The sequence below is a fragment of the Quercus robur genome, chromosome 2 (assembly GCF_932294415.1).
Source record: "Quercus robur chromosome 2, dhQueRobu3.1, whole genome shotgun sequence".
NCBI lineage: Eukaryota > Viridiplantae > Streptophyta > Magnoliopsida > Fagales > Fagaceae > Quercus > Quercus robur.
In genome coordinates, this window is record NC_065535.1 from 12,490,030 (window position 1) to 12,634,208 (window position 144,179).

The 144,179-nt window shown below is 37.3% G+C and overlaps 8 protein-coding genes and 1 non-coding gene across 10 annotated transcripts; 7 read left to right on the forward strand and 2 right to left on the reverse strand.

The window, feature by feature from the left end:
* Positions 1-4,661: 4,661 nt before the first annotated feature.
* LOC126712412 (protein PSK SIMULATOR 2-like) lies at positions 4,662-11,640 on the forward strand. 2 transcript variants are annotated; one of them, XM_050411733.1, is made up of 13 exons: positions 4,662-5,300; positions 6,553-6,797; positions 6,904-6,996; positions 7,087-7,177; positions 7,490-7,583; positions 8,122-8,219; positions 8,587-8,656; positions 9,913-10,016; positions 10,115-10,231; positions 10,405-10,481; positions 10,699-10,743; positions 10,875-11,059; positions 11,146-11,378. In XM_050411733.1, the coding sequence occupies exons 1-13, from the start codon at positions 5,019-5,021 to the stop codon at positions 11,151-11,153; spliced, it is 1,509 nt and encodes a 502-aa protein (XP_050267690.1). In that variant the 5' UTR covers positions 4,662-5,018; the 3' UTR covers positions 11,154-11,378. The 2 variants fall into 2 exon arrangements, with proteins under 2 accessions (XP_050267690.1, XP_050267689.1); XM_050411732.1 differs by having other exon boundaries at positions 4,664-5,300; positions 10,875-11,640.
* A 7,491-nt stretch (positions 11,641-19,131) lies between these two features.
* LOC126712413 (uncharacterized) lies at positions 19,132-20,209 on the forward strand. The gene has a single exon (XM_050411735.1). The coding sequence runs from the start codon at positions 19,136-19,138 to the stop codon at positions 19,934-19,936; it is 801 nt and encodes a 266-aa protein (XP_050267692.1). The 5' UTR covers positions 19,132-19,135; the 3' UTR covers positions 19,937-20,209.
* A 745-nt stretch (positions 20,210-20,954) lies between these two features.
* On the reverse strand, positions 20,955-21,061 carry LOC126716216 (small nucleolar RNA Z279/snoR105/snoR108). The gene has a single exon (XR_007652034.1). It is a non-coding gene; the product is annotated as a small nucleolar RNA Z279/snoR105/snoR108 (small nucleolar RNA).
* Positions 21,062-23,299: 2,238 nt separating this feature from the next.
* Positions 23,300-26,654, reverse strand: LOC126694987 (monocopper oxidase-like protein SKU5). Its single transcript, XM_050391573.1, is given in 8 exon segments — positions 23,300-23,515; positions 23,613-23,691; positions 24,103-24,462; positions 24,578-24,935; positions 25,729-25,814; positions 25,912-26,190; positions 26,291-26,400; positions 26,502-26,654. Coding segments are annotated over 8 exon segments (1,641 nt in total).
* Positions 26,655-34,910: 8,256 nt separating this feature from the next.
* LOC126712415 (chaperone protein dnaJ 11, chloroplastic-like) lies at positions 34,911-35,725 on the forward strand. Its single transcript, XM_050411737.1, has one exon. It carries the CDS (start codon positions 35,001-35,003, stop codon positions 35,490-35,492), a length of 492 nt encoding a protein of 163 aa, XP_050267694.1. The 5' UTR covers positions 34,911-35,000; the 3' UTR covers positions 35,493-35,725.
* Positions 35,726-40,809: 5,084 nt separating this feature from the next.
* Positions 40,810-41,671, forward strand: LOC126712414 (chaperone protein dnaJ 11, chloroplastic-like). The gene has a single exon (XM_050411736.1). It carries the CDS (start codon positions 40,896-40,898, stop codon positions 41,400-41,402), a length of 507 nt encoding a protein of 168 aa, XP_050267693.1. The 5' UTR covers positions 40,810-40,895; the 3' UTR covers positions 41,403-41,671.
* A 14,072-nt stretch (positions 41,672-55,743) lies between these two features.
* LOC126712416 (ferredoxin--NADP reductase, leaf isozyme, chloroplastic-like) lies at positions 55,744-58,842 on the forward strand. Its single transcript, XM_050411738.1, has 9 exons — positions 55,744-55,926; positions 56,013-56,247; positions 56,382-56,515; positions 56,630-56,708; positions 57,675-57,766; positions 57,888-57,965; positions 58,046-58,108; positions 58,207-58,441; positions 58,542-58,842. The coding sequence occupies exons 1-9, from the start codon at positions 55,822-55,824 to the stop codon at positions 58,607-58,609; spliced, it is 1,089 nt and encodes a 362-aa protein (XP_050267695.1). The 5' UTR covers positions 55,744-55,821; the 3' UTR covers positions 58,610-58,842.
* Positions 58,843-73,133: 14,291 nt separating this feature from the next.
* On the forward strand, positions 73,134-77,242 carry LOC126712417 (uncharacterized). Its single transcript, XM_050411739.1, has 6 exons — positions 73,134-73,539; positions 73,635-73,683; positions 73,797-73,848; positions 74,820-74,977; positions 75,057-75,170; positions 76,786-77,242. The coding sequence occupies exons 1-6, from the start codon at positions 73,178-73,180 to the stop codon at positions 76,942-76,944; spliced, it is 894 nt and encodes a 297-aa protein (XP_050267696.1). The 5' UTR covers positions 73,134-73,177; the 3' UTR covers positions 76,945-77,242.
* A 36,665-nt stretch (positions 77,243-113,907) lies between these two features.
* LOC126712418 (thaumatin-like protein 1b) lies at positions 113,908-117,889 on the forward strand. The gene is made up of 3 exons (XM_050411740.1): positions 113,908-114,143; positions 114,336-115,035; positions 117,296-117,889. The coding sequence occupies exons 1-3, from the start codon at positions 114,086-114,088 to the stop codon at positions 117,486-117,488; spliced, it is 951 nt and encodes a 316-aa protein (XP_050267697.1). The 5' UTR covers positions 113,908-114,085; the 3' UTR covers positions 117,489-117,889.
* The last annotated feature ends 26,290 nt before the right edge of the window (positions 117,890-144,179 follow it).

Here is a 144,179-nt window from a genome sequence, read left to right on the forward strand (position 1 = left end):
GTATGGGCTTGTCAGGTGCTGGGCTCCACGCTATGGTGTTGGCAGCTTTCTAGCTTGTACTGCTCTTGTACTGAGTTTGTCTTTTCTTCAGGCGTTTTGTGAGGCGTTGAGCATGAGGTTGTCCTCGGCTATATTATTGGGCCATCAAGAGGTTCTCCTCATACCTCCTCGGCAGTAGGGCTCCTCGGCTTGGGTTTCGGGCCCTTAATGTAAAGTGGGCCAGGATTCCAAATTTCAGGCCCCACATATATATATATATATATATATATATATATTGAGTTTAAATACAATTAATAGTGGTAAATGATGTCATTTCATATTAATTAGGCTTTTAAAGTTACAAATAGTATTAAGCGATATTAGTTTAAATTAGGAAAAAAAAAATACACTTTACTCCTTACAACTTTGATTAATTTTCATTTTAGTCCATTAACTTTGATAGCTCAGTTATTTTAGTGGGCTAAAATGGCAATTTTTTAAAACTTAATGAACTAAAATTATAATTTTTTAACTTAATGAACTAAAATTATAATTTTTTAACTTAATAAACTAAAATGATAATTAATCAAATTTACACTCTGTAAATTCACTCTTGCCTTTAAATTAATTAGAACTCATAGTCTTTTTCAATAAATAACCTAACATTAAACAAATTATCATTACATTAGGTTTGATAGACTCTAGATAAAATCTAATTAAATTAGCAGATTTATTTTGTTCAAATTATTTTATTTGACTTTTTTTTATTACTAATACTTATGAATTAATATGTATTATATATGTGTCAAAGCTTCTGAGGATTGCATGGTTATCAATTAGTTAAAAAGCAAGACTTAGGTACAGTACTTAAGTGCTGTTCCTTAGGTTCCCCTTTTAAGATTTTGTCATGTGGATTTTTTCTTATGGGAAGGAAGTGTATTTTTTAGTTAAGTAACCACATGGCTGAATCTTAAAAGGGAAACCTAAGGAACAACACCTAAGGTACTATACCTAAATTTTTTCCTTAGTTAAATTGTATAATCAAGTCAATTTGGGATATCAACCCTGAAAACCCAAACCCATCTCATATTTATTTATTTTTGAATAATTCAATAGTTGGGGGAGAGAGGATTTGAACCCTGAATTAGGGTTGATAGTCTCTAGATAAAATCTAATTAAATTAGGAGAGTTATTTTGTACAAATTTTTTATTTTGACTTTTTATTTATTACTAATGCTTATGAATTAAAATGTATTATATATGTGTGAAATTTTTTTAGGAATGGCATGTTTAGCGATTAGTTGATTTATATAATCAAGTCAATTTAAGATATCAATCCCTAAAACCCACACCCATCTTTTTTTTTTTTTTTGGATAATTCGATAGTTGGTGAAGGGGGGATTTGAATCCTGAATGCCTATGTTTAGTTGATTTATATAATCAAGTCAATTTAGGATGTCAACTCTTAAAACCCAAACCTATCTTTTTCTTTTTTTGTGGATTATTCAGTAGTTGGCGGAGAGAGGATTTGAACCCTAGTTGTCTCTATTGGAAACACCAAAAGGTACCAACCAATTGAGTTATAAGGCACCTAACAACCCATCTCAAATTATATTGGATTATAAAATTTTAAAACAAAACCAACTCAAGCCCTTTTAAGAAACAACTCTTCTATAAGTATAGAAAATTTCACCATGACATTGTCATAAAAAAAATAAATAAAAAGAAGAAGAAGAAGAAGAAGAGTGTGTAGTGGGTTCTAATTAACTCAATTGATAAAGTCTCTTATTATTAAATAATAGATATGGAGTTTAAACCTCGCTTTCACCAAAAATTGATTAATATCTTAGCCTAATAATAAGAATAATCATCAAAATTCTGTTATGCATATCTATCCACTGAATAAAGAAAAGAAAAAAAAAAAAAAAAAGAGTAAGTACCCGTTTGGATACCGATGAAATGCGTCTACATTTGCTTTTTTTTTTTTTGTGAGAAGCGCGTTTCTGTGGTTGTGGTGGCTTTTCCAGTGGGTCCTATGCATTGTTCACGGGACCTACAAACCTCTTTTTTCAACAAAACTTTCATTAAAAATTGGTTTCACAGCACTATTCACACATTTAAAAATTATTTTGTTACAATATTTTCAGTTTTCAGCAAAATAAACGGTATCCAAACACACCCTAAGTGTGAAATTTTTTGTGAAATGTGACTAATAAGAAATCATAAACCCATCATATTGGGGTACATGTTCCATGGCCACCCCTAGAAAATAATAATGTTTGAATTATAACACAAATCGTCACTATAAGAGTAAGATAAAATTGTAGACAAATCGACATATTAGAAAAACTACAAATTTTCACTCAATACATTTCTCAATCATTCTAGTTGTCATTTGTTTTATCTTTTACAGCAACTCCAACATCACATGATTGACTTTTTTGATAATTTTCTAAACAAGATATGATATAAACAATCTGATCAAGCACATATTTGACACAAGATCCGTTGACAAAATTATTTTAAATTTTGTTCCAAGTTAATCTAATAGGACCACTACAAGTCTACAATACTCCAATTTCATAAGCAAGAACTTTTACAAAACTTAAAATTGAACCCTAGTATATTCCCGGGAAAGAGCAAAGCTATTCTTATTTGGCTAAATGTAGTGATTAAACAAAAACATTGACTTTTATTTTTCTCATTAATATTATAATCCTTCAATAACCCAGTCTTTTTGAATGAATCTTGTTATAGTTGTACTTAATAAAAGACCTCACATCATGCGGGCCTTAGCTCGGTTTCAAACCTATGACATGTCCTTTACTCATTAATTTATAGACGTGGCAAGTTTAGTGCCTGTTTGACCTTTTAAACTCTTGCTAATCGCCTATTCGCCTAGACATTTTTCACTTTCATATTTTTTTCTTAAAACAAAAAAAATATCTGGGGTGGGCAAAATCCCAGAAAGTTCATCAAGGCTACAGTAATTTTTTTTTTTTCTCAGTAAAGCCAAGGTATGTTTGGTTGAGTTGAAAGCAAGGAGGAAGGAAAATAGGGAGAGAAAAATAAGGGGGAAAATAACATTTTTCACTGTTTGGTTCAGGAAAGAAAACAAAAGAGATAAAAAATGGGGAGGAAAATTTTCCCTCTGAGCCCACATTTTTTTATCCTCCCAATTTGGGAGGAAAAAGTGCTAAATGATGTACTTTACACAAATACCCTCATTTTATTCATCTCACCTGCCCCTCACATTATTCATTTCACCTGTGAATGATTATTATTATTTTTTTCCATTATTCCCAGAGGTCTTCACACAGCAACTATATAATATAATTAAACAATAGACACAAAAAGTGCAAGCCAATAGTTGTTAGTTATGTCATTCTGTTTGTTTGTTTGTTTTTTTTTTTTTTTTTTAAATTGTCTTCCCAGGTAGTAAGCAGGAGCCATAAATTTTAAATTATTATAATAATAAAATAATTAATGTAAATTTACATGTATTTGTGTTAATTTTTATATTATTTAATAAGTGTAAATATATCTATTTCTTATATATATATATATATATATATATTATATAATAAGGACATAATAATCAATTTATATAAACTATATTTTCCATCCTCCATTTTTCTCTCCAACCAAATAAAAAAGTTTTCCACCCCTCCAACCAAACACATATGAGGGAAAACCAAATCTTTTTTATCCTCCCACTAATTTTCCATCCTCCCACTTTTCCACTTCTCCAACCAAATGGACCCTAATTTTTCAAAAAAAAAATTATTTATTTGTTAAATATGATAAATTGCAAACGTAGGTAATAAATGATGTTAGTACTCAATAGTAAGTTTCGATAAAAATTAAGGATTTTACTTACAGATGTACTTAAGGTATTTTTTTAATAAATCATTTTAAAAAACTTTTACAAAAAAAAAAAAAAAAAATGAATCCAAGTATTAAAAGTAAAATTTTCCCAACTCAATAATTATGAAAATTGTTGTATCTTATTCCAGTCTCTGTTCCCAAGAATCCCGCTAACCAATTATGAGATAGAACAAACTTAAGATGTCCAAATTTATAATACATAGTTTAAATCTATTGAACCAACAGCTAACTTGTCTCTCAAGGAACAAGTAAGTTATTCTAAAATCACAACTATTTAATATAGCAGACAATATTGATTGTTTATAATTTTTACACGGAATTTTTTTTTTTTTAAGACTCACGGTCAACAATGGTGAAAAATGCACAACTATTCAATATATCAAACTATAAATAATTGTTTGTAATTTTTGTATGGACCCTACTTACACGTCAGATAGTTGTGAAAAATGCGCTTGAAATTGTTTGCGAGCGATAATTATTATTAATAGTGAAAATTCAGAAATTCAAAGTTTGAAAATGACAACGAGAATCACGTCAAAACTCGGACACGGTGGGCGGGACTTCGTATTATACTTAATAGTCTTCTCTTCGTTATCCCCGTCCTCGTTCTCACACTCAGACAAGGTCTATTTATTTTACAAAGTCATTGGTATTTAGTTTTGTTGCAAATATTTTATTTTTTTTTCCTCAAATTCTAATTAGACCAAAAAGAAACTAAAAATTTGTTTCTACCACGAGATTCTCGTTGCCTTTTTGAAACGCGGTTGTATCTCTCTTTTCTCTAATCATAAGAAAGTCCACTGTCTATATAACATAGTCAAACACACGAATTACATTCCCTCTTGGCTTCTTCAAAACTCTCTTTCTCTCTCTCTCTTGTCTCTCTTCCTCTTGTTCTTTCTTCTTCTTAATCATAGTATTCAATTCAGCTTTTGATTCTGTCTGAATTCAACAACTCTTTTACTGTCTCTCTCTCTATATCAAGTCTGTTTGGTTACGTTGACTGCTTGCAAATAGTTCAGAACACTGTTCTATTGGTCTCAGCTCATTGATTTTTGTTTTTTTGGATATAAATTTTGTTACTTGGAAAAAGTTATGCTACAAAGACAAGTTTGAGAACTCATTGAATTTGGACAGCTTTGGGAGTAACAATGGGAGGTTTATGTTCCGGCGGGACGGTCAAGCAAAATCCAAAAGTCACTGGGGATTATACGAACACGAACAAGATCAAAACCACCAAACAAGAAGTCCCCGACTGGAGTTCAAATCCTTATGCAAATGGTATCACCAAAACCACCAAACCAAAGTCCCCTTTGCCTGAGCCTAAGCCGGGGCGGCCAAAGCCGTTTCCCAGTGACTCCAAGCCACCAACGCCGCCTAGTATCAAGCCATCGCCAACTCGGTCCACGCCATCTACGCCAACTAGGCCATGGGTGTGTGCTTTTATGACTATTAATTTTGTTATGAATTATGAATTATGACTGTTGTTGTTGTTGTTTTTTTTGTTTTGTTTTATTTATTTATGAATTATGATAGTTGACTTAAGGTTAGACGAAAAAAAAAATCATTGGTTATACTATGGTAGTTACAAGAAATGCATAATGCAATTAGTAGTAGCTCATTTGGTTTGAAATTATAGGTGTTTGGGAATAAGGGATAGTTCATGTTTCATAGGTATATGCTATGAAATTGATTGTTTGATGAGAAAAGAAGTTGAATAGAGCTTTATTTGCAAAGCCTAGAAGTATTAGATCTGCATAGTAGCAAAGAAAAAGTAAAAGGAAAGGAATTATATGTTTGAGCTATTGCCAGACAATTCAGAAGATGGCTCAAAAGAGTAAATTAACTATAATCTGAACAATCAGGACGGCAATTGATGCTGGATTAAATATGCTACATGATGAATCTACTCGACCATGGTGCAAGGGCATATTTGATCCTGATCTCAGTTCTCTTATTGAGATATTTTGTCATCCTCATCACAGGAGCTAATATTGGGAACAGAAGTTTCATGTTTCTCAGCACTAGTGACTTAAGAATGAATTCATAAAACAGTACTGGGAAGTGGGAATATCCTGCTTGGTTCAGTAAGCATAAAGAAGAGTGGTCATCAAGTAATTCCTTGTATTTTGGAATGAGTGACTTCCCTGAACATTTTAGGGGAAAGGAGAACTATACTCCTATAGGGGCTATTGTGATTTGCCGCAAGTGAAGCTTATATCCACAGGTGCATGGAAAATAGTAAAATTGATCCTGAATTCCTCTAAAGTTTGAACAAGTAGTATTAGATGTATATCTGGGCTCAATGATCTGAGACAGTCAGGAAGAAATGTAAAGCACCCTGATCTGTATTTAATGCAGTAATAGACATCAATTTTCTCTTTCTTGATGATTTCTGTTCTCAAAATCCGAAAACATAAGATAGAACAAATCTTTTAAGCCAGTTTGTATATATTTTCTTGTATAATCTGGATGCAATAAATGTTTCACTGCTTAGATTAGGGGTACAATTTTTCTGAATGTTATTCAAGAATGTCTATCTGGGTTTGTCATGTTAGATTATTAAATAAACATTCGAATTTAGTGATCTTGAATTCTGTTTAAGGGAATATTGTTCCCTTTATTGGCATTTGATATACTTTCATTCATATTTGCTTTGGTTTATTTTGTCTTTTGCTTTTGTAGATTATCCCGAAGGGAATGTTTAAAAAAGGGCCAAAGGTCCATGGCATGACTTCAAGAGGGAGCACAATATCTATATTGGCATTTGAAGTAGCAAATACAATAGTCAAAGGTGTGAGCTTGCTGCATTCTCTTTCTGAAGAAAATATCCGGGTTTTGAAGAAAGAGATCTTACATTCAGATGGAGTAGGACAGTTAGTTTCCACAGATATGAAGGAGTTGCTAAGTTTTGTTGCTGCTGACAAAAGGTTGTTTCTTGTTACAGAGAATAGCTTGCTTTTGCTACGAGTTGTTCTTGTCTATAATTTTAATTTCTTTTCTTTCTCCCCATCTTTTACCTTGGGGCAATTTTAGGCAGGAGTTTGAGGTCTTCTCACGAGAAGTGATTAGGTTTGGAGATCAGTGTAAAGACTCACGGTGGCACAAATTAGATAGATACTTTTCCACGTAAGTTGAATCATAAAAGGCAGTTCAGATATATAGCTCATGTTTGCTGACAATAAAAATATGATTATTGGACCGGTTTGTATATTTCAGATTAGATTCGGGCTATCCAAGCCTCAAACAACATAAAGTAGATGCAGAAACGACCATTAAGGAGTTGACTGCTCTAGCTCAGCATACTTCTGTAAGTTAATATAAAGATTTGCATTTATATGTGCGCCTAGTTGGTGAAGTAGTGATTAAGCAATGTCATATGTGGCATTTGATCATTCTGTATAAATGCTAAATTATACGTTTAGTTCATTCTTCCTAATCCCATCTGCTATATATATAAGCCCACTTCTGAGACATGTTGGAGATGTTTTATCAAACCATTTAAAGTGTAGACCCTGCAATTTTTTACTATAAGGCTATATTTCATGCATTATTTATGTTTTCCATTTTATCTATCTACAGTTGAAATTGGAATTTACACTTGGCTATATCTAACTTGTAGGAATTATACCGTGAGCAGCAAGCTTTTGAAAGATTTGAACATGACTTTCAGGGAAAGATTGAAGAAGCAGAGTCCTCGAATCTTCCTCGAGGAGGTTAGGCATCAAAAAATATTTTAAACTGGGCAAAGATTTGTTATATATGTGTGTCATATTACGTGGAACTTTTGATCAGTGTGATTAGGGACATGCAAAGCAATATTACCGAAATTTGTTATGGTGATTAAATATAGTCATGTGCTGTTGGACCAACAAACTCTTTTTTTACATATCAGTAATCATATGTCATGCTACACAAATAAATAAAATATGTATATTTAAAATCAGGCAACAATACTGTCCAGTAAGTAATATTCTTGTATTGTTATTTGAAGGATTTACTTTTTAAATAACTCAAAAAAAAATCTCTCTGCTCTTATTGGTACTTATTTTTCATTTTCTACCTTCTGTTGTGCTTTGTTGGCCTTCTGTCTTATCATCATTTAGATGTATATTAAAATTTTTGGTGTGATGTCATCAGTGTCCTCTTAAAGTTGTTAATTATGGATTAAATCTTGAAAATGTTTTCTAACTGCTAACTCCTTAGCAGTGGTGCTCTAATTTTATTAACAGGTCACTTTATTTGTAATTGTAGGAGAGAGCCTCGGAGTTTTTCAAAGTGAGCTGGCAGAACAAAAAAAGCTTGTAAGGAGTTTGCAGAAAAAATCCCTTTGGTCGAAAAATTTGGAAGAGGTATATAACTATGAGTGCATTTTATTATTTCTGAAGAGAGAAAACTGTGATATTTGGATACCTAGTATAAAAATTTAGTATCAATTTGCTTGTAACAATTGTTTTTCAAGGTCGTTCGTGCTTCAATTTATAAATTTAACTGCTATTTTTTGGTTTGTTTTTGTTGTACTCTGTGAATTCAATATTACACTACCTCGTTTGATGTAAATGGCAGTCAAGTATAAATACCTATTGATTTAATATGAAACCTATTATAAAATAGAGGAAAGTGTCTACGTTATTCAGTCTCACTTTCCGTAGTACAGAGTACAGTATTTGTTTATCTTCGCAAAGTTACTCATTTTCCAGATTCTGTTGCTCATTGCAGATTATGCAGAAGCTTGTAGATGTTGTTACCTGTATACATCAAGCTTTTTGGAAAGCATTTGGAACTAGTGGTATAAAATCAACATCCTATAACAATAAATTGCCTCATAAATGTGATAAACATGGTGAATGTGTTATTCATGATTTTTTATTTCCTTCTCCCTACTCCAAAGGACTTAGTAAGTTTATCGCTTGAACTTGACCCTATCAAATGCATGACTTATCATCTGAGTATGACTCAACATTTTATTTTATGGATTTGTTTTTTCCTGAAGCAGTGAGTGTTAGGAGTACCACAAGAGAGTACTTTGTTTGAAATGAAAGTCTCTGTTAAATTACCGATTATCCCAAAAGCTTAAACTGTTAGGAAATGGTGAATTTAATTATTTAATCATAAGTCTAACACTCCCCTTCACTTGTGGGCTTAAACTTTCCCTTTATAAGTGGGGGCCCAACAAGTGGGAATTTAACATTTTAAATGGGAGGTAGAGTAAAATCAGGGATCGAACTCAGGATCTCCCGCTCTGATACCATGTTAAATTACCGATTGTCCCAAAAGCTTAACTGTTAGGAAATGGTGAATTTAATCATTTAACCATAAGTCTAACAGTCTCATACTGCCAAAGTGCAAGATCTGCAAGGCAGAAAGTTGTAGGGTCTGTAGAACTTCTGTTACTGTGGGCAAGTGGGTATTGTTTAGGCTTTAGGAGCATTTATCATATCCATTTTTAGGTATACAGATTATTCACCAATATTTCAAAATTTACTCTAGCCACTCTTGAATCTCTCAAGAATGTTCATCTTTTTGCTGAAAATTACTACAGCCTCTGCCTATTGCCAAGTATGCCCCAGTCATATAGGACATAATAGATTTGGTTTAATTGTGTTTTCCTTGCAGCCTTTGTCTCTTACAACTATTTGGGCCCTAGTTTTACTACAGCTTTTGCCTATTGCCAATGTAATAGTTTTGGTCGAAATGTGTTTTTCCTCTTGGTTTGATGTCCTAATTAGAGTACTGTTAAACAAAATCAATGACCTGTCAGTTATTCCTTGCATGTGTTAAACTAATTTCTTATGTGAAATAAATCTGAATGTGGATTCAATTATATGCAATTGAATTTCATTACCTAGATTCTTTCTTTTAAAAAACATGGTTTTATGATTTCTTTGCAACATGGCATTATTTTTAAATTTGCTAGTATCCATCCACTATTGATTTTCCAGATCTCCTCAACTACATGTCATGAGGACGGATTAAGACTTGTTGTCTTAGGAAGATGTGCTTCATTACTTATAAAATTCTTATGGAGTTGTCATTTCATGACAGGTATAGCATTGGTCAGCAAGGAACCTCGTAAGGGTTCCGAAAGACTTGGTGAAGCTGGTGTTGCATTACACTATGCCAATGTAATCAATCAGATAAATATCATTGTGAGTAGAAATCTCCCCTTTTTGGTAACCACTTGTTCGTATATTTGGTATAGATTTTCCATGTATATGTATGTGAATGGAATGTTATATGCTAACAGGCATCTCGGCCAACTTCCCTTCCTCCAAATCTGAGAGACCAATTATATCGGGCATTGCCAACCAGTGTTAAGACAGCTCTACGTTCCCGATTGCTTGCGGTTGATTCCAATGGACAGGTATTTCCTCTGAAGAAAAACCGTTTCAATTTCTTGTACTTTTCTCTAATTAATTCATTCTATTGCTTCCTGGAAATTCAGCTTTAAGTGTCTTTCTTTGGTCACATGGTGTATGCGTTTACACATTTTTGTAACTAACATTCTTCATTGCTTCACACTGTCTTTCTCTACAGCTCTCAATTTTTCAGGTCAAAGCTGAAATGGAAAAAACTCTCAAGTGGCTTGTTCCAGTTGCCACAAATACCATTAAGTAGGTTATACAAAGTGTTGGGATTTTTTTTTTTTCTTAACATGTCTAAATTCTACATGCTACCATTCCATTTCTGGTATATATATAATTGAGTGTTCCAATTTTCAATTCTTTTTTTCCTCTCTTTTTCCGGGGGTTCTTTTCTAAATTTTGAGTATTGTTAAGAGTATTTCATTTAAATTTATGCTAATTTTCCTTTTATTTCTGTTGGTGACAGATTACATCAGGAATTCGGGTGGGTTGCACAATGGGCAAAAGATAGGTTAGTTAAAAGGCCTTTGTGTATGTGTGCATGCATGTGCCTGTTTGTGCTTGTGTTTCCAATAATGGAATATTTAATGGTTTCATAATTCAATAGAATGATATTTAGTAGTGTTTGTTCTCATTTGACAGTTACGAGTTGGGCAAGAATTCAACCACACCCAGTAACATGACCCGCCTCCAGACTCTCTATTATGCGGATAAGCAGAAAGCAGATGAATACATTCTTGAACTAGTGACCTTGCTTCACCGCGTGATCAGCTTAATAAGACGCAGAGATCATGGTTTCAAGCCTCAACCTTTACGAACTCCAACTCGTAAGGCGCTATATTTTCATTCCAAGATGCAGCATTTCCAGTCCATGAATTGTAGTTCTAAAATCCATGGAATTCAACCTTCTCAGGAAGATAGAAATTTGTTAGATGAGGTGATTGGAAGTCTGAGAGTGCCTGGAATCAGTAAAAGTCAGGAATTTGGTACGGCCAAGAAGAGTGAGACAACAGTGTGGCCTTTGAGCAGGAGCACAGGAAGTTCTCCAAGTAGGGAGTTGGGTGCAATACAAGACTTCCAGACTGATGTTAAGGATATAATGGATGACCTAGAATATATATACAGTGAGGCTTATTAAGGATATCATGGATGGCCTAGAATATATATATATATATATATATATATATATATATATATATATTCAGTGAGGTTTCTTAATCGATATCCCCTTTCAGGCATTTTTTTTCTTCACTCCCAAAAATTATTTATTCATTTGCCTCCATCTCTTTATTCCGTGGCATTTTTGGCCAAATTCTCATTTCATCGTGTATATCCCTGTATAGGTGGGATCATTGTAAGTAACTTAGTATATGATATGATGATTATATCACAACTTTTGTTTCTGGTTTCTCAAGTAGTAGCCCAGTGGAATAAGAGATGGAGGCAGTCATACAGTTCAGCTTCAAAATTCAGTATCTGATAGGTCAAAAACGTATTGATCACTTTTAATGAATTAACCAATTAATTAGCTAAGTTAATTAATTAATTCAATTAGCATGTAATAAGCATGGTAGCACAAACAAATCACCAACTAAGTTAAAATGCAACGGAAAATAAATTGACACGGTGATTTGTTTATGAATGGGGAAAACCTACACGACAAAAACCTCACTGGGTGATTTTAAGGTCATCACTTGCGAGAATTCATTATCATCCCAACAAGCTGTTACAAGTAAATGAATTTCAGTACCTTATACCAATCTACAGTTGAACTCTTACCTCAATACCCAATTGGACTTGTTCTGTAATAATAATCTCCTCTTTCAATGCACGGTTCCCAGTACATGACTAAACAATTTGATGCGCGTATTCTAGTACGTGGCTTACTCAACAATTGAGAAAGATGTTAGCTGCAAAGTTTTTTAATTTATCTACACGATGAAGATCACGAAATTCCTTGGTTACAAAACCCTATGGTTCACAATATGCTTGTGAAAAACTTTTGCATTGAGTTGCATAAGTTGTGACGGCTCTTAAAACAATCCTTATATATATTTACGGTTGTGAGAAAAGAAAACTCAAACATCTATTCACGGATTAGAGTGAAATCAGATTTGAAAAACTGATTTTCATAAACCTCAATAGATACCTTTTCTGTCAAGCAGCTGTCAAGCATTGAGCTGAAACAATTTTTTTAAACCTCAATAGACTTGCATAGTTTTAACACTTGAACTTAAAACCTTGTTCCTTAAAGTATTAAACACATCCTAGATCTACCCAAATATAAGAAAAGTGCATTTTATCAAAGAATTAGCTAACTTTATATTGACATATATTCCTAACATGATTCACATATGTCCTAACTATCTCCCCCTTTGGTAATCCATGACAAAACCACAACAAACAAATGAACATATGAGAGAAGTCATAAATCACTCAACTCATACTAACTTGTTAAATACAATAAAATCTATCTTAACACAAACTCTTGAAAAACTTTGCAAGAAGAGAGTTCATGACATGGAAGACTTTAACAACCTGTATTTCTGAAACACTTTAAACAAAATTCATCACGGTATCTTAGGTTCCGTTTGGATACAGTTGAAAACTGAAAACTGAAACTAAAAACTGAAAAATATTGTAGCAAAATAATTTTTAAATGTGTGAATAGTACCGTGGGACCCATTTTTAATGAAAAAGTTGCTGAAAAGTGAAATTTGTGGGTCCGTGAACAGTACACAATGTGCACTGATTGGCTGAAAAAAATTTGAAAAGTCAAAATTTGCGGTTACTGTTCATTAAACGGTGCATGAACAGTAACCGCAAGTCTAAAAAACACGTGAAAAAAAAAAAGGGAAAAAACACAAATGCGCTGGAATCAGCGCAATCCAAACGCAGCTTTAGTGTGAAACAGAAATATAAGATTGCTTACAATATATATGAAACATGTGCATAAAGAGAAAAAAGAAACAACACATGTAAAGATAGGTAAATAACATACATCAACATATATATATCCAAGGATAAGTACAATGTATGTCAAATGGTCACAAGACTGGTATACATGAGATAAGTGTAAAAGAAAGAAAAGAAAAGAAAAATACCCTCACTACATCCCTCGAAGTATAAACACTCCCCCTATCACAAAAATCTCCTATGCTAACTCTCCCCTTATATACATGACTACTCTCATCTCAAAACCAGTCTCTGTCTATAGCTGCTTCGGTTGAAGCTGGGCCTAACTCTGTCTGACGGTAGCAGCGTCTATGGCACACATCACTGAAAAGTGTGTAGATTTTGGATAAGAGATAGAAAAATGGTGAAGAAGCCTTATGATAGCGGAAGGAAAGATGAGCTTATCATGAGTCATCGTATTGCTATAGACATCTATGAGGGAAAGAATGAAATGAGAGGGAAAATCAATAGAGAGGCCCTCAAGGAGGGATAACAAAAATCGAGCACCAGGCTCTGTGATAGAATTATAGTGAGACAAAGGATGGAGAACGAATTTCATCACCATGTTAAGGAACCTTGGACCTTTTGCAAAGCCAAAGCAAGGGGTGTTTTGACGGTCATCCCAAAATGAAGGTGTCTCACAAAATAAAAATGAGAGTTCATCTTTGGACACGGTCCTCAAACGATCACAGCTAGGGTAGTCAGGATGCTCTAGCCTAGGAACGTGTAGTACCTTAGATACAATATTCGGAGTAATTACGATGCACGTACCTTGAATGCGAGTGATAAAATAAGGTACAAAGTAGTCAAATCCATCCACATTGGGGTAAAACTCCTGTATGATCACAGAGGGACAAGTGACTGGGATGATAGTGGGAATGTCAGTCTCGGAAAAATCCAATAAACTAACTTGGTGTTTCGAATGAATGCCTTGTCGAGAGAAGTTCTCCAAGAAGTCCGACTTGGCTATCTCATCACAGAACCTGACATAGGAGGGGGTGGAATCAGAGGAAGATGCCCCGAAACGAAGAGGGTTCCAAGACGGAGTATATTTGCGTTTAGGTGCCATAGAGCAAACTAACGCAAGAAAGAGAGAGGGAGAAAGAAAGACACACAGAAAAGCACCAAACAAATCAATATAAGAATATAAAGAAATGAAAGTACGTATGCATGAAAATGCATGAGCATGTGATATGTAACATAAAAAGCATCATGGGCTTAGCCCAATTCAAACCTAACAGCACACAACATTTCAACATATATAGCACACATCTATAATGCATGAAAATATAGTTAAAATGCAAATGTAATGCAATGCATGATGTTTTAAAATCATTTAAACAAAAACCCATCCCAAGAATTGCACAAAAACTCCAAAATTTTGAAAAACCCCAAAGTTTATCAAAAATCCCAAAAATTAGGTTGAAAATCATGAAATGCATGATAAAAAGAGAGAAATAGAATCATACCAAAGGAAGAAATCAACCTTGAGACCGAAGATTGAGTGGGGAAGTGATTTGGAGTGAGAGAGAGGTGTTTAGGAAGGTGAAAAGTCTGAAAGGATCAAGAGAGATCGAGTAGAAATGAGAGAAATGTCATGCGGACCCTATTTATAGAAATCCCAGTTTCTCGATGTATCGAGAGGTGTCGAGAATTAAAACGTGAGAAATAGCTATTGAACAGCTATCAAGAGATGTCCATAGCAAATAAATTTCGATGGATCGAGCAGTTATCGAGCATCTAGAAACTTCCTCGATAGATCGAGTAGTTGTCGAGCAGTTATCGAGATTGAATCTCAAGAATCTCGATGGATTGAGATTGAGATAACAACTATCGAGAAAGGAAGCTGAAAAGGCTCAATAGATAGTCTAGCTGTCGAAAGGTATCGAGAAGCTGTTGAGATTGCTTAAAAATAGTTTTCCAAAGAAGAGAAAAACACAGACATGAATGCAATCAAACATGCTACTCAACCAAAGTTCCAAACAACATTTTAAGCTCTCAAAAAAATTCTCTCATGAAAAAAATGTCAAGCATTTAGATCCAAAACACACACTAAACAAGTCTAACCAATTTTATATTTCAAAAACAAGTACTTTCATAGATTCTGAAATACTTAACATTTGGCTTCCTTTCATTCCATAACTCATATGGACTCTTCTTGGTACCGGGTCTAAAATACACCTTATTAATCATATGACATGCAGTGTTAACGGCTTCTTTCCACAAGTTTCTAGCCACATCCTTGTTGTGCAACATGGCTCTAGCCATCTCTTGAATAACCTTGTTTTTTCTTTTTACTACACCCTTCTACTGAGGAGTAATAGGAGCAGAGAATTCTTGAGATATACTTGATCTCATGCAAAAGGACTCCATGTATGAGTTCTCAAATTCTTTACGATGATCACTTCAAATTCGATCAATCTTCAAGCTTTTCTCATTCTGCAATCTTGTGCATAAGGCTTCAATGTGCTCAGGAGCATCAGACTTGGATCGTAGAAGGATGACCCAAGTGTACCTAGTGAAGTCATCTACCACAACCATGATGTATCTCTTTCCACCAAGAGACTCGGTTCTGGTTGGACCCATGAGATCCAGATGCAATAGCTCCAATGGTCTAGATGTAGCGGATGTCTAAGTGCTCGGATGTTTAGCTTTCGTCTGTTTTCCAAGCTGACATGGTCCACACACCACATTGTTCACTCTACTGAGTTTTGGTATCCCCAAGACTGACTCATACTTAGATACAATTGAAAGATGTTTGTAACTAGCATGTCCCATCCTTTGGTACCATAGATCTTCATTTGGTAAACAAATGCTATTGCACACAATATCAGCATCAGGAACTAAACCATAACAATTGTCTAGAATGCGAACACCACTTATGAGTTTCTTTCCAGACTCATTCATGACAAGGCATTTCCCTTTTGAAAATAGTACCATAAAGTCTTGATCACATATCTAACTTATGCTCAATAAGTTTACTCTCACGCCTTATACATATAGAACATTTGCAATGTTTGGCAGTCCATGTAAAGAGATGATTCCTTTTCCTTTAATGTGTGATTTGCTCCCATCACTAAAAGTGACATTACCACCTTTTTTAGACTCAAAAACCTTAAAGAGAGATTGGTCTCCAGTCATGTGTCTTGAGCAGCTGCTGTCAAGGTATCACAAACACGTGTTCATAACCTTAAATGCAGACTTCATCATGAAGCACACTTTGTGCTTAGATAACAGATCTGTGGGAATGGTGTTTTCTCTCATCTGCCTTTTATGAACAAACTTTTTAACTTTCACTCTTCTCAGACGAACTCCTTTACACATTTTCATTCTAAGACAGTCTAGTTTCTTCTTTGTCAAGTTAAGATCTTTTTCGATAATCATCATGATAGAACTCAAATAACTTTTAGACTTGCATTTGCTAATACACTCAAACAAGTAGAGATTAGAAAAATATGATGTATTTGAAAACAAAGATCTTTTTAAGCTAGTTGCAGCCATAACAAACAGAGGTCAATGAATCATACAACAAATATTAACCCTAATTAGAGTATGTCTGTTCTGATACCACTTGATAGGCCAAGAATGTATTGACCCCTTGTGATGAATTAATCAATTAATTAACCAAGTTAATTAATTAATTCAATTAGCACGCAATAAGCGTGGTAGCACAAAAAAAATCACCAACTAAGTTAAAATGCAGTGAAAAATAAATTGACACGGTGATTTGTTTATGAATTGGGAAAACTTATATGGCAAAAACCTCACTGGGTGATTTTAAAGTCACTACTCCCGAGAATTCACTATTATCACAACAAGTGGTTACAAGTAAAGGAATCCTAGTATCTTATACTAACCTACAGTTGAACCCTTACCCCAATACTCAATTAGACTTGTTCTGTAGTGACAATCCCTTCTTTCAATGCACTGCTCCCAGTACATGACTAATCAATTCAATGCACGGATCCCAGTACGCGGTTTACTCACCAACTTGAGAAAGATGTTGACTGCAAATTTCTTCAGTTCATCTACACAATGAAGATCACAAAACTCCTTGATTACAAAACTCTACAGTGTACAAACACAGCAGTTTCTTGAAGAGAAAGATGAACTAGGGCATATGTCTCCGGTTCATAATATGCTTGTGAAAAACTTTTGTATTGAATTGCATCAGCTATGACGGCTCTTAAAACAATCCTTATATATGTTTACGGTTGTGAGAAAACAAAACTCAAACATCTATTTACGGATTGGAGTGAAATCAGATCTGAAAAACTGATTTTTATAAACCTTGATAGATACCCTTTTTGTCAAGCATCGAGCTGAAACAGCTTTTTTAAACCTCAATAGATACTAGTTGTCCAGTTTTAAAATTCAACACTTCTTCACTTGATTTTTGGATAGACTTGTATGGTTTTAACACTTGAACTTGAAACCTTATTCCTTGAAGTATTAAATATATCCCAGAAAATTCAAACCAAACCAAACCCAAAAAAAAAAAAAAAAAATTCCAAATCCAAGAAAACACAAGCCACAAACCCAGAAAAAAAAATCAGATCTTGCCGGCGCGATCTCGCGCAGGCGAGATCACGACGTCGATCGCGATCGCGCCGTCGCGAGATCGCGACGTCGATCGCGATCGCGCCGTCGCGAGATCGCGACGTCGATCGCGATCGCGCCGTCGCGAGATCGCGACGTTGATCGCGATCTCGCCTTCGCGAGATCGTGCCGTTGATCGCGATCTTGCCTTCGCGAGATCGCGCCGGCGAGATATTCTGGATTTGTGGCTTGTGTTTGGTTTGGTTTGAATTTTCTGGCATTTGGAATTTTTTTTTTTTTTTTTTTGGGTTTGGTTTGGTTTGAATTTTCTGGGATTTGGAATTTTTTTTTTTTTTTGGGTTTGGTTTGGTTTGAATAAAAGTTGGAGAGATCTATAAAAAAAACAAATGCTCAATGATATCACTTTTAATCAGGAATAGCATTTGATCTGTGCTATTCCTGTGTTTTGTTCTCAAAGAAGTTCTTAAGGAATAAGAAGTCCTAACTTTTTTATCTTTGTTATGTTTGTTTTTCTTTAAAAATGTGTTTTTCTAACGGCAAACGGAGAGGTGGGTAACAGAGCCCTAACGGAAGGCACCTCAGGTGGGCAAAGTGATAAGTTTTGAACCACGGGTAGGCATAGTGTTATCGGGCCTAACCTCAGGTGGGTTTACTGTAATTATCCCAAAAACAAAAGAAGTACAAAGGATTGAGATTCTAACCAAAAGAAAAAAAGAAAGGGAAACATCGAGAATGAATCATATTACAAGTCACAGTTTAGGGCTTTATCTAGTCTAATAAAGAGAAAAGGAGATTAGAAATTTGAAGCCTTTATTCTTAACATTAAGTTTAGGGACACAAATTTTCACAATTTCTTCACAATTATTGATGTGGCATATTGTGATTGGAGCATAATAAAAGTGGCATAATAATAATGTTGTTAAACAAAAAGTTGTGTCCTTAACAATGCTCTCTTCTTAAAATTTCATAAACAATGAACTTTACAAAATTAGCTCTTCCCAAAGGATTGGATATTATTGGAATTAAGGCCACTTTTGATTGAAAAGGCTAGTTTTTAGAGATTAAATTCTACAAAGATTTCCTATAAAGCATATGTTTAACCCTCTAGATGTCCTTAATTTAAGGATCTAATTCTAATTATTAAAGTGCCTATTGGAATAGGTTAAGCCTACTGCACTTTTTTTTAACTGCGCCTCAAATATGAAACCATGATTTTCCTATTCTATGTATTTCTTTCTTAGTTTTTGTTCTACAATACTAACTATCTAATCTCATGGAATTCTCAACTGCTCCTACTTCACAAAATCGGTTGCACCAACTTCATTGAGTTCATATAAAGCTCCCCTAATATATGCACATTCACCACATTTGCTCTGGAATTCATAGCAATGAAGACCTTCACGACCCACAAATTTCTCACCATTTTCTCTCTTCTTATCTTCCTCTTTTCCTCTTTGTTTCCTTCTCAATCTTTGTCCCCTGCAGGTACAATTCTAAGAACCACAAAACAACAAGTCCTAGCCAGCCTCCAACCGAGTCATGAAACCACACCAACATCTAGCTCATCCCAGCTTTTCCTCACTTCCCCTTCAGGACAATATGCGGCCTATCTCCTAAGAGAAACATCCAATGGTGCTGGAGGCTTTGGAAGTGAATTTTGTTACATCCGAGTCCAAGAAAGCAGTGTGATTATTTGGGTATCCAAATGTGCTTCTATAAGCAACATTAACACATGCAGCCTAGTTTTTTCAGATGTGGGACTTGAAATATTTGATGGGAGTCGATCTGCATGGGACACAAAGGCCAATGGGAAGCTTTTGAAGACATTGAATTTGCTTGATTCTGGGGACATGCAGATAAGAGACAAAGATGGGAAGCTTGTGTGGAAGGCAAGTGATAATCCTATTATTAATCAAAACTGCGGGTCCCAGCCTTCATCAAGCTTTAATCAGCCATTTTCTTCTACCAATCAGCCTTTATCAGGGTTTAACCAGCCATTTTCTTCTACCAATCAGCCTTTATCAGGGTTTAATCAGCCATTTTCATCTCAAAATCAGCCTTTTGGGACTAATAACCAGCAAGGTTTAGTGGGCAACACACCTTTTGGTAATGGGGTTTCAAGAAAAAAACCATTCATGGGAGGAGTTGTTTTAGCTTCTCTGATAATTACGTTTGGTTTTATTGTTTAGTATGATAGTGTTGACAGACGTATCATAATCAGCATTGCACATGGCCTGTGTGTGTATGTTTTTGGACATTTTGGCTTATATGACGATTTGAATTCATGCATTCTGTTGCTAGGTACAAAGAAAAACATCTTTTTTTTAGAGTTGCACTTTTGATGGTGGAGTGTATCAAGTGTCCAACAATTGACATGGGTGCGATGGAACTATCCAAGAGCGTAGTTTAGTGGTAGGAATTCCTTGTAACCTGAGAGCTTTGAGTTCGAGTAATAACATGTTTCAATAACATGTTTCACTATTGTTTAAGTGGTGCTACACCAATATGTCATATATTCTTAAGTTCAAATGAGTTGGGAGATGTGAACACACAAACTCCCTTTTTTTATTTTATTTTTTTCTTTTAAAAAAAAAAAAAAAACGGTTGAGGATGGTTACAACTTAGAATTGATGCTAGATAAATATGATAAATTTCAAAGGAAATTTTTTGAAAATAAATATTACTGTCCTATAATAATCTTGTATATTTATATTTACTAAAAATTGAATTAAAAAATCATAAGAAAGAAAATTGAATTCTATTAAAAAATCATAATAATGAATAAGTTTTGGAAATTGGGTGATGAGATTTTCTGGGTATCCGTGGACATGGGTTTCGGCTTTGTTTGTTCTTAACAATTTTGCATACGCAAGCTTCGTATTGAATAAAATTTGGCAAGAGAAATATTGTTAGTGTTGAACCCAAAATAAAATCGGAAAATTGCTCTTTTAAAATGAGTTGGCCCCAAAAATTAAAAGTAAGCGAGCAAGAAAAAATAAGTAATGTTGGTGTTGACGTGTGGTAATGGCCCCGAATTAAAATCGAAAATATTGAGTCAGAGAATATCAATATCTTAAGCCCTCTATCATTCTGTGCCAACTGGCCCAGGATAAAAATTTCTCCTTTTAGAGAGAGTGGGCCTCAAGATCGAGAGTTGGGCCTACAAAGCTTTTGGACTGATTTAAAGGTGGGAGAATTCTTCAAGCGGGGATCAGATTGGTTAAGATGAGAATGCCCGTTTGTCGTAACCAGGCTTTGGGGCGGACACCCTTCTCACATTTTTAATTGCGAGAGCCAACCACTCATCACATCCCGTTATCTGCCTGAAGGATCATGATTTGCCAGTGGTTTCAATTTCCCATTTTAAAGAAGCGATTGCAACACATACCCAATATTTTCTTTCGATGTGGGATTCCATCAAGTTCCTTTCTGTTCTTGCGTCCCCGTATATGCGTACAATAATAATGAATAAAACAGCCCAACTAATCGATTAATCATCCAGGTTGTGACATGTCGCTTAGGACTGGTTCAACTATCAATAAAAACAATTGTGACTTTCGTGTTCCTTGAAGGATCAGTGCCAAAACCATATAGAAAAGGGAGACAAAGAAGAAAAAAATATAGGACGGTAAACTATTTCACAAATTTTTTTGCCATAATTATGATAAAACTGAATATGAATGGTGGAGAAAAAATTATAGATTTATATGTAAGTGATAAACAACTACTCATAGTCTGCCACATCAAAGTGATAAGCAATTTCTCAGAGAAGTTGTGAAATAGTTTATAGTCTTAGACTCACTTGAAAAAAAAACTATTGACGGATTAAGTCGTCTAACAATAAAATTCAAAGAGGAAAAAATACTTAAAATCCTGTTAGAGATGGCTGTACACAAGCAAGATGGGTTTCCATGACTCTTAATTTGGTTGTGATTGTTGATTTTTTTTTATATAAAAAAAATTATAAGAATTATAATGGTTGATTTTAAGGTTAGAACTTTGAAAGTAATTTATAAAAAATATGGTTATAATATGATTGGTACAAGGAATGCATTATGCAATTAGCAGTAGCTCAGCTCATTTACTTTGAAAGTTTAGTGGTATGGGGGACAAGAGACAGTTCATTTTTAATTGGTATTTGGTATATGCTTTGGAATTGATTATATGATGAGTAGAGAGGTTAAATAGAACTTTATGTACAAAGCCTAGTAGTGTTAGATATGAATACTAGCCAAGAAAAAGGAATTATATGTTTGGGCTATTGTGTGGCAATTTGGAAGATAACTCAAAGAGTATATTATCTGATCATTCAGGAAGACAATTGATGCCGGATTAAATATGCTGAATGATGAATCTACACGACCAAATTTTTTGCTGCAAGGACATATTTGATCATTATCTCGGTTCTCTTATTGAGATATTTGTGATCCTCATGACAGTAGCTAATAATATTGGGAATGAAAGCTTCATGTTTCTCAAGAATGAATTGATAACACAGGACTAGGACGTAGGACGTAGGAATGCACATTCTAGGGAAAAGGAGAATTATGCTAGTAAGGAATTAGTTTGCCACTTTGATTTAGCACAAGTGAAGCTCATATCATCACACTTCCATAGAAATAGTAAAACTGATTCTGAATTCCTCTAAAGTTTGAACAACTAGTTTATATATGAGATGTATATCTGGGCTCAATGATCTGAGACAGCCAACAAGAAATATAAAGCACCCTAATCTGTTATGCAGTAATAGATGTTAATTGTCTCTGCCTGTGATAGACCAAATCTTTTAAGCCAATTTTTATATGTTTTCTTGTATAATTTGGCTGCAATATACGTTTCTCTGCTTAGATTAGGGGTATAAATTTTCTGAATTTTCTTCAAGAATGTGTTATACTCTGGTTTATTCATTGATCTATGCTTTGGTTTATTTTTTTGATGTTCTCCACACAATTGGAAGTCACATGTTAGAATCGAATCCCAACAGTGGATCAGGATCTGCCCTTGGAATGGCTTCAAGATGGAGCAGATATTCAAAATATTTATATTGCCATCTGAAGTAGCTAATACAATAGCCAAAGGTGCAACCTCAAAGTTTATAAAATAAAATAAAAGAGTGCAACCTTAAAATGTAAACAAGGAATTTCTTAACAAAAGAATCTATTTGAAAATTAATAATTTAGATATAATTAGCATCTTAACCCAAATTAATAATTCAGATATAATTAGCATCTTGAGGGCTTTATGTAAAGGATTAGGACAATACTTAACCTAAATTTTTAGTCCTACGGATTTGGCCGAATTATGTCATACTAAATACTAGCTCATTACTCCTATAAAAAAAATATTAAAAAAAAAAATTTATTAGCTCACTATTCAACTAATTACACCACTTACGACAGGTGAATATTCAAAAAGAAATCATCTAAATTGCTTGTCTAAGTAAACAATCAGTAGTGTCCAAAAAAATCAGCTTCCTAAAGTCACAAAATTAAAAATGACTACTGTTGCTCAGCTAGAATTGAATCTACTCTAAATTATAACTAAGAAAAAAATTATAGAGAAGTGGTTTTTCCACATTTAATGACATTTTCAAGAATCCGAGCTTCGTCTTGTATAGGAATGGTTGATGGGTCATCTTGTCCAATTCCTTTGACTCGTATGTACAGCTCTTGCCCGAGATACCAATTCTCTGCATTTTGTGATCTGAGATTCCACATTCCTTGATTGTCCAACTTCACCAATATTGCTGTCCGTGCAAGTGGATATACCTGTGCAATTTTCACAATTAGATCAACTGAGAAGTAAGAAGATGATTCACAATTATTACACATAACTTGCATAATTACAGGATGTCAGTTGCCAAACCTGGATTGTGGAGCGAGAAACAGCATCGAATAAATTATATGATTCCTTCTTACTCTCATCCCATGTTCCAAACCCCATGCTACAAATTAGATAAACCAATATTCACTATATCAGAATAGAATCACAATTTAGGTGATAATGATCTATCAACCACTACCTAAGTAGTTTGAATCATATTAAAATGCAGGATATGAGTTTCTAACATTATTAGTTATCATGGATGATATCTCATTAACCATGAAAAACCTACTAGTGAAAAAGATGCAAAACTGTCATCCCCCATTTGGCATGAACCATAATTCTTTCCATTTCAATGAGGAGAGTCCATTTCTTGGTTAAGTGGCATACAAAGTGAAACACTATTTAAAACATGACATTAGATACACATTTATAATTATGATATATGATCTAAATCATGAAAAATGGAACCATTTCAAATAAAGAGATGGCATCATCATAAAAACTATAAGCTTTTATAATTTGGATTTACAAAGGGGTTGAGAAAAGAAGGTGCCATGTTTGTATTTGTTGAAGAGGATTCTGGAGGACCACATGCACATAATCATGGTACATGGCATCAACAACTGAGGTGCCCAAAACTAGAAGAACATTGTCATTAGGTGTATCAAACATAATGTTAGGCTCAAATACATCACTAAGCCGAAAATAGTCAGCCAACTTTAAGGGAGTGTCCTGTTGTACAAATGAGACTCCATTAATTGTGTAGCGAAGCTTGTGTCCATCGAATATAACACCATTCTTTAAAATGAGTGTACGGCTGATGTTAATCTGGCCATAGTAGTAGCTTCCTTGCGGATTTGGCCATGATGCTCCCACTGATAAATTCCTCCTGTTCAAAGACCAAAAAGACATGATCTGGTTGTACTTAAAGACGAATTTTAGGACATATTACATTTTAAATCCTATAGTTTAGTTGTGTAATAAATTAAAACTCAAAGTTTTACCTGATGGATTGTGCTTGTAACATGGAGTAGGTATAGTTAAATGGAGTTGGTCCTGGGGAAATTGGGCCCAAAGGATAGGCTACAGAGCCAGGGTAGCGAATGACACCAAGACCAACAAGTATATTTTCAGTAAAGCGAGAAGATGCAATGATAGGGTAGGATGTGCCATTTGTCTGGTTCTTTGCTGTGACTAAGACCGAGTAAGACTGGCCAACATGGATGTCAAGACTATCATACTCATCATCTTGAGTGGTGTAAGACCCTTCAGTCTCAACTAGCCTCATCAAATGGTCTTGAATTCTGAAATTAATGGATGTTTTCAAGCCCACGTTTGAAATTCTAAGCCTGTATGTAGCCCCTGCAATATAATGGCAACATCAACAAAATGCTTGAATTAAATATATATAAAATAAAAATAAAAAAATAAAAAAACACACACACACACACTGAAAAACATTCATTGAACTCTAAGAATTACATTATTCTGTCCAATATAACATCCTTTGAGTACAACTACAAGCTTAACATTATCATTATAAAAAGAAGATTCCATTCCCTAACTATGTCTTTTGACTATTTTTTTTTCCTCTTTTGTTTGGTACAATCTGTTAAATCTTTAATTTGTTAGCCACAGAAACAAACAACAATTTACCAGTTTTAGGCCTTAATTCTAACTGCATGAGAAATATGGTCCTATAGTCTTAAGGTTGAACTATGTGAGGCTAAAAATACAAATATACAAGTGGGAAATATAACTGATAAACACTACTTATTCATCACTTTAAATTTGACTATTTAAGCCTTTCGAAAAAGAAATTCTTAACAAATATAATGATTCTTTAGTATAAACTCCCTACCACTTTTCCAATATATGTATTCCCTATAAAGTTTCAAAAACATATTACATGGAAGGAAATTTAACCTAAATTTCCTAAGGGTTGTGTTTGGATTTGTGTTTGGATTTAAGAATTTAAAATCAAGAGATTTGTACTCAAATAAAAACACTTGTAATACTCCGGTACTAATAAAGTTCAAATCCTATCATTTTATACTCTATTCAAGTAATTTAAACCAAAGACTGAAATCTAAACCCTACTCTTTAAATTACTTTATGCAAGGAAACCAAAAAGGAATTGTAAGTGAGATATAACCTGGTTGAAAGTCAAAAGTTGCTTCATTAGGTCCAAGCCCATTGATAAGGATTCCATCTGGCATGGGCAAACCATTCCCAACATCTGTAACAAGCAACAACATGCATAACCATCAAACAACAAATATGAACTATGATACTAGATAGTATAAATCTAAGTCTAACACTATTGTTTTATATATATAAGCATACCTGATAGTCTGCATTGTACTAATCACCAATAAGTACATCGAAATCTTGGTATGGTAGAGAGAAAGGAATAGGAATAACTGCGCGATTGTTCACCTGAATGGCACCAAATCCACCAGCAGCCTTTTGAAAATGAAGTGAAGGGAAATAGAAAAAACTTCCAATTTGATCTTTAACCTGAAAATGGTATGTCCAGTTTTGACCAGGCAATATTGGACAGTTAGTCCCTTGCACCCCATCTTGCCATGAATTCCTCCTTAGTTGCACTCCATTCCTAAATTCAAAAATCAAAAACTTAAGAACCATATCATAAGATTTGTAGAGCATAGGATTTATGTTATTGAAGAAGTTTCAATACATATATAGATTACAACCATGTCATGAGAAACGGATCTGTCAAGTTGTTATGAATGTTGATATGAACAACATTATCGGTCGTCACGTTCAAAAGTGGCCCCGGAAGTTGATCGTTGATCACAATCACCTAATGTCAGTATAAAAACACATTACAATGAGCATCATTATAAAGAAAAAAAATATAGACAACAAAAACAAAACCATTTTGTTTGATGGAAATACAACAACCTGTTTATTAACACCAAGAGGAGCACGTTGAGTATAAGAGACTGTCCAATCAAAGAAAATCTCTGGATCACTGGGATAAACCAACATGGTTGATACAGTCACGAAGTAGAGGAATGTCAAGGTGATAAATCTGAGAGGCTTTATGAGTGTCATGGCTGCCCTTTGATCATGCGTTTTTGTTGATGTTCAACAAGGAGACTATCACAGATTCACAATAATCAGGCGTGGGATACTCTCAACTCTCAAGTCCAAGAAGATAGCTTGGTGTTCAAGTTACACTGCGGTAAGGGAAAGAAATTAACGAGGCATATTCGTTTGCATTTCTATCTTCTTCTTCTTTTTATGTTGAACCAAAAAAAAAAAGTTTGGCTTTTTTGAATAAATCTCGAAGAAGCCACGAGGACCACACCAATACTCCAAATTTCTACGTGAAAAGCGATTTTTAATATCTTCCTCGTTACTATCTCTTATCCAATAAATCATAGATATAATTCATATGTGATATACTAAAAATTAGATCAAATTAGTTATATACATATAATTTATCTGTTCATCTGTTTATTTCTTTAAAAAAAATTGAGATTATATCTACCTTTTTCCATTCCATTTAAAATACAGTTATCAAAAGTTCTAATTAATATAAATTAGTATTTCTTTTTTTTCCTCCTATCAAAATATTTGGTCAATATAAAATTTTTTTTTAGAATTATTTAGTGTGTATTTGTATGTTTCATTTTTTTTTTTCATTAATAAATTAGTTAATGTAATGCAACTGCAAAATTAATCTAATATGCAAAGTTATGATCATTTGATTTGTATTTATCATTTTGATTTGCATTTACATCTCTTATCATAACTGTAGATGATTTTCCCCACCATCGCGAGTCATTCCTCATCTCTAATTACAAGGAGGAAATTGTGTAGATAATGATGATTAGCAGATTGCTCTTCATTGTTGTCAAGCTCCATATTTGAAGAAAGTGTGGTCATCTTCTTTACCTCTCTTCCATTCACTTTTAAATTGGGTGTACAGGTTATATAATATACATGATGGGCCTCCCCCATTTTGAGAAGCCCCAATGCAGCTCATTGACTCTTTAGTGGGCTAGAGTTGGTGTTAATTATGATTGGGTATAGGCTCTGAGAGAAGGTCTGAGCAATTGGGCGGGCTAGCAATGTGAAAATGAAACTATGGACTATACCTTAATAGGGCTGGGGTTCACATTTCACATGGTACATTGGATTAATACAACTTGTCCTGTTCAGTGACTGTTACGGTGTTACTTTTTTTTAAGTAAACAAGTTGGGTTAACTCAAAGTTAACTATTTTCTCCACACAAAAAAAAAAAAAAAAAAAAAACTCAAAGTTAACTAAGCCAATGTTTGCATCAGGTTGGATTTGATTTAATATAGTTTGAGAAATAACACAATAAATTTAAGCATAGTTATAAAAAAACCATACTAGAGGTTGACCCCAGCTGAAGAATTGGTTCATTGGTTAAATTGTAAGTTTTTTAATTAATTAAATAATATATTTTATAATTATAAAAGCAATTAAAATAAAAATTCTTCATTTAAGTAAATTAATAAATTATAATAATAACAAATTACATCATATGACATAAAGTTAGAGAATATATAAAAAATAAAAAATAAACACATCATTCACATAAATCATCCAATAGTCAAGTTATATAGTTCAAAAGTTTTGAAACAACATATATCATAGAAATTCAAAATAAATTTTTAGCTTGATCTTTAAACCCTAAAGATTAAATATTTGTGAGATGTTGGAATAGGATATATGATTGCTTTCCAACTATCTCTTAATGTCTTTAATCTCAATTCTCATCTCGTGGCACGACTCTTACTTTATCTCTTTAGTCTTTTATTAGTTTTTAATCTTTATCATTTTTTGTCTTTATCAGTGTATCTTTTCAATTTTCAGTAGTTTAGTAAATACACATGGTATTTTTTTGAAAATCCACGAGTTAAAAAGATTAACCCGTGCAATCCATCAATTTACCCGGTTTGATAATAGATCATTGCATATTCGGTATTTTACATCAAACCATTCCGGATAATACTTTAGTTCGCGGTTTTTACAGTTTAACCGGTGGTTTGGTACAATTTTTATAACTATGAATTTAAGTTGAGTTTTTTTTTTTTTAATATTTTAAATGTTAATTAAATATATTTAATTAAAACGATTCTTTTTTATTTTATGAGATACAAAATTACTAATTAAGTTTCTATATTTAGGTTTAGCAATAATCTTTTTTCTCAATTGATAATTACTAATCTACTTAATTCTCTAATTACATAGGACAGCTCGATAGTGAAGCCTCGTTTGCCACATATATGAATTGTATGGCAGTGATATGATGAGTGCTATAAGCTTGAGCCAATTGTATCTCTTCCTAGGATCTTCTTGAGGCAAAAGTTGTTGCATTTGATTGGGCTATATGCCTCATGAAACTCATTCATTAGAAAATGACAAGTTTAGACATTTTAAAATCAAAGGTAAATTTACAATACTATCATTTTATCCAATATAATATAATTTTTTAATACTATAATTTTAAATGATAGGAGACTAAATCCCTTTATTTGTTAAATTCTATGAAAATAACAAATATTCCACCCAAACCTATACGGTAAGCATAGGACAAAGATTTTTTTTAATTTAAAAAATAATTACAAAATAAGAGGGACGAAAGATTTGATTCTCTTCGTAAAAGAGAGCAAGTAATGTCAACGAGTTACTAGATTTTTTTTTTTTTTTTAAACCTAGTTACTAGACTCTTAACTATGATAAATAAATTTTTTTTTTTTAGAAAAATGACAAATAATTTTTAATCCTTATAATACAACCATTTGTATCATCCTTCAATATAATCATATATATACCCAAGTGTGCTTGCATATAATTCTATAATGTATATTTGAGAATGTTTGGTTAAAAATTGTGTTCCATTTGGTAGACTTTTGAAGTAATCTATTATATATAGCATAATTAATTTAAGTCAAACGACGGTTTTAATCGAGCTTTTCGTATTATAGAGGAGTTAAGTCAAAAGGATATTATGTGCACCAGTTTGTAGGCTTTAACTGGCCTTAAATCTTTTTTAAATAACTGTTCTTGTCACCAATATTTCTCAAATTCTTTTAAAATTAATTGCTAGTTATATATTTCATTTGTAGAGTAAATTCATTTGTGCTATCTACGTTTTAATTAGATCAATCAATAAAGTATTTGTAAAAAAAAGTCTTATCAATCAACTATAGCTAGTTAATTGATTATCAAAGAAAGAGAGTAAAAGAAATATGTCTATTCAGCACCCAAAAAAAAAATTAAAATAAAAAACACATCTCATATAAATAAATAAAATAAAGCCTTGCCTTTTTTGAAAAAAAGGTTTCTAGCTATTTCACTCATTCTAGAATGTGCAAATGGCGTAAGCTAAGCAGTGCGAGAAGCACGTGGGTGGTGCTCATTCTGAAAGTTCCTGAGCGCCGACTATAATATAGTTTCAAAATATTTTATATTTTTTGTCATACTTTGTCGGGTTTAGTCAGTACTACCACCGCCCATTGTATGACAGCTCGACACGCGTCCACCGTTTATAAAGACTTTCTATTGGAGCTTGCTTGTCTCCACGTGGAGTGTGATATGCAGCTTCATCAGTTCAGACGTGCGGTGCGGATCGAATAATTATTTTAACGTACCCGTGAGCTGTAGTTCAGTGTGCACACAAAAACAGGAGAGAGGAGCCAAAGGTTTTTATCCAAACAGCCACGCAATCCGATAAGACATTGTTTTTTTATTAACAGTTAACCGTCACATCGCGATGGGACCCTCTGTCTCCGGATTCCGTGGTAACTGCTGGTAAAGCCCGTGGGATCAGCTAAGCTCCAATTCAAAGTGGTCGAACTACTACTGTGTGTAAACAGCGTGGGCCTGCAAGTAAACCGCTCAACCGACTCAAGTATGAGTATTAAAAAATTAATATTATTTATTTTATTTGACGTTATTAATAAATTTAATTAGTATTCAGTTAATGTGTACTCTTAATTATTTATTTTAGAAATTTTTTTGTAATAAATTGTCAAAAAAATTAATTTTTTTATTTTTTCATAAAAAATTTATTTAAATGGTTTACTAATATATGTAAACCAATTTTATTATATGTTTAAATTTTATTAATTTTTTATTGACCAAGCTCAAAATTGTTTATGTACTACTTGATTTATTTATTTGTTCTTTTCTTTTATATATTTAACGTTATAGGGAGAAGACACTAATGGTAGTCATTTAAACCTTTTCAAGTCTCAAACTAAAATCATTTTTATTTAAGCATTTTGTCTGTCGTTTATCTCACTATGCTAGGCTTAATGTTGTTTTGTCCATGGTAACATATTTTGTTATATTCGTTAGGAAGCTTTTTTTTTTTTTTTCGTTTCTCTAATTTGGGATAAGTGAGTTTTGACTTAAGTATCAAAGAAGTTTAGTTCAACATCATGTTGGTGCCATCCGATTAAGTGATTTCCTTTTTGTAGGTTTTTAAAACTCTCTTTTGTACGAGTGGTCCACTTAGGAGCGTAGACAGAAATTTTTGGTTGGGGACCGAGGTAATATTATCATATTGATTTACAATTCAAGAAAATACAAAGTATGACATATATACATATATGCATGTCTTCCTGCATTAGTTTTAGAAAAAAACATTAAATCTAACCAAAGCTAGACTACATTTACAAGAAATAATATTTATAAAAATTAAATATAGCAAAGTCACTATAAGCAACTGTAAAATAAATAGCAGTTAAATTCAAAAAAAAAAATAGACTACTATGGTAAAAAATAAATTCAAAATTAATTTCATTCCTCTTAACTAAATTCAAAATCAATTTCATTTCTACTAATAGTCTAATATTGTATCCTCAAAGTCTCTCTACTCTCTAATGATAATTCCCACACCAGTACAACATAGGTCTTTGAATAGCTATGAGATATGGCCTCGATTTAGAAAAAAAGTGTGAGATATGACCGACATGTCTTAGAGAATGAAAGGAAAAGTCAAAAAGATGAAAAGTAGGAATTTGGGGTAGGGCATTTTTATGGCTACGAATTGGAGGAGGGGCCAAGTTTTTCTCATGGGGGCCAGCTCTTAAATGAGAAAGTGTGAGACCTATTTCTTCCTACTGTTATAGAGGTTTTAAAAAATTTGGGGGGGGGGGGGGGGTGCCAAAGCATAACATGCCTCCGCTCCCGCATTGCATTATCACTTTTAATATTAACCATAGATGGTAGTACCACTACTCTATTAGTTAATTGATGGAAGGTGGAGCTTCATCATATCTTACAAGTAAGGCGTAAATACACTTTTGGTCCTTATATTTTGGGTAATTTCTCGATTTGGTCCCTAAACTGATTTTGCTCCTATGTCAGTCCCTGATTTTTCAAAATCGTTTTTAAAATCCTCCGTACCCTTAACCCGGTTACGGAAGAAACTAACGTGGTAAACGGAAGTGCCAGTTTATTTAATATTTTATTTAATATTTTTTAAACGCCACGTCAGCATTTTTTAAATTAAAAAAATACCAAGTCAGTTTAATTAAAAAATAAAAATAATTTATATTTTTCATCTCAATTTAATTCAAACTAAATTAAAAATAATAATAATAATCTTTTAAATCTGATATTATTATTATTATTGCTTTCATTATTTTTTAGCTAAGAACACAAGAATGTTCTTCTTGAATCCAAGAACAATCAAACCCAGAGTAAGAGCACAATCAAACCCAGAACAATGCAAAATTTCATACAAAATCCCTATCCTCCATCGAAACCTCCAGAATATGAAAAATTCATCAAACCCAAACCAACATGAGAAAACCAACCCAGAAAAATCATCAAACCTCCAACCCAGAACTTCATCAAACAACACCCCGATCCAAAAAACAACAAATAATCCGCCATCAACGACACCAAATCCACCATCAACTTGCCATCAACAACACCGAATCCACCTGGTCGAAGCCCAGTCCAAGTCACGGTCAACTAAATAGTACAAAAACGACCACCGATCTCCACCTCAATCAAACCTAGAAAAACCCAGCCTTCTCCAACAAAAACGACCACCCCGACCATCGATCTCCACCCACCCCGACCAAACCCAGAAAAACCCAGCCCTCTCCAACAAAAACGACCACCTCGACCATCGATCTCCACCCTGACCAAACCTAGCCATCTCCATCTCCATCTCCAACCAAACCCATAATCCAAGACCCATGGATTACCGATCTCCACCCCAACCACCCCAACCACACCGATCTCCACCCCGATCACCGATCTCCACCTCCATTACCAACCACCCCACAAAAAACCCAAAGATTAGAGAGTTTTAGAGAGAGAGAGAGAGGGAATGAAAGCTTGAACAAAGAAAGATACACACACATATATGCACCAAGAGATAGAGAAAGAGAGGATCTAAAAAAAAAAAAAGGAAAAAGAATCTGAACAAAGAAAGATACAAACACATATTTATTAAGTTATTTTTATTTTGACTTTTCTTTTTTTGGTTTATCTTAAAAAGAAAGAAGAAAATGAAATAGATACAAACACAAACACAAACATGCCAGCCTAGAATGAGTAGAGGTGTTAACTTAATGTTTGTTTCTTAAGAAAGTTCAAGAAAAATTGAAACTATAAATTGTTATTTAAAATTGAAAAAAAGGTTTTTTTTTTTTTTTTTTCAGTTTAATTTTTAAATTTTTTTTTTAATTTTTTTTTTAAATTAAAATGCTGACTTGTCATTTTTAAAAGCAAAATAAATTTTTTTAATATTATTTTATTTGCCACATCAGCGATTAACATGCCACGTATGCACTCCGTTTGCCACATCAGCTTCTTTCGTAACTGGGTTGATAGTAGGGACGATTTTAAAAACGATTTTGAAAAATCAAGGACTGACAGAGGAGCAAAATCAGTTTAGGAACCAAATCGAGAAATGACCTAAAATGTAGGGATCAAAAGTGTATTTACGCCTGCAAGTAACTATCGTGCAAGGGAGGAAAGCAAATAAATCATCAAATTATCTATGATTCTTGCCTTCACAATTCTTTCAAAAATTTTATTTTATAAATTATTTGCTAAAATAACCCTATTTTAAACTTAATTAACTAGTGAATTTTTTTTTTTTTTTTTGTACTTGTCTTTTGGAGAGACGAGTTCAAATACTAAAACTTGTCTCTCTAAGAGATAATTCCACCCCACTATGTTGAAATGACTAATGTGACATGGCGTTGTGGATTTTGAGTGAATCTCTTTTTCGTAAAATAAGAGTTTCCTCTCAAACAATAAAGGAAAATATTAACAAGCACTATAAGGTGCTCTTTAAGGATGAATTATTGAAATTCAGTTAATAAGAAAAATGGCATGAATCAAAGAAAGTGGCTGAAAATACCACTGAAGTAATAGATAAAACTCAGAAAATTAACTCCATTAACTCTACACCTTATAAAACTAGTTAAAAATCTAACATAAAGCAATTCTTTAACATAACACCTTATGGTGTCTGTTAACACTACCCAATAATGAATTATCTTTCAAAAAGACTAGTATACTTGGACACATATATAGTTAGTATGTTGATTTAGCATAACATATGCTAAACTAATCTTTTTGGATATATAAATTCACGAAGAGATATATTATGTCGTAAATATTTTCACAACAAATATTAAGTAATAAGTTGTTACTAGTTGTTATTGATAGACAAAAAAATTATTTCACCGATAAGTTTTATTTAAAACTGATAATAATTTACCGTTTAAGATTTATTGTAAAAATAGTGTTGACAACTTGACGTAATATTTCTGAAAAACTATTTTGCAATAAATTTCACATCGTCGTTGAATTAGTAAATTTTTAAAATAAATTATTTAACAAAAATGTGTCCTATTTTTGTTTGCTTGTGGGATGTTTTGGGATTCAAGATCAAGGGGACACATTTTGTAAATTCGGGGTAAACAATGCATTAACTACACATTTATCTTATACACCAGTCACCAAAAAAGAAAACGTGAACAACAAAAACTTTTGTCGTAATGCTCAAAAAAAAAAAAAAAAACTTTTGTCGTAGTGCTCAAAAAAAAAAAAAAAAAAAAAAACTTTTGTCGTAATGCTCAAAAAAATCGTAGAATTTTTTTTTTTGAGAATATCTTTTGTCGTAGATAAACGCGGAGAGATGCTGGATTCTTGGACACCTACGTTTCGCTGAGTCAGTTTAGGATAGATCGAATCACGTTATATGGATAAGCGTCTGTACGTTTGATTTGTTAACCCAAACCCACCCTATACTAACCATGGTAAACCCAATTCCCACCTTTCTATAAAATCCCAACTCGTCCACTCCCAAACCATCAAAGGTTCCAAACTTCCAAAACCACAGCAAAGTCTACAACTTTACAAAACAGAAAAAAAAAGAATTCATCATGATTTCAATTTCCACATCAACTTCATTCTCCAGAGCCCCTTTCGTTTTCCCAAAGGTTTCCTCAAACTCCATCAAGAGCCGTTCATCACTTCGTATCTCCGCCGCTTGCACATCAACGGCGGAGAGGCCGACTACTGGGTCCCACACTGCTACAACATCGTCACTCTACGATGTCCTTGGGATTCGAGCTGGTGCCACGTGTCAGGAGATTAAGGCTGCGTACAGAAGATTAGCTAGGGTTGTGCACCCCGATGTTGCAACTAAGGGTCAAAGGGGTCAGACCTCAGCTGGGGATCAGTTCATGAAGGTTCATGAAGCCTATGCCACGCTGTCAGACCCTGAGAAACGCGCCGACTACGATCGCGTGCTTTATAGTCGCCAGCCTAATGTGAGGTTTTCTTCGCTGGGAATGTCCACGTGTACGGACACGATGGCTTCGCGATTTGCTGGGTATACACGCCGGAAATGGGAGACAGATCAATGCTGGTAGCCTAAAAAAGCATGAAGATTCTTTAGTACTTAGGACAAAAATTACAAATCAGACTTTGTTTTTTAGTTAGGTAGATTAATGTAATTCCTGGTTTCGAGGGTATCTTCTTGTCTTGGAGCTCAGGCTTTGTGTATTAGTAAACTGTGCACATATAATATGTGTGTATTAACCTTGTAATCTGTAATCAGGCGACTTTTTTACAGCCTGAATTTATGGAGATTTTGCATTTTCCACTTTCCGCGAATTCCCTTTACTCTTTATGGTAAATCAAATCCTTACTTTTTAATTTTTGTTTTTAAATCAATTTCTTATTAGTATATAGATTATGGTCCAACTAACATATGCCTTAATTATACGTTAATCATCTATTTAAAAAAAATTATAAAAAATTTAAAAAGTGACAAAAAAATAGTTATTTTTTATTTTTTTCATTGAAAGTGATATTAGTTAGTAAAACCTATAGATTATAGAGAAATGAGTGTGAGTTTATAAAGATTGTCCATTACCATTTTAGGATCCACAGTATTTCTTTTAACACTGTATAAACTATCATCTATGAAGTAAAATAAACCACAAACTTCATTAAAAAATAAAAAATAAACCACAAACTCGGATCCACAAACCAGTGTGCCGGAGTCAGTGTGCTCACAAAAACAGGAGACGTGAGACAAGGTTTTATCCCAACAGCCACGTAATCCGATAAGACACTGTCTTTTTGACCAACAGTGAACTGTCACGTCGCATTGGGGCCCTCTGTCTCCGATTTCCGTGGTAAAGCCGTAGGATCAGCTAAGCTCCAATTCAAAGCGGTCGAACTGCTGTGTGTAAGAGCAATTACATGGGTAAAAGATTCCGTCGGTTTTTTCTATTTTATATCGTCATTTTTATAAAATACCCATATCAATTTATCTGTAATACACACTTTTTTATTAAAATAATATTTTCTCTCACTTTTTTTTATTATTTCCCACTTACCCCCATCTAACTCTTCTTTTTCTCTGAATAACTCCTTCTTCTTCACACTCATCTCCTCTCTATATCCGCCTCTCTTTCTTCTCCATCTTCTCTTTTTTTTTTTTTTTTTTTTGAGAATCTTTTTCCTTCCTCTTCTCCGTCAACCCATCACAAGCAGTTCATCAACATCCTTCTTTTTCCTCTGAATAACCCCTTCTTCACACCATCCTTATCTCTACCTCTACCTCTCTTTCTTCTCTTTTTTTTTTTTTTTTTTTGAGAATCTTTTTCTTTCCTCCTCCATCAACCCATTACAAGCACTCCATCAACACTGATCTGTCAACCCATCACCGATCTCCATCAAAACCGATCTCCATCAACACCGATCCAACGATTTTGTTCCAGTGGTTGATTTTTTTTGTTGATTTTGTGGTTGATTTTTTATTTTTGTAGTTGATTTTTGATTTTGAGTCTGTGGGAGTGTGTGGTATCAGAGGAAGAAAGAGGGAAAAATAGCAAACTAACATTAATTTCCCAACTATCTAGTTAATAGGTTCAGTTTTGAAACTAATTTCTTTTCTAACATCTCGAGTCTTTAAGAGTCGATTTAGGGCCTATAAATCGAGTTTTTGAGGCTCGATTTTCATGGATTGACCACGTCTGATGTGGATTTTTTTTCCATGTGGAGCCTAGCTGGAAATCGAGTCTTAGAGACTCGATTTCTAACTCAAATTTTTTTTTAAAAACTTGAACTCTCATAGATAACCCAAAATACCAAAAAAACAAATCTAAGAATCAATCCAAAGCTCAGATCAGAGCTTAGAAAGCAGATCAGAGGGAGAGAAAGTGCAGCGCGACCCAGGCAGCGCGCGACCTGGGTCTTGCCTGGGCTCGCGCGACCCAGGCGCCGCGCTGCCTGGGTCTCGCCAGGCAGCGCGCGGCCTGGGTCTCGCCTGGGCTCGCGAGACCCAGGCGCCGCGCTGCCTGGGTCTCGCCTGGGCTCGCGAGACCCAGGCCGCGCGCTGCCTGGGTCTTGCCTGGGTCGCGCGAACCACTCCGATCTCTCTTTCTATTTCTGGTTTTTTTTTTTTCCTCTGCTTCCTTCCCTGATGTTCTGGTGCCTCACTGATATGGTTGTATCTATAACGTTTAGAAATCGAGTCTTAGAGACTCGATTTCTATGTACCCATGTGGCAATCTTTGCCACGTCGGCAATAATTGAGCATAGAAATCGAGTGTTTGATGGTCGATTTATTGGCCAAAATCGAGTTTAAAAGACTCGAGATGCTAGAAAAAAAATTAGTTTCAAAACTGAACCTATTAACTAGATAGTTGGGAAATTAATGTTAGTTTGCTATTTTTCCCGAAGAAAGAACACGAGAGGGGGGGTTAGTTTTGCAGATGAAGAAGAGAGAGAGAAAAAAAAAGGAACAGATCATATATTAATAAAATATTAAATGCACCTGCTACAGTAGCCGTGCATATAATTGTGCATTTATGTACAATTTTGCACCCACTGATATGAGTGTTTTTTTCTCCTGTAGTAATTGTGCATTTATGCACAATTTTTACACCCATTGATATGGGTGTTTTTTTGCTCAGAATGTGTAAAATCAGTTAGTTTTTTCATTTTGCACAATTTTGCATAGACTGATGTAATTGCTCAAAGGCTGCAAGCAAACCGACTTTAGTTTGAATATTAAAAGCTTAAAGATTATTTAATTTAATTTATTTTAAATATGAGCTAAGTTTAATAAATTAAATTATATGTTTAAATTAATTATCATTATTTTTTTTACCAAGCTCAAAATTGTTTGTGTACTACTTGATTCATTTGTTCTCTTCTTTTATATATTTAACATGGTAAGGACATAGACTCAAATGGTTATCATCTAGGGGTTGTTTAGATTTGCAAGTTTTCATTACTCATTACTCAATTTTCATCACTCATTACTCAAAATCGGTGGGTCCCACGGAGAAGAAGTCTGTTTGACTCTGTTTTCAAGTTTTGTTTCCATCACTCAATTCTTTGATTTTTGAGTGATGAGTTATGGAAACTGAAAACAAGTTTGAAGTGTTTTCAAGTTATGGAAATAGAATTATGGTGACATTTTGGTAATTTCATTCAACTAATGGGCCCCACGGTCAGTGTATAGTCATTTCAATGCCAACCTTTGCTCCCCCAACGGGTCTCTTCATACCAAACCAAACCCCTTTCCCTTCCAATAATTTCTTTTTCTTCTCTTCCCAAGTCGGCCTCTCCATAGCCACTAGTAGTTGTTCTCTCTCATCCCGGTCTACCACTCCATCCTATTCTATCACACAACCCACATTCAAAGATTCGAAAAGGCCTCAAAACACCCAATACTTTGACCAAAATTTGAAACCCACCGGATTGGAAAATCAATGAATCAAAGAGGAAATTACAAGCACCAAACCCATACAAAGGAAACCCATCACCGATATACCCACAAAATTCCTAACCCAAACCGGAGAGATGTATAGATCCACAATAACAAAATAAAGGAGGGCGAAGCAAAAATCTAATGGGTCATGATGGAGGAGATCGGTGTTGTTGTTGCCCGTCGGAGGTGATCTTGCAAGCTGGGTGCCAGTGGAGATCAGTGCTGTTTGTACTTAGTGACGTGGAGATTGACATTGTTTGGACTCGGTGAAAGGAAGAGAATGGAGGGGGTGAAGAGGAAGAGAGAACTGTGTCTAGGTATTGGGGGAGAGTGACGAAAAAAAAAAAAAAAAGGAGAAAAGGGGATTTATGGGGAGAGAGAGGATACACGCAGGTATGGTGCTCAGGTAGTGGGTCAAGTATGGGTCCCACAAAAAGTATAAATATTTGAGTGATGAGAAGTTGAAAACAGTGTGCCAAACTTGTGGGGTTTAAGAAATTGAGGTATTTTAAGTGATGAATGATGAGTGACGAAAATTGAGTAAAGGATGATGAGTGATGATTTTTTTAATACCAAATAGCCCCTAGCCTTTTTAAGTCTAGAACTAAAATCAGTTTTATTTAATCATTTTGTATGTTGTTTATCTCACAGTGTTAGGCTTGACGTTGTTTTTTTTATTGTAACATGTTTTGTTATATTCATTGATAAGGAGGCTATTATTTTTGTTTTTACTTTTCTAGTGGGTTTTGATGTAAATATCAAAGAAGTTTAGGTTGCCATCACATTAGTACCTTCCAATTAAGTGATTTCCGTTTTGTAGGTTTTCAAATTCTCTTTTGAATAAGTGGCCCATTAAGATACTTTACAAGATTACTTTTAGTGTGAGATTGGAAAACGTGTTTTGCGAGTTTTTTAGCGGGTGTTTTTTTGAGTGGGTCCATGAATACTGTTCATGGGATCCATAACTTAAGAAAAATACAAATTTAATCTTAAAATTGGGTCTCACGACATTATTCACACATTTAAAAATTATTTTATTACAGTGTTTTCAGTAATAAACAATATCCAAATAAACCCCTAGTATAACCATAAATTGTAGGATTCTATTGGTTAGTCGATGGAAGGTGGAGCTTTGTCACATCTTCTAAGAAACTAACTTTCGTGCAAGGGGAGTAAAGCAAACAAATAGTAAATTCTCTATGATTCTTGCCTTGACCAATTATTTTATTTTATTTTTATAAATTATTTGCTAAAATAACACAATTTTAAACTTAACTAACCATATAGCTTTTCTTAAACTTTTCTTCTGGAGAGAAGAGTTCAAACACTAAATTTGTCTATCCAAGAGATAACTCCACCCCGCTATGTTGACATGATTAATGTGCATGAAATTGTATCATGGTCGTTTCATATTTTGAGTGAATCTCTTTTTCTTTAAATGCGATTTTCTTCTAAAATAATGAAATTTATCTTTCAAAAAGAATAGTATACTTGGACACGTATCTAGTTAGCAAGTTTTTTTTTTTTTTTAGAAAGTAGTTAGCAAGATAATTTAGCATAACACATGTGAAGCTTGTCTTTTGGATGTACAAATTAATGAAAAGAAATATTATGTTCACAGTAAATCATAAAATGATAGGTTATTATTAGTTATTTTTGGTGAGCAAAAAAATAATCTTAATGGCAAGTTCAACTTAGAAGCATAATAATGCATTTCTCTTAAATTTTTCGTAAAAGTATGCTATTTGAAAAAAAAAAAGAAAAAAGAAAAAGAAAAAAAAGCCTATTTTGACATAGATGTACGCGGAGAGATGCTGGACACATGGACACCGACAGTTCGCTGAGTCAGCCAAGGATAGATCCAATCACGTTATATGGATAAGCCCATGTATGTAATGATTCGTTAACCCACCTTGTACTAACCATGGTAAACTCACCCCCCTATAAAATCCCAACTCATCCAGTCCCAAACCAAGCCATAATCAAAGAAACTTCCACTACCACCACAAGTCAAGCAACTTACAAAACAGAAAGAAATTTCACCATGATTTCAATTTCCACATCAACTTCTTTCTCCTCAGCCCATTTCACTTTTTCAAAGGTTGTCTCCACCGCCTGCTCAAAGCCCATCAAGAACCGTTCATCGCTTCGTATCTCCGCCGCTTGCTGCACATCAACGGCGGAGAGGCCGGCGACTGGGTCCCACGCTACGACAACGTCGTCACTCTACGAGGTCCTTGGGATTCAAGCCGGTGCCACGTGTCAGGAGATTAAGGCTGCATACAGAAGATTGGCTAGGGTTGTGCACCCAGATGTTGCAACTAACGGTCAACGGGGTCAGACCTCAGCTGGGGATCGGTTCATGAAGGTCCACGAAGCCTATGCCACGCTGTCAGACCCGGAGAAACGCGCCGATTACGATCGCGTGCTTTACAGTCGCCGGCCAACTGTGAGTTATTCGCCGCTGGGAATGTCCACGTGTACGGACACGATGGCTTCGCGGTTTTCTGGGTATGCACGGCGGAGATGGGAGACCGATCAATGCTGGTAGCCTTAAAAAAGTTGGAAGATTATTAGTATTAGGACTAGAATTTCTGATTAAAAATTACAGATCAGACTTGTTTTTTTTAGTCAGATTTGTAATTCCTGGTTTCAAGGGTATCTGAATCTTAGGAGCTCAGGATTTGATTTTAGGTTTAGGGTACTCAGGCACAGTATATTATTAGTAACTGTGCTCATATAATATGCGTATTGTAAACTGTAATCAGGCGACTTTTTTACAGCCTGAATTTATGGAGATTTTGCATTTTCCACTTTCAATTACTTTTTTATTTTTCAGAGAACGCCCTTTACTCTTTATAGTAAATCAAATCCTTACTTTTTTGTATTTTTGTTTTTTTAAATCAAATCCCTATACTATGTAGAGGAATGAGTGTGAGTTTATAAACATTATCCATTACCATTTTAGGAATCATAGTATTTCTTTTGACGGTACTTATTTCGAGGTTGAACTGAGATTACACCTATAAATTTCATCTGGTTTGTTGTTTGTTGTTTTTTTTTTTTTTTTTTTTTTTTGAGAAACATTTCATTTGGTCATAAAGTGATATGTGTATTGGATTGTATCAAATTCAATTATACGATTTTGTTTAGGTGAAAATTATACGGCTTCTTAAAAAAAAACCCATATTTTATATGTACTAAATCTTTTTTTTTTCAAGGGATATATAATGTCAAATTGAACTGTATAAACAATTACAAAATGTCATAATTATGACTAAACTAAATTTTTGGGTCCTGCAATTTAAAAAGAAGGGTTCAACCATTTTGATTTGTGGCACTTTATCTGTGTTATGTACTTTTTTTTTTTTGATAATTATGTTATATGTTTATATAGATGAGATTTACTAATCTGTGCCTTTAGGTATAAATTAGTACCTCATTTTAAGAAATTTTTTATAAAAAATAAAAAAAAAAATTAATTATTTTGATAACTTTTTCAGTTTTTCATAAATCTTTTTCTAAAATGAATGAATAATGTGTATCTAAAAACATATGTTAATCGTACCCAATATAATTATATGTACTTTTTACACATTCAAGCAACAAAAAAAAAGAAAAGAAAAGAAGAAGGGTAAGTACAAATACGAAATTAGCCAATTGACCTTATGAATTGACAATTGGGCTGTGCACTTTTTGTATTTAATAGCATTTCGGAAGATGCATCATCATTCCTACCATTTATAATGGTACATTGGTACCTGACGGACCAACAACTTTAGGTTAGCTTGTGTTGGACCTAAATTTAACATTAAAGGCCTTTGTATATGATAGAATGATTTCTATTATGGTACATTGGTACCTGACGGACCTCATCAAAAAACAAAAAAAAAAATTGGTACCTGACGGACCAACAACTTTAAGTTGGCTTGTGTTGGATCTAAACGTAACATTAAAGGCGTTGGTATATTTAAAATTAAGTTGGGCATGAATTTTATTTATTTATTTTTTGGAGTAGATATGATAAGAATGATTTCTATTCTATTATGATTCATGATTATTCTTTATTTTCAGGTTAAAATATCAATCATCTTTTTGCTTTTCAAAAAAAAAATTAAGACACTTGTATTTTGCATTAATATTATGGGTGGATAATAGACATTCTACTTTTACAAAGGCCATACTTTGGTCACATATTATTTCAACAGTCTCTCTGATAAAAAGAAAAAGACAAATTTTTTTTTAAAAAAAAACTCTTTCTATGGCCTTCGCTTTTTGCACCCAAACGTTCTCTCTTTCCTTTATTTTTATTTTTATTTTTATTTTTTTTAAGAATTTATATTTAAATTAACGTGTAAATTATAATTTCATTATTGTAATTTCACAAAACGCGTAGAGATGACAGTTTGTACATGTGCAATACATTATGGCAAATTATTAAAAAATGAGTACAATCAATAAAGAATTTTGGGTATACAATTAATGAAGAATTTGTTCATTTTATTGGGCCATGTGCATCTTAGTTGTTCCGGATATATAGTTGATTAGTTTCTCAAAAAAAAAAAAAAAAAAAAAAATTGTTATGGATACTAAAAATGAGATGGTTTGAGTTATTTGTTGGTAGTAGTAAACAAATTACGATCAATTTAATTTGTTAAATTAATTTAACTTGTGTTTTTGTATCAAAGAGTTACAAGAATTTTTTCTTTTGAAAAAAAAATCGTGTGAAAGGAACAGTGAAAACCAAATTATGGTATTAATTAAAATTCTCAACATATTCAACAATATTTTTCACATCTTATTTTCTTATGCATTATTATTTTCTAACTAACTCATAGATCTCAATATTTTAAAGTGGTAATTGCCAAAAACTATCAACTTGTTTTGTTAGTTAAGGATGACAACGGTCAGCTTTGGGTTGGATATACCCATATTTGACTTTGAGTTTTTATCTATGGATACCTGGACTCCGAAATCCAATTACCACTCATACCTAATTGCTATTGAATATCTTTTCTGTGAATATCCATACCCAACTTGAACTCGATTTGTTTCTCAAAAAAAAAAAAAAAAAAAAAAACTTGAACTCGACTTAAAATAAAATAAAAAAATAAAACTTTTACCTTTTTATTTTTATTTTTAAAATTAAAAACGTGATTTTGCAGCCTAAAAAATTGATCTTGCTCTTTTATGGCCGGACATATGGCACTATATAGAATATGGAATCCTTTAAAAGTATGTTTAATGGGGATTAAATAGTAAAATAATCTTCCTATTATTTTCACTTTGACTAATCCAATCAACTCTTGATAGATTATAATCAATATAAATAATAATTCCCATATCAAAGATTTATATTAGCACATAAGAATGACAATGGGGTGGGTTTCCTTTTCCCCGCCCTCGTCCCACTTCTGCTTCAGGGCATTTTTTTTCCCGTCTTGTTCTAGCAGATACCAATGGGTGCCTACAGGTACCCATCCCACCACACTCAAATTATATATATATATATATATATATATATATATATATATAATTTATTATAAATTTATTTTGAATGCATTAAATTAAAATTCATAAATCATTTAAAAAAAAAAACTTTCCAATACCTTTTCAAAGCATAACAATACAACAACAACAAAAAATAAAATAATTCAAGTAATAAAAAATACAAAAACAATTCAAACATAGCAATACAACAATTACAAAATATAAACAATGTAAATATTAAAACATAAAAATATAAATTAAATAATACAATATACAAAAACATTATTGTAGGGATAAGGGCCCAAAATCATATATTAGGCCTTGGGCTTTTATCCGAGGATGTTGAATGGTCCGAGAAGGGACAAATAGTTATGAGAGATTCTAATTTAAAGTCTCATGAGTAAGGAATGAATGGAATGTGGTCCGAGGAGGAACTCTTCCTTAGATATGATGAATATAGCTCAAGTATGTATTCCAGCAACTAGAGTGACCCTCCTAGAAGCTCCAGTGATAGGGATGTGCCTCATGAACATACGAGAATGAAGGAAATCCAAAAATATCTAAGAGAAAGTTGCCACCACCGCATTAATTGCACTGTAGCTACTTTTCTGGCTGCATTTATGTGGAGAAGACTCCTGAACAGTGCTGTCTTGGTCACCACCATTCAGAAGAAACCAAAGATGGTGTCTAATAGGACATACACTCAAGTAAAGGCTCAAATGATCAACAGGTGTAGGATCAAAATGATTCCAAGGGAGCTATATAATGTGAGAGGCCCTCTATGAGATGAGGATAAAAAATTCATCAAAGAGTATTGTAGTAATAAAAACTATACTTGTAATCAGTTTAATTGATTTATATGGAGATCAACCTCCTCGGACAATGAATTCATTCAGCTCTACGTTCTTTGTTTTTGCTATACCATCTTCTGAAGCTGTCCTAACAATTGTTAAATTCATTAGAACTTAGTTTTTCGATCCATTCTCTACAAATTTATTGTACTGGGCTCACTGGGCCAAGATCCCTTACATTTTTGAGCTTGAGCTGCAAAACGGGTCCTTACAATTTTAAATTTAAAGTCAGAGAGCTAAAAGCACATATGTATGATGGGACAGGCACTCAAGTAAAGGCTCAAATAATCAACAGGTGTAGGATCAAGATGATTCCAAGGGGGCTATATAGTGTGAGAGACCCTCTATGAGATGAGGATAAAAAATTCATCAAAGAGTACTGTAGTAATAAAAATTATACTTGTAATCAGTTTAATTGATTTATATGGAGATCAACCTCCTCGGACAATGAATTCATTCAGCTCTACGTTCTTTGTTTTTGCTTGACCATCTTTTGAAGCTGTCCTAACCATTGTTAAATTCATTAGAACTTAGTTTTTCGACCCACTCTCTACAAATTTATTATACTGGACTCACTAGGCCAAGATCCCTTACATTTTTGAGCTTGAGCTGCAAAACGGGTCCTTACAATTATAAATTTAAAGTCAGAGAGCTAAAAGCACATATGTATGTTTTATATAAAACCTAAAAAAAATAAATTCTAATAGTTAAAATGTAAACAGGGAGGGTGTTAGGGAAAATGTTAACCCCCATCCCTGTCCTAATTGTTATGTTGGCTAAGTAAAACCCATCCATTAAGGGCGGGTGAGGCTAGTACCCATGGGTGCAAGTTTAAATTACCATCCCTATCAATATGAAAACAAAACGTTTAATAAGGAAAGATATATTATAATAAAACTAGTAAGAGGGGTCTGTAGCTAACCCGTCAAAATCGACTCGATCCAACCCAACTTGTTGAGTTGGGTCGATTTTAAAGTCGGTTGGGTTGGGTTGTGAATTTATTATTATTATTTTTTATTTTTTATTTTTACAGTAGGTTGGGTTGGGTTCAGATCATAAGATTCACAAATCCGTCTAACTTGACCCAACCCACCTATGTTTAATATATATTTAAAAGTATATTATAAAATTTTGTTATTTACTTTTTGCTTCTCTTCTTAATTCAAATCTAAACCCTAAGTTCTGCTCATATAATTTTTGTTGATATGATGTTATACTTAGGATTAATTGCTTCTAAATTTGCTCTTATTTATGGTGGTGTTATTCTAATACTCAATTTCATAATAATAAAAAATTAAAAAAAATTTGTCCAACCCATGGGTCTAACCCGATCCACGTGGGTTAGGTTACATTAGGTTGGACCGTTGTGAGGGGTTGAGTTGGGTTGAATTTTTCTAACCCACTCTAATGGATTGAGTTAAAAAAAAACCTCTCAACCCAATCCAATCCTACCTATACACACCTCTACTAATAATGTAATCAATTGTTGTTTTAAAACTAACCACTAACATTTGAAAAAGTTTCCTAATAAACTGATATTGACTTTGTCAACTCATGATATTATGTCTAATGAATCAAAAAAAGGTTACAAATGGATATTACAGATGTTATGTATTTTTAACTGATATTGACTTTGCAAACTCGTGATGGATATTAGAGATGTAATGTATGTTTAAGATATTTGTAAACGTATATTTGAATTCCAATTTATAAGAGCGCCATTAACAAAAAAAACAAAAATGGTCGGGTAATACCTGTACCCGATCCACCAAATTTTAGGGAAAACCCTCCTCGATGCCTAGATTCCCCATTTGGTTATAGGGATGGCAATTTAGATCCAACCCGCGGATAACCAGCCTGGTCCGACCCTAATGGGCCGGATTTTACCCGGTCTGATAAATAATCGGGTCGGGTATGGGTTTAAAAAAAAACCTGAAGCGGGTCTGGGTCGGATTCGGGTTTTATCAAAAAACCCAAAACCCGACCCGGTTAAGACCCGATTATATTATATATAAAATTACTAAATTACCCTCATATATATATATATATATAGTTAAAACCCTAAACTCTCAATTCCGCTCCTCATTTAAGCCTTTCACACCTCTCATCTCTTTAGCTCTCTCAGTCACTGCCTCTCATCTCTCAGCAATCTCACATGCACGGCCACAAGCCGTATGTATAGTGTGATGAACAACATGAACTCATCAGACAAGAGCTAGTGGGATCCCGTTTCCGACAGATGGAAGTACCGATACCAGAAGAGCTAACCATCCTCGCCGTTCCGACAGATTTAAGAAGGGAAGGAGGCAGTTTCGTCCTTGCCGTTCCCGTTTCTCTCAAGTCTTAACTCCGTTTTGTCCTCGCCGTCGTTGATCTCGCACTGCCTCCATTTTTTTTTCTATTTTTTTTCTAGGTTCAGTTCGCCTCAATCATGTGAATTTGTGTTTGTGTTTGTGTTCATGATTTCTGAAAGGGAAAAATGAAAATCATAGATTTGAAATTTGTGTTTGGATTATGATTTTGAAAGGGAAAATGTAGATCTGAAATCTGTGTTTGTGATTTCTTTGTTTGTGTTTGTGTTTGTGCTTGGATCTGAAATTTTTTTTTTTTGGTTGGGCCACGAATTGAGCCCAATCCTTTAACGGGGCCTGCGGGGCTCGGGAAAAAAACCCGCTTAGTTAACAGGCCCAGTCCGAGCCATGGGTCTTGGCCCGCGGGTCGGGTTCGGGTATAGAAAAACTCGGCCCGAACCTGACCCGTTGCCATTCCTATTTGGTTAGGCAAAACTCGCACTTATTGGGTTGGGTCAAGTACTTGTAGCCCAACGGATATTGGCCATCCATGATTTTTTTTAATGGAGTCATAAGACTTATTTAATGAGTCATGTAACTTGTTTATTGTTAGATAATATATGTGGATGAATTTATAAGTCGTCATGTAATTAGTTGAAGGATATTCCTCCAAATTGGTTCAGAGGAAATGTCATATAGATAGTTATAACGTTTTGATTATATGGATTAGAATTATTTTGTCATTTCATATAAATAAATGTGTAAGACTTTAAGTTAACAATTATTAGACCTTTCTGGAGTTAGAGTACTCATTTTATGGAGAAATTATTTACTTCTACCGGAGGAGTCATTCCCCCTCTCCTATATAAGCACTTGTATCAATGCTTGTATAATATAAAAACTACTACATTTTAGCTAACCAAACTTAGAATTTATCGACATTTACGTAAACTTACACTGGTACTATTCATTTTGCATTTAATTATTATTTTTCTTTATTTACATATCCCAAGGACGAATGAAGAGTATAGATAATGGTTGTTGTATGTGAAGAAAAAGAAATAATTAAAAAAATAAAGAAAAATTAATATTTTAATGAACTGTAGTGTAAAATTGATAATCTGATGTTGGGTGTTTTAAAAAGTGAGTATGTAAAACAAAATTAGTAGGTTTTTATATTAAAATAGACAAAAAAATTTGCACGAGCTGATGCAAATACTCTTAGGTGGATTTGGGGTTTAACAATTACAAGCCTTCATTTATTCATTTGATAGCTTTAGTTACTTGGAGGAAAAATAAAGTCATGAATTGTTTTTGGTAACGAGATTTATCTTGTCGTTACAGCTCTTGATGTAACAATGATTTGTTACAACAAGCAGCAAACATTACTTGTCATGGAATATTATGTAAAGGCAACAAAACAACTATGGTTCTTTGTTATTGTTAGAAATATTGAATAAGTGTATTATACTTCTCAGTGAAAGAATAGATATGAGTGCCTTTATATAGGAGGCATATGAGTGCAGTACAAGAATGTGTGCTATACAAGTAATCTAGTTGGGTCTAAAGCCCACAACACTATACACGTTAACAGCCCACCTCAAACTCAAGATGGATGTGAGACCAACTTGAAGTTGTCAACCAAAGTATAAAGGAGTCCCTTAGGATGTGACTTGGTGAAGATATCTGTAAGTTGATTTTTAAAGGAGACTGAGATCAGCTTGAGAGCACCATGGACAAGATGATAACGGATAAAACGACAATAAATCTCGATATGTGTTGGGAAATTTAGACGCCGGTTGATAGAATTAACAAGTTTTAAATCCAAGTTTGTTAATTAGATTTATTATGAATAAAACTTGTTAAAACAAACAGACATCAATATCATGCAGCGAAAAAAAAAAAAAAAGACAAAATATGATGACCCAAGAAAACCAATGAAACAAACTAGTTTCACAATAAAAAACCTGAGGGGAAACCTTCTCGAAAAGCAATCCACTATAGTAAAGAGAAGTTTCAGATCTAGTACAAAACCTTTGTCCCTAGACTCTACAATTCCCGTAGATGAACTCACAGCAAAAACCTTCTACCGCTTCAGAATATCTGAACTCTTCAATATATGAACACCACCCTTTTTGATGCACGGATCCCAGTACATGACTAACTCCTTTGCACAAATCTCAATACGTGAGTCACTCACCAACTTAAGAAAGATTGTTGGCTGCAAAGTTCTTCACTTCATCAACAATGAAGATCAAGAAGCACTTAGTTACAAAACCTTAAGGCGCAAAGATGCAGTAACTTCTTTAAGAGAGAATAAGGTATCGGTCACATTTTGTATATGTTCTCGTTGTATTCTCTTATGTGACGGCTTCTAAAATAAGCCTTATATAGGTCTAGGGTTGTGAGAAAAGAAACCCTACACATATATATTAACATGGGCCGAAAATCAGATCTGAAAATCTGAATTCCTATAACCTCAATCGATCGAGAGGTGTCGAGGAGGTGTCAAGCTTTAAACTTCGACAGATACAGCTATCGAGAAGCTATCGAGGAGACAGGAGCTATCCAGGAGACAGGAGATTTCTCGATCGATCCACCAACTATCGAGAGGTGTCAAAATTGCGATAACAATCAACTGAAGAGCTTGATAGATAGCCTAGCTGTCAAGAGGTGTCAAGCTATTTGTCCGCAGGTGTCGAGCTATCTGTCCAGATTTAATGAATAGCTTTTCTTCACTTGTTTCTTGGTCCAATCTTCATGGCTTTAATACTAGACTTGAACAACATGTTTTTTTGAAGTATTAAACACATCCTAGATCTACCCAAATACAAGTAAAATGCGTTTTGTCAAAGGATTAGCCAATTACATAAAAGAATGACATTTGTTTTTAACAAGTAAAATACATATGTCCTAACAATGTGTTTAGTTCGTTCATGGAAGATATCATTGTAAGCAATATGAATAACATTTTGATTGTTACAATAAAGAGGAGTAGCAGAGGATGTAGACACACCTAAGTCTTTGAGAAGCCACCGTAGCCAAAGGAGCTCAGATGTGGTATCAGCAAGAGCACGATATTCTGCTTCAGTACTGGAGTGGGCCACATGAGTTTGTTTCTTGCTTTGCTAAGAAATCAGAGAAGAACCAAGAAGAAAGCAATAACCAGTGGTGGACCTACGATTAGTGGGATCTCTTGCCCAATTAGCATCAGAAAATGCACGGAGAATAAGAGGAGACTGAGCAGAGTAGAAAAGACCATGGAAGAGAGTGCCCTTTAGGTATCGAAAAATGCGCAAAACAGCAGCATAGTGAATCGATCATGGAGCAGATAGATATTGGCTCACCTAGTGAACAACATAGGAAATATCTGGACGAGTGACAGTGAGATAAACTAGGTTGCTAACCAAGCATCTGTAAAGAGAGGAATTAGACAATGGTTTCTCTTCTGAGGGAGTCAAATGCGCATTAAGCTCAATTGGAGTGCCAACAGTCTTGCTATTAGTGAGTCCAGCTCGAGACAAGAGTTCAGAGGCATACTTGGCTTGAGTAATATAAAGTCTATCTGTAGAATGAGTGATTTTAAGACCCAAGAAGTAGCTGAGATGTTCAAGATCTTTCATCTCAAACTGTTGATTGAGAAAATCCTTGAGTTCTTGAATGCCATTGAGGTCATCACTAGTTATGATCATATCATCCACATACAGGAAAAGTAAAATAATGCATTTGTTAGTACAACGAAGAAATGAGGCAGAATCATAATGACTGGCCATGTAACCCAAGCAAGAAATGGTAGAGCTGAATTTGGCAAACCAAGCTCGTGGAGCTTGTTTAAGGCTATAAAGTGCATGTCAAAGATGACAAACCTTGTTTGAGTCAACAGAGAGACCAAGAGGAGGTTGCATATAAACTTCTTCACTTAAATCCCAATTAAGGAATGTGATGGTTTTTAGACCTCTTAAAACCACAATCAGATTAACCTAGGTAATTAGCCAAGTGATTACTTAGTCAAATTAACAAATCTAGGTTAACACAAATATATCATATCAATGTATAGCAACAGAAAATAAAAAACACAACGATATGATAACCTAGAAAAACCAAACCGGTAAAAAACATGGTGAGGAATCTAGCTATCCTCAAGGTAAAAAGCAAATCCACTAGAAAGAATCGAAGTTTTACAATAGCGACTTAGACCACTAACATCCTATTGCTACCCACTAGTAAAAACTTACTGACACGACCATGTCCAAGCTCCGAGACCACGGACTCCTTCTTTCTTTGGCCTTTGCAAAACACAAATACCCACGTTTGTGACTTTGAGATCCCACTCAAAGGTTTAGCAACACAAACTCTCCTGTTTGTGACTCTAAGACCACCTTTGAAGGTTTAGATCATCAGCACCTTTGATGACTAGAGAAGGCAGCAACTTCTACAACACCCTTCAAGGAATAACACCGGTAGAAGACCTAAGAAAGCTTTTGGGTACAAAACCCTAGATCTAAAAAAGAGGCACAAGATGAACTCTAATCTCTCTAAAAAAACTCTCAAAACCCCACCTAGGGTTAGCTTATAATGTCTTTTAAATACTGGAAAAAACGGTTCACGATTTGGGCTTTAAACTGATAAGTTATGGCATTTTTACGTTTACTGATTTTGCTGATATGTGATTTTCGATCAATCGAAAATCACTAACATCAATCGAACCAACCAGTTTGTAACTCATTTGTTTTTATCCCGAACTTGAGTTTTTTTGTCTTGGGCTTCAATGTAGACCATTCTAAACTAATGAGACTTAGTTTTTGTCATGTTTTGTCATGGTTTGCCAACATTATAAACTAAAAACCTAACGAAATGCATTTTTGACATCCATCTGAAAAAGGTCACATTTACTGGCAGTAGTAACAGCTGAGAGGGCATGAACAGATGAGATACGAGCAGCCAGAGCAAAGGTCTCTTAATAATCAATCCCATACTCCTGTGTAAAACTTTTTGCAACAAGACGAGTTTCGTAGTACTCAATGGACCCATCAGAGCGAGTCTTAATCTTGTAGATTCACTTACAACCAACCACAGATTTCCCAGGGGGGAGTGTCACCAAATCCCAAGTATGATTTTTAGATAATGTATCAAGTTCTTCTTTCATTGCAATCTGCCATAAAGGGTCTGTGGAAGTCTCACGATAAGTGTGAGGCTCGTGTGGTGTAGCAAGGGCAGTATAATAATGATGTTAAGTAAATGTGCAGGAATGAATCTTACCCGAGTTGAGTGACGAGGTGGAATGTCTTGTGCAAGATTTTTAGGCAGAGCAGGAGCAGGGGACCTAAGCTCAAGGTTGGGGTTGGATAGCTCATCTTCGACTTCTTCATCTTCCACCTGTTCATTAAAGGGTGAACTAGGAAAGAGATCAATGATATCTAGTGGTTGGACAGAGAAGACTACAAGAGAATCAGGAGCAACTACAGGAGGATTAGGAGCAACTACAGAAGGAATATGTGCCTCATCTGGAAAAAGATCTAAGATAAAGGAGGAAGATAGGGAGGCACGAAAGGGAGAAAGTTTGACAAAGAGGCGATGTTCCCAAAAGACAACATTATGGGAGAAACGAAGACGATGAGAGACAGGATCATAACATTGATACCCCTTATGAGTTTCGCCATAGCCAAGAAAACAACAAAGCCTTGACCGAGACTCAAGTTTGTTATGATCATGTGGTTGAAAAAGAACGAAACAAGCAGAATCGAAGGAGCGAAGGTGGTGATAGGCTGGAGGTGACCCAAAAAGGCACTCATATAGAGTTTGATTTTGGATAACAGGACTTGGAATGCGATTAATAGCATGAACAGCATGAAGAGCAGCTTCGCCCCAAAAAGGAGCAGGAACTTTGGCAGAGAGAAGGAGAGCACGAACAGTGTCAAGAATATGACAAAGTTTTCATTTAACTCTACCATTTTGCTGAAAGATTCCTGGACAAGTTAGTTGATAAATAGTGCTATAGGAATGCAAAACAGCTTGGAAAGCATATTGAGTGTATTCAAGAGCATTATTAGATCGAAAAATTTTGATGCGTTTGGAAAACTGAGTTTCAACCATTTTTGCAAAATTAAAATATACTTGCAATAATTCGGAACGATTTTTCATATTAAAAATCTAGCTATAGCGAGAGTAATCATCAACAAAGACAACAAAATATCGAGACCCACCAATACTAGAGACAGAGGAAGGCCCCCAAAAATCATAATGAATAAGGTCAAAGATATCAGTGAATATTGATTCACTAGTATTGAAAGGCAAAGCTGGTTGTTTTCCTAACTGACATGAAACACAATCAAAATTTTCTGTAGACATTGAACCTAACAAACCTCTAGAAGCCAATTGTTGTACCCGAAAGGAAGATGCGTGACCAAGTCGAGCATGCCAAAGTGCAAAGGAAGGAATTAAAGAAACTGTAGTAGTTGCAGCAATAGAAACAAGTGTAACAAGTGGAAAACGAAGGTTGTCCACGGGAAACATACGCCTAACTCTGGGACCGGTCCCAAGCTCCTGTTCCATCCTCGGATCTTGCACAATATACCCAGAATAATCAAATATAATGCGATAACCCAACTCAGCTAATTGTCCCACATAAAATAAATTGTAAGAAAGGTCAAGAACATTAAAGACCCCAGGAATCGAGAGGTTGGAAGTCGAAACAGAACCTATATTATGACCAAACATTGTGGAACCATTTGCTGTGCGAATATTAAGAGGGTGTGGTGCAGGTTCAAGTTCAGAAAATAAGGGCGAGTGAATTGTCGTGTGATTGCAACAAGCGGAATCCATAAACCAAGAGAAAGAGACATTCTAGATAAAGCTGAGAGAGAAGATGAATAAGATGTATTATCAACTATACGAATGACATTGGTGATGATGTTTTTAAGGTCATTTGTGGACATGGTGAAAGTGTGTCTTGAAGACTTAGACTTTGCAGAGACAGGAGCCATTGGTTGGACACACTCAGTATTAGCAACAATAGCAGTAGAAATTGAAACAGCTAATTTGTTGCGATGATAGCAAGTCTCAATATTGTAGCCAAAATGTTTGCAAAAATTGCAAAAACGTTTGTTGGATTGTCGGCGACGATTATTACAACAAGAAGAAGACCTATCCATATTCTTCATTTAGAAGCAAAATATGCAAAAATGGATTGTAAAAATGAAATCTATGCGAAAAACTAGGCAAGGAGCACCTGGATTGCAAAAAAGTCAACTCTGGCCAAAAGTCAATGGTCAAACCTGGTCAAAGTCAACTGTCAAAAGAGAAAAGTCAACGGATGATGTCAGCAGGCTGACTGGTGAGGACGTCAGCAGATGATGTGGTGCTGACGTAAGCAGGTGACGTCAGCTAGGGATAATGTGGCAGAGATGACGTCAGTAGGTAACCCAGCAACGCGTTGGGCCCGTGAGGCAGGTGGATCAACTTCGCCGATCCTTAGTGCAACGCGTGAGGGCTCGTGGACTATCCAATGAAGCCAATTCTTTTTTGAAGATGCAGATTGGAGAAAGACGATTTTGATGGTGTCGGCGGCAACAAGATTGGAGCTACCCTGGTGGTGTGTGAAGCGCGTGGAATTATTTGCTGAAACTTTGACCGGCGCGTGGCGGCGCGTGGATGGTCAAATGTGGATATTTTTGGCAGCAAGGTGTAGAGCGATTAAAAATCTACACGGTGATATGTCTTTTGTCCTAATCGGAGGTTAGAGGTGACAAATTCGATGATGGCAGTGGTTTTAGCAGTGAAGGAGGAGCTTCTAGCAGTGGAGATTCAACCTTGAGGACCTCTGATGGCGGCGGAGCAGTCGGGAGAGGGCATTGAAAGGGTTTACTGACCATAGAAGTTGAGGCAGCGGAAAATACTGACAAAACAAGACTGCGAGGCACAAGAAAATTAGAGCAGTAGTTCTGATACCATGTTAAAAATACTGAATAAGTATATTATATTTTTCGACGAAAGAATATACATGAGTGTCTTTATAAAAGAGGCATATAAATACAGTATAATAATGTATACTATACAAATAATCTAGTTGGACCTAAAACCCACAACACTATACACGTTAACAGTTACAATAGATAGTCTTATCTCCATAGAATCTCTAATTCTCTCCTACCATTGAGTCCATGCCGACTAACAACCACTGCGTTTGTCCTTTAACCTTATCCACCCAATCTGTAATCCTCTTAAATATTTTTGTTTTTTTGTTTTTAAAATATCTTTGTATGTGTCTCCTTTTTTTCAAATTTCCTCACAACCCCATTTAACTCTATTGGGTGACTGTATTTTCCTCTGAAAAAAAAAAATGGCTTCTGCAGTAAATGCATCGGTCTCTTTACCATCTTCCTCTTCATCCTCTCTAACCACCAGAGCTTCTACAATATATTCAGAAAGAGTTAGCTTCAGTAAGGTACAGTGAAGTAATCCATAATTGTCAATGTTCATGCTAAAGTTACTGAATGATTTTTTTATCATCTTGGTTTTGTTTCTGTATAGAATATCTTCTATTCTAGAAATGTCTACGTTGGTAAGAAAATGGTTCAGATTAGAGCCCAAGTCACTACAGCAACTCCAGCCAAAGTAGAAAAGGTTTCCAAGAAAGATGATGAGGGTGTGGTTGTAAACAAGTTCAAGCCTAAGGATCCTTACATTGGTAAGTGCCTTCTCAACTCCAAAATTACAGCGGACGATGCTCCGGGAGAGACTTGGCACATGGTGTTCACTACTGAGGGTGAGTAAGACCGTAAGAGTACTTCTCTGTCTTTTTTTAATTTCTTTTATAACCGAAAGAAATTATGTCGTTCACATTTTGATACACTGTTATGGCTATTTGCTTATTTGATTATATGTGGTTGGATAATACAGGGGAAGTTCCTTATAGAGAAGGACAATCCATTGGTGTTATTCCAGATGGCATTGACAAGAATGGGAAACCCCACAAGCTTAGATTGTATTCTATTGCCAGTAGTGCTCTTGGAGACTTTGGGAATTCCAAAACTGTAAGTGTATTAACTATTAAGAAATATTGTAATTGTTATAGGCATGCTCTTTGTCATTGTGGTATTTTATATGGTGGTTTAAATAATATGGGTGAGCATATCTCTGTATTGTAGGTTTCTCTGTGTGTCAAGAGGCTTGTCTACACCAATGATAAAGGAGAGATGGTTAAAGGAGTTTGCTCAAATTTCTTGTGTAAGCAACTCAGGTCTAAGAAGCATCTATGCTTCCTAATATATCTTTTCTCACTTTATGATTTTTTGCCGTATACATATAGTTCAGGAAAATTCCACAATTTTTTAGCTGATCTATTGCCTCACTACACACATGATGTTACTTAAATGTCATGATGAGTATCCAATGTCATGACTGAGTAAAGTGCTAAACACATTTGTGATATACTCAAGTACTAATCTTTAGTGCCCTAATCCACGAATGTAGGACTGAGCACATGCCCTGACGTTCTTGTCAGGGCCCGCATCACGCTACAATGCCCAAGTTGGCTCTAATACCATTTGTCAAGACTTATGGCTAATCACATATATGCTATACCATAAAAATACTAGTCAAATTGGAACTCCTTGTATTCATCTATATAACCTAAATCTAACTAGTATACACTAGGAGTATTACACTTAATATTAGAAAAGGGAGCTATACACTCCATATTTTTTTTATAAACTCCAACAATTTTCATATACATGGAATGCTTGAATTGGATTTGAGCGAAACTTCTGCAGTCCTTCATGACAGATATGCAGGGTCACACTTGTCATTGATTTTAAATCATGCATCTTTTTTTAATGAGTAAGAAAACTGCCTTTAATAAGATACAAATTCAAATATACTCTTCTTGTTAAATTATAATAGGAAGGGCATGCTTTTGTTTCCTTGGTATGCTTGAGACATACCTATTTCCATTTTTGTGAGGAAAACTGAAAATCTGTCAAATTTTCCCTTCTGTATACTTAAGGATGTCAAATATTTCAATGAAACATGGCCTTTCTGTATCTTATGTTCTGGCATATAGTTGGAAATTATATTGAACTTGAGGAAGCAAGAGAAATTTGTTTGCATAAACTTGGCACCAAGCATAATCAGCCATAAGACTTCTGGAAACGGTTTTGTTATTACTTTAGCAGTTCTGGTTCTTTAATTCAGGTGACCTGAAGCCTGGGGCTGATGTGAAAATCACAGGACCTGTAGGAAAAGAAATGCTTATGCCAAAAGATCCAAATGCCACAGTTATAATGGTAGGTTTTGTGCACTGGCATAACCATAATATGTTGTTTATCATCCATATTCTTGAGAAAATTTGGAGTCTTTGTTCTGTGAGATCCTATTGTCATTTAATTATTCACAATCTCTTTGTAGCTTGCAACCGGAACTGGAATTGCTCCTTTCCGTTCATTCTTGTGGAAGATGTTTTTTGAGAAGCATGAGAACTATAAGGTAATGGGGTATGGAAAAGATTTGGGTTAAAATGCCTAGCTGTGATGGGTGAATGATAATAATTTTGATATGCAATGCAGTTCAATGGATTGGCTTGGCTCTTTTTGGGTGTTCCAACAACTAGCTCATTGCTCTACAAGGAGGTGAATTTTCTTTTTAATTTCATTTTCAGCTTACTTTCATGTGCTCGACTATAATGGAATAGACTTGCTTTGTATGATTAAATTGTGCTTGAAAACAGGAGTTTGCGAAGATGAAAGAGAAGGCACCAGAAAACTTCAGAGTTGATTATGCAGTGAGCAGAGAACAAACAAATGACAAGGGTGAGAAGATGTATATTCAAACCCGAATGGCACAGTATGCAGAGGAGCTATGGGAGTTACTCAAAAAAGACAACACCTATGTATATATGTGTGGACTCAAGGGAATGGAGAAGGGGATTGATGACATAATGGTCTCTTTGGCTGCTAAAGATGGTAATCTCATAATGAATTTAATATGAAGCAAATTCCTGAAATGAATATACAATACAACATTAGTAGTTAATACTTAATACTTTATACCTATCTCTTGCAGGCATCGATTGGCTTGAATACAGGAGACAATTGAAGAAGTCAGAGCAATGGAATGTTGAAGTCTATTGATTCTACTGGTGTTACACTTACACTGAAGAATCCCTTAATATTTCTTCTGTGTGAAGGAGATAGGTAATCTTATATGTAATTTATTAGAACATAATCTACTTATTTTGTATAGTAATTTTAAAATCGCATTCACTACTGGAATTAGGGATATCATGGATGATTTCATGGTAGAATGAATTCCACTACCTGGAAGTTTTCATAATTTGTAGAATACTAATTCCGTTGTTTTTCCACTCATATTTTGTCAAGATTGAACTTTAAACAACAACAATACCTTTCACACCAAGTCTGGCAAAGTGATAATAGGATCAAGCTACTTGACAAAAATGACTGCTAATACAATGTTATGATGTTATCTAAGAACTTTGATGATTGAGATGTTCATATGACTCCTGCATCTTGAGTAGGTGCTAGAAAGGGAACTTTAGAAACACAATCATTTCCAAACTCAAAGCCACGACATATTAAAGTGTTAGCTTGTGATTAGTGCATTCTTCGGTAGATTGTGCTTTGCATCCCAGATATCATGACATTAATTATAGATTTTTTTTTTTGAGAGAGTTTCAACCTATGACATCCGTTCTTAATGATCTTCTTTATCATCAGACCAAGACACCAATTGGTTTTTGGTATAGGCGGGAATTGAACCCCAGATCTCTTATTCAACCATCAAAGACTTTACCAGTTGAGCTAACTAGAACCTACCATTAATTCTAGATTATTACTAAAAGTCTGAAACAGATTTTTCCCTCTAGTTTATGTAGATTTCCAAAGTAAATCTTAAGTATCACTTTTCTCTCTTTGATTAAAGATAATATATGTAAACGGATATGGTTGGTAGATTTAATAAGACCGTCTAAAGAATTGATTGTAAAAGTAATGGCCTCTTACTGTTACTAATAGTGGCAAAACTTTTTTTCCCCCTTTTTAGGCCAATGTTATATAGTGACGTGAACAAACCTTTTTTTTTGTTTTTTGAGAAGACGATGTGAACAAACTTAAGTTAGTAACTTATTTAAAAAATAATATATTTTGAAAATTCACGGTCTAGTAATAAGGCAACAAAAATAAGAAATGTGAGTCTTAATAAACATTATGTTAATTAATGTTGTTCACTAAGTAGCAATCGACTATCACCTTACATATAATATAACAGTTATCCCATTCACAACTTTTTGAGAAACCAGTCTCATTCCTCTCTCTCTCTCTCTCTCTCTCTCTCTCTCTCTCTCTCTCTCTCTCTCTCTCTCTCTCTCTCTCTCTCTCTCTCTCTATGCGAACGTGATGTTAGAACAATAGCATCATAATTAAGTGATACTATAAGTTTATGAATTGATAAATTACATGACACATATGAATTTTCAAACATTTATAATCCCAAATAACAATTATTAGTTAGTATTAACAGATTTAAAAAATACAGCTTAAAATAGAGATAAATGCAAATAAATAATATATAAAATTAGTAAAAAGTATTGGATATTATAAAATATTCAAATGGGGCAAAGAGATGAAAAAGTCAAGGAAAGGGAGGGAGGGTCTGCAAAAGTCAGGCTTTCCCCCTTGACAACTGATGTCCATTAAATCCAATCAATGTATTGATAATTACAATGATGGGAAAGTGAATTCAAATAATGGTTCTCTTTGGTAAAGAATTATGCTAATACCATTGCGCATTCTTGGTGTGTTGGTCATTTCACAAGTATAAGTGTTTTTGGTGTGTGGGGGGTAAGGTCGGGGTTCAAGTCTGCAGGAAGGAGTTTCACACACATATACACTTAGATTAGGTTAGAGTAGAAATTCTATCTTGTAAAAAAAAAAAAAAAAAAAAGAAGGAATTATGCCAATTACTATGGGTAATGGACTTTATTATTTTAATTTAGACCGTAAATTCCATTATATATATTCGGGTAAGCAGTTGAGAAGGCTAAAATATGAGGACGCATTTCTTCTCTTTAAATTGAACGTGAACATGTCAAAATTCTTGTAACTTAATTAGTACCTTCTCGTATTTCTAATGAAAATGTCAAGAATTCAAATCCCTCAATTGTAACTATTATTTGTTTGTTTATTTTTTTTATTTATTTTTATAAAAATGAATGTGAACGCAAAAGAGAGTGCTTGGAAATGTTGCTAAAGCTACCATATTTGGTATGATTGAAATTTGGTCTAATTAACTTCTGCATACTCCTTGATAAAGAATACTGGAATTTTTTTTTTTTTTTTTGGGTGGAAAAGAGAATACTAAATTTAGGTTTGAAGTCTGCAGCCCTATACAAAATTTGGGCTGAAATTAATCACAATTTTCTATAAATTTGGGGGATGTAGATAGGACCATCATATTACAAATAAGAGCCCAATAAGTCAAGTGGTGAGGCCCAAAAAAAAAAAAAAAGTTTTCCCATTTCTATTACCAATATTAAAAAGCGCGAATGCACCTGTGAATAGTGCTTTTGTCGAACACCTTGTCTGCTATTTGTTTATCGTTTCAGCACCTTTTTTTTTTTTTTTTTGGACCAACTTTGTCCAGCACCTTCTTGGCTTTTGTTGGGGTACTTTTCTTTACACCGAATGTTATTTAAATAACATTTATTTATTTTCCTTTCAAATGTATTATTAGACATACTTAAATATCTTTTCCAACTATCACTATGCTAGCCCACAACCTTTCTCCTTTCTACCACAAAATTGGGCTACGCTTTATTGAACATGCTTAAATATCTTTTTCAACTATCACTATGCTAGCCTACAACCTTTCTCCTTTCTATCACAAAATTGGGCTACACTTTAGGACCCAATACTTTCTCATAAAAACCCGAATTATTTAATAAAGCGAGATAAAATCTAATCTTTTCTAAAAGACCAAGAATACTTATGCTTGGCAAGGTTTGAAAAGCCCACGATTCAAATCCATGGCAAAACAACTTTATCAATGAAATTCAAGTCCATAATCAAAACTCATGTTAATTTGTTTATCCAAAAACCCAATCCTCATTGGCAATATTTGAAGCGCAATTTTTATTGGCAACATCAAAATCCAATTCTCATTGGCAATATCAAAAACCCAGTTCCCGCTGGCAATATCAAAAACTCAATCTTCATTGACAATATCAAAAGCTCAACCTTCATTGGCAATATTCGAAGCCCTTTTTTCTTTGGCACTATTTTATCAAAAAACCCGAGGTTATTAACGCTTGGCAAAGAGAAAAGCATCATGGCATAATTATTGCTTAAGTATTACTATGGCAAAAAACCATGGCAATTGTTTTATAAAAACTCATAGGGAGTTATCTTGAAGAATATGTTCTCACATTATAACCCATGAAACACATGGTCATCGCTTGCATCACAACATCCATAATATATATCTCCAACACTCATGGAAAATGCTCGATCCCACAAGCTTATCATTTAAATTATGATGCGACTATTAGAAGCCATGAACGTTATTTATGATATGGAATCCATCATCGTAAAGGTTATTTTCGAAGGTACTTTGAAAACTTATCATATTGTTTCAAACATTACAATTGATTGCCCAAAAGACCCATTGCAAGTATCTATAAAAACCCAAAGAATATTTACTAATAAAAGTCGATGAGGGAGGAAAGCCGATGGCAACATGTGTTGTTGATTTTGTAGGATGCACACAACTCGACCCAAAGGAACTAGCCTAGGTGAACGGGCCCAATCTAAGAGATTCCAGCAAGAAGCAGATGACTGAAAGTAGGCAAAACAACCCTTGTTCATCCCTGACCAAAGTACAACAAGAGAACCAAGTTCTTAAAGATGAACTAGAGGTTGTCCCATCGACTTTTGGTCACTCTCTACCTGACATGAATAGTACCTGGGGCTTGTAATATCAGCTAAAGTTTAAAGGGTGATGGAACTCCATCATCTTTTTCAAGACTACACCTCCAACAGAAGGGGAGCTGAAACCAAGTTATTTAAACTCTAGCAAATTGATGCTATAAATGTTAAAAACGTTCAAGACGTGATTCATGTGCCAAGTCCATGAATCCTAAAGGGGAAAAAATTGGGAACATGTGGTTTAGAAGGTATAAAGGGACCTCTTTGTAGTACCCCCTAAAGTAGGCTTAGAACTTGACACCTGGCTTGGGGTGTTGAATCTTACTTCTTGGGGGTCTAAATCTCAGTTGCAGTTTTAGGATTTGCTCTTGATACATGCCCCAATCACATCTATTAAGCTCAGCCCCAGAAATCCTGACATTTAATGCAAAATCTCATCATTACCCAAAAAAGCAAAGCAGCCCATAAAGCAAACATTCTACTTCTGACCAAAAATCCCAGGAAGATTAACTTTGGTTCTCCACCTCTAATTCACCCTACGTTTTTGGACTCATGTTAATTAATGCTTCCCTAAAACTCCATTATAAAAAGATAAGCATCTCAGCCCACAAGGACAATTACTCCCTCTAAAACTCCTGGTTCATTTGCCATTTTGCTAGTAGTTTAGCTCTCTTTAAGCTCACTATCATCCCTTTCAGCCCACGTTTATATAACCACATATATCTTTTCCTCTCTTTTACACAAACACAGCTCATAAATGCCTCCCACTACTCACAAAAAGCCTTAATCTCAGAGTTAATCTCATATCACTCACTAAAACAATCCATATTGTCTCATTCATGTCTTATGAACACACACCCACCAAAATCTTAGTTTAATACTTGCTACACTAAGCTGAGATCCCTCTCTCCCTTCACACCATGACAATTAATCCTTTCCCTCTTCCCATGAAACCTTTAATTTTTACTTTTTATTTTACAATTGAAGGATATAATGTATATGTAACAATCGAACTTTTCCCTCACATTGATGTAATGATGGCTGAAAGTACAATGAACTCTCCTGACCATGACATGCAAGGACCCCTAGGAGTTAACACATTCCTAAATTTATTTAATCATTGACCATTGACCGTTTAAATATGTTTTTCTGGACTAAGGGTAATTTTACCCTTACCGTTGGAGATTTTATTTCACTTGAATTATCAGACCAGGACCACTAATGTACTAATTAAGTATTGTATCGTGTTTTTCATTTGGCTTTTTGTTGCTGTTTTTTCAAGTGCAACCTTAGTTTCTTGCTTGGATAGGCTTTGTCATCACACCGAAAGCCTTTGGGTACCATCTCAAGAGCCCGTAGTCGAGTTTTAGCTTGGCTTCCCAACATCTTAGATAGAGGCATCAATTTCTCCCTCGACAGCTTTTTTACCCTTAATATACAAGCAGGTTGAAAGGGTTTGTTTTGTCTTTTGCTTCTATTTTGTTTGATCTTATCCCTTTGTTAGCCTTTTTGGTCAGCCACCTACTCTATTGATGGACACGAACACAATAGTTAGACTTCTCTCTATGGATGAACACAAACATAGGATCCAGGTTAGAGATAAGGAAAAAAAAAAAAAAAAAAAAAACAGCCATGACCAAATTGATAGAGAAAGAAAATAAAGAAGGAAAAGAAGAAGCCAAAGAGAAATAAAAGGTGCGTGATTCTTACCCGTGTAAATGCATTTCATAAACTCTTCCATCTTTTTTTTTTTCAAAACAAAATTTTTCTCTCTTTCTTAACAATTCATTGGATCCATTAATCTTTCCTTTAATTGTATCTGATTTGCTACCCTTATAGATATATGTGAGCTGAGAAAAAAAAAACATTGAAACTTGAACCACTTTTTGGTCTTCCACTTTTTAGTCTTTTTCATTCTCAACTTTGTAGGTAGGCTAAAATTTATGGGGGTATTTCTATCTTTTTGTTTATTAACCCTAGAATGTAGATACTTCTTCAAAAAGAAAAAAAAAAAAAAAAAGGGGGAAATTACATTTTACCACCCTAGACTATACCCTAGATTACACTTTGCACCATAAACTATTCAAATGCACATTTTGCATCCTAAACATTGACATTTGTTACACTTTGCACCCCAAAGTTAGTTTTACTACTATGTTAGACAGAAATTGATAGCATGTGACTTGCATGTGATTTTTGCTTAAATGATGCATTGTTTAAAGACAAAAACACCCTCTTCCCAATCAATTGAAAACAAAATCTATCACGTGCGTAGCATATCATCTTCCCCAAATCAAAAATCTGTCTAACCCTAAATCCCTAAACAGCTCTCACGTATGCGTGTCCAGCAGCTCCTCTTCTCCTTTCACAGGTTCCAGGTACTAAACCACCATGATGCAACATTTTATGAGTGAGAAAAGGTATTTACTCTTGTATTCTAATACAACTATGGCATTAGAGGACGTACACACCTATAATATTAAAAAAAATGTTATCTTCTTTCTTTTTAAAATATACATTGAAGTATTGATGAAGCTTTGAACCAATAAGGTATCAGTTTTCCTCTTCAGAGTCAAAAAGAATGTCTCGTACTCAAAAATTTCAATACATTTAAAGGTTAATCACAATGCGAACTGCTTGTACCATCACAAGACTTGTCCTTAGGCACACTTAAGGACCTGAGTGGCGGTGTAGAATCTGTAGATACCCCCTTGTTCACTTCCTTAGCATAGAACGAGTTGTGGCTGGTTGCAATTGCTACATTCGCCATTGTTGTATTAGGTGCTGCAACAGATTTTTTATTTGAGGGAGGAGGAGATGCAACACGTGAGAGAGTTTTTGTTTTTAATTGAGTGAAAAGAGGGTATTTTTGTCTTTAAACTAGTGCCACCTAAGGAAAAATCATGTGAAAGTCATGTGCTTTCAATTTCTGTCTAACATAACAGTAAAACTAACTTTGGGGTGCAAAGTGTAATAAATGTCAAAGTTTAGGGTGCAAAATGTGCATTCGAATAGTTTATGGTGCAAAGTGTAATTTAGGGTATAATTTAGGGTGGTAAAGTGTAATTTCCCAAAAAAAAAAAAAGAATGTAGATACTTCTTCAATGTTGCCGTGTGTGCCTTGTCATTTTGTTCAGTTGCTCAAGTTCTTCACAGCCACAAATAGAGAAAAGGGTGAGATATAGAGATGAGAAAAAAAAAAATTAGAAAACATTGCAAGGCTTTCTTTCGACCAAGAGTTCATTATTCATCTCAAATTTGCAAGCTATGACGTTCGTGGAGAAACGCACAATAGATTTAATATTGTTTCCATCTTTGATGTGCCAAATGAAAGTGAATGAATATAAGCTACTGTGCCAAGTAAATTAATATGTATATGTGTTTGAAAACTTCACTAGAGATCAGGAAAAAAAAACCGAAAATTTGAAGATCATGGAAGCCAGATAGAGACATAATTATTACTCAATTATGTATCAATTTGTCTTCCCTTTTGTAGACCAAAGGTGTAGACATGGATACATTCATTTTTTTTAGACCTCTTTTTGTACACATTATATACTCATCTTTATAAACTATGCTTATGATATTAAAGCTCTTTTTTGTATAAAGTCTTAATATGATCTACGTTATTATTAGAGTTAATTTATATAAAAAAAAATTTCTTGTATTTAGATTTTGACATAAAATATAGCATAAAAAATTATATTATCTACTTAATATAACAAATACTACATTTTTTTTTTATTTTTTTTATTTTTTATTTTTATGTATGTAATCTTTGATCGTAAAATATAAAAAATAGCATTTACGAGAAAAGTAATAGGAACAGGGCTAAAGTATTGATATATGAATATTTTGAAACATTTAATCGTATAATTTCTAGGCAATCCAATATCGCCAAAAAGTTAAGCCTGGCTTTGGTATTAATGGTGATTTCAAAAATTGACAAATTTGTCTCATCTAACTATTTCCTGAAAGTCAGTAGCCTAGCTAAGTTGGCAATCACTATGCCAATTCACTGCTGTATGGTCAATCAAAACTTTTTGTAGCTGAGCTGTCGTTTTAACTATATGTTGTATATCTAATTGACTCTGGGCTTCGATTTTTTCCTTCCTTTGTGTTTGACCTGGTCTCTCCCAAGTCTTCCCTAAGGCTGTGAAATTGTTCGTTCCTTCTCTGTAAGGACTGTATTTCCCCTGAGACAACCCTGTTGTCTGTAGGGCTAGTGGTTGCTTCCTTCAAGGGATCCGGGAAACAGTATAGTATTCTTTTCTCTTTGTACTTCTACGTTCTTTCTCTCTTTCTTTTATTCTCAAAACTTAGCATAAGAGTTATGGAAGACCTCTCAAAACAATGGACAAAGTTTTCACTGCTAGACAGAGAGGGAGACAAAATAACGTTGGGAAAAAACAGAGGATCAAATGAACATATCATTGCTGCAAAATTCTTAACCCGAAGAGCTTTGAATGTAGATGCTATTGGTAGAACTTTTAAACCATTATGGAGGGCGATAAATGGGTTCACAATAAAAAACATGGGCAACCACATTCTGTTGTTTGTCTTTGAAAATCTGGAAGATGTACACCGGGTCTTACTTAGTGAGCCATGGACATTCGACAAACATTTAGTGGTGGTTCAGAAGTATGAAAAAAACACTCCTTTACAAGACGTTAGTTTTAACAAAACCTCTATGTGGGTGCAGGTCTTTGACATTCCAGTAAGATACATGACAAAGGAGGTGGCAGAGGATATTTGTAGTGCTGCTGGAGAAGTGTGCCTCTCGGAAACTCACCCAACGGAGGTTGGAGGCAGTTTTGTACGAGTCAGGGTCAGAGTAGATACAACTCAACCATTATGCCGTGGAAGAGTGGTTGACTTGGAAGAAGGTGGCCGTGTCTGGGTTTCCTTTAAATATGAAAGGTTACCCATTATATGTTATTGGTGTGGGCATCTTGATCATGATGAGAGAGATTGTCCGGTGTGGATTGAAAGCAGGGGTACTCTTAAGCACCAGGATAAACAGTTTGGTCCTTTCATGCGTGCTTCTCTGAATTTCAACCCAAGGAAAACTGTTCTACATGTGTCGGGCTTCTACGAAAACAGAGGGAGTCATCAAAACAGCCATGAGAAGCAAAAAGAAAGCAGCCATGAGAAGCAAAAAGAAAGCTCTGGCAGTCATTCGGAGATGGAAACTTCACCGGAAAACACTCTTCCTCCTCTTTCCGGTGAAGAAGCAGGTATGGACACCTCGTCTGTGGCGGTGAATGCAATAAATGCGGAAGTACCTCTGATTGTTTCGAGACAGCGAATTGATGTTGAAATGACGACTGACACTCTAGATAAAGCTGTTTCTTCCTCCTCACCAGCTGGTTTTCATTATCCGAATGGAAGGGACGTTAGCACAATGGAAGGCAGATCCTCGATGGGTGATGCGGAACCCCCTCCAAAGATCTCAAATCAGGTACTTGATCCTAAAATCACGGGAACTTACGCTGAGGGTGACCCATTTTTAGCAAAGCTCCAAGAAATTGACCGTGACTTAAAAAAGTTTGAATGTGTCCCATGTGGAGAAAGGGAGTGCGTAGTGAACAAACAAAGTGCTCAGACACTTCAAACAGTGGGTAGTCAGAATGGGGAGTTAGGCTTATTGGGATCTATAATAGGTGAACAAAAGAAAAGTAGGGAAATAGGAAAAAGTAAAGTCTCAAAAGGGCCGGCGGGGGATGAAAAAATAGGACTTGGGCCCAGCCCACAGAAGGAAATAAAAAAAGGGTTGTGGACCAGAATTAATAGGCCCATTTATGATGCAGGGGAGGAGGTTCCTTGTGGGGCTGATGTTTTAAAACGTAAAGCTAGGGAGATTCAAGCCCGGGAGGAAATTAACGTAGAGAAGGAAAAAAAACAAAAGACAGAGGAGGTGACAAAAAAACAGAGTGTGTTGTCTGCTACACAATGGGGATCGGCGGAGGCTGCGGAGCAACCCTGTCGGGAGCAATGAGTATCCTTTGCTGGAACTGTCGGGGGCTTGGGAACCGGCAGACAGTTCAAGAGCTCGGTGATTTAGTCCGGGCACAAGATCCCACAGTGGTGTTTTTAGCCGAAACATGGCTGGTTGATTCTAGGCTTGCTGGTTTACGTGACTCTCTTCGATTTGGTCATCACCATGGGGTTTCTAGTTTAACTCGTGGGGGTGGTTTGGTGATGTTTTGGAAAAAAGACTTTGATTTACAAGTAATGTCTTCCTCAAAAAATCATATTGATGTCTTGATCAATAGAGGTAAGGAAAATGTGTGGCGCTTTACGGGGTTTTACGGTGTACCAGAAACACAGCTACGCATGGTTTCATGGGACTTGTTACGTGAATTAAACAACCGCTTCTCTGTGCCTTGGCTGTGTTGAGGAGATTTTAATGAACTTTTGAAGTCTCATGAAAAATTGGGGGGACGTTTAAGACCGTATGGGCAGATGCAAAAATTCCGGGAAGCCCTTGATGAGTGTGGTTTGTTTGATCTTGGTTTTGTGGGCAGCAAATTTACGTGGTATAAAACTCATCCGGGTGGTAGTGTGGTTTAGGAAAGGCTGGATAGAGCTGTCAGTACAGCCGATTGGTTTAACTTATTCCCTGCAACTAAGGTTAAAACTTTGGTTTGTGCTTCCTCTGATCATAGTCCTATCATCGTCCTACCTAAGGGGATAATTTTAAAGCCTCAATGCCCTTGGCGCTTTGAACACATGTGGCTGGAAAATCAAGGCTGCCATGACACAGTTCAGAATGCTTGGGAAACTGTCTCCTCTGACCCACCTATGTCAAAAGTGATGCTGAATGTTGGTACATGCAAAACCCAGCTGCAAGCTTGGAGCAAGAAGTCTTTTTGTAATGTAGTAAGCACTTTAGTGGAGAAAAAAAAGATTCTGAAAGAAGCAGAAGAGTCTGCGACAAAAGGAGGGAATGTCGATTTTTTTCTCCAATTAAAAGTTGAAGTGGCCAATCTTCTTAGAGTAGAAGAAAAAATGTGGCAGCAACGTAGCCACGTGCATTGGATGGTGTCGGGAGACAAAAACTCTAGCTACTTCCATAATCGCGCTTCGCAGCGTTTCCGGCGTAACAGCATCACTGAACTCAAAGATGCACAGGGTAGATTGGTTTCGGGTGATGATGGGGTCTCTACTATGATTGTGGAGTATTATAAACATTTGTTTACCACCTCAAATCCGCTTGATATCGAGGAAGTAATTCAATTTACAAAACAGGTGGTATCCGAAGATATGAACAACTGTTTAATCAAAAACTTCTCAAAGGAGGAAGTGGAGGTTGCGTTGAAGCAAATGGCCCCTTTAAAAGCTCCAGGACCTGATGGAATGCCGCCAATTTTCTTTCAACATTATTGGGAGAGCATTGGGGATGATGTTGTCAAAGCTGTGGTGTCTTGCCTAAATTCAAATTCTATTGAGCCAGGTTTGAATCACACCTTTATTACTCTTATTCCTAAGGTGAAGAGTCCTGAATATGTTTCTGAATTTCGTCCTATTGCCCTTTGTAATATATTATATAAACTTGTCTCAAAAGTGTTGGCAAACAGGCTGAAGAAAATTTTACCCCATGTTATTTCTGAATCCCAGAGTGCATTTCAATCGGATAAAGCTATTACCGATAATATCTTAGTAGCCTTTGAGACTTTACACCATATGAAAAGAAAAAGAACAGGAAGGTTGGGTCACATGGCCTTAAAATTGGACATGAGCAAAGCGTACGACCGGTTGGAATGGGTTTTCCTTCAAAGGATTATGGAGAGGATGGGCTTCCATTCGAAGTGGATAGGTTGGATTATGGAATGTGTTAAGTCCGTGTCATATTCGATCCTAGTCAATGGTGAACCAAAAGGCCATATTATTCCCACACGTGGTATTCGCCAGGGTGATCCTCTCTCCCCTTATCTTTTTTTAATATGTTCTGAAGGTCTAAATGTATTAATTGAGCATGCAGTGGATTGTAAGAGTATTGAGGGTGTCTCTCTTTGTAGAAATGGGCCAAAGATCTCTCACCTCCTTTTTGCAGATGATAGCCTATTGTTTTGTCGAGCTAGAGTGGAGGACGTGGTAAAAATTCAGGAGGTTTTGGGAATGTATGAACGGGCTACGGGGCAAAAAATTAACTCGGAAAAGACTACTCTCTTTTTTAGCAACAACACCTCTTTTGATACAAAGCAAGAACTAAAGACCTTGCTTGGGGTGCCGGAAATTAAGGAATATGAAAGGTACTTGGGATTACCAACGGTGGTGGGGAGGAAAAAAAGGGCGAGCTTAAATTTCATAAAAGATCGAGTGTGGGGAAAACTCCAAGGGTGGAAAGAAAAATTATTGTCGCAAGCCGGAAAAGAAGTGCTTTTGAAGGCGGTGGTTCAAGCCATTCCGACGTTTGCTATGAGTTGTTTCCGCTTACCTTTGGGTCTATGTCATGACATTGAGATGCTCATTCGAAAATTTTGGTGGGGACAAAGGGGTGATAGGAGAAAAATCCATTGGGCAAAATGGGAGGTTTTATGCAAACCTAAGAGTGAAGGGGGATTGGGCTTTAAAGATCTTTGCAATTTTAACAAAGCCATGTTGGCTAAACAGGTGTGGAGATTGATTGAGGATAAGGAATCTCTATTTTATAGAGTTTTCAAAGCTAAGTATTTTCCAAATTGCTCAATCTTTGAAGCTAAATCTTCTTATGGATCTTTCGCATGGAAGAGTATCCTGTGGTCTAGAGACTTAATTGAAAAGGGTTCCTTCTGGAGAATTGGTGATGGGAAATCGGTCTAGATTTATAAAGACGCCTGTCTACCAAGTTCTGAAGGCTGTATCAGCTCCCCTGTGTTACATCTAGCTCCAGAGTCGTCAATAGACTCTTTGATAAATGGTGCTTCAGGTTGGTGGAATACAAATCTCATTGATTTGTGTTTTTATCCACCTAAAGCAAAGTTGATCAAATCTCTGCCTTTGAGCTCCATTCCGCAACCTGACACTATGGTTTGGAGACTAGAAAAATCCGGCTGCTACTCAGTGAAGTCTGGATATAATTTCCTCTGCGAGCCTCTTTCTCATGACCCCAATCATTCTCAAACCTTGGACTGTATGAAGAGTTTCTGGAAAAGCATTTGGAAATTGAAAGTTCCTGGGAAGATAAAACATTTCCTCTGGAAGGCCTGTACAAACTCACTGCCATCAAAGGAAAATCTGCTGAAGCGTAAAATAATTCAAGAAGCAGGCTGTCCTCGCTGTACTGGTAGTTCAGAATCTGTGGTGCACGCCTTATGGAGCTGTTCCTGCATCAAAGTTGTCTGGAATTCAGATTTTAATTGGGTGATTCGGTGTCCATCAGATTCTGAATCCTTCTCAGATGTCCTACAAAAAATCCGAGCAAGACCGGCCTTAGTTCCTTTATTTGCTACTACGGCTTGGTCAATCTGGTTCCAAAGAAACAAATCTTGCCATGAAGACCACCCCCTGCCCCTCCATAGCATCGCTGGTTTTGCAAAAAATGATCTTTGCGAATTCAGGGAGTTGGACAGTCCAAAACCTCTCGAACGACGGACGGTTTCTCGTAAATGGTGTCCTCTAGCAGCTAGTTTGGTGAAGATAAACTTTGAAGGTGCTTGGTACAATGAATCGGAGAAAGCAGGATTAGGAGTGGTAATTCGAAATGGAGAGGGCCTAGTGCTGGCTGCCATGTCTGAGCAGATTGTAAAGCCTCCATCCGTTGAATTGCTGGAACTTCTTGCTGCCAGGCGTGCCATCTCCTTTGCTGCAAAAACGGGTCATGTGCAGGTGGTTTGTGAAGGCGACTCTTTATCTGTGGTCAACTCTTTAAGGGGTACTGGCATGGAAAATTCCCGGGAAGGGCATTTAATTAGGGACATCAAATTCCAATCAAACTCATTTCTGAGTATTTCGTTCGCTCACGTTGGTCGGCAAGGCAATGCTGTTGCACACGCTTTAGCCCAGCGAGCGAGACAATCTTTCTTACCTCAAATCTGGTTGGAGTGTGTTCCAATGGATATTATGGCTTTTGTATTGGATGACTATCCTCTCCTTGATTAATATATCAACAAGTATTTCATTTCTCAAAAAAAAAAAAACTATTTCCTGAAAGCTTCAATGACATCATTTTGCATCACTACCCAAAACCGCATATTTAAGACTATGATCCTGAGCTTTAATAACTACAATTAATTTAGATGCGGGATTAGGATCAGGTGCAATTATTTGAGTACTGCAAAAGGTGCAATTAACCTATCCTTACAATTTTTTTTTTTAACTATAGTAAGATTTAAAATTACTTTTTTCAACTCTAAATCTCAACCATTAAAAACTATTACATATGGTGCAATAACCAAATCTCAATAGGCTATCTGGGATTCTGGCTATAGCTGCTTCAGCTTTACTTCACTCCATAATGGGTCACCCGCTATAAATGTTTCCCTTGGCCCATTTGATGCACTCAACTCTAGGAGAAGCTTATAGTTGCCCCAAAAAAAAGTAGTATTGCACAGAGTTATCACTTTGCTATTCCCAATTTTCGGATTGGTTGATTCTCAAACCCAAATCCGCGACTTGTCTTTTCTGGTGGAACACACCTTTTTTTTTTTTAAGTTGGGCCTTTATTGGACTTCTAAGCAACTGGGCCGCGCCTCAGCTAGTTTTTCGAACACACTAGCAAAGTGGAAAGAGATGATTACTACATAGAAACACAGAGACAGAGAGACGGAGAGAAAAATGGCTAATCTGTTGCGGCTTCTAAAGCAATGGCCGACATTGCACCACCACCACTGCTACACCTCCGCAACACTACATCACATCTTCACCTCACCCTTACTACCACTCACATCACAAACTCTCTCTCCTCTTCCTCCACCTCTCTCACTAACCACAGTGCCTTCATCTCGTCGCAACGTCCATCTCAAATCACGCGGACTCAGATTGCACAACGAACCAACATCGTCCGATCTCGAATCGAGCGACTCAGACTCCGATTCAAAAAAGAGCCGAAACCAGCTGAAACGCGAGGCTCGCCGCGCTGTCCTTTGGGGCATGGACCTCGCTTCTTTCTCTAACCGTCAAATCAGACGTATCCTCAGGTAACTAAAAGCCCCCAAACCCGCTTTCATTATTACATAAAAATGCCACTGTACTTTTCTCAAACACCATGAGTGCTTGCTTGTTTTCATTTCAGAGTGGCTTCTCTCGACGAAGAGGTTTTCGAAGCTATAATGCTAGCGAAGGTGGTTGCTTGAATTTTGTGGTTAGTTAGTTTGTTAATATTCTTTCTTCTTGCTGAAAAGCTTTTGGTAATGTGATTGATGTTGAACATAAGGTGTTTGTTATTTTGTCGCAGAGATTAGGGTCTGATGTTCGAGAAGGAAAGCGAAGGCAGTTCAATTATATTGGTACTCAAATTTGTTCCTTTTTATCATATTATGAAACTAGAGTTGTGTTCCTCTTGAAACTATCATGGAAATGTGTTGATGTTGTTGGCTTGGAAAAACATGTTATAATGGTTTCTAGCTTTGGCATAACATTAATTATCAGAGTGTCCTAGGCATAGTACCAGTTTAGTTCCAAACCGGTTTGGAGCTATCTTCCTCCAGACTATTATGCGGCAATTGAAGAGACCATTCAATTGTAGTTTTAGTCACATGACTTTTTGATCGAGTCATGTGACTTGTTTAGTTTTATAAATCGTCACCTAATGGGTTGGAGGAGATTCCTCCAAATTGGTTTGAAGTTAATCTTTGTTGGTCTGAGCCTATCTATTCTTTTGTTAAATTCATATTCAGTTAAGTTTGAAAGATTAAAAGACAATAGTGAATAGAAGATATCTACTAGCTCAGCTTGTTAGGTGTTTGAGTTATTGGATGACCTAACCTGAAGTCTACACAAGCTTGGACAACGTTAAGTAAACTCGATAACTTTCAGTGATTCTAGAATTAGCTGAAACTTGGAGATTTTGAAACTTTCTTCATTGTAAGAGCTCAAAATTTAGAAAAGTTTGCTTCAGTTATGACAAGGTGCACCCTGCATCTGTTACAAAAATGCAAGTACTATAAGTTACTCTCTCGTATAGTGTGTTGACTGTATTTTGTGTTCAATGGCAATGCTTAACTCTGTTATTTCTGAAAGATACTGTCAAAGTTTAGTTGTAAGCATCCATACCACATAAATCTCCATATAATGCAATTGTACTTATCTAATGTTTTCATAATTTTTTTCCTTTTCCTGTATTTCACTTGATATTTGTTCTTATTATGTCAAAATTTCTCAGAATGTAACTTGTCATGCTCCTAAATCACTGAACTGGATTGTATGTTCTATGGTTCACATGTATGTTATGTTAATGAGGATACTTAATTTTTGTTAGGTAAACTGCTACGGGAAGTGCAACCTGAATTGATGGATACTTTAATCCAGGCTACAAAAGATGGTGATGAGAGTAGGCTGCGGGCTTTGAGTGATTCACTGATCATTGAAGATGACGATGAAGAAGCTGAAGAAATGGAAGAAGACGTGGAAGAGGAGGTATAGTTTCATATTTTGAAAATTTTACCTTCTCTGGAGCCATGTTTCATCTTACTCACTTCTTGAGTACTGTTTTCAGGGGTCTGATGAATGCATCAGCATAGCAACCAGATGGTCTGAAGGTCTGATCAATAAGGACATAAAAATCACCAATGAAGTTTACTCTGTTCAGAGTGTTGAATTTGACCGTCAGGTGTGTTGAATTCCACCTTTGTGATTACAACATAAATTGAGTATATTTTTTAAACACAGCTTTCTGAAAGTATTTTAGAACATGCTAGCTAGATAAGAGCATTCCCATCAAGGGAGTTAAATTTTTTTGCATATACCATCTCAAAACACTACTTTTTAGCTTTTAACATCTCACTTTATAATACATCATACGTCAAAGATTCTATTTTTTTACCATTTCATTTAAATATTGTTTTTTTATTCTTTGTATCTTTTTTTTCTCTCTTCTTTCTTGTGTCTCTCCCTTTCTCTGAAAACCCACCACTTTCTTTGCAAACCCACACCCACGGCTAACCACTGCCGGCCACCACCATAAAAAAAAATAAAAAAAAAACCCACCCGCCGGCACCACCACAACTACAACAACTGCCACTGTCACCACCACCCACAACCATGACTACCAACCACCAAAATCATAACCAAATCACAAATTCAATCCCACAACCTCATCACCATTCACCACCAACAACCGGAAAAAGAACCACCGAGAGAGAACAAACCGGAAAAACAACCACCAAGAGAGAACAAAAGCACATCAACATGATGACCCACGCCGATAAGAGACCCCAAAGATCCCGATCACGCAATGCCTTTCCAGGATCCACTCTATAAGGATTCGGAAACACCACTAGCTTCAAATTGCTCAATCCTCGATAGATCCCGCTTCACCATGTCCCACATGGGCTCGGTGGAGTGTTCGGGGCAGGTCCGAACCTGGTGGGAGCGATACCCGAGGAGGAAGAGGGAGGGGGAGGCGGAGGAGGGGTGGAGGGGACAAATGGCACCTTGTGATTGGTCGGGGGAAGAGGGGGGAGGATGGAGGAGATGAAGGGGGAGGGAGAAGGAGAGGATGAGACTGGGATGATTGGTGGAGAGGTAACAGAAGCTACAGGAAAGAGAGGAGGAAAGTGAGAGAGGAGAGAGAAGAAAAAAGAGAAAAATAAAAAAAGAAAGGGAAAAGTAACAGTTGGAATAAAAAATAATATTTTCGTTTAAGATAACATCTCACTGTAGCTGTGTGTCAAAAATTTTGCCATTTGAAATCTTTGATGCAGTGGCTTTTTTTGTGGGTTGATGGTAAAATTTAGCATGTACCATTTTTAGCATCCTTAATGGGAATGCTCTAACTTTGCAACTCTATTTGCCTCATGAAGAGGAGGTCACTAATTTGAGTGACCCCTTCCCCCCTCCCCATGGTGCTAATGCTCATTTAAAAGAAAAAAAAAGAATTCCAATTTATTTTATTTTTTTTGGCCACTTTGTTTGCTGTTTAGATGAGCTAAGATTGCTATGCTTCAATTGCTCAAGAGCCTTGAGCCTTTCTCCCCAATTTTAACTATCGATTTAAAAAAAGAAAAAGAAAAAAGATTGTTATGTTGTAACATGATCATTTTAATGTGCACATGAACTTGTGGCATCCTTTAGAAAGACAATTCATATTATTCAAGCCTCAAAATCAATAGTCCTTACTAGGTTAATCTGCTTAATATAATTATAAACTGTATGGTTCTTTTCAGTGGGACTATTGGATTGTGTAAGTTTTGCTCTCTATTTCTTATGTTAGCATCTGTTAACAGGACTTGCGTAAACTTATCCGGAGAGTGCACTCAATTCAAGATCAGCAGGCCACCTCTACTGAGGAAAACAAGAAAGAAATAGATGCAGCAATGATGGCTGCCAGACGGTCCCTCAACCGCTTCCTTCATTCACTTGCGAAGCAAATGCCAAGTGATTAACATGTTATTCTATTCATCTGTATCATTATTTTGTGCCCATCAGCAATTCCTTCTGAAGATCACTGCTCTGAGAAGCATGATAATATTGATGTATCATGAGTGGGCACCGGAGCAACGTGGGATCACAGTTTTTCTTTGTTGGATGCCATATTGGCATTTGCCCCCTATCGAGCTGTATGTTATCATGGTGAGGGACTCTTTAATTTCAAAGGCCCAAACCCACCATTTTTTAGTTTAGGGAACAAGATGCTAATGAATTGAATTGAAATATAAGATAAGGGGCTAAATTTCTAGTTCAGCATGCCTAACCTCGAGTTTAGAGGGCCCCCAGGTTTAGGCCGTTGTGATATAGCATTTACATTTGTGCACAACTCGGTTGAGGTTGGGCCATACCAGCACAAAGTTTGGGCCTATATTAGAGCATAGTTTTAACTTTTAATAATAATGGGAATGGGAATTGTTTGCAGTGGTGATCCACATTCGAGAATAAACTCTCCAAGTTTGACCCACACCTAAGGGTCGTCAATGGGCTGGGTCGGGCCGGTTCAGCCCATTTATACTTGGTCTATGGGCACAATGGACTCGGTATAATGGGTTATTAATTAGTTAACGGGTCGGGTCGGGCTGAACCGAAAGAGAAAACCTCAACCCATGACTCTACCCATAGACAATGCTCATTTTGTCTTTAACGAGCTAAGCTATCGGGTTAGGCCTAATGAGTTATCCATGGGCTTGTGTTAGTATATTATTTTATTATTTTTATAAGGAAAGAATCAATTTTTTATTAGGGAATAATCAATTTATTTTTTTTAAGGAAAGAATTAAAGAATTTAATACTTAATTACAAATTAGTTTACAGTCAAATCTATTTAACTTTTTGATTTGTTGATGGAAACCTATTTAATTTTTTTTTAATTAAGGCTTTAAATAGTTTTTTATTTTTATCTTTAATAAAAAAAATGTCAAATGGTTAATTCAAATTTGCTAGATTACTAGAAAAATATATATTTAGTAAATTAAATTTAGCACAATTACTTTGAGTATCTTAATGGTGGGGGGAGTTTTTTTAAGAAATTCCTCTATAATATCTCAAGATCAATCCTTTATACTCTTCCTATATATTTTTGTTATGAATTATGAGTTATTGGGCTGGGCTAACGGGTTAGGGTAACGGGTTGGGCTACTAGGCTAGCCTACCGGGTACCCATGGGCATAAAAACTAGCCCACGGCCTCACCCATTGGGCTAGTGGACTACCCATGGGCTTCAATAACAACGGGTCGGGTTGCCAATTAGCTTGGTGGGCCGTCAGGTTTCTAGGTTGGGCTGTGGGCCGTGGGCTATTTGATGACCCTTACCCACACCACACAAGGGAAAATCGAAGAGGTTCCTTAATTTGAAAAAACAAAGAAGGCTAGTTCCGTAGTTTTAAATGACTAATTAGGTTTGTTGTAATCTGTGTTCACATATGAGAATAATGAATTATAGTGGTGCTATTGATATTAGCTTGATGTTGGTTACGTTAAATTTTTCATTACACTGATATGTATATAATTTTGAAAATCACTATTGAATATTACATATATAATATCAATTTACAATTACTGTCCATAAAATTCTACTAAATATAACACAAAATTAAAGATTAAATTAGTCCAATAGTATTTTTTAAATTGAATGGGGATAAGTGCATGAAATCATTCAACTCAATTACAATTTGTTACGTACAAGATCCTGACATACAAAATATCTTAATAGAAATAGCATAAAAAATATGCTCAATAGTCTAGAGAAAAAAAAATAACAATAAAAATTTAATCAATTTAATTTGTGTGGAAAGCTAATAAAAGAAAATTTCAATTTTTGAATCTAATTAGATTTTTTCTAAGCATTGGTTATATACACAAAAAAATTTAAAAACTTACATTAGATGACACATGTAGTGCAAATTAAATTCTAATTGAATCTCAATTTATACACTGAATTAACTAACTTGGCACAAAATTAGACTCTAATTGAATTCTAATTTGAAATATAATTGGATTTTCTCTCAGTTTTGCCTATTAATATATACTAGTTTGTAACTCCATGTATATGCATGGATACACTTAAAGATATACAAAAAGATGCATAGTATAATTCCTATATATATAATTTAAATACTATTGATAGTCATTCATATATTTTGTTAAATCTTTAAAAAATCTTGTTTGAATATTATTAGGTATAAAATGTAAACTGTCTATATTTATTTATATAATTATTTATTACTTCTTATTTTTTGTTGTTGTGAAGCATTTTTTTTTTTTGATTCATTTATTCTAGATTCTTTGGTTTTGTACTTAATAACTAATTTGGATGAATATTTATGATGTGGTCTCACATTTGATTCTAAAATTAGAATATAAAATTCCTTCTAAAAATAAATAATTCAGGATACATGGCGTAAATTGGACTCTAATTTGAAATTTTAATTGAAATTTCTCTGATCTTTGCCTATATATATTAAGGAAGAAAGGCTAGTTCGGTACTTTGTAGGGCCTTTACCTTTGAAAGAACCCTTTGCACCATAAGACGAGGGCTTTGTGATGCAGCTCAGTGGGATCATAAAGCTCCTCACTCTTCCCTTCGTGCTCGTGAAGAACTTAACTAGTGTATAACATTTATAACTATATTACTCGTATAATTTTCTCAGTTATTAATGAGTGTATGAAATCCATAACTATATTACTTGTATAATTTTCGGGAAATGGAAACTCTATTGACTCAAAATATCTTTTTCCACTTCATTAATAAATTTGTTTAGCCAAGAATAATCTCATAACTCAACTAGTATTTCTTAGTATTTTCAACGGAAACTCCAAAGTTCAAACCATTCCGCCTCCAATTATTGAAATATCTACACACGCGCACAAAAATCTTCACAACCATGGATAATATTCATGAATTTAAGATAGACAACTTGCCATTTTAATAACATCAGTTGTCAACTTGTAGTAGGCCTAGGGAAGATTAGAGGTTAGTGGCCAGCAGTGGACGATTCTTAAGACAGTAATGGATTTGTCACGAAAGTAAAATACACAGTTGCAGATAAGATAAGCTGTCTTGTATGGTTGTATTTCATAATAATGAAGTCTAGATATTCTCATTTTGTTATCTTTTTGCATCAGCTGATGTGATATAAAAATACTTTAGATATATACACATCATGATTGCTTAAAGAATGTTATCACTTGTTGGCCATGCATGAAAGATTACAAAGCAAAAGATGCCAAACCTTTCAAGTGTGTTTAATTAATCAGGTTATGAATTATGATTTCAAGATTGCGGCTTCTGATGGAAGCTCTCGTGTATCTTTTATTTTTGTTTAATGATAAGTGTTTGAGATGGGCTGGTAATCTTATTTTGGAATGCACGCACTTTCTTAAAGTAGAATTTCGCTTTGACAACATAAAAAAATAGTCACTCAGAATCCAGCTATAACTTGATCTTTCTTGAAAGAAATTCCTTCCATGCGATTGAACGCATTCTCGAGTCTGAATTGAATTCTACTTTTTGAAATTTTATCTCACAATTTCAACATTTTCTGCGAATCGCATGGAAGTTTGGTATCTCATAACTAAGACCTATGAAATTGTTGCTTTCAAGTGTGCTATACTAGTCCTCTTTTGTGGCGATTGATGAAGACAATACCTAGGCTGTCTTTGACAAGTATTTCATTTGGTTCATACATAAATCAGCCGGAAATGTTACTATGACCAGTGGTAATGCAATCAAGCAGTGGCGGTTCCAGGAATTTTTCTCAGGGTGTTCTTTAAGAAGTATAAATTATATAATCTAATAAAAAGAGAAATTAATATATTGACAATAACAACAATAAAAAAAAACGCAAATACATAAAATTTACAATTGCCTTCTACGAGTTTTCATATTTTGAAATCGGTGCATGATAGTCTCATTATCAATACTACAAACTACATCTCTTTCAATGTATACAACCAAGCAATCATTCATCCACTGAATATAGAACAAATTATGGAGCAAAATTTAATTTTTTTGGTATAAAAAAAAACTGAGGGTATTCCCAAATTTTTTTTGAAGTGTAGACAAATAAAAAATTTTAAATTGTTATATAAAAAAAAATTAAAAAAAATTTAGGTCAGGGTGGTCCCAGCCGCCCTTGCAATCAAGTGTCTCTTATAAATTTTCACGTGCGAATAGAAATTGCAGTTGACATGTACTAAAAGCTGCCATGCCAATATGTAATATTTTAAGGGTTCAGTTAATGTATGCCATAAGAATTTTTTTATGAGAAATTGAAAAAATTGACAAAAAAATTAGTTATTTATTCATTTTCCCACAAATGTTTTTTTTTTTTAAATAGTTTGCTAATGTATACCATAAGGGCATACTTTAATAAAACCTAGACTTCAAAAACATATTCCGGTAAATTACTAATTGTTCCTATACCTATCCCAACCCAAAAAAAAAAAAAAAAAAAAAAAAAAAATTCTAATTGTTCTAAAAGTTTAACTTCTTAAGACATAGGGATTTTTTATTTTTAAAGAATTAAGACAATGAATTTAATCATTTAATTATAAGAATTCTTCAAAGACCACAATGAAATCTCATAATAGATTAAGGTGTTAGCCTACCATAAGTAAACAAAAACAAAATAGAACAAGATTATACCTAAACCCATAATCAAAAAAGTTCTAACACTTCCTCTCATGTGTGTATCCTAACTCCCCTTCAATAAATGAGATTTTTATTAACCTTTTAAATGGTTTAAAATGGAGAATTGCATGGCTATCAGCTTGATAATTAGTAATTAATTGTCTAAAAAAAATATGATACGATGAATTTAATCATCTAACTATTATCTATTCTATAATATATGTGTCATGGTATGATGGTAGGCAGTTTTATCTTCAATTTTTAATTTTGAAGAGGTTGAGTCTTGAACTCAAACACGCGACCTATTACTTTTGGTGAAAGACACTTGTCATCGCATCAAGATCCGGCTTCTACTAATATCTACTATAATATTTAAATAAAAAAATAAAAGAGAAACAAAAGGTCATATTTTCTCTATCTTTTTCGTAGATTATATGGTATACCGACTATATCTAACATATTCCAAAATCTAATGTTGCTTTCTTATTTTAATTAGTAGGCCAGCTGTTTAATACCTTTTTTTCATCATGATTATGATATAATTAGAGAAAAGGGTGAGTGCTTTATGACAAAACTAAATTCCAGATCATATGGTTGTCCCAACATTAAGGCTATGGAGACTCGGCTGTGGCTTGGGGACATTTCATACTGAGACTCTGAGAGTGATATAAGATTGTAAAATTTGAACTTTTCGTGGGAAAAAAACGAGAGAGAGAGAGAGAGAGAGAGCGCGAGAGAGAGAGAGAGAGAGCGAGAGAGAGAGAGAAGTCTTTAGTAGAAAATGTGAAGTTCTTAAGGCAGGCACTTACTTGTGGGCAATGGTTTGTTTTTCACTTATACAATTTGTCACGACTTGATGGTATATATTATTAATTATTATCAGTAAACCATCACTTTTATATGAATTCATTTTTTTTTACTATTCATAATCGCATATATCAAAATTGTGTTTAATTATTGTGAACAATATTGTTTAACTTACCCCAAAGAATGACATCCCATTTTTTTTCCTGAAGTGGAATATTCTAATTTTGGTTCTCCTAAAATATTTTCAAATTTCAAAAGTTAATGTGGGGCCTGAAATTCGAAATCCCAGCCCACTTCACATTAAAGGCCCAAGGCCCAAGCCGAGGAGCCCTACTGCCGAGGACGTATGATGAAAGCCCCTTAATGGCCCAAGAATGTGGCCGAGGACGATCTCACTCTCAACACCTCACAAAGCGCTTGAAGAAAAGGACAAACTCAGTACAAGAGTAGTACAAACGAGAAAGCTGCCAACACCACAATGTGGAGCCCAGCGCCTGACAAGCCCATACTCCATACCATGCTATTCAGCTTTTCCCAACCACTCTGACGTATGGATTGATAGGACGAGTAATTACCCCCAAACAAGGAAAAACTGACACGTAGATGGAGAACGGGAAGTGAATACTAGTATAAAAGGGAAGGAGAAGAATGGTGAGAGGGGGGATTCTAGAAAAAAGAGAAGAATGGTGAGAATGGGACTCTCCTCGGATTAAGTTCGAGGAGTCAAATCCTTCAAGCTATATTGATGTAAAGCTCAGCTATTCAGGCCAAACCTACCTTTGTATGTGCTCTCATAAAATCAGGACCAGGCCATTGCCCTACGTCCAAGGTCATGCCTTTCCAAACCCACTCTCTACAAATCATATTGTTCGGGCCCTTTACATACGAGCCCAACGTGGTCGTTAAAAATCGTGTCCCTACAATTGGCGTCGTCTGTGGGAAGGCTTGCGCGTTGGCGCAGATGGCGGTGGAGTCAAGCCTTTATCAGGCAGAAGTTCGTGAAGTTTCCTCCATCTCCAACGACATGCAGTTGTTGCCCCGACATAAACTTCAGCTAGGGGCTATGCCTTGCAGTGCCAATGGCACGGGCAGCCCTAGGGGCTTCCGGCCTCAAGCTAACTCTCCCCGCCCTGGTCTAGGGGCTAACCTTCGAAAAATAAATAAATACAGAGAAAAAACTACTTAAAATTACAAGTTTTGGACAGAACCAAGGCCTTGCATGGTCCTCGGAATCAAGCCTATGGGGAAACCAAGTACTCAAAAGAAAAATTACAAGTTTTGGACAGAACCAAGGCCTTGCATGGTCCTCGGAATCAAGCCTATGGGGAAACCAAGTACTCAAAAGAAAAATTACAAGTTTTGGACAGAACCAAGGCCTTGCATGGTCCTCGGACTCAAGCCTATGGGGAAACCAAGTACTCAAAAGAAAAATTACAAGTTTTGGACAGAACCAAGACCTTGCATGGTCCTCGGACTCAAGCCTATGGGGAAACCAAGTACTCAAAAGAAAAATTACAAGTTTTGGACAGAACCAAGGCCTTGCATGGTCCTCGGACTCAAGCCTATGGGGAAACCAAGTACTCAAAAGAAAAATTACAAGTTTTGGACAGAACCAAGGCCTTGCATGGTCCTCGGACTCAAGTCTATGGGGAAACCAAGTACTCAAAAGAAAAATTGCAAGTTTTGGACAGAACCAAGGCCTTGCATGGTCCTCGGACTCAAGTCTATGGGGAAACCAACTACTCAAAAGAAAAACTGCAAGCTATGGACACGACCTGGACGTTATATGGCCCTTAGAATCTACCCCGAGGAAGAGTTCCCCATTAATAAGTGGGCTAATCCCAAAGCTGCATGGATTCCCCAGCCTACCCTCGGATTCTCGGTACCAGGGGAATTGGTGCAACTGCAATATAGTGCCATACGTTGTCAAAACGCAGTTAGTCCCTTACTGCTCGGCTACCCCCTCAGATGAATCATTTAGAGTTTATCGTTCTCGGACGGTCTCCTCGCACGCACTACGGAGTATTCAACTGTTATCTCGGTTAGTTTCATGAGTTTAATTTACTGGGAATTATCATTATTATGCCTGGTAATGTCAGTAAATTAGAATTAGTCGGATTATGTTTCAAGGTTTCCTGCTCTAAGTATCATTGAAGAAAAACACACATGGAGCACACCAATTCACAAAATAGTTGTTGCAAAAAGGAAAAATATTTAAAACAAGTAAATAAATTCATCTTTTATTAAGACGAAGAAACAGTACAGTGTACAACGAAGGAGCTTAAATAAGCTCACACTGAAGCTAACTGCAAAAAGCGAAAAGAAAAGATACAAGGGAATAAAGAAAAAGCCGAAGAGGAAGTGCAGAGAGGAGACGTGCTGCCGCTTCAAAATTTCGTCTAAGGAAGCCATTCCTCAATACTTTTACATGCCTGTAACTCAGGCAGCTAAAGAGCCCAACTCAGGGCCTGCACCGTTGAAGAAAAGGCGCCGGGAGCCCAACTTCGGGCTAGCGCAGCTGAAGAAAAGGTGCAGGGAACCCAACTTGAGGCCAGCACCGTTGAAGAAAAGGTGCAGGCAGCCGGAAGTTGATGGGCCTCCACGGAACCACGCCTGCGGTATAGCAGACGGCGCTGATGGTGGAAAACCTTTCTTCTGACACACCAAAAATCTGGTATGACTAGAACCTGCTTCGGATTTTGACTGAAAGAGGTGGGGGTATCGTTCCCACCTTATCCAAGCGGGAGGATACCTTAAATCTGTGCCTCCCCTGCCCAGACCACACCACCTTAAGTCTTGGAAGGGTCCGGTGCCTCTGTGGCGGGTGAAGTTCCTCCACCTCCACCCAAGCCTCAAACATATTGCACTAAGGGAAGACGACACTGGATGTGAGAACTGGTTATAGATCAAGGGTTATGATTTTGAAGAAGGGCAGAAGAGTTTATATGCCAGGAGAATAACCACTTATCCTGCTTATATAAAGGGTAAGGTAGTGTCATTTAATTTGAGCAGATTCCTAAGAAACGCTGCGGACATGACAGCTTTGGCACAATTTCCAACACTATCCGCCACCACAAGATTTAAAGGTCCTCGTGAAGGCGCGCCTCGAATACTGAAACATCAAAGGACACTGCGCGGGTGAAGAATAAAGTAATGCCTATTAATTTGGCACATCTCCCATGCAAATGGAAGAACACAAACAGCAATAAGGCGCGGAACTTGAGCAAACCGCGAGGCAGGCCCAACATCACCAAAACCCTCCTTCCCAACTAAAAAGTCGAGAAGCAGGATTTTGAGGGCTATTGTGGGGCCTGAAATTCGAAATCCCAGCCCACTTCACATTAAAGGCCCAAGGCCCAAGCCGAGGAGCCCTACTGCCGAGGACGTATGATGAAAGCCCCTTAATGGCCCAAGAATGTGGCCGAGGACGATCTCACGCTCAACACCTCACAAAGTGCCTGAAGAAAAGGACAAACTCAGTACAAGAGTAGTACAAACGAGAAAGCTGCCAACACCACAATGTGGAGCCCAGCGCCTGACAAGCCCATACTCCATACCATGCTATCCAGCTTTTCCCAACCACTCTGACGTATGGATTGATAGGACGAGTAATTACCCCCAAACAAGGAAAAACTGACACGTAGATGGAGAACGGGAAGTGAATACTAGTATAAAAGGGAAGGAGAAGAATGGTGAGAGGGGGGATTCTAGAAAAAAGAGAAGAATGGTGAGAATGGGACTCTCCTCGGATTAAGTCCGAGGAGTCAAATCCTTCAAGCTATATTGATGTAAAGCTCAGCTATTCAGGCCAAACCTACCTTTGTATGTGCTCTCATAAAATCAGGACTAGGCCATTGCCCTGCGTCCAAGGTCATGCCTTTCCAAACCCACTCTCTACAAATCATATTGTTCGGGCCCTTTACATACAAGCCCAATGTGGTCGTTAAAAATCGTGTCCCTACAGTTAACAATCTTTAATATTATATTAAAGATTGCTAATTTTGGTTCTTTTAAAATATTTTCACAATTTGTCACTGTGGGGGTAAAGTTCGCCAGCCAACGTTGGGCCATAGTACTTGTACCAAGCCCAACCACAATAAGAAGCGAAGACACGGGCAGAGGACCCCCCAGCCCAATCATGTTGGGCCGGGCTTGCTTAGGGGCGTCCGAGGAGGAGTACCTCCTCGGACGCACCAAATGGGAGTCCGATTCACACCCTTTACATGGCGAAAGGTCATCCAACATCAAGGAAGAGTGCATGACGTTCGGGGGGGGGGGGGGGCAACCACAACTGCCGCATTAAATGCCAATGAGCTACTTTTCCAGCCGCATTAATGTGGAAAGGACAGGAGAACAGAATTATCTTGGCCAGTGCAACTCACAGAAAAGAAGGAGGATGTCCTATGGGACAGGCACTCAAGTAGAGGCCCAGATGATTAACAAGTGTAGGGTCATTATCGTAGAAAGGATACTATATAAGAGAAGAAAATCCCCATGGCCAGGGCATTGCAAAAAAGGAGGAAGAAAAGCAGAGAGAAAGAGAAAAGGAATTGGTGAAACAAAGCATAAGATACAGCCATCACGGACTGTTATCCCAGGAAGCACAGAGGAACGTCCCCACGTCCAAATGGTTGCATGGCTTGTTCATAACTATGTTCACTCTGTCAAGACCTAGTTCTGTAACCTGCTCTCTATAAATTCATTGTTGAGGGACTTTTGGGCCAAAATCGCTCGCCTGTTGGGCCTGAGCCGCAAAAACAGCCCCTACAATTGGCGCCGTCTGTGGGGAGAACTTGTGTCTCGACAAGTGAAACAGTAAAGGATGGAAGGATCAGGTCCGCGCCAAACCGGACGTGCAGAATCTCAACGACAAGACAACTTTCTAAACCTCGAACGAGCGAAGGACCAAGATAATCAACGAGAGGGCAGTGTGAACACCTCTCACACGAATAGAAGCCGCTCGAAAGGGAAGGATCACATGTCCCACCAGCACAACGAGCAAAGGGCTCTACAGCAAGAGATTGACGATTTGAAGAAGAAGCTGCGTCGAGCCCAGCGAAAACGTCCTTCAACCGTCTCGGACACTAGCAGTGGTGAGGATGGTGAATACAGACGAAGGTCGAGAACCCCTCCGAGCGAGACGTTTTCCTACGAGGAAGAACGGCCTCGCAAACGCGGCCGCAAAAGCCTGTCTTACCAAGGCCTGGCCAATGACGCCATGAGTAAGGCCCTGGATCGAATCTCCCAGTCGCCATTCACACGTAGAATAGAGAGGACGATGCTTCCTCGGCGGTTCAATCAGCCAACGTTTGCCCTATACAATGGTCGAATTGACCCAATGGAGCACGTGAGCCAATTCAACCAGAGGATGGCCGTCCATTCCAGGGACGAGGCGTTAATGTGTAAGGTGTTTCCATCCAGCTTGGGACCCCTGGCAATAAGATGGTTTGATGCCCTCCCGCCGAATTCCATAGATTCCTTTAAACAGCTGACGCAGGCTTTTGGTTCCCGTTTCATCACCAGCACTAGAGTCACTCGGCCCCTCGATTCCCTCTTATCCTTATCCATGCGAGAAGGAGAAACGCTGAAGGCATACTCGGACAGATATTGGGAAACGTACAATGAGATAGAAGGAAACTACGATCACGTAGCCATTAGTACATTCAAAAGGGGCCTACCGACAGAGCATGACTTGAGAAAGTCTCTCACCGGGAAGCCAGTCACCAGCGTGCGACAACTCATAGACAGGATAGACAAGTACAAAAGGGTCGAGGAGGACCAGCAGATTGGGAAAGGAAAGGCGAAGGTTGTCCCTCAGGAGAGGCGGGACTTCAGGTCGGACTGCTTCAGCAGCAGTAACAAGCCGAGAAGGGATTATATGGAACAGTCTGGACCTACTGGGGCTCAGGTAGTCCACGTTGTGTTCCGAGAACCATTGCACGAGATCTTGGAGAAAGTAAAGCGCGAACCCTTCTTTCAGTGGCCGAACAGGATGGCAGACAACCCCTCAAAACGCAATCAGAATCTATACTGTGCGTATCATCAAGAGCCCGGTCACACCACTGACGAATGCAGGAACCTGAAAAACTATTTGGATCGGCTTGTCCGAGAAGGAAAGCTAAGGCATCTGTTGCACCTTCCTGAGCAGTCGAATGTCGAACCCAGACAAGGCGCATTGAGGCCACCCATAGGCACGATAAATGTCATTCTTGTCGCACCTGGGAGAACCGGTTCCGGCCCGTTCAGAGTAATGTCAGTGGGTAGGTTCCCGACAGAGCCAGGCGAAAGAGGATCCAAGAGAGCCAGAGTGAGGGCCCCGCCATTAATCGGGTTCACGGAGGAGGATAAGGAAGGAACTATTCAACCCCATGAAGACGCCCTAGTCGTGACGCTCAGAATAGGAGGTTATGACGTGAAGAGGGTGTTAGTTGATCAGGGAAGCGCCGTGGAGATAATGTACCCAGATTTGTATAGGGGGCTGAACTTGAAGCAGGAGGACCTGTCGCCATACGATTCACCCCTGCTTAGCTTTGAAGGAAAAGTCGTCATCCCGAAAGGCATGATTAGGCTGCCTGTGCAAACAGACTCAGAAGTAGTGGAAGTGGACTTCATCGTGGTAGATGCATACTCCCCCTACACAGCTATTGTGGCACGGCCATGGCTTCATACACTAGGGGCTGTGTCGTCAACCCTGCACCAGAAAGTGAAATATCCGTCAGAGGGTCGAATCAAAGAGATAGTAGCGGACCAAGGAATGGCCCGACAATGCATGGTGTCGGCAATTTCTCGACGATCAAGCAGCGGACCTTCCACTTCAGCCGGGAATAGCTTATAGCAATCAAGGACCCCGGTCCTAATTACGGGTAATGGAGGACCGGCCATGGAGGTGAGCTGTGAGGAGCTGGAGAAAGTGCTCATCGGATCAGACCTCGAGAAGTTTTTCCAAATTGGCTCGAAATTACCAGCACAGGAGAAGTCAGCGCTAGTTAATTTTCTTCGACGAAACGAGGACGTATTCGCCTGGGATCCTTACGAAGCCCCCGGGGTTGATACAGACCTCATACGCCATCACCTTAATGTTAACCCGGCTATTACACCGAAGAAGCAGCCTCCCCGGCGCCCGTCAAAGGAGCATGCGGATGCTGTGAGAGAGGAAGTCGCAAAATTGAAGAGAGCTGGGGTTATTAAGGAAGTATTCTACCCCGAATGGTTGGCAAACACAGTCGTCGTGAAAAAGAAGAGCGGGAAGTGGCGGGTCTGCGTGGACTTCACGGACTTAAACAAGGCCTGCTCGAAGGATCCTTTCCTGATGCCGCGGATAGACCGACTGGTAGATGCAACTGTCGGGCATCCCCGAATGAGTTTTTTGGACGCTTTCCAGGGCTACCATCAGATATCCTTGGCCGCCGAAGACCAGGAAAAAACTGCTTTCGTTACCCCAGTTGGCAACTATCATTACAAAGTGATGCCCTTTGGCCTGAAGAATGCAGGGTCGACTTATCAAAGGATGATGACTAGGATGTTTAAGTAGCAGATGGGCAAAACTATCGAGGTGTATATAGACGACATGGTAGTAAAGAGTAAATTGGTGGCCGACCACATTAGAGACCTCGGCGAAGTGTTTCAAATCCTGAGAAGATACAAGCTGCGACTGAATGCATCCAAATGCTCATTTGGGGTGGGATCGGGGAAATTCCTAGGCTATATGGTAACCCACCGAGGGATCGAGGTTAACCCTGACCAAATAATAGCCATTCATAGCATGCAACCTCCTCGGAATCCCAAAGAGGTCCAGAAGCTTACGGGCATGATAGCCGCTTTAAACCGTTTCATCTCCCGCTTAGCGGACAGATGCAGGCCTTTTTTCCTCCTACTGCACAAGTGGAAGGCTTTCGAGTGGACTGAAGAATGTGATTTAGCCTTCCAACAGCTCAAGGAATACCTCGCCCGACCACCGATCATGTCCAGTCCCGACGCCGATGAGGTGCTGTACGCATACATCGCAGTCGCCGCTCATGCGGTGAGCCTAGTGCTAATCCAAGAGGACAACGGCACGCAGCGGCCCGTGTATTACGTAAGCAAATCATTACAGGAGGCGGAGACCCGGTACCTCCCCCTCGAAAAGGCAATATTGGCCGTCGTGCAAGCTACAAAGAAGCTCCCCCACTATTTTCAGGCACATACAGTGGTTGTGCTAACCCAACTTCCACTGAAATCAGTCCTCCGTAGCGCCGACTACACAGGAAGAATAGCTAAATGGGGAACCATCTTGGGCGCCTTCGACATTAGATATATGCCTCGCACCGCCGTAAAGGGTCAGGTCCTCGCCGATCTGGTAGCTGAATTCGCGGAGCCCACCTTAGAAGGGGTGGAAGTGTCGGGATCACTGAGTGCCGATAGGAAATTGGTCGGCACGATCTCTCAGCAAGAACACGAAAAGTGGAGAGCATACATCGATGGGGCAGCAAACCAAAGGGGCTCCGGGGTGGGACTCGTTCTAATCTCTCCCGAAGGTATGACCTTGGAAAAGTCGTTGAGGCTGGGATTCCCGGCAACGAATAACGAAGCCGAGTATGAGGCACTGTTGGAAGGGATATTTATGATCCGGAAATTGGGTGGGAAATGCGCGAGCATATTCTCAGATTCGAGACTCATAGTGGGGCAAGTAAATGGGGAATTGGAGGCGAAGGATGAAAGAATGCGAGGGTACCTTGTCCGGGCTAAACACCTGCGGGCCTATTACGACGACTTCCGTTTAACGCATATACCCAGAAGTGAGAATACCCACGCTGATTCTCTAGCGACACTGGCCACCTCCTTGGCTCAGCCCCTTCCGCGGGTTATTTTAGTTGAAGACCTCTGCCGCCCAACGGAAGAGGAGCCCAATGGTATTCGGGTATACAATGTCGGGGAGGGACCAAGCTGGATGGACCCCCTTGTCCGGTTCTTAAAGCACGACGCCTTACCGAACGATAAGGTCGAGGCTGACAAAATCAGGAGGAGAGCTCCTCGATTCTGGTTGTCCGAGGACTCTAAACTTTACAGACGCTCATTCTCGGGGCCATACTTGCTGTGTGTGCACCCAGGGGCTACGGAACTCATTTTGGAGGAGTTGCATGAAGGGATTTGCGGAAGCCATACGGGGGGCCGGTTCCTCTCCCACAGGGCCATGACGCTGGGTTACTGGTGGCCGAGCATGCATAAGGAGGCTCTGGAATATGTGAAGAAGTGTGACCAATGCCAAAGGTTTGCCCCGAATATACATCAGCCGGGCGGAGTACTTAACCCGTTGTCCAGCCCTTGGCCGTTCGCACAATGGGGCCTAGACATACTAGGGCCGTTCCCCAAAGCTGCCGGGAACAAGAAGTTTCTTCTCGTCGGCACCGATTATTTCACGAAATGGGTCGAAGTTGAAGCGCTGGCAAACATTAGGGATGTCAATGTCAAGAAGTTTATCTGGAAAAATATTGTCACTAGGTTCGGGACCCCACACACCCTGATCTCGGACAATGGCCTCCAGTTTGATAGCAAGGCCTTTAGGGAATATTGCAATGAACTGGAGATTGTCAACCGATACTCCACACCAGCCTACCCGCAGAGTAACGGACAGGCGGAAGCCATCAACAAAACCATAGTGAATGGACTGAAGAAGAGGTTGGACGACGCGAAAGGGAGGTGGGTGGAAGAGCTAGCCCATGTCTTGTGGACGTACCGCACCACGCCTCGCAGGTCCAAGGGAGAAACCCCCTTTTCGTTGACCTACGGGGCCGAGGCCGTCATCCCATTAGAGATAAATTTTCCCTCCCAAAGGACTACTACATTCAACCCCATTGCTAACGACGGACTTCTGGAAAAAAGCCTGGACCTCCTCGAAGAGAGAAGGGAAAGCGCGATGGTGCACCTAGCTTATTATCAGCAAAAACTCAAACAGGGCTACGACGCCAAGGTGAAGTCGAGACCCTTGACGCCCGGGGATCTAGTGCTAAGGAAAGTCCTGGGCACCGCGAGGAACCCTGCATGGGGAAAGCTTGGACCAAACTGGGAGGGCCCATACCGTATCACATCCGTGGCCGGCATTGGAGCGTACTTTTTGGAAGACTTGGACGAACGTGTAGTGCCACGTCCATGGAATGTAAATAACCTGAAAAGGTATTTTTATTAATGAAAGACACTATACTTGATGCCGTGTTACTGTACAACTATTTGGGATAAGTGTTAAACAGAACCCAAGTCCTGCATGGCTCCTCGGACCACAGACTTGGGGGAAATTAACCACGCCACAATTCTCAGTAAGTGTTAAACAGAACCCAAGTCCTGCGTGGCTCCTCGGACCACAGACTTGGGGGAAATTAACCACACCACGATTCTCAATAAGTGTTAAACAGAACCCAAGTCCTGCATGGCTCCTCGGACCACAGACTTGGGGGAAATTAACCACACCACGATTCTCAATAAGTGTTAAACAGAACCCAAGTCCTGCATGGCTCCTCGGACCACAGACTTGGGGGAAATTAACCACGCCACAATTCTTAGTAAGTGTTAAACAGAACCCAAGTCCTGCATGGCTCCTCGGACCACAGACTTGGGGGAAATTAACCAGGCCACAATTCTCAGTAAGTGTTAAACAGAACCCAAGTCCTGCATGGATCCTCGGACCACAGACTTGGGGGAAATTAACCACGCCACAATTCTCAGTAAGTGTTAAATAGAACCCAAGTCCTGCATGACTCCTCGGACCACAGACTTGGGGGAAATTAACCACGCCACGATTCTCAGTAAGTGTTAAACAGAACCCAAGTCCTGCATGGCTTCTCGGACCACAGACTTGGGGGAAATTAACCACACCACGATTCTCAATAAGTGTTAAACAGAACCCAAGTCCTGCATGGCTCCTTGGACCACAGACTTGGGGGAAATTAACCACGCCACAATTCTCAATAAGTGTTAAACAGAACCCAAGTCCTGCATGGCTCCTCGGACCACAGACTTGGGGGAAATTAACCACGCCACAATTCTCAGTAAGTGTTAAACAGAACCCAAGTCCTGCATGGATCCTCGGACCACAGACTTGGGGGAAATTAACCACGCCACAATTCTCAGTAAGTGTTAAACAGAACCCAAGTCCTGCATGGCTCCTCGGACCACAGACTTGGGGGAAATTAACTGTTATGCGATTCTCACTAAGTGTTAAATGGAGCCCAAGTCCTGCACGGATTCTCGGCCACGGACTTGGGAGAAATCAACTTCATAGCCATTTTTGCCTAATTACGAATTATCGCTATTCTAACACACTCATTCGTTTATACTTAACTTTCAGCAGTAAAATGACAAAACCAATATCCGTTCATAATGAAAACAAAATAAAATAAAGCAACGATATCTGGAATGAAATAACTTTTGTCATTTAATCTTCAAAGTAGCTCGGTTCACAAACATTAACAATGTTAAACAAAACGAAGCACAAAAAGCAAAACAAATGAATTCCTATACTACGTCCCTAAGAGCCCTGAGTCGGAGCAGGCTGATCATCCGCTGCTGGGTTCTCCGGGGCAATCTCCTGGGCCTGTGCAAGGATCTCGTTGATGCGAAGACTGTCCTCGGGTGACTGGCCCTGCGTGGCTTGCTCCGTGCCCCCAGCCTCGGGAACAGAGGAGTCTGTTGGAGGAGGCTCAGTGGAGGCGACCTCGTCAGGAACCTCGAGTATCTCCTCCGGGAAAAAGATGTTCTCAGCTTTCCTGAGATCAGAATCTGCTGGGACGGCTGCCCGATCCAGGGCTATACCCCAGGACGTGGTGACGTATTCCCTGCAGACGGTGGCAACTTCCTCGGCCAGTCTCTCCTTAGTATCGTGGACTCCACGTTCATATGAAGAGGCCACGGCCTTCTCGGCAGCTTCCCTGGACAAGCGAGCTTCCTCCTTGGTCCTTGCAAGCTCAGCCTTAAGCTCTGAAACCGCCTGTTGCTCCGCTGTCAGCTTCTCCTCAGAGTGGCGGAGCTGTTTACGCAGCTCGTCAGCTTGCTTTTTAGCATTTTTAAGGCCAGCTTCTGCACTCGCATTAGCCTTCTTCACCTCCTTCAGTTCATTACTCTGACGATCAAAATCTCATTTGAGATCGCCAGTGGCCCTCTCAGCTGCAAAACGGGACTGAGCCTCCCTATGCATGTCCTCACGAGCCTTCTTGGCCCACTCCTCAGCAACATAAATTTTTGAGCGACCTGCGCCCAGACGGAAATGAAAACACTATTAAAACATGGCGATAAGAGGGTACACAATATAGAGACAAGATAGAAGATTCCACTTACCATGGCCGTGTCCCTCTTCAGTGACATGAAAAGTTCTGGCTGACGGGTCTTCCTGAGACCCTCCATGTCACGGGGCAAGAAAAGAGGCTGCTGCAGGGCCTCGGCCAAGAATGAGGCCTGCTCTCGTTGGGATTCCCATAAGGTCGCATCCCAAGGGATTGGGGCACCGTCTAACTCTATCCGAGGAAACCATGTTCGTTGTCCCCTAAGAATGGCCGCCTCGTCTTGGCTCTCAGTGGACCTGGTCCTTTTCTCTCGGGGCTCTTTCGTCTCCTTGCCCTTCTTTTTGGGCCCGGCCTTTTCACTGGCAATCTCTCCCTCCTCCGTCTCTTCTATGGGCCTTTTTCGCCTTAAGTTAGGCATAGGCTGCAGCGCCGCATCCGACGAGGGAGGGAGAGGAGGAACGGGAGCTTTAGGGGCAGTCTGTCCCTTCGAGACGTCCTTAGAGGTCTGCCCCTTGGACCTGTTAGATAGAAGGCCCCTGAGGCCAGTCCTTGGCTGGAGATCCATTCCTTCTTCTTCTTCTGTGTCTTCGCTGATATCAGGTTGTGCGATGACTAAACCAGTACCAGGAGCCGTTGAGGCGCGGTCTAAATCAGCGTCAGAGTCGGAGAGCTCTACTACTCTGACCGACGCCTCCCCTTCCTCGGTAAATTGAAACTGGTCTATCTGATCCTCTAAGGATGAATGCGAAGAACCAACCTCCTCCTCCTCAGGGATAACTATTGGGGGAAAGGCACGTTGGGGAGGTAACTGAATAGGAGGCAAGTCTGTTGCAGCGAGAAACCCTGGTACGGATACGTCAATGCATGCCAATCTCGGACTGCCAGCCCTTATAGCTTGTCCGGCTTCCACCAGGGATCGAGTAAGTGGAACGTAGTCCAAAATCAAAGGAGCCGACCGTAATTGTCCGTCCTCGCTAACGAAAATCTCGGACCTCAGGAGGTAATTTTGAGCCTGGATGTTGACCAAGCTCAGCCGAGGGGATGTTCGCTCCTTGTCTGCAAAGGCCGTTAAAAGGTTTATGTTAGTCCGAGGAGACATGCAACCAAACCAACAAGTTTAAAATAAAAAGAAAAAGGGGGGAAAGGAGCTCAAAACTAAGGTTCTCCCCACGGAATCTAGTTCTACGACACCCCACCTGGCGTTCCCGCCCTAGTCGGACAGTGAGGGCCGTCATGCCATGGTCCGGAGACGATCAAATGGTCGTCCTTCAGGCCTTTGCTGGACTTCGGAAGGCAGGATATCAACCTCACTTCGTCAGTCCTGGACTTTAGATAGTATGAGTCGCTGAGCTTATGGCATTCATAAAGATGAACCACGTCGTGCCATGAAAGGCCGAGGTTCATCTGATCGTTCAGGGTGTCGACACACCCCAGGATCCGGAACAGGTTCGCGGTGCATTGATGGGGGGCCAATTTATGACCACGTAGATAATCCCTAGTTATTCTCCCTATTGGAATCGTCATTACTCCTTCCACGAAGGCTATCATTGGAATTGCGACTTCCCCTGTTCTCCTCTTGAACAAAATGTCCTCCTGATGGCAGTACTCTAAACCTACTTCCGGTGGAATACGATACTTCGCCCTGAAGCCCGCCATACCGGCCGGAGAATCTACCATTTTCTCAAGCCTACCCATCCCCTCTAATCCTAAAACAACTTGAAGGCAGTTTGATTAATGAAGAATAACAGAGAAGAAGCGCGCACTTACGGGTAAGAAGCTCGACGGAGTCTTCAAGAGAATGGCGGCGGAAGTGAGAACGGGCTGAAGGAGAAAGCTCTGAGACGTTCTGGATATTGGAGTGTTCGTCAAAAGTGAGGGACGAACGCCTTCAAAGCCTTTTATACTCAGAAGAAGTTGAACAGACACACTTACGTCTAGAGCAAGTGAAACGCTGTCCACCGTAGATCCGGTCTCCAACCGTTGGATTGGATGAGTGTAAAACCTCAAAAGCTGCAGTTACTTTCCCCCGGGTCATTAAACGCCCTCAGCATTAATGAGGCACGTGAGGGCATACCCCCCCCTTACACGTGTGAAGCAGGAATTCACCACGAACTGTCCAGTGGGTATCAAAATCCCGCCTTTCCTCCTCGGACCTAGAAGAAAAACCGGAATTTTGAGGGGCTATTGTGGGGGTAAAGTTCGCCAGCCAACGTTGGGCCATAGTACTTGTACCAAGCCCAACCACAATAAGAAGCGAAGACACGGGCAGAGGACCCCCCAGCCCAATCATGTTGGGCCGGGCTTGCTTAGGGGCGTCCGAGGAGGAGTACCTCCTCGGACGCACCAAATGGGAGTCCGATTCACACCCTTTACATTGCGAAAGGTCATCCAACATCAAGGAAGAATGCATGACGTTCGGGGGGGGGGGGGGCAACCACAACTGTCGCATTAAATGCCAAGGAGCTACTTTTCCAGCCGCATTAATGTGGAAATGACAGGAGAACAGAATTATCTTGGCCAGTGCAACTCACAGAAAAGAATGAGGATGTCCTATGGGACATGCACTCAAGTAGAGGCCCAGATGATTAACAAGTGTAGGGTCATTATCGTAGAAAGGATGCTATATAAGAGAAGAAAATCCCCATGGCCAGGGCATTGCAAAAAAGGAGGAAGAAAAGCAGAGAGAAAGAGAAAAGGAATTGGAGAAACAAAGCATAAGATACAGCCATCACGGACTGTTTTCCCAGGAAGCACAGAGGAACGTCCCCACGTCCAAATGGTTGCATGGCTTGTTCATAACTATGTTCACTCTGTCAAGACCTAGTTCTGTAACCTGCTCTCTATAAATTCATTGTTGAGGGACTTTTGGGCCAAAATCGCTCGCCTGTTGGGCCTGAGCCCCAAAAACAGCCCCTACAGTCACGATTTGATTATTTATTATATTATTAGGACAAATTTTAGTTACAAAATTAGTTATAACCTAATATTACAACCTTATTCAATATCTTTTTATTAGAGATGAATTTAGACAAATCGACCATTGGATTATATTTTCTAGAAAATTAAAGATTAATTGCTATGTTATTAATAAATTATTTAAGTTGCAAGTTTTTGTAGTTTAAAATTATGTATAAAATATAAACTTATAAATCATATAGTAAATAATATCCAATTTACTCAAAATTTAACATGTGTATTAAGAGTGTAAATAATATGTAATTCAACGGTTAGATTTTCAAAATATGTACTAGTATTTGTTTTATTTAGCAAGGTTGTAGCCTAAGGCTACAACTAATTTTGTAACTAAATTTTGTCCTAATATTATCCGTGAACCATCATTTTTACATGAATTTATATATATATATATATATATATATATATAAATATATATATATTCTACTATTTACAATCACATATATGAAAATTGTGGCAAAAATTATGTATTTAATTATAAACTTTTTTTTTCACTGAACCTATTATGCACATACTTTCTACTTAAGAGTATAATACTACCGCAATATCTTCTCACTTAATAAAAAAGAAAAAGAACAATACTCTTTTCACTATTTTTTCCCTAAGTAAAATTATTGTTTAACTTACCCCAAAGAATGCCATCCTTTTTTTTTTTTTTTTTTTTTTCCTTAAGTGGAATATTCTATTTTTGGTTTTCCTAAAATATTGTCAAATTTTAAAAGTTAACGATTTTTAATATATTGATTTCTGAATGAGTATACTCTTGGCATTTCTTTTATTAAAGTTTTATAAAGGAAAATTTGAAAATTTGTATTTAAATAAAAAATATTAAATAATTTTCTCTTAAAAGTTTAAGCATCAAAATCAAACTGGACAAAGAGAGTGGAGTAGCTAGGTTTTATACACAAATTGGCTGTGTCATGAGTCATGACACACTGAAAACTGAAAAGTGAAGAATAGGGAGAGAAACAAAGAATTACAAAGGAAGTAGGGCCGATCGAGCCCATATGCATCGGATAGGGGCAGGACCCAACCAGGGTTAAAGTCGCGGCTGCTGGAATGATGCGTCAGACAAAGCCTAAAGCCTAATTTGATCGTGACCCCACCTGACTCATGAGACTAGAGACAGTTTAGACGCGGGGGGTACATATTGGGTAAGATAAGCCGTTAATTAGGACTATATATATATATATATATATATATAGATCAAGTGGGAAACAAAGGTAGTCAAATTGTCAAAATAATACAGTCACCTATATTCATCAAAAGTTCAAAACAAAATATACTTCTCTGCCGCCTCGTGAGAAATCCGGTTATTATATAGTTAATGAAGATGTATCTTGTGAAGCTATTTTATCAAGTCATTCTCTCGTGTCTTCTCAAAAAAAAAAAAAAAACTCCACTCTCTCGTGTATGTTTGTTGGGAAGTTTCTCATTTTTATTATTATTATTTTTTTTTTCATATTTTGATCTAAGTTGTGATTTTTGGTGGTAAAGAAAGTACCAATGTAAAGCATAAACCATGTCTAACATTTGCCTATATGAAGCACAAACAGTTTATTTAGAGTGCTATACTCATGTCAAATACATGGACATTTGACACTCTTTAGACACTACTTTTGTATGCAAGTCCTAGCTAGTTGTGTTCTTTTTTAAAAATTAAAAAAAAAAAAAAATACAAGACACAACCAGGACACACAAGAATGAGAGGAATTAGATGTCATTTCACTAAATAAAGAAAACATTTATGCTATGAATAATAATATTGCTTAACCATATATAAAAATAAAAATAAAAATATATTTAATAATTAACGTATCCTTGTCATACACATGTTCTATTTTTTCAAGAATGGTCATTTCACTATACCATCCCGTGCCCATATGGCCCATGTCAGTGCAAGCGATTCCTAGACATTCACATTGGGTAATGCATATTCCCTACAAATACAAAATAGATAATATTGTTCATCAAAAATATACCAACAAAAAAAAAAAAAAAATGCAGATGTGCTGTAGTAATAGCAGATGTGCTGCGGTAATATGTAAATCTCTCTCTCTCTCTCTCTCTCTCTCTCTTGCTTGGTTTGGCTGCAATTTTGTTTCTTTTGTTACTGGTGTGTGTATAAAATAGTATTATTTTAGTATGATAAATTGCAGAATAAAAAATGAGATATAGAATATGTTGTAAAAGTGATTATGTAAAATAAATAAAATGACTTTTTTGGTGATGTAAAATGCTTTTTTTTTTGTATTTTTTTTTTCATAACTGTTTTTACATGATTTGTTGTAATTTGTATACAATAAAAGTGATGTATATATGATATTACTCTAATTATGACTTATCACCAATCAAATTATAAGTTGTTAAAATATTTTTTTATTTTTTGTATTTTTTGGTAAACATTGTTAAAATAGTTCTCTCTCTAGCATTGCACCTCTAACGACCGCATGGGACAATTAATAATCAAGAACCGGATTTTTGGGCATTACTCCTTTCATCTAATCACTTCAGAGAAAGACCAAATCAAAGGAAAGAAAGGAGACCATTTAAGCCCTACAGGAAAAACATATATAGCTTGGAATACACTATTTCAGTCCAATTGTTTGAGCTGAGTAAACATCAATAGCCTCTCGTGAAGTCGTGCTCATACATTTTCACCATCATTTTAAATGGTCGTAAATCCATATATAGTCATAACTGCTACGAATTAATGAGGGTGACAACATGGCCAATACAACACAATTAACCCATTTTTTCTAAACCCTTGATAGCCTCCCATGGCTGACCAGTACTGGAATCTGTATACCATTTCTGCATTTTACGTGCTATATTGGCTAACTTGTAGAAGTAAAATACAACCTGGACCCTAGTCTAAGGAGGTGGCTATATTGTATTTGTATATATATTTTTCAAACCAACAATCTTTTTCTATCATTTGTAGAAAATTCAGCATGTTTCTTGAGATCGATGTTTTACTTCATATAAAAATCTCACTTGGATATTTAGGGTGGGCTTATTATTTCTTGAACCTCAGAATGCCAAGTAGCTGTTTTCTGGTAAGACTATTTCCCTGGAAGACCTAATTTCATATCGAAATTTATGATAGCAGTTGAACCATATTCATGTGGTTTTTGACAAAGTTTCGGAAGTTGAAGCCAAGTTCAACTGTCCCTCGAGAATCCAATGTCGGCAGTCGGCAGTCGCTCGGTTTAATTAAATTAGTTAGGTGCTTTATTTTGTGGGCCAGACAATATATGGTCAAAAGACGATAGACCAGAAGAAATACGAATTGAAGATTGACCTTTTTGAGGATGCATACTAAAAAACAAAATGAGTTCAAATTGAAAAGCTAACCAAAGTGGACTTATCCAATATGAATGTTAATTATTGCATTGCTAATTATTTGGGTAACCAGATCTTGACTCAGTTGAATTCCCTTTTATCATTATTCAATACATAGTAACATAGGTTTTGGTTAATTCCTACTAACTTGGTTTTTGTTTTGTTTTTTGTTTTTTGTTTTTCTTTTCTTAGATTGTTTTGGTCCAGACCATCTGTAGGGAAAATGTCTATTGCGCACATTTACTTAGATATACAATACGCATACTCAATTTTTTAAACTTAAATGATGACTTCAAATCACAAATTCTATCAAAAGTACTGGTGAGTGAGTTTGTGAATTATACGTTGCTCTTGCTGTAAACAAGTTATTTCTTTATTTATTTTGTATCTATTCGGAGGTTTATTAATTATTTTAGTTGTTTTGATCCCATGATATGTAATATCAAGATATCGTGTTCATATAAAACTGATCTTTAATTGGTGAGATAAAAAAATTTGAAAAAAAAAAAAAAAGTTCATAAAAGAGATGGATAAAATCGCATTGTTATTTTATTTGACAGTAAAGCGATAAAAATCGCATTGTTATGATTTGCAAGTGTTCGGTTAAGAGTTTTGCAGTTCAATTGGTTGATACTCTTTAGTATTTCTAACAGAGATATTCATGGTTCAAACTCTCCTACCCTCAACTATCAAATTATCTATATAAATAAATAAAAGATTCTCGTGTATTTGTGGGGTTAAACATTATTATCTCATTAAATTATGTGAATTAATAAATGTTGACTACAAACCACACATAATGGAGAGTGATTATAGAATACTCTAAATGCACAATATAAACATACTCTCTCTCCTATCACATAATAGTAGATTCTACTAATTAAATTCTAGGTAAAACTCACAATTTTTTATTTTTTCTTTTTTTCTTTTGTGAAGGGAACCCAATATTTATTTGAAAGAAGGTTACACATTTAATGTGTTTTTTGAGTATTCTATAATTTTCTATAAAGAGTTGAAGGAGATTCTTCAAATGGGTTTGGAAAAAAAAACCTTATCCTATGGATATCATATAATTTAGAAGCTTTTATTTTCCTTTTATTTATTTATTTTTTGTAATAAATTTTTTTTTTTTAAGAATTTCAACTTATGGCGTCCGCTCCTAATAATAGTTTTTTTTTTTTATCATTAAACCAGATTAAACCCCAGATCTCTTATTTAATCATAAAAAATTTTACCAGTTAAACTAACTGAAACCCATATATTTTTTTTTTTTTGGATAATAAGAAACTTTTATTTTCATCCTTTTACATTGAGCGTGTGCCTAAAGATATACTGATTTGAATGGTTTACTTCCAAGGGAAATACTAACGAGTGCCCTTAGGGCATTGGTTAACTATCCATTTTAGGAAAGTTTTGATGTCACTTTTATGGCAAAAGAAAAAAACTGTCAAAACTTTAATTGTTTTTTTTTTTTTTTCCAAAAAAAATTTCTTTAAGTGAATTATTAACCAATGTTCTAAGCACACTCGTTAGCACGACCCTATTTCTAATATCCAAAGTATCAACAAAATGATAAAGAATTATTAGCGTATGCAAGAATGGCGGGACAACCATTTAAATTGAAATTTGCATGTTTAGAGGACTATTAAGGGATGAATCCAAAAATGTATTTTGATGATTGAAATGATGAGGATTAATCTGTCGGTGTGTATATATACATTGCTGAATTTCTGTCCGTAATAATATATTTAAATGACCGTGGTTTATTTTATATATATAGAATTATTATTATTACAAATACAAAAATATTTTTCCAACATAAAAAGAAAAACAACATAGATAATAAAGTATTCACAAATCACAATAGGAGATCTCCCAAATTCTGAACTCACCACATCATGTTATAAACAAAAAAAATTACTGGTCATTTGATTTGGAATATTCTCTTAGGATTAATGAGCACCTTTTCAAGATTCCTAAGCATTCTTATTTTTTGTTACTAAAGTCCCAAGTGCATCTTATTTGAAAAAATCTCTCTTTTACGGGAATATAATTATTTTTTAAAAGAGTAAATTAATTTACACAACTTATTTCTCAAAAAAAATTCACAAATAGTAATGCAGTAAGTTGTGATTATTGGATGAAAAAGTGAAAATAAAATGCAATTTTTTTAAATAAAAAATGTATCAATAAAGTGCATCGCAAAACGTATTGTTTGGTGCAATGGAAGTTATCAATCTTTTCTTTTATTCTTCTTTGTTCTTCTTTTGGAGTTGAGGCAACTACTTACTATGAGTTTATGGGCCATGCAACTTTTTTACTGCATCAGGTTACAATCAGTGCTATGGATGTAAGGGTCGTCAATGGGCTGGGCTACAACGGCCTGGCCCATTTTTTACTTTTTTCGTGGGCTTAATGGGCCGTTAATTGGTCAACCGGTTGGGCTCAGATGAGCCAAAAGGGAAAACCCTAGCTCATATCCCTGCTCATGGGTATTTGCCATTTTATTTTTAATAGGCTAGCCTACTAAATGGCAATTGCCCATGAGCAATATCAATGACATTGAGTAAGGTTGTACCCTTAGGTTACAACTAATTTTATAACTAAACTTTGTTCAATATATATTTAGTAAATGTAATTTAACACAATCACTTTAAGTATCCTAGTTGTTGGGTGTCTGGTCTTAAAGTTTTCCTCTCTCAACTCTCAAGTTTGACCACACATCTCCTAATTATTTTGTTATAAACTATGGGTTGATGGGTTGGGCAACAAGCCAGGCTGATAGGCTAGCCCAATGAGAGCCCATGGGCAAAAAATTCAACCCACCTTATTGGACTAATGGGTTATCCATAGGTCTCAACAATTCTGTGCATTGTTTTAAAAACCGAATCGAACCAACCAATTCAACCTGTTGAACTGAGAATCGAACCTAGAATCAGTCCAGTCAAAACCAAGCAAATTGGTCAAGAACCATGTTAAAGCGAAAACCGATCCCTTTTTTGGTTCTTTAACCGGTTAGGTTTTTAAAACCATGGTTTCGTGCCAAGGCACGGATTATTTGGTGACCATTATGCAGATGATTGTTAACAGGTGCCCCTAATTAGGCATTTTAAGGAAAAGTAGCAAGTGCCCTTAATTAGGCATTTTAAAGAAATGTAGGTCAACTACGTTGGATTTCACATCCCTAAGGCATTCATTAACCCTGACCCCTATATGATTAGGAACAGGGACAGACCCACTAAGGGGCAGGGGAGCCATTCCCCCCTCCCTCCCTCCCCCCACCCCCCCCCCCCCCCCCACCAAAACCATTTCTTTGAAAACTTTAAGTAGTATATTGGTTTTATAGTTGGCCCCCTCAAATTTTTGGATTGGTCCAAACACAACACAACAAAAAATCCACAAATTACCAATATTGTAATTCAATAAGTCATAACTAAAAAAATCTCATAGAAAAATAAAATTCCCTTAGGGGGTGACAATAATTTATATAACTTTTTAATTGATTTATAAATTATGGAAAAGTCAATTACAATATTTAAATTTTTTTCAAAAGATAAAACGCAAAATTCTTTTAGAAGCCAATATTGATAATGTCACGACCCAAATCCATGGAACATGAATTTAGATGCATGACTAACTTGCTGAACTTATAACACTCAAAAAACATGATTAATTTAAACATAATTCAAAACTCCAAATAAACAATGCTATTGATAAATCTCTTACAATAACTAAAATCCACAAATTTAGAATAATCTCCAAAATACAGTGAAATCTAAAGCGGAATAAAATAACTAATAATCTGTTAAGACTTCCAATATTGTTGACTTCGCCTTAAACTCCCACACTCTACCTTACACCTTACGAAGCAATCCAAAGGTTCTATTCCCCAACTAAATTTTAATATGAAAAATTGTAATTGATGGGGTGAGCCACACATCCAGTAAGTAATTATATAGAATACACAACGGAATAGAGTCAAGCCAAGCACAAGCATTTTGATTTTTCACAAACTCATTCAATGATATCAAAAATAATTATTCCAAAACATATAACGAATCACTTAATACAATTGTAATCACATCTTAAAATCATTTGAAATCACATTCATAAAATTGATCAGAGCACAGTTTCACATATACACATCACATATTCTCACATACAATCCTGTGAGCGGATACCAACATCTAAACCCTGCTGGTGAGGGATCAACACATATTCTCACATACAATCCTGTGAGCGGATTTGCACATATATATGATATATCTGATCAATTCTAAAAACACTTATGTTTGGGTCACATATCACAAAAGTAAAGTTTATGCAAAATATAATAATTTATTTGATATTAACAATTATTCCAAATACAGAGGCATATCAAAGGTCACAATATCGAATAGAACATAAATCAAAGGATGCTTGACTCTCTTAGGGAATGAATAAGATCTGAAGAGTTTATATAAATATTTTTACAATTCTTGAGTAAGTTTGAAAACCCAATTTACTAAAAGAAACGTCTTAAATACCATTTGGAAAAAAAAAAAAAAAAAAGAATATGACTTTGAAATCACTTGATTTTAAACAAACTTAAAGAACAAGAACCTTTTTAAAAAACTTACTTTGAAACTCAATTATTTTATGAAAATAGTTTAGTTTAGAACTCATCTTTTAAATGAGATTCGGACATTCAAAACATTATTTAAAATTCAAAGCTTCTTTTTAAAACATTATTTAAAAGTCGAAGTTTCTCTTTCAATGATGTAAAAATGCTTTCGATAAACTTTAGAAAACATAAGCTTAAAAATATAACTTTTAAAAACTTTTGACTTCTAAGAATCTAAAGAACAATACTTGTGCATATTATGCATAATTACTTACAGTACTTGAATCACTCTGACAGTCCAGCTAAAACATCCTCCAAAAAGCCTCAAAACACTCTTAAATAGGACCTATCATCAATCATAAAAATTACTTAATATCCTCCACAAAATAGAAAGCTTATCAAACTATACGAATGGATTCACTAGGATTACACTTTGCTGAACTAATAACACTTTCAACACTAAATTAACGTTTCTCTACCCAAGAATATGTTTCCTTGAATTTATCACAACTTCGGGGCAGCAGCTAATACTTTAGGATTTAAGTTAATATACATAACCCCAAAAACGTTAAAGCCACCTAATATATATATATATATAACCACAATAGAAAAGGTGAAAACCTCATGACTGAAGATTTGATCCGTGACTTGTTCATGGATATGCACGGTGGCCAATTCTAGAATTTAGTGTATATATATATATATATATATATATATAAACCAATGAAGACGTAAAGCTATATAAATGGATTGAGTCTCGTAATCCATGGCTTTGTTCTAAAAAAAAACTCACAGTGGCTACCTACGATTTAATATACATATAACCAAAAGAAGATGTAAAGCCATAAACAAAACCTTTCTCAATTCACGGCTTGCACTAGAATGCACACAGTGGGCAACTTGGGGTTTAATACATATTAACCCTAATGAAAACGTGAAAGTCCTATTCATATATTAAGATTGTAATCCATGATAAATTCTAAACCTTTGATTCTTTGATTCTCACGGTGAGAAGTCATACCTTGAAAAAAATATGATTGCCTCTTCACTGGTATGCATTCTAGACTCCAAGGAAAACAATTCTTAGCCTCTTTGATAAAACCCTAGCCTCCTTAGTGATGAAACCCTTCTTATCCCAAAATCCTAATTATCTTTTCCTCCAACTTATATTTTAACACAAAAGAGATGTGGGTTTGGTAGGGTAGTGGGCTAGATTTTAAAACCAACTTGAACTTATCTCTTTATTTTGCAAGGAGCCCATAAAACATCTTCCTCTTTTCCTTTTTATTTATTTATTTTAATTGCCTCACTAAATCGTATACACTAAAACTTTAATTTTTTCATCTATTTGTAGCACCACAAAATTGTCTACTCTCATCTTACTGTGCACACACATATGGTACCTCAACTCTATATTAAAATTGACAAGGTACAGTGATAATCATAAAAATCAAAATTTGGGGTATTACAGATAATGTAGCATTGCCAACTCTTAATATTAATATCCCAATTTTTTAAAATCCTCAAACAAAGTTTTGAAAACTTCATTAGTGTGATTTTCAGTTGCATCCAAAAGTATGGGTTTATCATATTTTTGAGTTGGTCAATGTGATAAAATCAACATATTAATTCAAATTACCCAAAATCTGGAGATCTGAAATCCTCTTCTTTTTTTATTCTTCTTCCTCGAAAATGTTAGAATATCATATTGTAACTTTCAACTTTTTTTGATTTATATTATTTCCTTCTTAACTTAAATATTTATGGTAATAAAGTGCAATTGTTTTCTCTATCATGAATTTTTTTTTTTTAATAGACCATATTATTTGAAATTTTTTTGGTTTATGCTTTGCCCCCTTATGTTCAAATCCTGGTTCCATCCCTGATTAGGAACAACTATGGTTATGGGATGTTGTACATTTAGTTTTTGCCAATTATTATGTTGCCAATTATTATATTACTACTCCTGAATGACGTGCGCTTGTTAGGGAGTCCAAATCTTCTGTCCCACTTTTCCTACTCCACTCTATACTCCACCAATAAAAACTTGTCACATGTTCACCTAATTAATTAATTACTACCATTAATTAATAATGGTAGTATTAATAAGTCAATCATGGTAGTAATTAATTAATTAGGTAAACATGTGGCAAGTTTTTATTGGTGGAGCATAGATTGGGGCAGGAAAAGTGGGACAGAAGATTTGGACTCCTTGTTAGGTGGGTGACATATTGACAAGGAAATTAATGACATACCGAAAAAAGAAAAGGAATTTAATGCAAACAAATTAATAATTTTTTTTTAGAAAGAAATTAATAAACACTAAATAGGAGTGATCACAAAATTTTCATATATTTTTCTATTCAAAGTTAAAAATGATGTTTTAACTTTTAACACATAAGATGAGGGACTATGATCTTGTAGAGTGACTAATACTTCCATTTGTATTTTTTTCTTTATGAGTAATGTTATAATTATAAATTATTTTACAATATTATTATAAAATATTATTGTGACCAACTTTCTATTAGTTTTTATCTAGATTAACAACTAACGTCACTTTTGCAATTACTAATAACTATTTACTATATCAACTGTTTATAAAAAATTTTGTAAAAAAGTTTGTATATATAGCATTACGCCTTCTTTGTCATTTTGCACATTCATAAAAGATCTTGAGTCTGTAAGCTTGGAATTAATTAGCTATTGTTAATTTAATATTGCAAAATCAACCGAAAACAGGGGATACTGATAACCTGTATGGATAAGACGTGCTCTTATTTTCTTTCAAAAAAATAAGTGTTTTTTTTAATTAAAAAAAAAAAAAAAAGCAGGGTCATGTTAACAATATGGGACAAATAAGCGTCTTTTTTTATCACAACTTTGTGCCTTCGAGCTTACCGTGTTTCCATAAGGAAAAAACTTTGTTCTATACAGCGTGTTTTTTAACCTGAAAACGTAATTTAAAGTAGTGCTTTTTTAGTTATAAAAATACCAGTGAATTTGCCTTCGTCTTGGATGTTTTATTTAGGCTAAAAAGCAAAACTAACTTTCTAACTTTCTTCAGATTTCATTTCAGTCCTCTAACTTTACTTACGTTTATTTCAGTTCTCTAAGTTTTACATTTATTCAATTAAGGCATTTCTGTTAACTTTTGTTAATGTTTTTTGAAAAAAAAATATATTTGGAAAATATATTTCAATCATTAATTGAATTTTTTTAATTTAAAAAATTTGAACAGAAATTTATAAAATTGAAAAATTAACCATAACATATAACAAAAGTTGATGGAAAAGTCTTAATTGAATAAACTTGAAAGTTAGAGGATTGAAATGAACAAAAACAAAGTTAGAGGACTGAAATAAAATCTGAAAAAACTTAGAGGGTCAGTTTTGCATTTTACCATTTTATTTAGGCATAAATGCACTTTTGGTCCCTACATTTTGGGCCGATTTGCATTTTCGTCCCAAAATTGATTTTGTTCCTATTGTCATCCCTACAAAAAGAAAATCGATTCTATTTTGGTCATTGCTATCAACCTACTAATAGAAAATCTTACGTGGCTAACAGAGTGCCATGTTTGCGCTAACGTGGCTAATAACATAATAATAATAAAATCTTATTTGGCATTTTTAATACCACCTCAGCATTTTAATTTTGGCGTAAATGCACTTTTAGTCCCTACGTTTTGACCCGATTTCTATTTTGGTCCCTACATTTTATTTTTATCACTTTTAGTCCCTAAACCATTAACGCGTGACATTTAAGTCCTTACCGTCACCCAATTAACAGAAAATGCTAACGTGGCTGACGGTACAGTAAAATAATAATTAAAAAATCTATTTTTGCATTAAAAAATTGCCACGTCAGAATTTAAATTATAAAAAAAAATTAATTTTAACTAGGCGAAATTGCACTTTTGGTCCCTACATTTTGGGCCTTGTTACAATTCGGTCCCTAAATTGATTTAGGTCCTAGGTCAATCCCTGATTTTCAAAAATCATTTTTAAAATAGTCCCTACCGTCAACCTAGTGATAGAAAATGCTAAGGTGGCAAATGGCGTGCCCTACTTGCTGACGTGGATAATAAAATATTATTAAAAAAACTTATTTAGCATTTTTGAAATGCCATGTCAAATTTAAATTAATAAAAAATTAAAACAAAAATCCAGGTCAGAATTTTTAAAATAAATAAATAAATAAACATTAATTTAGTTAAATTAAACAAAAAAAAAAAAAAAAGGTTTTTCAGTTTAAAAATTTGAGTTTAAAAAATGGGTTTGTTTTTCATTATTTTTCGGAAGAACATTGTTCTTCTTCTTCCCCAGGACATGAACTTCATGCTTCATGTTCTTCCCCAAATCAAACCCAATAAATCCAAAAAAATTAAACCCATAAACATCCGGTAAATCAAACCTAATAAATCCAAGAAATCAAACTCATAAACCACCCAATAAATCTAAGAAATCAAACCCATAAACATCCAGTAAATCAAACCCAATAAATCCAAGAAATCAAACCCATAAACCTCTAGTAAATCAAATCCAATAAATCCAAGAAATAAATATACAAATCAACATCAGGAAAAAAAAAAAAAAAACCACAAGCACGAAACCAAACTCACTAAGACAACTCCATCACCGAAACACAAACACGGCCACACCGATCTCCACCTCCACTACCGACCACCCACCCCTACAGAAACCCAGAAAAAAGCAACTGTATCTCCGGCTCAACAACCACCCTTGCTACTTCACCACCAGCTGTATCTCCATCCTCTCCCAACCCATACACCAAACCCAACCCAACAAAAAATCCAAAGGCGGCTCCTTGCTCTTCGTCTCCCACGACCCGGCCGATCCCGACTCGGTCATCTCCCTCCTCTTCCCCGACTCACCAACTCGCTCCGAACCCGAGTCCGAACTCGTCCTCCGCTTCGAACCGCTCATCGTCGTCGTGGAGTGCAAAGACCTCGCCTTGGCTTAGTCGCTGGTCTCCACAGCGAGGTCGGCCAGGTTCAGAGATTCCGTCAAAACCAACGTGAACAACAAGCGCGTGATCGTCGCGATCTGCTGCTCGATTCGGCTTGAGGTTCCGTTGGGGACCACTGAGTCCGTCATGGTCTCGTCGGAGTTCGTTCTCACATCGTCTGCATGGCCAACGAGAAAATGGAAGAGACAGAGAAAGAGAGGATCTGAAGAAAAAAATAATAATAAAATAAAATAAAATAAAAAAGATACAGAGAAATAAAGAATCTGAAAAAAGTTTTTATTTTTTATTTTTTTATTTTGAATTTTTTCAGTTTAATTTTTTTTAATTTTTTTATTAATTAAAATGCTGACTTGTCATTAAAATGCTGACATGGATGTTGACCTGGTATTTTTAATAATATTTTATTATCCACGTCAGCGCCATATCAGCAAGTAGGGCACGCCGTTTGCCACCTCAACATTTTCTGTCACTGGGTTGACGGTAGGAACTATTTTAAAAACGATTTTTAAAAATCAGGGACTGACCTAGGACCTAAATCAATTTAGGGACCAAATTGTAACAAGACCCAAAATGTAGGGACCAAAAGTGCATTTTCACCTTTTAACTAAATGAAAAAAAAAAATTTAAAAACAACGGTGCTTGTGTTCTTGATACGGTGCTTGAGTTCTTGGGTTCATCAGATACACAAGCACCATGCTCTTTTTCTTTTTTGTTTTCTTCTTTCTTCTTCTTTTTCTTCCCTAGATCGTTCTCCGCCTCCATTCTTTCCTTTTCTTCTTTCTTTCTTCTTCTTTTTCTTCTTTCTCCCTCAATCTTGGTTCTTAGCCTTCTTGAACTCTCTTTATCTCCATTTTGCCCAAACTCAAACCCAAACCCAAACCCATATGCCTCAAGCTCCTTTCTCAAATCAATGGGTCTCTCTCTTTGACATTTTTTTTATGGGTTTCTGTGCATATGGTGTTGCCGACGTACTGTGGTGAGGTGGAGGGCGTGGGTTTGTGGGGATCGGCGTGGTGGAGGTCTAAGTTTGTGGATCGGCATGGTGGAGGGTGTGGGTTTGTGGTGATCGGCATCTGTGGTGGAGTTTTGGTGATGGCACAGATTAGAGTTTGGATCGGTCGGTGATGGGTTGCATGATTATTTGGTGGCTAGATCGATAATGGTTAGTGGCTGGATTGAAGTTTGATGGTAGGTTTCAGTGGCTGGATTGAAGATTGGTGGTGGGTTTCAGTGGCTGAGATTGGAGTTTGGTGGTGAGATTCGTTCATAGATTGGAGTTTGGTGATGGGTTTCGTTCTTAGATCGAAAAGAAATGGCACCTGGACTAGCTGAGCTTTTTTTTTTTTTTTTTTTAATAAATCAGATTTGGGTGGGGTAGTTTGCTTCGATGGGTTTGTGTGGGTAGTGGATGGGTTTATTGTTTTGGATTTGTGGTGGATAGTTGATGGTGTTGTGGTAGATTCCGGTGGGTTTATGATTGTGATTTGAGGGTAGTCACGGATCAGGAAAGAAAATTCTGTATTTAGGTTTGTGTTCTTGAGTTCTTAACCTAGGTTGGAGTTCTTGTTTTCATCGTGTTCTTCTCGAGTTTTTTTTTAAAAATCTTTCATTTAGTTAAAATTAATAAATAATTTTTTTTTAAATTTAAATTCTGAGTGACAATTTTTTAATACTAAAATAGATTTTTTAATTATTATTTTACTCTGCTGTTAGTCACGTTAACATTTTCTGTTAGTTGAGTAATGGTAAAGACTCAAATATCACGCGTTAATTGATTTAGAGTCTAAAAATGGTAAAAATAAAACATAGGAACCAAAATAAAAATCGGGTCAAAACGTATGGACTAAAAGTGCATTTACGCCTTTAATTTTTTTTAAAAGCCATGTCAGAAAATTTAAAAAAAAAAAAAACCTTAAATCTAATTTTATTTATTATTATTTTACTTTCATTATTTTTTTTCGTAAGAACATAAGTCTGTGGTGATAAACAGAACTTGTTCTTCGTGTTCTTCTAGCAACCAAATCTAATCTCTAGCAACCCCAAATCCAAATCCAGCAACCAAATCTAATCTTTATCAAATCCAAAGAAACCAAACCAAACCATAAATAAACCGAAGAAATAAACCCATAAACCAGTAACCAACTCAATCAAAAGCAAACCCAGAATTTCTCTTGAGAAACAAACACACAAAAAACCCAGAACAAGAGCAAGCAAGATACCCAAATCTGAACCAAACAAACAACACCACGTTCTCTTCAAAAAACAAAAACACAAACATACCAAGATCAATAGCAAGGATACCCAGATCTAAACAAACTCAATCATGCAAGTATCAAACAAACCCAGATACCCACTCATGGGCACTGATTCTCTTCTTGCTGCATGCCACGGCCACCACCAGCGATGTTCACATTTTCCATATCCAAACACCATTCTCCACCGAAACCCATAAACCCAGAAAAATCATTAAACCCACATGGAAAAGAAAAACACATAAATTTAAAACAAACAACACCCATATGGAAAAACAAACCCAGATCGAACCTCTGGTGACCGAAGCGGCAAAGCAAAGAAGGACACTGAAAGAGAGGCCTTGCCAATTCAGTATGATGAGAAGCTCAAGGTTCGGCCATAGAGCTTTTGCCGATTAGTGAGCATCGAAGGGTTAGAGAGAGTGAAATCGTGAGGATAGAGGTTTGGAGAAAAATCACCGTCGGTGGTGGCTCATGGTAGCTGTGGAATAGCTCAGATAGAGAGAGAGAGGAAAAGAGAACTAGAGAAGTTGATCTGATTTTTTTTTTTTGAACAAAGTTGATCTGATTTCTAGCTTAAAACCTAAATCTTTTGCATATTTATGTTTGGTTAAGAAAACATAAAATGCATGAAAATGTGAGACTTGAGAAATTAAAATTTTAATTTAAATCAAATTTGTACTTTCAGTTTAAATCAAAATTATATTTTCTGCTGTGGTTTTTGAAAAAAAAAAATTAAAATGCTAACGTGACACTAAAAAAAATGCCTAATAGAATTTTTAATGATATTTAATGCCATGTTCAGTCATGTAGGATTTTCTATTAGTAGGTTGACAACAATGACCAAAATAAAAACATTTTCTATTTCTAAGGATGACATTATGAACGAAATCAATTTTAAGACTAAAATATGAATTGGTCCAAAATATAGAAATCAAAAGATCATTTATGACATTTTATTTATTTTTGCCTTCTCGCCGGTCCTATAGACATAAAACTAAGTCAGAGCCACGTAAGCTAAGACATCCACTGCTTCAATTCCTTTATAAATACCCCCAATCCACTCATCACGGCTCTTACAGAATCTCACATTGCTCCCAGTCCTATTCCCAACTCAAGAGAAGAAGAAAGAAAGTCGGATTTGGCCTGCGCAACTGTGACCCTTCTTTCTTCTTCTCATTCTTTTTGCTTCTCTTAAATTTCTTTTCCTTCTTTTTCTCTTCTTGTTATAGCCATTGAGTTTTAATGGCTCAATTAACAACATTATTGATGTCCTTGTTAACACTTTTTCTATCAACAAAAGGTAAATAACTTAGAAACTAATAACAAGTTAGCAACAAGTGCATATAATATTCCACCGGGTGTGAACATAGTAGCATTCTATTTGAATTAGCATTTTTTATCCAGGCGTGATTTTAGTGCCACCTTACCAGTTACACAACATTAAAACATACCAAAGTCTAACAAAGTTATTTTCTTTTCTTTTCAATTACAGGAGTGATTTCAACGACTTTTACCATATTAAACAAGTGCGATTACACGGTATGGCCAGGCATTCAATCCAACGCAGGAATAGCTTCACTTACAACCACAGGCTTCGCTCTGCAGAAGGATGAGTCCAAAACAATCACTGCACCAGCCTCATGGGGCGGTCGATTCTGGGGCCGAACCCATTGTTCCCAAGACTCCACAGGCAAATTCTCCTGCGTCACAGCTGATTGCAGCTCCGGCAAAGTTGAGTGTGCAGGAAGCAACGCTCTGCCACCGGCAACTCTAGCCGAGTTCACGCTCGATGGTTATGGCGGTCTAGATTTCTTCGATGTTAGCTTGGTCGATGGGTACAACCTCCCTATGCTTGTGGTGCCTCAGGGTGGGAAAGGTCAGAACTGTTCAACCGTTGGATGCGTGAGCGACCTTAACGAGTCTTGCCCTTCGGAGCTTAAGGTTACGAGCACCGCCGACGGAGGTGAGAGCGTCGCGTGTAAAAGCGCGTGCGCCGCTTTAGACCAAGATCAGTACTGTTGTAGAGGCGCGTATGGCACACCAAACACTTGTAAGCCTTCAACGTACTCTCAGATCTTTAAGACAGCCTGCCCACACGCGTACAGTTATGCTTACGACGACAAGACCAGTACCTTCACTTGTGGCGCCTCGCCGGATTACACCATCACCTTTTGCCCCACCCCTAACACTAGGTAAATTTACTTTTATCTTTTTAGCAGCGCCAGAGACACATAAACTAACACAATTTTTTATCATAATTTGTCACATATCGAATTGTAATCGGTAAGAGTGAGTCTTCGTATAATCCACCATCGCACTTTCACCCATCACAATTCGATACACGCTGAGTTATTGTGTATCTCTATCGTTACTTTTAAAAAGCACAAACACAAGTAAACAGGTATGACGTAACAATACAAGCCATTTTTAAAAATTTATAACGTTAATATGCCACGAGTTTAATAAAACATAGCATTGAACAATTTTGAAAATTCTTTTTTTTTTAAGAATAACAATACTTTAAAAAAATAGTAGGTTTTAGTTAGTTTAATTGGTAAAGTTTTTTATGGTTGTATAAGAGATTTAGTGTTCAATGGGCCTACACAAAAAACTGATTGGTGTCTTGATTTGATGATAAAGAACAATCATCAGGAGCGGACGTCATAAATTGAAACTCTCTAAAAAAAACACATAAATATAAAAATAATGTATAGAGTTTTTAAAATAAATTTATACTCCCTCCGTCCCACTTTGTTTGTCCTGTTTGAAAAGTCAAACATTTTAAGGGAACATCATTTATTATCTTGTCTACCTTATAAAAATATATAAGTTTACAAAACTACCCTTAAATAAATTTATCAACTTTTTTAAAAAAAAGTTATTCTTAATGAGGTTTAGGGGTATAATAGGAATATTAGTAAAGTAATAACTTTTATTTTTAGAAACAGGACAATATTTTGGGACATCTCAAAATGGAATAGAAGATAAACAAAATGGGACGGAAGGAGTAATACATTACATAATCAAAATATCACTAAAAAAAATTTAACCCTTGTAATAATAAAAAAATTTCGACCTTTGTAATAATAATAGGATTTTGCATTTTTGAAAAACATATTCTTAAAAATTATATTTTTTTCAAAAATTAATAAGACACTTATTAATCGGACCCCTAATAATACAGGTTACAAGGACTGAATAGAGCCGAATTTTTAAAAACTTATAACAGTGAGATACGACATTATTTCCGCTCATCTTAATTATTCTTACATTCTAGCTATTATCTCCCTAATAACGCCAGTAATTTTTTGTCTTTCTCGCGTAACGGTAAAGGGTTTTTTTTTTTTTTGATGGTGGTAAAGGGTATTTTTGTCCTAAAAAAGTTAAGACTGTCAATTTGAACGTTGGGCTCGTAAAAAAAAAAAATTTTTTGAACGTTGGGCTTGTAAACTTTAACAACTGTTTTTGTTTTCGGTAGCGCAACTTTTCATGTTGACACTACTTGACAGATCTGAATAGTAGTATATCACACACATTTTTTTTTTGACAGGACACACATGTTTTTATTATTATTTATTTTTCATAAATCACATCACAATTCACAACACGTTATTTAAATAAATCATGCGAATTATTATGCCAGTAGTCTCCCACGGCCGTATTTGCCGGCCTGGTTTTGCTCATCTTTGTCAATAAATTCGGCAACCAAGACACTAGACTCACACGGAGAACATGGATCATAATAAATCATAATTAGTATGGGTGTTACTTACTTTCTTGAAAAAAATTTGCAATTATGTTCTACAACATGCTTTGTTTGTTGTTTGGTGATCGTTGCAACTTCCCGTTGTTCAATTGTCAAACCAACCCTTTCTAACACAGAATATATTTGGTCAGTAGTCAATTGTCGTAAACAACTTTGCCTAGCAATCCATCACTACCCATGATACAGTCTTGTTAACAACAATCATCGAAATGTCAAAGCTCAAATCGAATCAAAAGTGGGGCAAATACTTTGCTATTAAAATACCTTTTTTTTTTACTTGCCCAAAAGATAACGATACCTCTTTAATACTAGGGTCCCCATATTAATAATGCAATGACCATTTTTCACGCATCTCGTCTGCTTGTCTCAAAAATATCATGAACTATGTGATGCAACAATTATCTCCTACCCACATGCATAGATTTCACATGCGCATGAGAAGCGCATTACATAAAAAATATCACCGTTATTCCCCGAATCTCTATATAGCCTGAAAAGGTGGTCCAGTCTTTTAATGCCAAACCGCCATATGGGGTTTGCACAACCTCCAAGCCTATCATCACCGCAGATTTTTGTAACGGATAGCTATATCCTACATAGAGTCAAAAAGTCACAATTCTTGAAACTCGATTTTTTAGTGTGTACGTTAACTAACATTAAAATTGTTTTGTTTTTTTCCTCTGCAGCCAAAAAGCTTCACAAGAGCAAAGCACGCAAACTCCCACTACAACGACAAGCTCACCAACCATCAACGGCACAATGATCTACGAAGGTGCAGAGTTAGATCAAAGTGGATGTACCCACGTGTTCGGATCCAAAGCCATTGCGGTTTTTGTCAGCATCACAGTGGCAATATGGCGGTTTTCGCAATTCTTCTAATTTTTCTTTAGCTAACTTTTGTTAGGCCCAAATCATGACCTACAACTTTATAGCCCAAACAAGGATGGTATTACAGGTAGTGGGCCCCCTACTGGCTTTGTTCTTATTATAGGCTATGTGACCTGGATAGGGCCCACACAAAGTTGGCCATGGTAATGTGGTGGTGAGTCAGTATTGATGGCACCAGCACACATGCTAAGAGGACATTCAATGTGAAAGAAAGTGAAAGAGAGTAGTGCTGCACGAATAGAACTTTGTTAGGCGAAAGAAATTAATTCTTTTGATATATCATTCAATTTTTTAGATAAGGGAGGGGTTGGGTTTCATGTCATTGTTGGGTAAAGTGGCTATATTTTATGTAAAATACTCAAATATTATTGAATTTTTTAGTATTGCGATTTTGTCTACTGTGTTGATCTTTTTGATGTCATGTTACTCCGCATATTCTGTCCATTTATAATTCCATACATGAATAAAGAAAGCGTAATAACAGGTACTGGAAAATTAACAACAATAAATATTAGAGTAAGGATGATATAAACAAATGAGCGATGATAGTATGAAATTATATTTCCCCAGTAAAATTTTTTTGTCTTTTATTTTTTTTACCTACATAAGTTTTTATTTATTTATTTATTTATTATTATTAAAAGAAACTTCTATAAGTTTTTTTTTTTTTTTTTTTTTTTTTTTTTTTTTTTTTGAGAATCCTATAAGTTAATATTTATAACGGCTAACAGTGAGGGAGGCTTTGTTGTTTGTACCCTAATGTCATAGAAATGCCATGAAATTTTATTAAATGAGAGGTTTCGCTGCATACAGGGGTAGTGACAGTAAAAAGAAAGGGATATGGGTCTAAGGTCTACCTGGTCATGTGCATTACACATGACCCTATCCCCTTCTTTTTGCTACCACATACTCTGTATGCAATAAAACATTTTCCTTTTATTAATTACTTGTGTAAATGATATAATTGTTGGTTGGTTTTCTTACTTTTATGAGAAGCATATTTGGATTTTTCAACCATATTGTAATGAGTCTAATCCAATATGACATAGTAATACATATATATATATATATATAATAAAATGTAAAATTTTATTTACACAAGACTTCAGAGAAAGGAGTGGTGTTCAGTCAAAAAGAGAGAGAAAGGAGTTGTGTTATATAGCCTTATTATCTTATAGATTATTTTGGGATTATGATTGTAGCCAAGCTTGAGGACTAATTTAGTAATTTTCACTAAGGAGAGAATTCAACAAATACAATAATCATGCTGAAAAACTATTGAAAAAAAAAAAAAAACTCTCTCCCTTTTTATCTATTTGTCGTTCTCCATTTCATTTTCTACCCACGTTTCAAAAATGTATTGTGAAAAGAGAACTGCCTCATCCCAAAGTACCTTATGGTTTTAATTTTCTTGTACCAAACAATTGAGAATACCTTACTCCCCTTTGCCTTTTTCTCCCTCCCCACTCTATACACCCTATATAGATAAATAAGGGGTGATGACGTCGAAAATTGTCACCAATGGGTCACACCGTACTCGAATCGAACCTGCACGACAGAAGCAATCGAAAGAATCCTTCAGAGAGCACCGGTGTGGTGCCGGCCAAAGGCTCTCCGACGGTCAAGTTAGAATTCTTCTGTTTTACTTAGAGCGTTAGAGAGGGTCAATTAAAGCGTACCTCGATTTCTGAGGGTGGCAGGCTTTTTATAGTGATAAAGGGTTGACTTTTCTCCTTGGTTTCCAAATCTTTTCAATGTGGGACTCTCATACAAATTCCCTTGAGCGTAGTGAGTCAAGATTTCCGTTTTCGGATCATAGGGCTTTTCTAGGCGATAGAGATTTTGGATCATGGGCCCTTACTGTGCCTGTCAGCGATGGGCCTTCAAAGCGCGTGGGATAATCCTTGCACAGGCCCAACAGTCCTAACCCGTCGCTTCAGGTAGGCCCGTCATGCCCGTCAGGGAGGCCCGTCGGGCCGTTCAGGTGGGCCCGTCATGCCCATCAGGTGGGCCCGTCAGTCCCGTCAGGTGGGCCCGTAAGTCCCGTCAGGTAGGCCTTATATCTTACCATCTTCAGTTGCCCCCTTCACCCCAATGGTCCGTCAGCTTTTAGGATAAAGGATCAATGGGGTGACGATCCAAATGTGAGGGTATGACGGGTATTTTTATGACGGAAGGAGGCTCATGAGACGGGGAGTTTTAAGTTGTCATAACGGGTTGACGGATCAACGCAAGATAAGATGACGGTTCAAATGAGGAGTCCGTCGATCACACCAACTACAGACAGGCTGTACGAAGGTAATTAATGCCGATGACACGTGTTACAAGCTGATTGGACCTTGTCTCGGATCGAAGCGACGCTTCGACTTCCGTGCATCTCTCTTATAAATAAGGGAGTGATTCCTCTCATTTCTTCAGTTTCAATAGAAATCAAGCTGTCAGAGTGCACCCGCCACCCTTGTCAGAGCGCACCCGTCATAATCTACTGATCCGTTCATTTACCTTAGTCGTCAACGCCATCCTTCATCACTTCGTTGGCAAAACTGGTAAGTGCTCTTCTTAAAACTTATACTTGTTTTAATTTTCCTTACAATCCACACCCGTTATAGACACATAGACCGTCAGAGTCTTAGGCTCTTATCGTTTCATGTAGGAAATGTCTAGTGCGTCGAGTAATCAGTCAGTTATTCGTGACGGGGTGGATTACGAGGAAGTATATCCGTCCGGTCAACGAGAACAAGGTAGTCCAGATGATAGTAGTCCGTCCACCTCCTCCTCGTCCTCAACATATGAGGATCTGGAGGTGGTTGATCCAGACGAGGGACCTGGTGTTGGTGAGGATCAAGTTGTCAAATCCGTCATTGGTGCTGATGGGCTCAGGAAGTTCGTCATGCTACCGGAGTGGACGGTGAATTTCTTCACGTCCGTTATCAAGGAAAAGCACTTTAAGACATTTAGGGATAATTATCAAATTCCAGAAAATGTTACGATCCGTCTACCCTACAAATCAGAGAGGTGTTACTATGACGGGGTAGAGGGAGTCGGGGTGTATGAGCAAATGTTGAAGGCCGGACTTAGATTCCCATTGAGTTCGCTTCACCGTTTGCTCCTCCGTCAGCTGGGGTTATCCGTGAACCAGATTTCCCCAAATGCTTGGAGGGTTTTTATAGCGATGGAGGTCTTGTACGGTGCCATGTCCAACGGAGAAAAGAGGCTGACGGTTAGGGAGTTTTTCCACTACTACCGTCCGGACGAAATTGACAAATCCAGGGGAATTTATAGCTTCGTCCCCAGGAGTCCGTTGCTGAAAGTCATCTATGACACGCCGGACTCAAATAGGGATTGGAAGAGTCGGTTCTTCTTCCTAGAAGGCGACGGTTGGATGGGTCGTCCTGGGGAAACGGATTTCATGCCCGTCGACACTACTTGGGGCATATTGGATCCGTCTAGTATGGACTATCCTCCAAACTTTAACATTACTAAGCTTTTTGAATATAATCTAACCGTCCTCTTTCTTCTTTTGTAGTTAGACGACGGCCCCAAATTGACCTTAAAGGAGTTTGCTTTCCTTGAGAAAATTCTCTCAAAGACCAAGCCGGAGGAAAGGACTTGGGCGAAGCTGGTAACACTAAATACCATTCACTGGTATTGCGACAGACCGGAACCTACAGCGGCTGCCGTCAAGTACGAAACACAGATAAGGAGGCGTAAGTTCGTCACCCTTTACTTGAAAAAATTATGCATCTTATTTTTTGTTAATTAACTCCCCCGTCCATGTTTCAGAGATGGACGATGCTAAGAGAAGAGCCTTGATCCGGTCAAAGGCTGCAAAGAAGACTGCTGACGACGCTCCCCCTGCGACGGGCCCAAGCAATCCGTCTGCGAAGCGGAAGACTCAGCCCAAAGCGGACCGTCAGGCCAAGAAGGCCAAAGTGTCTTTAGATCCCGTCGTGGGACTCATGGCGGAGCCTCCGAAGACGGTCACTCCAACCAAGCACGGGGTTGGCAAGGGCTTGATGAAAGGCCCGTCGAAGGATGACGAGAAGCCGCCCGTCCTTCTTCGAGAGGATTCTAAGCATGCCTTAGAACAGATTTCCTCCATCATCTCGGCGGAGGATTATGAAGATTTAGGCAACCACTCGACGGAAGCCATGGGCGAGACGGGCCTGTTTGCAATTACACAGGTAAGATAGTCCGTCTACTACAACTTAAATCATCTGCCGAAAGTTTGTTTTATAACTGTGTTGTTATTTTTTAGGCAATGGTCATGATGAAGGGGCTGATGGGACGGTGCCTCAGCCAAGAGACGGCCTTGGATCGTGTACGGGCCAAGGCGGAGAAGACGGAGGAAGAACTCCTCCAACTGCGAAACTGGAGACCCAAGATAGAGAAGAAGCTTGAGCTGTCGGAGAAGGCAAGGAAGAGCCTTGAACAGATGACGGAGGAGGCAAAGAAGGCTCTAGAGAGCAAGGACAAAGAGATAGCCGAGCTGAAAAATGAAGTCCGTCAGGCTAAGGACGTGGCGGTTCGTGAATACCGTGACTCCGACGCCCTAATCACTGAGCTGGGCGATTCTTTCCATCAGGGCTTCATGGATGCCCTCCGTCAAGTCAAGCAAGCTTATCCAGACGTGGACCCTTCCAAGTTCAAAGTTGAAGACCCGGTTCAGTCATCCGTCGTGCCTGTTGCCTCCGAGGATACAGACGACCTTTTTGATGTCGACGACGCCATTGGTGACGGGGCGTCTGCACCAGCGAAAGTTGATCAAGCTGATCCTGACACGGAGACGGTTCCTCAGCCCGTCGATAATGCAGACAAGGCTTAGTAGAAGGATTTTTTTTTTTTTTTTTTTTTTTTTTTTTTTTTTAACGTTTTGGAACAATTCTCATCCGTTGTTGATGATATGTAAACATTGCCTTTTAATGGCCTATTTTGTTAAATGAATCCGTGCACCTTATTTTATATGTTTTGAATTTTGCCGTTGCTTGACCTGTTTATATCCGTCCATGTATAGGTATGTTTTTGATCTTAAAAATTTATTCTTTGCAAAACCTGTGGAATGTTCCGTCCACCTTGTGGATACTACTTTATTGTCTAAAATGATCAGTCCGTCTTGTTTGCTTCATCTTATTTCCGTCCACGTCGTGGATGATCCGTCCAACCTGTGAACTTTAAGTGGTCATCTTCTGAGGTGATCCGTCCATATGGTGGACTTCATTTTGTATCCGTCCATTTTATGGACTAAGTTATCTCCATTTCGTATAGTCCGTCCACCTTGTGGTGATCGTCCTTGTAAGATGATCCGTCCATCTTGTGGACTTAAAGTGGACTTGAAGTGATCGTCCATGCAGGATGATCCGTCCATCTTGTGGACTTAAAGTGATCGTCCTTGCAGGACGGTCCGTCCATCTTGTGGACTTATATTGTGTCCGTCCATCTTGTGGACTTAGGGTTATCGTCCCTGTAGGACGATCCGTCCATCTTGTGGACTTATATTGTGTCCGTCCATCTTGTGGACTTAAGGTTATCATCCCTGTAGGATGATCCGTCCACCTTGTGGACTTATATTGTGTCCGTCCATCTTGTGGACTTAAGGTTATCATCCCTGTAGGATGATCCGTCCACCTTGTAGACTTAAAGTGATCGTCCCTGTAGGATAATCCGTCCATCTTGTGGACTTCATATTGTATCCGTCCATCTTGTGGACTTTATTTTGTGTCCGTCCATCTTGTGGACTTAAGGTTATCATCCCTGTAGGATGATCCGTCCACCTTGTGGACTTAAAGTGATCGTCCCTGTAGGATAATCCGTCCATCTTGTGGACTTCATTTTGTTTCCGTTAACTTTGTGGACAATTGCAATGATATACATTCAAGTAGAAGATCAAAATTGCATCTGATTATAGAAATGCGTAAAGGAAAAGTGCCTGCCCCCTTGGGCTTAAAAAAGGCACGACAAGATTGTAGCAAAAGAAAAACAGTTAAAAGAAAAACTTATAAAAAGCTTAAACCGAAAGAAAATTGGTTGTTGTTCGCCGTGTTTCTATTACTGGTAGTATTTCCTCAAATGCTCAGCATTCCATGGATGCGGTAGCTTTTCTCCGTCTGTCGTCTCCAGGTGGTATGTTCCTTTCCTTTTCCATGACGTAACTCTATAAGGTCCTTCCCAGTTGGGGCCGAGTTTTCCCTGTGTAGAGTCTCTAGTTGCACCCATGACCTTCCGGAGTACGAGGTCTCCTACTTGGAAGTTTCTGTGTCGGACCCGGGAGTTGTAATGTCTGGACATCCGATCCTGGTATCTAGCGATCCTTTGCTCCGCCGCCGACCTAACCTCATCTATCAGGTCCAACTGTAGCCTCATTGATTCGTCATTCCTGCTCTCGTCATGGTTGTGAACCCTGTAACTTGTGAGCCCCACTTCTGCCGGGATGACTGCCTCGCTCCCGTATGTCAGTCGAAATGGTGTCTCTCCTGTCGGAGTCCTCGCCGTTGTCCTGTATGCCCACAGTATGCTCGGCAATTCTTCGGGCCATATGCCCTTTGCCCCCTCGAGCCGAGTCTTGATAATCTTTAACAAGGATCGGTTCGTGACTTCAACCTGGCCGTTAGCCTGAGGATGGGCGGGTGATGAGTAGTGGTTTTTTATTCCTAGCTGTGTGCAGAAATCCCGGAAGTGGCCGTTGTCGAACTGCCTCCCGTTATCTGAGACAAGGACTCTAGGAATACCAAACCTACATACTATGCTCCGCCAGACAAAACTTCTAATGTTCTTTTCTGTAATGGTGGCCAAGGCTTCCGCTTCTACCCATTTTGTGAAGTAGTCAATACCCACTACCAAGAACTTTAGCTGCCTTATCGCCGTTGGGAAAGGTCCCATGATGTCCAGTCCCCACTGAGCGAACGGCCATGGAGCCGTTATAGGGGTTAGCTCTTCAGCTGGCTGTCCGATAAAATTGCTGAACCTCTGGCATTTGTCGCATCTTTTAACGTAGGACTCAGCATCCTTCTGCATGGTCGGCCAGTAATACCCAGCTCGTAACAGTTTGTGCACTAACGACCGCGATCCAGAATGGTTCCCGCATATTCCTTCGTGTACTTCCCTCATCACGTAGTCTGCCTCTTCAACCCCGAGACATCTTAGGTAAGGACGGGAGAAACCTCTCTTGTAAAGAATGTCTTTCATCAAGACGAACCTTGCCGCTCGGACTTTTAGCTTTCTCGCTGCCTCCTTCTCTTCTGGCAATATCCCGTCCTTTAAGTATGAAGTTATCTGCGTAGTCCAGTTTCTTTCGGAGCGTATCTCCTGCATGTTGTCGAGGTCTATTAGCGGAAAGATTTGAACAAAGGGAAGTACATTACCCGGTGTCATCATATGTTCTGCTGAAGCGGCTTTGGCTAGCCGATCGGCGAGCTCATTGTCTCCCCTGGGGATCTGGACGAACATTGCTTTTAGCCCGTCGACTCTCGCCCTTACTTGATCAAGATATCTCTTCAACCTTTCCCCTTTGCATTCATAATCTTCGTTTACTTGATTGGTCACGACTTGAGAGTCGCAATGCACGACCACACTTTCAGCTCCGGCGGCTTTGGCTAGGTCGAGTCCTGCTGCCACCGCTTCGTATTCTGCTTCATTGTTGGTAATGGGGAAGTCGAGACGGACCATACATTCAATCTTGTCTCCTTCAGGTGACAGCAATACTATGCCGGCTCCTCCAACTCGCTTATTGGATGATCCGTCGGTGTAGATGTTCCACTGGGGGGGTTCTTCTGCCCCCTTGTCCGCGTCATGCGTAAACTCTGCTATGAAGTCGGCTACAGCTTGTCCTTTAATGGCCACACGTGGACGGTACTTGATGTCAAACTCACTCAATTCTATTGCCCACAGCGTCAGCCGACCTGCGGCTTCAGGATTACTTAGTGCCCTTCGCAAGGGCTTGTCGGTCATTACGTTCACGGTATGGGCTTGAAAGTAGGGCTTGAGCTTGCGAGCCGCCGTGACCAACGCAAAAGCGAGTTTTTCCATAGATTGGTATCTTTCCTCAGCACCGCGGAGCGCCCGGCTAGCGTAGTACACGGGCTTCTGTGCCCTGTCCTCCTCTCTGATTAAGGCCGCGCTGACGGCCACCGTGGAGACAGCCAAATAGAGGAAGAGTTCTTCACCTGGTTGCGAGGGGCTCAGTAGAGGTGGTGAAGATAGATAGGTTTTTAACTCCTCGAAGGCTCGCTGACACTCGTCCGTCCACTCGAATGACTTTTTCAATGTTCGAAAGAAGGGTAAACACTTGTCCGTCGCTCTCGACACGAATCTATTCAATGCCGCTACCTTGCCGTTAAGGCTCTGTACTTCCTTCACGTTTCTCGGGGGGGCCATCTCCATTATGGCTCGGATTTTGTCCGGGTTAGCTTCAATCCCCCTTTGAGATACCATGAATCCTAGGAATTTGCCTGCCGTTACACCGAATGCGCACTTTCCCGGATTGAGTTTCATGTTGTAGGATCGAAGTGTGCCGAATGTTTCCTTGAGATCTTCCAAGTGGTCTTCCTCCTTCCGGCTCTTCACCAGCATGTCGTCGACATAGACTTGGACATTCCTCCCGATTTGCTGTGCGAACATCTTGTTCATTAGTCTCTGGTATGTTGCCCCTGCATTCTTCAGGCCGAATGGCATTACTTTGTAACAGAAGAGTCCTTGACTGGTTACTAACGAAGTCTTCTCCTGATCGTCCTCGTGCATGCGGATCTGGTTATAACCCGAGAAAGCATCCATGAAGCTTAGCAATTGGTGTTGAGCCGTCGAGTCTACTAGGATGTCGACCCTTGGAAGGGGATAGCTATCTTTGGGGCATGCTTTGTTAAGATCGGTGAAGTCCACGCACATCCGCCATTTGCCGCTCGTTTTCTTCACCATTACCACATTCGCCAGCCAATCGGGGTAGTAGACTTCCCTGATGAAGCTTGCCTCTTGGAGTTTGCAGACCTCTTCCGCTATTGCTTGGTCTCGTTCCGGGGCGAATACTCTCTTCTTTTGTCGGACGGGTGGAAACGAGGGCAACACATTCAACTTATGTACCATGACCGAGGGATCGATTCCTGACATATCGTCATGGCTCCAGGCGAACACATCCTTATTGCTTCTCAAGAAAGCTACGAGCTCTTGACGGATTGCGGGTTTGGCAAGCGTTCCGATCTTGGTGGTTCGGTCTGGATTGGAACTGTCGAGAGTTATCTCCTCTAGCTTCTCTGTAGGTTCTGCCGTCGTTCGGTGTTCTTCTATGCTCAAGGCCTGGATCTGGTCTTCCACCTCCATCATAGCTACGTAGCATTCTCGTGCGGCAATTTGACTTCCACGTAGCTCTCCTACCCCATACTCCGTTGGGAACTTGATCATCAGGTGGTAAGTTGATGTTGCCGCCTTCCACAAGTTGAGCGTGGGTCGTCCAATAATAGCATTGTAGGCTGACGAGCAATCGACCACCAAGAATGTTACGTCCTTGGTGATTTGTTGGGGGTAATCTCCTACTGTCACCGATAACGTGACTGCGCCCAAAGGGAATATCCTACTCCCTCCGAAACCAACGAGCGGGGCGTTTGTCGGTATTAGCTGCTCCCTGTCAATCCTCATTTGTTGGAACGCCGGATAATACAAGATGTCAGCCGAACTACCGTTGTCGACCAACACTCGGTGGATATTGTAGTCGCCTGCCCGCAAGGTGACGACGAGGGCATCGTCGTGTGGATGGTGCAGGCGTCTTGCATCCTCTTCCGAGAACCCGATAATGGGGCCTTCCCTTCTTGCCATCTTTGGCACTGTACCCGCCAACTGGACATTCTGTACCATCCGAAGGTATGTTTTGCGAGCCTTTTTCGACGATCCGGCCGCGGCTGTTCCTCCAATTATCATCCTTATTTCCCCTAATGGGGGCCGTGGTCGCTCGTTTTCTCGACGGGGGTGTTGTTCTTGTGGGTGTTGCTCCGTTCTCTCCTTGCTGACGAACTTCTTCATCTTCCCTTGTCGGATAAGGGCTTCGATTTGTTGCTTCAAGTCGTAGCAATCGGCCGTGTCGTGACCATGGTCACGATGGAAGCGGCAATATTTGTCTCTAGACCTTTTGTTGGGATCACTCTTCAGCTTTCCCGGAAACGTCAGGGATCCTTCGTCCTTAATCTGCATTAGGACTTGGTCTATCAGAGCAGTCAACGGGGTGAAACTTGTGAACCTTGCGCCCATATGTTTTGGACGTCTCTCCTCCCTTCGGTCTCCCATCCTTCCTTTCTTCCGCCCCTGGTCCTGTCGGGGATCTTCTTGTCTGTCTCTTTTCTTGGGTCTATCTTCTCGGGCTAATAGTGCGTCTTCAGCGTTCATATACTTGGTGGCCCTGTAAAGCACCTCCGACATGGTCTTTGGGTCGTTTTTGTATAGGGAAAACAAAAACTTACCCCCCTTCAGCCCGTTCGTGAACGCTGCCACTAGTATCTTGTCATCGGCTTCGTCGATCGAGAGCGCTTCTTTATTGAAGCGTGATATGTAGGCCCGTAACGTCTCCTCCTCTCTCTGCTTGATGTTCATTAAACAAGCCGTGGATTTCTTATACCGATGTCCTCCGATGAAGTGCGTAGTGAATTGAGCGCTCAGCTCCTTGAAGGTGCCGATGGAGTTTGGTGTTAGCCGGCTGAACCAAATCCTTGTTGCGCCCTTTAGGGTTGTAGGGAACGCCCTGCACATAATTGCGTCTGCCACTCCCTGAAGGTGCATCAGGGTCTTGAAGGTCTCTAGGTGATCGAGAGGGTCCTTGATTCCGTCATAACTATCCATACTTGGCATGCGGAATTTACTTAGCAGGGGGAAGGAATTGACGGATGCCGTAAATGGCGAGTCAGTCCGGTTGACAAGGTCGTCAAGATCATTGGACACTCGCCCCTTGAGAGCGTTCATCAGTACTTCCATCTGTTCCTTCATCGCCTGCATCTCCGCGATGATGGGTTGTGGAGCTGTATCCGTCACTGAAGGGATGCTAGCGTCCCGTCGCACTTGTTTGCTTGGGGCGTTACTCTCCTGTGGTTCGTCATGGTTCCTCCTTTCAGCGCTGGTTCCTTCTTGATCCGCTCCTTGGTTATTGACGGCCGCACTCTTTTGGTTCAGCTGCTCTTCTAGGTCGTGGTTTTGTTTTGTGAGGCGCTCCACGGCTGCGGCGAGCGTCCTGACCTGTCTCTCAAGGGCAGTCGTAGGGGCTTCCCCTTCCTGAACGTCGTTAGTGGTTGCCATCGAGCATGTGAGTACCATGTAACTCCTTTGTCTAGGAAGCGATAGTGCGCTATGTTACTTCGTTCCCACAGACGGCGCCAACTGATGACGTCGAAAATTGTCACCAATGGGTCACACCGTACTCGCGACTCGAATCGAACCTGCACGACAGAAGCAATCGAAAGAATCCTTCAGAGAGCACCGGTGTGGTGCCGGCCAAAGGCTCTCCGACGGTCAAGTTAAAATTCTTCTGTTTTACTTAGAGCGTTAGAGAGGGTCAATTAAAGCGTACCTCGATTTCTGAGGGTGGCAGGCTTTTTATAGTGATAAAGGGTTGACTTTTCTCCTTGGTTTCCAAATTTTTTCAATGTGGGACTCTCATACAAATTCCCTTGAGCGTAGTGCGTCAAGATTTCCGTTTTCGGATCATAGGGCTTTTCTAGGCGATAGAGATTTTAGATCATGGGCCCTTACTGTGCCTGTCAGCGATGGGCCTTCAAAGCGCGTGGGATAATCCTTGCACAGGCCCAACAGTCCCAACCCGTCGCTTCAGGTAGGCCCGTCATGCCCGTCAGGCAGGGCCGTCAGGCCCGTCGGGCCGTTCAGGTGGGCCCGTCATGCCCATCAGGTGGGCCCGTCAGTCCCGTCAGGTGGGCCCGTAAGTCCCGTCAGGTAAGCCTTATATCTTACCATCTTCAAGGGGTTTAAAATAAGTTTTTTGAAAAAATCATAAAATTTGGGGAGAATTAAATTCTCCGTAAGCTTTCGGTGAGTAATAAGTTGTACTGTATGCTACATAATTTGGATACTACAGTAGGACTAGAAGATAGTAGGTGTAGCACTAGATAATACATAATAGTAATAGGTTGCGAACTTTTATGTATTTAATAATTTATTGACTTGGTTAAAAATATTTATTGCTTGTTCAGGACGGAGCCAGAAATTTTTGTTTGGAGAGATCAAGTTGCAGTACTAATACATTTATCAATACAACCCCACATACACATATATACAAATGTTTTTTTTTTTAAATTATATACACACATTTTTTTATTTGATAAGTTATATATACAAAAAAAAAAAAAAAAAAAAAAAACTTAGTATTTTCAATCACAATTATGTTTGATAGAAATCTTTCATAAAATAAAATTCATTTTTACCATTTTTATAGTGAAATTCTTTAAAAGTTTCATTTTTTATACAAATTATCAAATTTTATACTAAAGTAAGTAATAATCTTTTAATTGAACTAATAAAATTTTCAAAAACATGAATGATCTAAAACTTGGAGGAAGAAGTTAAGCTCCAAACATTTTCGAAACTATTTTGCTCTAACCCATTATGTGGCAACTAAAGAGACATTTCATGTGTAGTTTTAGTGACAATATTTTTTTAATGAGTCAATAACTTGTTAATTGCCACATGACGGGTTGAAAAATATATAGATTCAAACATGTTTAGTGCCAAACTTCATCAAATATTTAACAAATATAAGATCACATTTTACAATAAAAAATAAAACTGCAAAAAATAATGTTTTGTCTCTATAACTATCAAACCTATTATATTTTTTAAGAATATCATTGGACTAAATCAAATATTTGGGAGGGAACTCTTATTTTTGTAAACTAAATTTTGAAAATATTAAAATAATTATATATATATATATATATATATATATATTGGTAGGGTCACGTTCCGGAACGAACCAAAAATGGTAGTTTGGTCAGGACGTGAATGGGCCCATACAATATCATTTGTAGAGAGTGGGTTCGAAAGGCCAAGTCGTGGTTACCCGGCAGTGGTTTTGTTAAGGTATTTATGCATGGTTCAGGTGTATTCGCTTCTGAAGCCCTTTTTTCTTTCCGTGGGACTGGGGAGGCCCCTCTTTTAGGTTACATATTTTTTCTTTTATACTCGCATGCGTTCAATTTCCTTCGTCCACGTGTAGGGTCGACTTTTCCAAGACTGATACTTGTCCCATCAGTCCCAAACCCAAGTCGTTGGGAGTAGTTGATAAAGCTAAAGGACATGGCTCTGTTAGGTATAAAGTTCTGTCTGGGAAAGGTAGTAAGGGCAGCCTTTCCCAGATATTTCAGATTTTCTTTCAAGATTGTCCTTATGCCACTTTTGCCCCTTTTCTTGGTGGAGCTTTGGGCCAGCCGAGGGCTGCACCGTCCTCGGCCGCTTTTCTGGGCCCATTTGTGCTTTGCGCTAATGAGCTTGGACTACCACCTTCTTCGGCTTGGGCCTTAAAGCTTCTTGCGAACAAGTGGGCCTGGCCCATATATTGTTGGGCCCCACAATAGCCCCTCAAAACCCTGCTGTCCGACCTCTTGGTTGGAGAGGAGGGTTTTGGTAACTCCGAGCCTTTATTACGGCTCATTTAATTCGACCCTTCCCTGGTGTTGGCAATTCTCCGAATGCCCAGGAAACGCTCCGATCTACGAGATATCCTTCTTGATTTAGCCTTTATACGTTCTGTCCGTTTGGCTACCCGAAGTAGGTCTTTAATGTTTTCCCTTCACGAGACCTCTCAAATTCAATGGCTACTGATAACGTGGGGGAGCGGAACAGGCGCATTCTTGCTGGCAGATTTCCTTGAAGATCTGAACACATTTAATGCCATCCTCTTCGTCCCTTATATAAAGAGGGTGGACATGAGTTGTTTTTTTCATATGTGAATCCCTTAACCCCCCAGAAAACTGAAGTCCTTAGATTCCTCCCAGAATTCACATTTACCCTCTGATTATACATCAACTCGTAATACGTTCGCCACAGTCATAGGTGATGAAGAAACTTTCTCCCTCCCAAAAACACCTTGTTCTGACCAAGCTCGAGATGGCTCGGTCGGGGCAAGGATGGCGGAGACTCAAGATTTATCCCGCCTACCTTTCAGCCAAAATCCGAAGCAGGAACTCGTCACGTCGCACCTTCGACGTGACTGAGCCGAGGACACACAGCATCATCACCACCCGCTCTCTCATGAGCATATCTAATGTGGTACCGGTGTGCTAGGAGTCAGGACTGGGGCAGGGACTAAATGCCCCTGCTTCTTCCTCTCTTCGTTCACTGGCGCCACCCTTTACTTTTCTTTCTTCTTCTTTCCACCACCAGATCCATCCTGGTGCTTTTCCTTCTCCCTCTTTTGCTCCTTTTTCTTTCTTTTCATTTCTTCCCTCTTCTTCTCCTCCTTCTTTTGCTCATGTCCTCCATCTTCCTCATTCATCTCCTCCATCTTCTGCTCATGTCCTCCATCTTCTTCTTCCTTTGTGCTCCTTGATGACAAGAGCTTGCTGAAGTGCTTCCATGTGTTCCAATTCTTCTTCCTTCTCCTTCATCTTTTTCTAAAGTAGGTTCTTCTCCTGATATGAGCAGTACTGAAGCAGAGACTGGAGAGACTTTGAAGGCGAGTTTAAAAGACACCTGACTGTTTACTTATCTGTATTGCGGATGCTATTGTTGCTTTGGCAGTTCATCTTTTGTATAGGCTTGTTTAAGCCCTTCTTTGTACGTTGTAACAATTTTTCACATTAATAAAAGTTGCTGTTACCTTATTTCGCATGTTATATTTTTATGTTTTTACAAGTTTACAAACGCTGATCGGCACCGTAATATAGCATTTGAATCAATGATAACTAAGGCTAAAATGTTTGCTAATAAAAAGGTGTCACCATAACTTTAAATAAATTATTTAACATAGCAAAGCCGACCAGTGAGGAACGAAACTCACCTTAAAATTAGCCAAGATGAGGACTAAGTGCTCGATACGGTGTAGGAAGTAACTATCCGAGGACATGTCACTCGCCAAATGGACAGTTTCCTTAAGTTAGTGAAAGTTGGGTCGTTTCGCCATCTTCTTAACACACTGGCTTTAACCTTTTACAGTATTTGAGCCGAGAACCTTCCCCATTCGAGTAGTCGGTTTCCCAAAAGGCTTGAGTCCGAGGACTTCGTAACGCCTGGGCTCTGTCTAAAACTTAGATTTTCTCAGTACTTGGTTTCCCCATAGGCTTGAGTCCGAGGACCATGCAAGCCCTAGGTTCTGTCCAAAACTTAGGTTTTCTCAGTACTTGGTTTCCCCATAGGCTTGAGTCCGAGGACCATGCAAACCCTAGGTTCTGTCCAAAACCTTTTGAATTTAGTTTCTCCCTTTCCTCAGGTAGTTCACGAGGTGCCGAGCAGGAAGTTGTCCTCGGCAACGGTTATTCCTCGGTGTGGGCCATTGCCCCTGGGCCCCCATGCAGAACAGGCCTGGGCCGCGAATTCACTTGGCCCACAACATAAAGGGTATTTATGTAGTTTTTGGTTACGTAGTACTTTTTGGCGTCCCAATGTTCGAGGTGCACCTTCCAGAGACTCCTTTAATCCCCTGGTTGCAGGTGGCGTTGGAGATTGAGCCTACGTCATCTTGTCTGTAGCGTTCCTTGGGACGCTGCATGAATTAAATGCCACCATCTTATCTCTTTAAATAAATAGGAGAGAAAGTTACTTCATCCTCGCACCAATTCTTTAGTTTTCTCCAAAATCACAGCTCCTATACTCAGTGCTGTCCTCCCTTAGCACAATATGTCTGAGGCGAGGGTTGGGAAGAAGGAAATCTCTCTGCCACGGAAGCGCCGTGCCCTTATGAGACTAAAAATGGTGAGGTATGGGCACAGGAAGCATAAGTTCAAGAGAGTACTCCATTTCAATCGAGGGGAAAGGATGTCTCTCCCTCTTTTAGTCAAAATCCGAAGCAGGTTCTGTTCATGCCAGAACTTTGGTGTGTCAGAAGAAAGATTCTCCGCCATCAGCGCCTCTGCCTTGTGGCGGGCGAATATTTAGAGAAAGCCCCTCAACTTCCAACTCCCTGCACCTTTCCTTCAGCGGTGTCAGGCTCAAGTTGGGTCTCTTTTGCTGTTTGAGTTGTGGGCAAGTGAAAGCATTGAGGAAGAACAAGGTCTTGGAGCTGTAGCCAACCTCTCCTCTGATCTACTTCCTCGGCTTTACATTATTCTCTTGTATCTTCCTTTCTTTTTGGTTATGTAGTGAGCTTTGACACAAACTGATTCTAGCTTTTCATTGTACGCTGTACTATTTCTTTGCTTTAGTAAAAAATGGAGATTTCTTTACTTGTTTTGAATGCTGTTCCTTTGACAACACTACTTTGTGAGTGGGTGTGCTCCATGTGTGTGTTTCTCCTCGGCGGTATTTAAAGCAAGAACTCTTGAAACATAATCCAACTAATTCTAATCTACCGACACTATCAGGCATAATAATAATAACTCATAGTAAGTTAAACTTAGGAAACTAACCGAGATAACGGTTGAACGTTCTGTAATAAGCGCGAGAATATTGTCTGAGGACGACAAATTCTAAATAATTCATCCGAGGGAGTGACCGAGCATTGCATGACTTCGGTCATGCTTTTGGAAACACGTTACTCCATTCCATACTAGTCCCTTTAGTGTTGAGGATCCGAGGGCAAACTAGAGAACCCATGTAACACAGTTTTTCCTTTTAAGTAGTTGGTTTCCCCAGGGGCTTGGGTCCGAGGACCATACAAGGCCTTGATTCTGTCCAAAACTTGTATCGTCTTTTTAAGTAGTTGGTTTCCCCAGAGGCTTGGGTCCGAGGACCATACAAGGCCTTGGCTCTGTCCAAAACTTTTATCTTTTTTTTAAGTAGTTGGTTTCCCCAGAGACTTGGGTCCGAGGACCATACAAGGCCTTGGTTCTGTCCAAAACTTTTATCGTTTTTTTTTTTTTAAGTAGTTGGTTTCCCCAGAGGCTTGGGTCCGAGGACCATACAATGCCTTGGTTCTGTCCAAAACTTTTATCTCTTTTTAAGTAGTTGGTTTCCCCAGAGGCTTGGGTCCGAGGACCATACAAGGCCTTGGTTCTGTCCAAAACTTGTATCGTCTTTGTACGTAGTTGGTTTCCCCAGAGGCTTGGGTCCGAGGACCATACAAGGCCTTGGTTCTGTCCAAAACTTGTATCGTCTTTGTACGTAGTTGGTTTCCCCAGAGGCTTGGGTCCGAGGACCATACAAGGCCTTGGTTCTGTCCAAAACTTGTATCGTCTTTGTACGTAGTTGGTTTCCCCAGAGGCTTGGGTCCGAGGACCATACAAGACCTTGGTTCTGTCCAAAACTTTTATCTCTTTGTAAGTAGTTGGTTTCCCCAGAGGCTTGGGTCCGAGGACCATACAAGGCCTTGGTTCTGTCCAAAACTTGTATCGTCTTTGTAAGTAGTTGGTTTCCCCAGAGGCTTGGGTCCGAGGACCATACAAGGCCTTGGTTCTGTCCAAAACTTTTATCTCTTTGTAAGTAGTTGGTTTCCCCAGAGGCTTGGGTCCGAGGACCATACAAGGCCTTGGTTCTGTCCAAAACTTTTATTTTCCTTTATTTATTTATTTTCTGAAGGTTAGCTCCTCGAACAAGGTGGGGGGAAGCTAACCTAATGTTTGGAGCCCCTAGACTTGTCCATGCCACTGGCACTGCGAGGCGTAGCCCCTGGTGGGCACTTGTGTTGGAACAACGACAAGGTGTCGCCGGCCATAAAGGCGTCCTCGTAGACCCCTGTTTAACAGAAACTCAACTCCATCGCCGCTCGAGTTCACGCGTAAGCCTCCCCACAGACGGCGCCAATTGTAGGGTCACGTTCCGGAACGAACCAAAAATGGTAGTTTGGTCAGGACGTGAATGGGCCCATACAATATCATTTGTAGAGAGTGGGTTCGAAAGGCCAAGTCATGGTTACCCGACGGTGGTTTTGTTAAGGTATTTATGCATGGTTCAGGTGTATTCGCCTCTGAAGCCCTTTTTTCTTTCCGTGGGACTAGGGAGGCCCCTCTTTTAGGTTACATATTTTTTCTTTTATACTCGCATGCGTTCAATTTCCTTCGTCCACGTGTAGGGTCGACCTTTCCAAGACTGATACTTGTCCCATCAGTCCCAAACCCAAGTCGTTGGGAGTAGTTGATAAAGTTAAAGGACATGGCTCTGTTAGGTATAAAGTTCTGTCTGGGAAAGGTAGTAAGGGCAGCCTTTCCCAGATATTTCAGATTTTCTTTCAAGATTGTCCTTATGCCGCTTTTGCCCCTTTTCTTGGTGGAGCTTTGGGCCAGCCGAGGGCTGCACCGTCCTCGGCCGCTTTTCTGGGTCCATTTGTGCTTTGCGCTAATGAGCTTGGACTACCACCTTCTTCGGCTTGGGCCTTAAAGCTTCTTGCGAACAAGTGGGCCTGGCCCATATATTGTTGGGGCCCACAATATTTTTTTTAAATTAAAAAATTTTGGCCCCAACCTTACACATAGCTACGCCCCTCAACTTGTTGAACTTGTAACTCAAATCTATTTCCTCTTTGAATAGGCATGCATCTTGTATGTGAAGAAGTATCGTTCCATGTAAGAGCATTAGTATTGGTGGTGCTAAAAAGTTAAATTGCTATTTTTAGCACCATCAACTACAAAAAGGGAGCATGTTGGTGGAACTAAATGTATATATTTTAGCTTCTCAGCTACAGTGCATAGTCATCTTTGGCTGTACACTATAACTCAAAAATAAAAAAATAAAAAATATATTTTATTTATGCAATCACACTGAAGAAGAATATTTAAATAATTTTTTTTCTTTGTCAATTATTTAAGCTATGGTGTGTGTGTATATATATATATATATTAATATTAATATTAGATGAATACAATTTGTAGGCACCAGTACGAATTAAAAATAAAATAAAATTTAGGCGCTAGTGCTCGTGGTATAGGATTGGACCGATTGTTGCTAGTAATTATTACCAACTTTTCTAGTTTGTAAGCAACATTGCAACAAGCCAACATCCAGTTGCCCAACGATTTGAGGGACTTTCAGATTTTAGTTGTAATAAAAATGAAATGTTTTCCCCACACTTAATTTTTTTAAAATAATATATTAGGGACTAATTAGCTTTATAAATTAGGGCCTAAAATATTTATCTTGTTTTAAAAAAAGTAACAAGACTTAACAAGCAGCAGCAAGCACTATAAGTTGGATTTTCAGATAGTTTTTTTTTTTTTTTTTTTTTTTTAAAGGGGTAGGCCTAAACTGTCTGCCTAAGGCCCTAAACCTCATGAGCCGACTGATCACTTGAAGGGCACACTTATGGATGGTTTTGATTAACTTCTCGATTTGTATTAAGTGGCGGCTTTTGTAGTCCAATCTTGTTGGTTCGAGTGATCAATAGTGGGTTCATATCAATTCAAATTTATCACCTAACTCCAATTGACCTATGACTTTTTTTAAATAGAAAGAGGGTGTTTAAAGCTCTGAATACTTAACTATTCTATCGAATATATGTATCCCTGCATCCCACCAAACCATGTATTACAAAGGAGATTGGCCCTTTGTAATCCCTTGAGGGTGGCCATAAGTTGTTGGTTAGAGATTTTGAACCTGATCGAACCTCATTGATTTTATGTAACCTTAAAAACCATTACTATTAGGCAGTGGTAGTTCTAGGATTTTTTTTCTAAAGGGTCAATAATGGCAGAGTCAGGAATTTGTTGGTGGGGGATAGGCGAGTAAAAAATAAGATGAATAATTTTTTCTGTTTTGTTTGTTTTTGTATATACAATTTCCATGTTATATACAATACAACCATATTGTTCTATAGTCTAAAAAGTTATTAACAGTTTAAAGATCGTTAAGACAACAATCATTGGACGCATAAACAAATAGAATTAAATAACTAATCGTACATTTTTAACAAATTAATAATAACTTATTATATTTATAAGTTATATCAATTGAATAAAAAAATGTAGAATAAATAAGAAGAGTAACACACTTAGGAGTAGGGTTGAGAGTGTTAAATTACCAATTGTTCCAAAAGTTTAAACTATTAAGATATGGTTCATTTAACCACATACTTCTAACAAAGAGTAAGCGTGAAATTAAGAAAAATAATACTTTAGTAATAAATTTTTGCTTTTGAAGTGTATGGTTAAAACTCGGTCACTCTCTTTGGATTGGAATAAGCAGTAAAATATTTCTTGGACTTAAAAATTTGTAGAGCACTTATCAAAATACTCGATTGAACATAGAGAAAAACTAAGAAAACATAAAAACTAAGGATCATATTCAAACTTATTTCAAATAAGCTTAACAAAATATTTAAGCTAAAGGTGTTTAAAATCTTTATTATAGGGATAAAAAAAAGATTAAAAATAATATATAATTTTTCTTTTGAGACCATGTCAGGGGTTTCATTTGAACCCCTAGGCTGGTCATGGAGCCGCCCTTGCCATTAGGTCAAACCCTTTAAAGTTACCCATGACCACTCTTTGGCCGGGAGAAATCAATTGTATTTGTTTAATTCTTTTCACTTGTATTACTGAGAACTCTAACTTTTTAATGGAAAAAGTCTTGATTCTTAATAAATAGTATTCAATTTTTTCATGTCAAAGAAATTGATTAAAAATTAAATGTCATAAATTCCACTAAGGTACGGCTGACAAATTACACTAATAATGTAAATATTATATATTTTGTTTTTCTTATTATACTTTGTTTATTAATAATTTAATAATTGAAAAAAAAAAAAAAGGGATTTGAGATGTCTTTATTAGAAACACAAAAAGGCACCAGTTGAACTACAAATTTGATTATTCTTCTAGCTTATTCTATTTTATTTGTAGCATTATAAAATAGCATTCTCATACTGACTATAACATCTTATTATTAGAAGGATGTACAATATTTAATAGAAGGAAATACAATATTTAAATAGCATTATATCACTAGCATGAAAGGAATAAAACATGAAAACGTAATCAAGATATAAGTGATTTGCTTCTTGAAGAAAAAAATATATAAATAATTCATCACGCAATAACAATTAGTATTATTTATGAGTTTATTCACAAATAAATATTTGCGAGGGCTATCTATTCAGCATTTGACAGCCATAGACTTTCGTAAGAATATTGTTTACCTATTTATTCAAACAATAATATACGATCGTATAGAAAATTGGAAATGAGTTGAACTATTAAATAACTTCACAAACAAACTTTTTAAATAATCGCTACTAATAAAGAAAAGGACTTTTAAATTATATGAAGAGGATCCACCCCATATTAATAGTCAACGACTCTACGAGGGACCTTATAATCTGTGTTCTTGTAAAGGATCTCACTCAATCATCCATGTTAGTTCCAGTACTGAGTTGCAGTCGAGGGTGTGACTAGAGGATTCCCATGTCTTAGAAAACAGGAAGCCCATGTCTTGATCGAGCAAGTCGCAGACAAGGGTGTGTCTGGAGGCCTAGTTCAATCCATCGAGACACGATTGAAGGACAGTTGAAATTACAAAATCTCTACCTTCTTTTGAGTTGGGATCTTGGACATTTGATCTTGATCCTATAATTGATCATTATAACTCAAACAAGATTAGAAGTCATAGAATCCGCCAATCTCTATAATCTAGTAGAACCAAACAAGCTTAGGGTTTACTTAGTTTTGAATAAATTTTATTATTAAAATAATCTAGCATTTTAGTGATTCAAAAATTATATGGCCTCTCATAATTAAAATAAGATGTAAGTTTTTGTAACTACAGCGTTCCTATGAATTTTTGAAGTTATTCCAATTCTTATTTGAATAATCTACTTACAAAAATTCCTAGACCCTTATTCCCATCCTAACTATTCTAAACTTTTGTTTCTTTCTTCTAAAAACTTTAACCCTATCAATCACGAGAACCAGAAGCATTGAAAATAAGAAAATATTCATAGAACTTAACCTACCTAAAATGTAACCTAACACAACCCCAACAGAGCAGGAAATTAAAAATATCGATTTGGTTTAGGTAGTCTAGTAACGCCAGTTCACTGTAAGATTGAGACGTCAAGCAATAAAGAATGGTACAACCGATTAATTAGTTTTTAAAAAACTGAGATTATTTGAAAAAGTTGTACCTTAAAAATATATAATTTAATTTAATGCTTTAAAAAATGGTTAGCTATAGGCTACTGGTATGCATATAAAATATCTATAATAAGACGGGATGCATAATGAAGTAATGAGGGCGTCACTACATTGGTTAGAGTTATTGTCCTGATTTAAATGTAACAGTTGCAGTACATTCAAGTCCCCAAGCTAAACGTTTCATCTAATACTCTAATGGGTGTTTTGATAGTCTGGTCCAAGCCTCCAAGGTACCTTGTGTTCATCTAATTAATTAATGGATACAGATGCGATACCTGTGCTAGCTACTAGTCTCTAAGTTTAATTATCTCAAAAGAGTTAGGCAATTTTATAATGGTGTACTTTGAGTTAAGTAATGTTTTTGAACTTGGTGAGAGTATGTAATTAAGTGTGTGTATGCATGTGTGTTTAGCAATTAGATTGTTTCTTTAAAAAAAAATCATAGATTTATCTATTTATTTACAAGTAGCTGTAGTGGATGCATTAATATTATATGGGTCCAGTTAAGATATGTTCTTAAGGTATACATTAATTATTTATTTTTTTATGAGAAATTAAAAAAAAAATTGTCAAGAAAGTAAGTTACTTTTTCATTTTCTTATAAAAAGTTTTCAAAAATAATTTATTAATATATGTCTTAAGAGCATACATTAGTAAAAATCATATTATATTATTCCACTAAAATAGTTCTGTAACTCATATTATATTATTCCACTAAAATAGTTCTGTAACTCATATTATATTATACCCATAGGTGGATTATACCCATAGGCGGAGGGAGGGGGGCCTCCCCCCCCCGGGCGGTGATTTTCCAAAAAATGCCTCCTCGCCCTTTATTTAATATTAAAATTTTAAAATATCGAGTAAAATTTAGGTGATGGCCCCTTTCATTTAAAAAATATATATAAATGCTTTTTAATTTACTATTGTCTCATTTATTTTTCTTTTAATATTGACTTCTTCTTTTTTTCATATATAAGTCATTAATTTTAGGAGCATTTAAAATATAAGTTTATAAAAATATATATGCAAATTTTTTTAGCAATATATTTTTGTTGTTTTCCAAAAATAAAATCATACGCATTTATATAAAGAGTTAAAACTATCAGAAAATTGATCATACATTTGGCTTGGCACTCCTTGAAAATTTTTTTGACTCCGCCACTTATTACACCACTGAAATAGTTGTGTGAAATAATGAGCATCACTGCCATTTGACTGGAAAATCTTTCCCATCATCTTGCACTGTTCCCTCACATTTAAAATGAAAATTTCAAATCAACAAACATATTTTTAAAGAGATTTTGTTGGATCGCACTTCCAATGAAGACAAAACCTTGAAAGGGATAAAGTTGAATGTGAGAAACCATGATAAGTTAGCACTTGTAAATCTTGATGAGCCCCACTCAATTTCACTCATACAAATGAAATGTTAAGAATCTATACAAAAAAAATAATAAAGTAAAAATCAATATTTGATCATGCTTTTTCTATATAAAAAGGAACTTCAGTTTTACGTACGTATCCGTGTATTGTTTTTTCCATTCAAATTCAAGTCGAAAATAAGTCATTATTTGACTCTACTGACTGATTGATTAAATCCATCCAATAAAGACATAATCAAGGACCAAGCTTATAATTGTATTATCCTAGTCAAGATCAAAGTGTATTACATTAACCTATTCCATACTTATAGAGTTTTTAGGTTACACGTAGTTGAGCAAAGCCTATAATGTTCTTATGTCCCACACTCCCACTATATACAATCAATCAAAAAAAAGGACATGAGTAGAAAAGTACTTCATGTTCTTATCGGCTGCTTCCCTATTCTGCTACTCGGCTGCTTCCCTATTCTGCTACTGTTTTCTTGTTCTGCTACAACGATTTCCAAGGTTGATATTAAATTAGTTAGGTGTATGTTATATGGGATTCACTGGCGGTTCTATGTGCAAGCTAAGTTGGTCCTGACTTGTACCTCACTTGCAAAAAAATGTATTTATATATTTGCTAAAAAAATATTATATGTTAAACTAACTTATTGTAACCACTCTAATAAAAATGTTGAACACCCTGACTTAAGAATTATAAAAATTTAGGTTCAACAAAAATAAGAGTAATGTTACATTTACAACATTTTTACAATAATTTCACAGCAAATTCAATGCAGTAAGCTGTTACCAATTCTAATTTGACCCAAATACCGATATTATTTTTTTACCAATAATAATTTTTTGCATAAAATTTATTGTAAAAATGTTGTAGTCGTAACATTATTCCAAAATTAATTCTGCCCCCCAAACATAATCCTTAATCCCTTTTATAAATTTTTTTATATAAAAAAAAAAAATCTTAAATAACAATAATAAATATTAGCCCAAATAACAACAAACATAAACCAAACAAAAACAAGACAAGACCAAAAAACAACAAGTGAACAAATTGTTCAACAAAAAGTCTATTATAAAATAAAAAGATAAAAATCACTAATCATTTAAATTTGTAGATCGTTCAACCTATTCAATAAAATAATTTCTGATTTCATTTTTCCTTAAAAAATTGTACTAAAAAAAATATTGTGGTTGTGAGTTCTTTTTTATAGTAACGACAGTTATACTCTTTCTGGCTTTGCAATCATAACAATTTTGCTCTCCTCAGTGACTTAACTCACAATTGTAGCAAATATTCAAATTATCGCTTTATTAGATTTTATATAATTTAAATTTCTTAATGATCATCCTAAAAAAAAAATTTCTAGAGCCGCGCCATTGTAGCTATCACACAGAAACTGTGTTATAACTAGAATCCATGGTCAATAAACAATCTTTGATTTTCAAACTTATTAGCATATGGGAGTATGGTATATATATGGGACAATAATTATGGTTGTTAGAAAGTTATAGTCCAAGAGGTCAAAACTTATTATTGGTTCAGACTTATAAATAAAAAACTTCAATTGCAATTAAATTAATCTTTTTGAAGTATAACACAGTTATAACTAGCCATATTCAACTGGTTACAACTATTCAATCTACTCTATCAATGTTACATGCATCATTTATGTGAAAAATGGGAGGGATAATATTAAGTCTCTAAGCCTATTAATATTGTTTATTTCTGTAATTATTATTAGTTAAACTTCTTATACTTGTGCATGCTTGCAGGTGAATATCATTTTAGCTTGATAAACGCCGCTAATACTGAGTCACGCATGGCAGATATCGTCACGGGCACTTTGATTATGCATGCACACTTTAAAGTTCAAGTTGAGTTGGTCGATGTCGTCGTTTCCCACAGACCTGACTAGATTTTTAATTACTTTCTTTTTCCTCTTTTTTATTGTCACTTTGTCTCTGTTTGAAACTATGTTCGTTAAAGTTATGAATTAATTCATCGGGATATACTCCTCAGTCCTCACACAAATGAGTTAAAAACTTAAAATCCAATCTTTAAAGATACTCTAACAAACTTACCTACCTCACTAGTCACTAGACTCACTACATTACTTCAGTAAGGACAAAGGAATACTATGGAAAACCAGTTAAGGCAGATGTAATCAACTCAATGCATTCGTCAACTATGGTCTGGATCATGCATATATAACCGGGAAAAATGTGATGAAAGGCCAACTCATATTTGTCAACTTTTGGCCTAATTTTCAATTGATACCAACTACAGCATAGCAGATTATACTAAGTGTTCGGTTGGTCTCGTCACGAGAACGAGATGCCATGCATGCATCACAAATTCATACATAATTGTTAAATAAATATATGTGGTAGAAGCATAAAATAGTAAATTAAAAAACACTTAAAGGCTAACATGGTTCTGCGCCAGATAGTCTACGTTTATTGTGTAAAGACTTAGTTGCTATATTTTTATTATATGATCGAAGTACTTTATATAAACAAATAAAAAATAAACATTAATAAGAGATAACACAACTAGGATTAGGTGTAAATGGATTTACACTAAATTGGGTGTTTACACAAAATAAAACACAATATATATCTTGAACAATAATTAAAGTTGGGTTAGGCGTTGCCAACTCTCTTGACAGCTAGAAGGTAGGAGGCAAGTGGTTGTTAGAATGTCTCAATGTTAAGATGCCTGAACAAGTGTGATTAACCATGAAAATTGCGATTAAGATGCCTCACCAGCCAACACACGGAACTCTAGGCTTTTGGCCATTTTCCTCTGCCTATAAACTCAAATTCATACGTATATTAATTTATGCCTAAATAAGACCTAACCATGTATTTCAGTATGTCACAAATAGCAGCCTCGATTACGTACCACTAAAACGACCGATCACAAGCTGCCACCATCAGAAAATAACAAAACCTAGGTCATGAAGCCGGTCGATAAGTCAATAGGATATCTATATATAGCCGCCACACAGAATCTGTACATGTTGTGACTAGAATCCATGGTCAATAAACAATCTTTGATTTTCAAACTTATTAGCATATGGGAGTATGGCATATGGGACAAT

Excerpts from the sequence above, each read along its gene's own strand:
- LOC126712413 (XM_050411735.1), top strand. The coding sequence starts at position 19,136 with ATGAAGACCTTCACGACCCACAAATTTCTCACCATTTTCTCTCTTCTT.
- LOC126712415 (XM_050411737.1), top strand. The coding sequence starts at position 35,001 with ATGATTTCAATTTCCACATCAACTTCATTCTCCAGAGCCCCTTTCGTT.
- LOC126712414 (XM_050411736.1), top strand. The coding sequence starts at position 40,896 with ATGATTTCAATTTCCACATCAACTTCTTTCTCCTCAGCCCATTTCACT.
- LOC126712416 (XM_050411738.1), top strand. The coding sequence starts at position 55,822 with ATGGCTTCTGCAGTAAATGCATCGGTCTCTTTACCATCTTCCTCTTCA. Across the intron at positions 57,767-57,887 it reads CAAATGCCACAGTTATAATG|CTTGCAACCGGAACTGGAAT; the intron begins GTAGGTTTTGTG and ends ATCTCTTTGTAG. Across the intron at positions 58,109-58,206 it reads GCTCATTGCTCTACAAGGAG|GAGTTTGCGAAGATGAAAGA; the intron begins GTGAATTTTCTT and ends GCTTGAAAACAG.
- LOC126712417 (XM_050411739.1), top strand. The coding sequence starts at position 73,178 with ATGGCTAATCTGTTGCGGCTTCTAAAGCAATGGCCGACATTGCACCAC. Across the intron at positions 73,684-73,796 it reads AAGCTATAATGCTAGCGAAG|AGATTAGGGTCTGATGTTCG; the intron begins GTGGTTGCTTGA and ends ATTTTGTCGCAG. Across the intron at positions 74,978-75,056 it reads AAGAAGACGTGGAAGAGGAG|GGGTCTGATGAATGCATCAG; the intron begins GTATAGTTTCAT and ends TACTGTTTTCAG.
- LOC126712412 (XM_050411732.1), top strand. The coding sequence starts at position 5,019 with ATGGGAGGTTTATGTTCCGGCGGGACGGTCAAGCAAAATCCAAAAGTC. Across the intron at positions 7,584-8,121 it reads CTCGAATCTTCCTCGAGGAG|GAGAGAGCCTCGGAGTTTTT; the intron begins GTTAGGCATCAA and ends TTGTAATTGTAG. Across the intron at positions 10,232-10,404 it reads CGGTTGATTCCAATGGACAG|CTCTCAATTTTTCAGGTCAA; the intron begins GTATTTCCTCTG and ends CTTTCTCTACAG.
- LOC126712418 (XM_050411740.1), top strand. The coding sequence starts at position 114,086 with ATGGCTCAATTAACAACATTATTGATGTCCTTGTTAACACTTTTTCTA. Across the intron at positions 114,144-114,335 it reads ACTTTTTCTATCAACAAAAG|GAGTGATTTCAACGACTTTT; the intron begins GTAAATAACTTA and ends TTTCAATTACAG. Across the intron at positions 115,036-117,295 it reads TGCCCCACCCCTAACACTAG|CCAAAAAGCTTCACAAGAGC; the intron begins GTAAATTTACTT and ends TTTCCTCTGCAG.